We start from the raw sequence: 144179 nt of genomic DNA on the forward strand, positions 1-144179 counted from the left end.
ACTTGCAGGTAGGGCGAGTGAGGCTATCACATCTCTATCAGAGGAGGTATCTGGGGAGTACGAGGAGGTGTAAAAAACCATCATAACTGCATATGAACTTATACCAGAAACCTATATACAATGTTTAAGGAATCTAAGGAGGAATCCTGGTCAAACCTATATCGAGTTTGAAAGGATCAGAGTAATTTTGAAAGATGGATAAGAGCTTTAAAAATTGAGCAAACCTATGATGCCCTTAGAGAGGTAATTATTTTGGAGGAATTCAAAAATACACTGCCTGATACAGTATGAGCTCATGTGGAAGAGCAGAGAGTTAAAATGGCAAAGTTAGTAGGTGAAGTGGCTGATGATTATGAGCTGGTCCATAAAACACGGTTTGGCTTCCAGAATCAATTTCAGTCCATGAGGAATAGAAATTGGGGCAAAGAGAAATCCTCATCTGGAAAGGCAAAGGTAGATCTCAGTGAAGATCATAGGGACAACCTACCACAGGGTAAAAAGGAAACCTTAAAAAGCTCTGGTGTTTTAATTGTAATAAAGTGGGCCACATGAAATCACAGTATTGGTGGGCTAAAAGAAAGCCAGATGTATGAAAACAGGACAAGCCTGGAAATTTTGGTGGCATAGTTACAGAAAGCCTAATAGAAGCTAGAAAGCTGAATGAGAGGTTGATTAAGGAGGAAGTGCCAGTTCTGCTGAAAAAATATACATGCAAGTGTAAAGTTTATTCACATAGGCCAGGAGTAGCAGGTAAAGAGGTTACAATATTACAGGATCCTCTCAGTCTGTAATGCTGAAGGATGGGGAGATATGTACTCCTGAAGAACTATTGTCAGAGAAGGTACTGGTAACAGGAATTCATGCTGAGATAAAATGTGCTCAATTATGTAATGTGTGGCTAGAGAGTCAAGAGAAGAGTGGAGAATTTGTGGTAGGAGTACAGACAAACTCTTAGCTCCAGGAATATAATTTGTCCTTGCAAATGATATAGCTGATTCACCAGTAGGTGTGCTGCCTACTCTAGTTGAAAAGCCAGCGGAGACTCAAGCAACTGAAGAAATGTAGGGCGTTTATCTCGGGATCTTCCCAGATTGCGTGGTTACAAGATCACAGAGGTACAAGTTGAAGCAGGAGAGATCAAAAAGCACAGATAAGGAAGCTAATATCTTTATCTGGGACTTTTCTTGATCAGATAAGTGGGACAGAGCAGGAGCAAATAGGTAAACATGCAAGTATCTTTAGCTCTGCTAAGCTTATTGAGTTACAGCAGAAAGATGAGAACTTAAAACTATTGTATCAAAAGGTATATAAAGAGAAGAAGAGTGAGTGCATCCCTGAGTGTTATCACCTGAAAAATGATGTCTTAATGAGGAAATGGAGACAATCACATATTCAATCAGATGAGAAATGGACAGAGATTCATCACATTGTTTTGCCAGAAGGGTATGGAAAGGAGGTGCTGCGAGTGGCACATAAGCTACCACTTGAAGGTCATTTAGGGATGAGGAAAACACAGGCTAAAATACAAAGACATTTTTACTGGCCTGCACTACACAAGGATGTAGTTGAATTTTGCCAGATGTGTCATACATGTCAGCTAATCAGGGCCTAATCATTTCTGAAGAAGGGCTCATGCCCAAAACATCAATTCTCCTACTCCTTGGATGCTGCCTGACCTGCTGCACCTTTCCAGCAACACATTTTCATTTCAGCTAATCAGAAAACCACAGGGAGTAATAAAACCTGCACCTTTAATACTTATTCCAAGTTCAGAGGATTCTGAGTTGGACATTTCTCAAATCAAATTGGACAATGAGGAAGTCGTCAAAAATTGGGATAAATTATTGAGTTACTTTCCACAAGAAAATCAAAATTACTATTACATGGGAAATATGCAGAAGTAAACTGGGAAGTACTAACCTAATCGTGCATGATGTAGAGAGAGATGATGCTGTTCCAATTAAGCAACATCCTTATAGACATAGCCCTCTAAAGTTGGCACAGGTTCAGAAAGCGATAGAGCACATGCTTTAAGATGGCATTATCAAAGCAAGTTACAGTGACTGGAGCTCACCCATAGTCATGGTGCCAAAGCCAAACAGTACCCTTTTAGTTTAGTTTAGCAATAGAAAAGGATAGGTACATGTCACAGGGTGAGAGTTATAGATGGGGGAAGGGCAATTATAATGCGATTTGGCAAGACTTAAGAGGCAGCGAATGAGGTAGCAAAATGCAGGTGATAGGGACAGTTGAAATGTGGAGCTAGTTAAAGGAACAGATATTGCATGTCCTTGATAGGTATGTCCCTGTCAGTCAGGGAGGAAGAGATAAGGTAAGGGAACCATGGTTTACTACAGAAATTGTATCTCTTGTTAAGCGGAAGAGGGAGGCTTATGTGATGTTGAGACAAGATGGTTCAGATGAGGCAACAGAGTTACAGTTTAAGCTCAAAAGGATTTAAATAGAGAGTTAAGAAGAGCAAGGAGGGGACATGAACAGTCTTTAGCAAATAGAATAAAGGAGAACCCGAAAGCTTTCTATAGGTGTGTGAGGAATAAAAGAATGACTAGGGTAGGAATAGGGCCAGTCAAAGACAGAAGTGGGAAGTTGCGTGTAGACCTTGTGGAGATCGGAGAGATGCTAAACAAATATTTCTCATCTGTTTTCACTCAGGAAAAGGAGAATATTGTAGAGGAGAAGACTGAGGTACTGGCTGTTAGACTAGAAAAGATTGAGGTGAGTAAGGATGAGGTGTCATCAATTCTAGGAGGTGTAAAAGTAGGTAAGTCCCCTGGGCTGGATGGGATTTATTCAAGGATTTTCTGGGAAGCTAGGGAGGAGATGGCGGAGACTTTGGCCTTGATCTTTGAGTCATCATTGTCTGCAGGTTTTGTACCAGAGGATTGGAGGATTGCAAATGTTGCGCCCTTGATCAAAAAGCACAGTAGAGATGATCCAGGTAATTATAGACCAATGAGTCTTGCATCTGTTGTAGGAAAGGTTTTGGAAAGGATTATAAGAGATAGGATTTATAATCATCTAGCAAGCAACAATTTGATTGGAAATAGTCAACATGGTTTCGTGAAGGGCAAGTCATGTCTCACAAATCTCATTGAGTTTTTTGAGAAGGTGACCAAACATGTGGATGAGTGTAGGGCAGTTGATGTGGTGTACATAGGCTTCAGTAAAGCCTTTGATAAGGTTCAACATGGCAGGCTTTTGGAGAAAATGTGGAGGCATGGGATTGAGGGTAATTTAGCCATTTGGATTAGAAACTGGCTTTCTGTAAGAAGGAGCGAGCGGTGGTTGATGGAATATATTCAGCCTGGAGTCCATTTATTAGTGGTGTACAACAAGGATCTGTTTTGGGACCACTGCTGTTTGTCATTTTTATAAATGACTTGGACTCAGGCATAGGTGGATGGGTTAGTAAGTTTGCAGATGCGCTAAAGTCAGTGGAGTGATGGAAAGTGTGGAAGAATGTTGCAGGTTACAGGGGGACTTGGATAAACTGCAGAATTGGGCTGAGGGATGGCAAATGGAGATCAATGCATATAAATGTGAGGGGATTCACTTTGGGAAGAAGAACAGGAAGGCAGAATACTGGGTCAATGGAAAGATTTTCGGTAGTATGGATGTGCAGAGGGATCTTGGTGTCCATGTACATAGATCCCTGAAAGTTGCCACCTAAATTGATAATGCTGTTAAGAAGGCATACAGTGTGGTTCTATTGGTAGAGGGATTGATTTCTGGAGCCGTAATGTCATGCTGCAACTGTAAAAAATGCTAGTGTGGCCACATTTGGAATATTATGTACAATTCTGGTCACCCCATTACAGGAAGGATGTGGAAGCATTGGAAAAGGTGCAAGGAAGATTTACCAGGATGTTGCCTGGTCTGGAGGGAAGGTCTTATGTGGAAAGGCTGAAGCACTTGGATCTATTCTCCTTGGAGAGAAGAAGACTAAGAGGTGATTTAATAGACACATACAAGATGATCAGAGGATTAGATAGGATTAGAGAGTATTTTCCATAGGATGATGACAACTTGTACTAGGGGTCATAGCTGCAATTGAAGGATAATAGATTTAAGACAGATGTCAGAGGCAGGTTCTTTACTCAGAGAGTGAAAAGGATGTGGAATGCCCTGCCTGCCAATGTAGTTAACTCAGCCACACTTGGGGCATTTGAACAGTCCTTGGATAGCATCTGGATGATGATAGGATAGCGTGGGGGATGGGCTTAGATTAGTTCACAGGTTGACGCAACATTGAGGGCCAAAGGGCCTGTTCTGCGTCGTATTATTCTATATTTGATGTTCTATAGCTACCCAACAGTTACGGGTGGACTATTGCAAAAGCAACGTTGTTACAAAGATTGATGCATAATGAATTGCGCGGTTGGAGGACTGTGTTGAAAAAGTGGGACAAGCAACTTACGTTTCTAAGTTGGACTTGCTCAGAGGCTACTGGCAGGTATCACTGTCAGAGAGAGCAAAGGCAATTTCAGCTTTCATAACACCAAATGGACTATAATCAATTCAAAGTCATGCCATTTGGTCAGTCACATTTCAGTGACTAACCAATAAGGTCATTGCCAGATTACCCAGCTGTGTTGTTTACCTGGTGATTTTTAGTCACTCATGGAAGGAACATTTACAGCATTTATTAAGCTTGTTCAATCAACTTCGGAAGGCAGACTTGGTGGTAAACTTACCTAAAAGTGAATTTGCCAAAGCCCAAGTCACCTTCCTGGGCTATGTTATTGGACATGGGCAAATGACCCCATGAGATGCGAAGATGCGAAAACCGCCGACGAAAAGAGCAGTACAACGGTTCCTGGGATAGAGTGGATTTTACCGAAAGTTTGTGCCAAACGTTAGCAGTGTGGCTGCTCCACTCACTGAATTGTTTAAAAAGGGCAAGAAGCTTCAAAGGACAGCAGTCTGTCAAAAGGCATTTGACAGCCTAAAGACTGTGTTACCACTGTCCCACTATTAGCCACTTTGGATTGCACAAAGCCTTTCAAGGTGGCTATCGATACCAGTGATGTGGGTGTCAGTGTGATGCTCCTGCAGGAGGATAATGAGGGAACAGAAAGACCCATCAGGTATTTTTCCAGGAAGTTGAATGTTCATCAACAGAAATATGCAACTGTGGAGAAAGAAACTTTAAGCTTGGTGTTGGCATTACAACATTTCAGTGTTTATATTACCAACAACACATCTGAGACAATTGTATACACTGATCATAACCCACCAATTGTAATTTGTGGAAAAATTTAAGAACAAAAATGCCAGACTGTTCAGATGGAGCTTGTTGTTGCAACCATTCAGTTTGGCAATTGTGCATGTGGCCGGTCACGAAAATGTGATTGCCGATGTGTTACCGAGACTCAAATGAGATATTGTGCCATTTGGTGGTGGGTGTACCACAGCCTGAATTCACATGTGGTTGCATATGTTTACATGTGTCCAGTTAGTACAGTGTGTATGTGTGTCTTAGACAACTAACCAATTTGTTTTTGAAAGGCTTTAAAAATGAAGTCATCTTTTGATATTGATAGTTTTTTTTTGAAGGGGTAAGGTGTCACAAAGCTGATCTATTTTTCTAAAAGCTGTTCCTTTTCTCAAGGAGACTATGTCCTTTGCTTACAACGGGCTCTGAAACAGCTGGGTTTGGTACAGAGATTAAAGACCTTTTAGTTTATACATAAACAGATGAGTCTTTTGGCCAAAGCTTTTATGTTTTTAGAAGTAACCTGTAGAAGTCAAGCAGTTGTGGCCAACTCTCTAGTTGAACAGTGCAGTCTAAAACTAGTAAGTCAGTTCAGCTGTGGGCTATGTGGAAACAGGCTGCTAAACTCTCTCTCCTTCTGCCCTCCTAACTTCGATGTGTAAGCCTTTGTTTCATTTTTACTGTGGTTAAGGGGTTGCTTATTGGGACTGTTGTGTATGTTCGGAACCGCAGTCTGGTTTAGATAGACTGAGTTCTGTGGGGGTTCTTTTTTTTGTTTCATTGTATAATTTTGTGAATACATTTTTGTCTGTTTTAAAACCTGGTTGTAAACCTAGCTAACTTACTCCAGCTAATGTTCACTGTACACGTACTGAAACAAATTGCTAAGTTATGGTCTGGGTGGCCTGCTTAAGGATGTTTTGAGTGGTCTGGCCTAGCCCATAACAATATACAGTAAAAACATCAATCAACATTGAAATTTATCCATTACTGATAGAGGGGGATCCCTGTGAGATCTTGATTTTTCATTGCTCTATCATGAGAAACCACGGCTTTGACTGTCTAGGGCCTGAACTCTGGAATTCCCTTTTTATGGACTCTTTCTTCTCACCTCTCCTTAAAACCTAAAACTTTGACCAAGTTTTCATCTGTCTTCCCAAATATTTCTTTCTCTGGCTCTGTGTAAAATTTTGCTGAATGACACTCCTGTGCGTTCCCTTCAGACATTTTTGTTGCATTAAAGATGTTGCACAAATTCAAGCTTTTGTTGATCATACCCAATTCCATTTTGCATCCAACCATTCAATACAACATTTAAACAATAAACCTGAAAGACCAGAGGAATTGAGCTGATGGATTAGTCAAGTTGAGGATGAAGAGTCAATAACAATTGGGTCCTCCACTGAAGATATTGTTGAAACAATCTTACAATTCATTGTCAGCTTCCTTTCTGCTACAACATTCTCAGATGGTGAGTCAGTGTTGCCTCACTATCACATCTTTTTCACACTCAAATCCTCACCCAGTTTACTGGCCACAAGGGATTTATTCTGGGGAAGAGATTGTTATCCACTTTATTCTAGAATATGCCTTTGCAGAGAAAGTCTGGAAAGAGGTGCATTTTTCTTTTGTCAAAGTTTATTTTTGGTTCCAATTTTGTCACGGTGACCAAATCAAACCCTCACAAAATATTTAGAAGATAGTCCAGACTCTAATCTTTACTTATTTTAAAGGTAAATGCAAGGTCTTGTGTTCCAGTGGCAATTCAATTGGTCAAACTACCGGATTTTTGGTGGGCGGCACGGTGGCACAGTGGTTAGCACTGCTGCCTCACAGCGCCTGTAGACCCGGGTTCAATTCCCGACTCAGGCGACTGACTGTGTGGAGTTTGCACGTTCTCCCCGTGTCTGCGTGGGTTTCCTCCGGGTGCTCCGGTTTCCTCCCACAGTCCAAAGATGTGCGGGTCAGGTGAATTGGCCAAGCTAAATTGCCCGTAGTGTTAGGTAAGGGGTAATATGTAGGGGTATGGGTGGGTTGCGCTTCGGCGGGTCGGTGTGGACTTGTTGGGCCGAAGGGCCTGTTTCCACACTGTAAGTCTAATCTAATCTAATTTACATCCACCATTGCTCAAATGCAACAAAAAGAACGAAGGAACTGGAATAACTTAACTCTTCTGGAAAACTTAACAGAATATTTGATAGAGTAGCTATTACTAATTAACTGTTCCAATACAGTAACACCCCATAAACACACCCCTTGACAAAAGGCAAATTCAGAAAGTAGATTGACTTCCTTAGGAGACAGAGGACTGCCAGCTTTTGGCTGTAACTGAGAGAGGGAAAAAATAGCTTTTGCTTATTTAACACCCCAAAAGTAACTGTTATTGAAAGCCTAAGAAACTAAAAATCCTGGATCTGCATGTGGGAGCTTGATCACACCCATTCAGGCTACTTCTATTGTTCCAACTTTTAACAAAAACACCAAGATTTCACACATTGTTTATCTTTCCATTGACTGCTTAGTATCTGTCACCCAATCTCTCTCTGAAAGAAACCAGGACGAAACATATCTATTAAAGCCACAGTAGCATCACAAAGGTTTATCACAAGCTGTACCTTGACAAGCTTTATGGACTGTTCTCAGGGATGTATACTGAGATAAACATCAACTACAGCTGGAGGACCAGTAACTTAGTGAATCATGCTCTTTGGCCTGCCTAAAACATGCTGGTCTTTCAATGTAAGGAGCTGCGCAGTGACACCATTTTAGAATAGACCAACTATGGACTAAAGGATGCAACAGAGAATGGCCATCATCTCAGGTCTACCATTCATATTACACAAAGGAGAGGCAACTGGGTAAAACCCCTTGAGCTGCATGTTCAGTGTGTACTGATTGGGATAATATTATGACAAAGTGTAAACATTGTAACATACAGTATTGGAAGAAGCTGATTTGGTTTGCATCTAATGTAAAGTCAATGTGGAATGGTCATGTAAAGTCCATTTACAAATTTTATGAACAAAGTATATTTTCAGAAAAATAAATTCCAGTCATCTGTTCTCTACCATTCCTTCTTTTCCCAGCAATTTCTGTGGACCACAAATTGCTTACATGAAAGATAATCAACTTACGATGCATTGTTTTATACTCTCATTTGGACAACAAAGAAAATAGATGATATCATGCAAAAATTATTCTATAGTACCGAACAATGTCAGAGCAAAGACAAGTTGATATCTTATACTTTTTAAACATGCTACTAGTTCATAAAGCAACAAAGAAGCCTAATTCTTAGTACCAGCCCTGTACCTGGTACTAAGACTTAGAAATATTTGGTGCCTATATCATGGCTTTTCTACATTTGAGACAGAAAGTCCAGATATTTGTGAAACTTGAGGTTCAGCTATGAATTCTAGTTGGATATACATCAGGAAATTTGCATTCAGTGGTTGAAGTGGGTGATTTACCCAAGAACAGGAAAATCAACATTTCGGGCAAAAGCCCTTCATCAGGAATGAGCCTCATTCCTGATGAAGTTCTTTTGCCCGAAATATCGATTCGCCTGCTCCTCAGATGCTGTCTGATCTGCTGTGCTTTTCCAGCATGGCACTCTCGACTCTAATCTCCAGCATCTGCAGTCCTCACTTTCGCCTGGGTGATTTACCTCTCTCCTGCATTGGACAGGTTACTGGACCACATGACCAAAAATGTCTCACCAACATGGATTATGATTTAATGTATGTTGTGTAAGGAATAGAAACAGAAAATAGTGGAGAAAATCAGTAGGTCTGGTAGCTGTTGAGAGATAAATAATTTGATTCTTCAAGTTATATGACTCTTCATTGTAACTGGAAGTTTTTGAAGGATATTTCTTGTCATTGAGCATAACTCCTTGCTTGCATTTCTCTCAATCATCACTCAACTTTCACAATTTGATGCTGCATTTTACCTCTCTCCTGCTGGTGCAGATCTTTCCCTATTATGTCAAAACTCCTCCTCCTCCCTGTCATTGTAAACCCATCCCTTAGAATCAAACTCTGGCATTTTGTGTATCTTGTACATGTCAGAGCAATTCTGGGATAGCACTATTTGTTGAGCAGGTTTTACCCACAGTGCTGCACAATGCCTATTCTCCTCTTCAGCTCTTTCTTCAGCTTGTTTACTTTTCTCTGAGTCCACACACAGGTTAATGAAGCACAGTGAGCTTCAATAGTAAACCGACTCACAAGATTAAACACAGAAGAATTGAATATTACATGACCCTTAAACAAGCAAATAACAAGTTCATTACTCCCCATCAATGGTCCAGCTACTTCTTTCAGTTCCTGTTGGGCCTGTCAAAGTCTGAGGTGTCAGCTTGACATCGCAAAGCTGGCACATTGTCCTGAAATGGTTTCAAGTGACTGCCCACCCTCTCAACAATCCAAAATGCCATTCTTAATGAAGGCAGAATTGATGAATTTGCATAGTGCAATATTAATTCTCAATGCAAGATGATGCATGTTCACATGGATAAGGTAATTGCGCATTGTCATATTTAAGACTATCTCCTTACAAAGGTCAAAGAGGGGACAAAATTATAAATTTTTAAAAATCTGCTTTCCTTATGGTTTATGAGACCAATAGAACCACTCAGCAGAATTACTGCCTTTTAACTTATTGCTGATAATCCATTATCTCATTTTTATGCATTTTCCATACAGAATATTTATTCAAATAACCCTTTGTTATGACAGTGTAAAATGTTAATCTATAGGCTATATAGGTCAAAATTCAAAGTACCATATTATTTCATGAATGCTGGATCTCTTAAGTGTCTCAGTAAAATTCTTCAATGGTTGTTGTTGTTAAATCATTAATGGACTACAAACTATTCATCACTAATGCGATTTATGCACAGCAACTGCTATATTATTTATTACCCACAGCTGTGGTATCGAATAAATATATTGTGCAATAGATCAGACTGTTTGCATAGTAACAACGGATCCAGACTAATTTCCGTTCATTCTTCCTGTTATTAAAGTGATTTGCAAGCCATCATTAGATAGCAATGTATCCAATTTTGACAACTACCTCATGCAATCATTGATTTATGTTGAAGAATGTTTGTTTCAATGTGGCATCAATTCCCCTCCCAGAAATGTACACAAGAGATTTGAGCACATTGCTGAGAATGGTAGCTGCCATTACTTATAATCCCCTCTCAGGTTGAAATCCAGCTAAAAAAAACTTCACAACAAATTAATTTTGTTCTTGTGGCAATTAAGATGATCAAAATGGGGATTGAGTTTTATTTTTACTACCTCACTTGAAGTGGTCCACATACAAATTTAACATTCTGAATCAGAAAAATAGGGCTGGATTTTAAACGTACTTTGAACTCAAAAGCAGTTAGACAACCTGGAGATTTCGCTACATACCATATCCATTCATGTCTTTTTAAACAAAAACAGAAATTGTTGGAAAAGCTCAGCAGGTCTGGCAGCATCTATGGGGAGAAAGCAAAGTTTACGTTTCAGGTTGATTGACTCTTCCTCAGATCTGAGGAAAGGTCACTTGACAGAAATGTTAACTCTGATTTCTCTTCACAGATGCTGCCAGACCTTGCTAAGCCTTTCCAACAATTTCTATTTTTGTTTCCAATTTATAATATCCACTCTTCTTTCAGTTTTTATTTAGTGTCTTTTTAACATAGCCATTACGTTTATATCTGATTTTTGTCTTTCTCAAGTGTTTGTCACCAGCGGTTTCAGCTGAAGTAATTTCAGGGATATCACTGGACTGAAAGCTCAAGGATTGTCCCAAGATTTTCAATAGGTCAATAACTTATAGGAACGGCCTCACAATGTTGCAAGGGAGCATTATGGGAATGACCTCACAAAGTTGCAAGGGAGCATTATAGAAATGACCTCACAATGTTGCAAGGGAGCATTGTGGGAATGGCCTCACAATGTTGCAAGGGAGCATTATGGGAATGACCTCACAATGTTGCAAGGGAGCATCGTGGAAATGGCCTCACAATGTTGCAAGGGAGCATTGTGGGCTTCACAATGTTGCAAGGGAGCCCTGTGCTTTGATTTTGCTTCCTGGAGCTGAAACTACAACTGTAAAAGCCCACAAAGAGTTAGGCAACATAGGAATTCAGAGCAGGATTGGCCATTCAGCCGATAGAGCCTCTTCCTGCATTCATCTAGATCATAGTTGATTCCCTTCATGAAAAGTGTTTTTTTGTATTATCTCCACATCCCTTCATATTTTTAATGATGGCTTGGTGATAAATTCACTGGACAAGTGATCCAAAGTCACCTGTTTAATGCTCTGGGGACACAGAATAGCCAGCAATGTGTTTCACACATCATGAATGAGCAAGAGTAGGTGGAAGGGAGAGTTTCATCAGAGATCACAGGACCCTCAGGACATTGCCAAGAAGAAAAGATATGAAAAAAAAACACAAAATAGAAAAAAAAAGAAGAAACAGATGGAGCTGATGAGCTCCGGTTGAAGTGTCCTACTCCACTGGCATCTTAGCGACGCCCACATGAACAATGGCTAGTCATGAGGGTTTTGGTGAAGGAACTGAAATGAAAATCAATGAGGCCTTGAAAGGAAGTGGAGAAACCTTCCCTCATCATTGATGTGTGAGATGGCCATGCGAGTACCCATAGAACATCTGCAATTTAATTTTCCCAACAAAACAACGATCCAGTTGAAGAATGCTGAGAACATAATCATGTGGGAGAAGCAGCAGGACATGAAATTAGAAAGAAAATTTGGAAAAGAGCTTTTCATATGTTGTGTATAATTTAGGTATAAAAATACCAAGGTCAGAGAGAGAGTGTGTTCTGTTTCTAAGTGTCATACACTGAGTACTTAATCGGTCACAACACTCATTCTGAAGTACATTTACCTTTGAAGTTAATCTTGCTGATATCTTCACAGTTGGCTCATATGTTATGTTAAAGTACAGCAAATGTTAATGGTATTTTGACTACTTGTTCTTTCAATTATTTATCTCTGTCCAGTCACATTCTAATCTGCTTAGCAGCCTTAGACTAAACTGTCCCTCCCTTCTGATTAGACAACCGTGGAAAGAATGGCAGGCTGACCTGGTGCTGAGCCTCCCTCTCTCGGGACTCTCAGCTCAGCCTGATTCAAGCGTTCCTGGAAGAATGCCAAAGAGTACTGATAAAGGCCTCCAGTGAAATAAGTGAACTCTACATAATAGCCGCAGAACAAAACTATCTTCAGTTATCCCAAAGTACGAACCTTTATCAGTGTTCATGCGTACTGCACGCTATCATTTCTTTGCTTCAATGTGCTCGGCTTCTGGCAAGGAACTGTGCCCACCAAAATACCATACTTTGTTACACACCCGATTCATGTTTCTCCACTGAAATTATTGTAGCTCAAATGGGTTTCATTTGATTTTATTTCTGAAATCATAAAACTCTTCCACAAAAGAAAGGTTACCTTCCTGGTGAAGATATTCCATTCAAAGTATTATGCACTCATAGATATTAGCTAACCTGCTGTATAATTCCAGTATTTTTTCTTTTCAGAGTGTGTATTACCACAGTGTTTCTGACAAATGACACAAGGAGAAGAATACATATATTTTCCAAGTTAAACAGGCAGCCAGAGACTCAAGCGGGTCCTGATTCTTTCAGATAGAAAAATCAAGTCTAAAATACATCCAATGACGTCTCTGATTACTCTTGAATTTAATATGGAAATAAAGCTATCTCTCTCTCAGGAAAGGCACCACTTTACACATACCGTGACCCAGTTTCCCTAACACCAGATTCAACGAACTGCCTTGGAACACAGAAAAGGCTTTGTCCAATTCTGCAGAACTTGCTTTACCCCTTAGTCAGAGACTGGTCAGCCAGTGGCAGGGTGTGGATTCTATCATGCAGACTGTCTAGTTTGTATGTCCTCAATCCAGAGGGCAGCTTGTAGATTGTTTTTTGTACTGTGTCCTGCACTGTGAGCAGAATTCACATCCATTCATTGTAATTCAACACAGTCTGTGACATTACAACTAGTACTGTTTAAAGTGTGGATGAGGCTAGCTAGTGAAGCTGAGAATTATCGATTATCCATCGTCATTCTCTTTCATGAACTCTGCAGAAGACTCTTTCTACTGCTAATTATTTTCAACAGGAGGTCGCATTTTGAGTTTAACATTGTTCGATAGATATCATAGCAGCACTTGGCTTTTAAAGTACTGATGTCAGCCTTGGCTCCACAGACTGTACTCCTACCTCAAAAACTAATGATAGTAGGTTCAAGTTCAGAGAGTTAAGTAGATCTAAGCTCGCAATTCTCTGCAATACAGAGGAGAGCATGTGTCAGAGGTGCTGGCTTGGAAGAAACATCAATGTCCTGGCTGCTGTCCCAATGTGGTTTAAGAAAAAACGCCACAGTGTTATTTTGAAGGAGACCAGGGGAGTTCTCCTAATGTCCTCGCCAACATTGCTGTCTGTTGCAATTATTTGCTTCATACAGAGTTCAACAGTGAAGCCCATTTCAAGTCTGCATGATTCTAAAATCACAACAATGAGTGGATTTCAAAAATATTTCATTGACTGACTGTGAAACACTTTGAGATGGCCTAACATCCTGAAAGTCATTTTATAAATGGAACCCTTTCATTCTGTACTCCCCACATTCCACAATATTTTTCCATATGAAGTCTCAAGGCGTTATTACCTTTTGGAAGCTACGTGGCTATTTTCTTGAATTGGGGCACGGAACGATGTTTGCAATCGATGTCATTGTAGAATCCCTACAGTGCAGACAGGGGCTATTCAGCCCATTGAGTCAGCACTGACCCTTCTAAGAGTATCCCATCTAGACACACCACCCTACTCTATCCCCATAATCCTGCATTGACTATGGCTAACCTACACATCCCTGGATATTACAGCATAACATAGGCCAATCCATCTGGCCTGCACTTCTTTGGAATGTGAGAGGAAACTGGAGCACCTGGAGGAAACCCATGCAGACACAGGGAGAACATGCAAACTCCACACAGACAGCCACCCAAGGCTGGAATCGAACCCAAGTCCGTGACGTCGTGAGGCAGCAGTGCCAACCACGATCACTTTTTAAAAGTCAATTGAGCAGATATAAAATGTATCCTTTCAGGAAAAATTGCTTCATAGCCAATTATTCTGCTTTTTTTTCAAAAAACCAATGTCAATGAAAGAATACCAGGAGAATGGAAAGCATTTTGTAACTTTTGTCTGCATGTGGTGGGATTGCTTAATGCACTTGATACATGGATATAGAAGTTCAGCTGCCCAAATAGTTTGCTATGTTGCCAAAGTCAATTGGACCATGTAAGGTTCGATCCTTAAGAAATGTTGGTTTCGGTAAACCCAACGAATGGGATATTACAATTTGATTGATCCTCTCTGTTCATGAATTATTCAATGTCAATCAACTCCCTTAATTCTATAGAAGTGGTTACATGCAAGCTTCTTACGGGGATATGTTGGTTAAATAACTTTTTGAGGAAGGGTCATTGAACCTGAAGCGTTAATTCTGATTTCTTTCCACCAATGCTGCCAGACCTGATGAGCCTTTCCAGCAATTGCTGTTTTAGCTTTTTTAACGCTTTGAGCACTCACTCTGAAGAAAGAATGGTCTTTGTGGAGGGCTGCCTTCAAACTATTGATGTCTTTAAAAGCAAACTTAGAAAAAATCCTGAAAACAGTGATTATCCCAACCCTGCTTTCCTCTTTCCTGTTAGCTGAACAGGGTTAGGAACTAAACTAAGCCAGCGACAAAATTTCAATTCCAAACTAAAATCATTGAAAAGGTATGTAACAGAAAATGAGATAATTCTTTATTTAAAGATTATTTATAGTAAGAATCCATTAGAAGTAAAATTAATTTTAAAAAAGGTATCAACGTGTGGGAGATTGCAGGGACTAACAAGGGAGTCAAAAACTACTGGGGATAGTTAGGAAAATGGAGGTGAGGCTACAGTGAGATCAGACATGATCTTATTGAATTATGGAGCAGTTTGAAGACCTGAATGGTCTACTCCACCTCCTAATTTGAATGTTCATATCAAAACATGTTTAAAAGAAAGAATATAATGTAACAGATTTGTAAGGAGAGCTCAGTTATCTGTAAGAATAATAGGGTGGTTAAGGTTGGTGATTTTGATTTTTCAAACATAGACTGACTCTGCCATAGTATTAAGGACGTGGATGGACAGGAATTTGTTAAACGTGTCCAAGAAAATGTTCTTGTGCAGTATGTGAATGTACCTGCTGGAGAAGGTGCAAAACTTGACCTACCCTTGGGAAATAAAACAGGAGAGGTGACTGAGGTATCAGTGGAAGAGCACTTTGGGGCCAGTGACCGTAATTGTATTAGTTTTAAAATAGTCATGGAAAAGGATAGACTGGATCTAAAAGTTAAAGTTCTAAGTTGGAGGAAGGCCAATTGTGACAGACAAAAACTCATGAAAATTGATTAAGGCAGATGTTCGCAGGAAAAGGGATAGACGGAAAATGGGGAGCCTTCAAAAATGAGATAAGGGGAGTCCAGAGACAGTATATTCCTGTTAGGGTGAAAGGCAAGGCTGATAGGTGTGGGAAATGCTGGATGACTAGAGAAATTGAGGTTTTGGTTAAGAAGAATAACAAAGCATATGTTATGTATAGACAGAAGAGATTGAGTGAATCCTGAGAAGAGTATAAAGGCAGTAGGAGTATACTTAAGAGCGAAATAAGAAGGGTGAAATGGGGAAATAACATGGTTTTGGCAAATTGGGTTAAGGAGATTCCAAAGAGATTTTATGAATACATTAAACACAAAAAGATAACTAGGGAGAGAATAGGATCACTCAAAGATCAGCAAGGCTTTGTGTGCAACATCGGGAGATAGAGGAGATACGAAGTGAATGCTTACTGTGGAGAAGGATACAGAAGATACAGAATGGGGGAAATAAATAGCAACACCTTCAAAAATGTCAATATTACAGAGGAGGAGGTGCTGGACTTAAAACTCATAAAGGTGGATAAATTCCGCAACCTGATCAGGTGTACCCTCAAACTGTGGGAATCTAGCGAAGAGATTGCTGGGCCCCTTGCTCAGATATTTGTATCATTGAAAGCCACAGTTGAGGTGTCAGAAGACAGAAAGTTGGTTAATGTGATGCCAATGTTTAAAAAAGGTGGTAAGGAAAAGCCAGGGAAAGATAGACTTGTGTGCCTGATATCAGTGGCAGGAAAGTTGTTGGAAAAAATCCTGAGGGATAGGATTTACATGTATTTGGAAGGACAAGGACTGATTAGGGATAGTCAACATGGCTTTGAATGTGGGAAGTCATGTCTCACGAACTTGATTGCGTTAAAAATCACACAACACCAGGTTATAATCCAACAGGTTACCAGGGCAGAAATGACTAACACGAGGGGTCATAGTTTTAAACTAGTTGGAGGAAAGTATAGAGGGGATGACAGAGGTGGGTTCTTTACACAGAGAGTTGTGAGAGCATGGAATGCATTGCCAGCAGCAGTTGTGGAGGCAGGGTCATTGGGGACATTTAAGAGACTCCTGGACATGCACATGGTCACAGAAATTTGAGGGTGCATACATGAGGATCAGTGGTCAGCACAACATCGTGGGCTGAAGGGCCTGTTCTGTGCTGTACTGTTCTATGTTCTATGTAGGTTTATTTGGAAGCACTAGCTTTCGGAGCACTGCTCCTCCACCTGGTGTTGTCTTTAACTTTGTCCACCCCAGTCCAACACCGGCACCTCCCCATCACAACTGGATTGAGTTTTTTGAAGAAATAACAAAGAGGATTGATGAGGGCAGAGCAGTGAATGTGATGTAAATGGACGTCAGTAAAGTGTTTGACAAGGTTCCTCATGGGAGACTGGTTAGCAAGGTTAGATCTTATGGAATACAGGGAAAACTGGCCAATCGGAAATGGAACTGTCTCGAAGGTAGAAGACAGAGGGTTGTGGTGGAGGGTTCCTTTTCAGACTGGAGGCCTGTGCTAGTGGTGTGCTGGGTTCACTGTTTCTTGTCATCTATATGAATGATTTGGATGTGAACATACGGGATATAGTTAGTTAGCTTGCAGATGACACCAAAATTGAAGGAGTAATGGACAGCGAAGAAGGTTACTTCAGAGTACCACAGGATCTTGATCAGATGGACCAATGAGCTGAGGAGTGGCAGAAGGAGTTTAATTTAGATAAATGTGAGGTGCTACATTTTGGAAAGGCAAATCAGAGGAGGACCTATACAACGTAATGGCAAAGTCCTGCGGAGTGTTGCTGAACAAAGAAACCTTAGAATGTAGATTCATTGTTCTTTGAAAGTGGTGTGTCAGGTAGTTAAGGATAGTGGAGAAGGCATTTGGTATGCTTTCCTTTATTGGTCAGTGCATTGAGTACAGGAGTTGGGAGGTCATGTTGCAACTGTACAGGACATTGGTTAGGCCACTTTTGGAATTCTGTCTATAATTCTAGTCTCCCACCTATAGAAAAGATGTTGTGAAACTTGAACAGATTCAGAAAAGATTTACAAGGATGTTGCCAGGGTTGGAGGGAAAGGCTGAATAGGCTGGAGCTGTTTTCCATGGAACGTCGGAGGCTAAGGAATGACCTTATTGAGGTTTATAAAATTATGAGGGACATGGATAGGATAAATAGACAAGGTCTTTTCCTCAGTGTGGGCGAGTCTAATACCACAGGGCATATTTTGAAGGTGAGAGGGGAAACATTTAAAAGAGACCTAAGGGGAAACTTTTTCAAGCAGAGGGTGATGCATGTATGGAATGAGTTGCCAGAGGAAGTGGTGGAGGCCAGTACAATTACAGCATTTAAAAGGTGGCTATATGAATATGAAGGGTTTAGAGGGATATGGACCAAATGCTGGCAAATGGGACTAGATTTATTCAGGATATCTGGTTGGCATAGACGAGTTGGACCAAAGGGTCTGTTTCCAAACTGTTCATCTCTATGACTCTATAAAGTGAGAACTGATTAGTAACTCTAAAAGCAGTGGAGTTCCCTGGTTTGTATGTCATGGATAATCTCTGTAGACTTCTGAATCCTGGTTTGGTGGTTGTTTAAAAGTGAGAAGTGGAGATATGGGAAAGGTGTTCGTGAGATGCTCACCTTCATTGACTTCAGGACAGGCAACAATGTAAAGTGGCCGAGCCGAGGCTAATAACCAAGGCCGGTACCTATGGGGATGGCCTCAACCTGGACTTGGGTTCATGTGACACTACAGGTGACCCCATTGCATTATATACACACACACACATACTCTCCCTCTCTCTCGCAGACCCTCTCTCAGACTCACTCTCTCTCATACACTCACATATACACTCCCACACTCTCTCTCACACACACACACATACATATATAAATTTGTGGGGTGAATTTGTACTTGCAGAATTACATTTTATTTTGCTCAAAAACTGCATGAATCCATGCAAGATTCTGTAATTCTCTTTTTTAAGATCAGTCTGAACATTGGGGCACAGACAGCCTCACTTCAGGGCACCTCACACCTTCAATGCATTACCTGGGCCATCATGGCACCTATTGTTAAAGCTCACTCAAGAATGTAACTTTAAAAAAGTTTTGTGATTTGCGCATGAAAGAACTGAAACCAACATGCCCATTCTAAAAGATGAGAGACTTAACAAACAATCCAAATCTTTTTCAATATATAATTTCAGTATATCACACTATAACTTTTGCTATACATTCTGTGTCCTACGATCTTATACTCCAAAACCACCCAATGAAGGAGCAGTGCTCCGAAAGCTAGTGCTTCCAAATAAACCTGTTGGACAATAACCTGATGTTGTGTGATTTTTAACCATCAGTTCAAAGCACCATGGATAACTGAGATGCTACGCTGTGACTTCACAGCAGATCCTTGTTAGTCCAAGTAAGAATAGTGTCTGACTGGGTGTGAGGTTTGGAGATGGTGGTGTTAACATGCGTCTGCCAACCTTATCATTCTGGGTAGTGGACGTTGCAGGTTGGGAGCTGCTGCTATGATGTTTTGGGGTTGTTGTTGCACTGTATCCTGTAGATCATACAGACTGCAGACACAGAAGTAGAGAGGTGAAATGTTTAAAAATGTGGGTAATGTTGGTTCATAATGGCTGATTAAATGCATGTATGAAATGTTAAATACATTTTCTTTAACTGCATAATAGTAAACCATAATTTGTGAAGTCAAACAATTGAAAAGATCTATATTACACAAAGTTAAAAAATCACACAGCACCAAGTTATATTCCAACAGGTTTAACCATACAGCATTATAGTGTAATACAAGTCATTCAGCCCTCGATGTTGTACTGACCTGTGAAATCAATCTAAAGCCCATTAATCTGTTCCATTATCATCCACATGTTTATCCAATGACCATTTCAATGCCCTTATTGTGGCAAGCAGAACATTCCGCGCCCTTGCTACTCTTTGAGTAAAGAACCTACCTCTGACATCTGTCCTATATCTATCACCCCTCAATTTAAAGCTATGTCCCCTCACACTAGCCATCACATCTGAGGAAAAATGCTCTCACTGCCCACTCTATCTAATCCTCTGATCATCTTGTATGTCTCTATTAGGTCAACTCAACTTTCTTCTCTCTAATGAAAACAGCCCCAAATCCCTCAGCCTTTCCTCATAAGACCTTCCCTCCATACCAGGCAACATCCTAGTAAATCTCCTCTGAACCTTTTCCAAAGCTTCCACATTCTTCCTATAATGCGGTGACCAGAACTGTACACAATACTCCAAGTGTGTCCACATCTGAGGTTTGTACAGCAGCAGCATGATCTCATGGCTCCGAAACTCAATCCCTCAACTAAAACACCCTTCAACTTCTTAACAACTCTATCAGCCTGGGTGGCAACTTTCAGGGGTCTATGTACATGGACACCGACATCTCTCTGCTCATCCACACTACCAAGAATCTTACCATTAGCCCAGTACTCTGCATTCCTGTTACTCCTTCCAAAGTGAATCACCTCATACTTTTCTGCATTAAATTCCATTTGCCAACTGTCAGCCCAGCTCAGCAGCTTATCTATGTCTCTCTGTAACCTACAACATCCTTCGTCACTATTCACAACTCCACCAACCTTAGTGTCATCTGCAAATTTACTAACCCATCCTTCCATGCCCTTATCCAGGTCATTTATAAAAATGACAAACAGCAGTGGACCGAAAACAGATCCTTGCAGTACACCATGAATAACTGTACTCCAGGATGAACATTACCCATCAACAACCACTCTCTGCTTTCTTAGAGTTAGCCAATTTCTGATCCAAACCATTAAAATCACCCTTAATCCCATGCCTCCATATTTTGTGCAATAGGTTACCATGGGGAACATTATCAAACACTTTACTGAAATCTATATACACCATATCAACTGCTTTACCCTCATTTACCAGTTTGGTCACTTGCTGAAAGAGCTCAATAAGGATTGTGAGGCACGACCTACCATTCAAACAACCATGTTGACTATGCCTAATCAAATTATTCCTTTCTGAATGATTATAAATTCCATCTCTTATAAGTCTTTCCAAAACCTTGCTGACAATCGAAGTAAGGCTACTGGTTTGCATTTACTAGGGCTGTCTCTACTCCCCTTCTTGAACAAGGGAACAACATTTGTTATCCTCCAGTCTCCAGTCTCTGGCACTATTCCTGTAGACAATGATGACATAAAGATCAAACACAAAAGCCTGTACAATCTCCTCCCTAGCTTCCCAGAGAATCCTAACATAAATCCCATCTGGCCCAGGGGACTTACCTCTTTTCACACTTTCCAGAAATGCTAACACCTCCTCCTTATGAACCTCAATCCTGTCTAGTCTAATAGCCCATATCTAAGTATTCTCCTCGACAGCATTATCTTTGTCCTGTGTGAATACTGACAAAAAAATATTCATTTAGTGCCTCTCCTATCTCTTCGGACTCCACGCACACCTTCCCACTACTGTTTTTGACTGGGCCTATTCATACTGTGGTTATTCTTTTATTCCTGACATACGTATCAAAGGTTTTAGGGTTTTCCTCAGCTACCTGATAAAGGAGCAGCGCTCCAAAAGCTTGTACATCCAAATAAATCTGTTGGACTATATCCTGGTTTTGTATAATTTTTAACTTTGTCCAACCCCGTCCAACACTAGCACCTCGTCACCATCCTTATTACACACGGCAGCGGACTGAGAAACGCTAATCCTTGGTCAGGTAATTCACTTTCTCCCTGCAAATATATGACATCTTGCAATGAGTTTTATCTTCATTGAGTCCCATTTCTCACTGAACCTTGAATAATAAGTTAATAGCATTCTTAAACTTTAGAAATGTTACTGATCTTCATTGACAACAAATTACTGACCAGAATGTTGGAAGAACGTTGGAGTGTATTATTTGATTGCAGCACTTCTCATTTATATAAACTCTGTCTGAGCTTCAAAATTGAAGACATTTATGTATCCTGCAAATTTTTTGATCCAGCATTTTTGGCTATTTGCACTGGTCATTATTGACTTTTGTATATTTAACGAAGCTGCCGTGTTTTACATACCAGAACTGTACAGCACAGAAGGAAGTAATTCAATTCGTTTATTCTGTGCGAGCACACATTTCAACATGAACTATATTGTCTAATTCCATTTATCTGCTCACTCTCCAAACTTTTCCCATTCAAACAACCCCCTAATTTCCTTTGAAAGAAATTTGTGGTCTCTATTGCCACAACAGTTTGTGCTAAAACAAAATCCCATGTTTTAATCGCCATCTTTGTAAAAACTGTTTTTCAAACCTCTCCTGCAATTTTGTTTTATAGTTATCTTAAATTTGTGCCCTATCATTGACAGTTCGCTCAATCAATGGAAACACTCCATGGTATTTACCTTATCAGAATTCTTCATAATCTTGAAGGCCTCTCTAGGTTTACTCCTTAAAACTCTCTGCTTTAATGAAACAGAAGTCTTAATTTTTCAAGTCTTTCATCATAATCAAAGCAGTTCATTTTTGTCAACATCATCGTGAATCTAAATGGCATTTTTCCCATTTTTCTTGACACTATCACCCAAAATTGAACTAACTCCCCATATCTCTGGATAAAATACAAAGGACTTATTTGAGCTTTATATGGCCAAGGGATTACATGGTAAATGGAATTGTGGTGGAAAGTTAATGTCCATACCATATTGCAGATGGGGTTCAATTTGGATAAATGTGAGGTATCACATTTTGGTAAAACAAACTGAGGCAGGACTTATACAAGTAAAAGTAGGGCCCATGGTAGTGCTCTCGAACACAAAGACCTTGTACAGGTTTATAAAATCATGAGGGGTATCAATAATATGAATAACAGGCATCATTTTCCTCGGGTGGGGGGATTTCAAGACTAGGAGCAATTTCTTTACAGAGGGTGGTTTCTGTATGGAATGAACTTTCAGAGGAAGTGGTGAATGCAGGGACAGTTACAATGTTTATAAGATATTTGAATAAGTACATGAATCAGAAATGTTTGGAAGAATATGAGCCAAACCCAAGCAAGTGGAACTAGTTTAGTTTGGGATTATGATCAGTATTCACTGGTTGGACCAAAGGGTCAGTTTCTGTCTGTCATTCTATGCTTCCATCCACAAACTGTGTGTGACGTCTGTAGTTGAGTGGAGCCAAATAGTTCTATTCTTGCTTTCAGAGGGACCAGATATATCCGTACCAGTTTCCTGAGATCCTAGCACTTTGCCTGACCAAATGTTGTTATACTTTTGTTATCATGTAATAAACCTTGTTGTTATCCAAGAACAATGCCTCTTCGATATATAACCTACACTAGTGTATTATCTCCCACTAACCACTGTTTGATGATGCTGTCACTTTAAAAATGTTATTTTGTCCTTGGGGGCTTTTAAGAGAAGTCCAAAAGGCAGAGGTGCCAAGTGGACTAAAAGAAGCTAGTTTAAGAATGGCACGGGAATGGCCAGCTCTCCCAGTTCTAGTTTTTTTCTAGTTTGGTTTAGCTGTAGTAGTCACAAGATGCTCAAGTCCAGGAAAGGTTGCAAGGTTCAGTAGATGATTCCTAACTGACTTTTCTCTCTGAAATCTCTTCAAATATTCTCTCCTGCCTGTAAGAACCTTTTTGCCATGGGGTGTGTTTATGGGATGTTACTGGATTTGAACAATTCCTTGTTTGGTGGGCAGCACAGTGGCTCAGTGGTTAGCACTGCTGTCTCACAGCACTAGGGTCCCAGGTTCAATTCCAGTAACTGTCTATGTGGAGTTCACACATGTGGAGTTCCTCGTGTCTGTGTGGGTTTCCTCTGGGTGCTCCAATTTCCTCCCACAGTCCAAAGATGTGCAGGTCAAGTGAATTGGCTACACTAAATTGCCCATAGTGTTAGGTGCATTGGTCAGAGGGGAATGGGACTGGGTGGGTCACTCTTCAGAGGGTCAGTGCAGACTTGTTGGGCTGAGGGGCCTGTTTCCGCACTGTAGGTAATCTAATCTTAGTTAAGTTGCTGTATCAGGTCGGTTAAGTTTTCCAATAGTGAAGTTATTCTAAAGTCTTTTTTCTATTGTTTGTGTTTCATCTGTAGTGCTTAAATAAATTCTGTTTTACTTAAACCTGAGTGGGTTGACCAGCTGCATCACACCTGGAATATCCACTTCACATCTAAGAAAACGTTAGACTCTGGGCTACCTTCTTAAAATATTATTAGGGGCCTGGCCTGGTCCATAACAGCTGGGGGTCTTGTCAGGATTTATTCTATAGTTCCAATGTGGGATTAGGGTTGTTGGGCTCAAAGGCGGTGAGTGGTGGGTGTTGGTGTCTTTTGTTCTAGCTGTTGAGTTTGAATGGTTTAAACAATTCTTCATGTAGTCATGGCTCTTTCGGTCACTAAGAGTTTTCTGGGGCAGGGAGTGGAAGAAGTGACTTTGGGGCTTTTACAAAAGATAAGCAAGGCGAAGCTGTCGGAATTGGCAGACAAGCTGGAGCTGGGATCGCCTTCCTCTGTGAGAAAGCAAGAGATAATTACAGCAAGAGCCTCAGCATTTAAATTTGCTGAGAATGCCATCAGAATCTTAGAAATGGCTAGAATTCAATTGTGGATGAGGCAGCTTGAATGTGAAAAGTAAATGAAACAGTTTGAATGACGGTTAAAAGCAGAGGTAAAAGAAAAGGAGAGGAAGGCCTGAGCAGAGGTAAGGGAAAAAGACAGACAATTATTTTGGAGAAATTCAAAACTTCACTTCCTGACGTAATGAGAATTCACGTGGAAGAGCAGAGAGTTAAAACAACAAGTTTAGCAGCCAAAATGGCTGATGATTTTGATTTATTTCATAAATCAAAGTTTGGCTTCCAACATCAATTTCAATCTGGGAGGGATAGAAATTGAGGAAAAGAGAAATCCTCACGTGGTAAGGGAAAAGTAGATCTTGGTGAAGATCATAAAGATCTACAGGGTAATAAGGAAACCCATGAAGTGTTAAGAAAAGTTAAAAAGCTCTGGTGTTTTCACTGCAATAATGTAGGCCTCGTGATATCACAGTGTCGAGGGGTTATAAAAAACACTAGGAAGTCAGATGTATGAAAACAGGATAAACCAGTGAATTTTGTTGGAGTGGTAAAGGAAAGCACAGTGAAGGCTAAAAAGCTGCACCAGAATATACAACCTAGTTGGACTTTGGTTAAGGAGGATGTGCCAGATCATCTTAAAACATTACTTGCAAAGCTAAGTTTACTCACATAGGCCAGGAGCAACAGGTAGAGAAGTTACAGTATTAAGAGATACAGGATCATGTCAATCTTTGATGTTGAGAGATGAGATATGTAACTCAGAAGGACTATTGCCAGAAAAAGTGCTAGTACGTGGAATTCACGGTGAAATAAGAAATGCTCAATTATGTAGAGTGAGGTTGGAGGGTCCAGTGAAAAGTGGAGAAGTGGTGGTTGGAGTACAGGACAAACTGTCAGCTCTAGGAATACAATTATCTTGGAAACGATTTAGCTGATCACAAGTAGGAGTTCTGCCTACTGTGGTTGAAAAGCCAATGGAAAATGGGGCAACTGAGATATTACAGGAAGTACATCCTAAGATTTTTTCTGATTATGTGATAACCAGGTCACAAAGTCATCAGTTGAAACAGGAGGAGAAATCAAAGAATACAGATAGGGAGTTGAAGTAGAATTATCAGAAGCCATGTTTGATCAAATGGTTCAGACAAAACAGGAACGGGTGGAGGACAAAGTAGGTCTTTTAGCTCAGAGAAATTAACTGAGTTACAACAAAAAGATGAAAAGTTGAAGCAATTCTATCAAAAGCATACACAGAAACAGAATCTGAGTGTATCCCTGATTGCTACTATCTTAAAAATGAATTATTGATGAGAAAGTGGAGACTGTCATATATTCAGGCAGATGAGAAATGGGCAGAAGTTCATCAAGTTGTATTGCCAGTGCATTATGGAAAGGAGGTGTCGTGGGTAGCACCTGAATTACCAGTAACAGGTCATTTAGGGGTAAGAAAATCTCACACTAAAATACAAAAACATTTTTATTGACCTGGATTGCATAAGATGTAGTTGAATTTTCCCAGACATGTCATTAAGGATTCTGGGTAATCCAAGATGGAGGATGGGAAAACATTGTGGCTGTAAGAGCTGCTCCTTTTTTGAGGTATTTTAGGCATTGGAGCTGATTTCCTCGAATTCCAGGAGCAGTAGTTACTATTTTATAAGCTGTTACATTGTTTTGGAACTTTGGGAAAAAAAGATCAAAATAACAGCATTTTAGAAAGGAGGAAGAGAGATAAAGGCAGTGATGACATGTTTAGTGAGAGAGAGAAAGAGAGAAACCTACACTGCTCTCTGTCAAAGCAGTGAATCTGCACAGCTATAGTCTTTGCTGTTTGAGTTCAAGTATTTCTGGACATCAGAGAGTGTCTAAGAAAAATTAACAAACAGCGAAATTCGCAGCTGACCTTGGAGGAACCTATGTAGGAGAGCTCACAGCACAGGAACAGATAACTGCATGGTTTTTAAATGTAACCTTGCAGTCTTGTTTTTAATAGTGAGTAGAGAGGGTTCTTTTCTGCTGATATTTCTGCTGATATTTTTTATTGAGATCTGTCGCTTGATTAAAATTTTAAAATATAAAACATAGGTATTAAGTTAACCTGGAGAAGTGGTTTTTTTAGAGCAGTAAGATTGTGCTATTTTCTGGGTCTTTTGATTGTTAAGCTGCACATATGGCTTTTAGTAGAGTGATGTACTCTTCCTGTTGGATATGGGAGATTAGGGAGAGTTTCCATGTTACTGAGGATTATGTTTTCAGGAATAACGTTTGGTTGCAAATCTTATCAGATTGCATGGGTCAGTTGGAGCAGCAGTTAGAGACAATGAGGAATTTACAGAAACTAGGGGTGTGATAGATGGCAGTTACAGGAAGAGAGAAAAACTGCAGATACTGCCAGTTGGATGGGTTACTGGAAAGGTAGGAGAGGGTGGCAGGTAATGCAGGAGTCTCCTGTTGCTATAACTATGCCAAATAATATGCTGTTTTAGAGTGTGTGTGTTTGTGTGTGTGTGTGTGTGGTGGGGGTGTGGGGGGGGGAGGGTGGGTGTGGGGAGAGAGTAGAAACAAGAGATAAGGGGGAGTGGTGGTGTTTTTGATAATGGATAACATTACCACTCTACTTAGGGAGGATATTCCTAGGAATACATCCAGGGACGTTATTTGGGGGCTAACTGAGAAATAAGAAAGGGATAATCACCTTTTTGGGATTATATTATAAACCTCCTAATAGACAAAGGGAAGCTGAGAAACAAATTTGTAAGGAGATCTTAGTTATCTGTAAGAATAATAGGGTAGTAATGGTATGTGATTTTAACTTTCGAAACATAGACTAGAACTGCCATAGTGTTACAGGCTTAGATGGAGAGGAATTTGTTAAGTGTGTACAAGAAATTTTTCTGATTCAATATGTGGATGTACCTACTAAAGAAGGTGAAAACTTGACCTACTCTTGGGAATTAAGGCAGAGTAGGTTACTGAGGAGCACTTTGGGACCAGTGACCATAATTCTATTAGTTTTAAAATAGTGATGGAAAAGGCTAGACTGGATCTAAAAGTTGAAGTTCTAAATTGGAGGAAGGCCAATTTTTGACAGTATTAGGCAAGAACTTTCAAAAGTTGATTGGGGCAGATCTTCACAAGCAAAGGGACGGCTGGAAAATGAGAAGCCTTCAGAAATGAGGTAATGAGAATCCAGAGACAGTATGTTCCTGTTAGGGTGAAAAGCATGGCTAGTCGGTGTAGGGAACTAGAATTAGAATCCCTATAGCACAGAAACAAGCCATTCAGCCCAAAAAGTCTCCACTGACCCTCCGAGTATCCCAGCCAGACCCATTCCCTTACATTTCCCTAGCTAATGCACCAAGCCTCCACATCCATGAGCACTATGGGTAATTTAGCTTGGCCAGTTCATCTAACCTGCACAGCTTTGGACTGTGGGAGGAAACCGAAGCACCTGGAGGAAACCCATGTAGACACATGAAGAATGCACAAAATCCACCCAGACAGTCACCTAAGTTTGGGATTGAACACTGGTTCCTGGCGCTGTGAGGCAGCAGTGCTAACCATTGAGCCATGATGCCTTTGGAATGTTGGATGACTAGACAAATTGAGGTTTTGCTTAAGAAAAAGGAGAATGAGTATGTCAGGTATAGACAGCAGAGATTGAGTGAATCCTGAGAAGAGTGTAAAGGCAGTAGGTGTACAATGTAGAGGACCAAGAGGGGACATGAGATAGCTTTGCCAAATCTGGTTAAGATGAATCCAAAGGTATTTTATAAATACATTAAGGACATATGGGTAACTAGGGAGAGTATAGGTCCCACAACAATCAGCAAGGCAGCCAATGTGTGGAACCACAGGAGATGGGGGAGATACTAAACAAGTATTTGCATCAATGTTTACTGTGGTGAAGAATATGGAAGATACAGAATGTGCGAAAATAGATGTTGACATCTACAAAAAATATTCATATTACAGAGGAGGTGCTGGATTTCTTAAAATGCATGAAGGTGGATAAATCCCCAGATCCTAATGAGGTGTACCCTAGAACTCTGTGGGAAGCTAGGGATGTGATTGTTGGGGCCCCTTGCTAAGATATTTGGATCATCGACAGTCACAGGTAAGGTGTCAGAAAGCAGGAGGTTGGCGAATGTGATGCCACTATTTAAGAAAGGTGGTAAGGTAAAGCCAGGGTACTATAGAATGGTGAGCATGACATCGATGGTGGGCAATTGCTAGAGAGAATCCTGACAGGATTTACATGTATTTGGAAAAGCAAGGACTGATTAAGGATAGTCAGCATGGCTTTGTGCATGGGAAATCATGTCTCACTAACTTGCTTGACTTTTTGAAGAAATAATGAAGAGGATTGATGAGGGCAGAGCAGTGGATGTGATTTACATGGACTTCAGTAAGGTATTTGATAAGGTTCCTCATGGTAGACTGGTTCACAAGGTTAGATCACATAGAATGCAGGGAGAACTGGCCATTTGGATACAGAGCTGGCTCGAAGGTAGAAGACAGAGAGTGATAGTGGAGGGTTGCTTTTCAGTTTGGAGACCCATGACCAGTGGTGTGCCACAATGATCGGTGCTGGTCCACTGCTTTTTTGTGATTTATATAAATGATTTGAATGTGAACATAGGAGGTATAGTTAGTAAGTTTGCAGATGACACCAAAATTGGAGGTGTAGTGGGCAGTGAAGAAGGTTACCTCAGAGTACAACGGGATCTTGATGAGATGGGTCAACGGGCTGAGGAGTAATAGATGGTGTTTAATTCAGGTAAATGTGACGAGCTGCATTTTGGAAAAGCAAATCAGGGCAGGACTTATACACCTAATGGCAAGGTCCTGGGGAGTGTTGCTGAACAAAGAGACCTTGGAGTACAGGTTCATGGATCCTTGAAAGTGGAGTCTCAGGGTAGTGAAGGAGGCATTTAGTATACTTTTCTTTATTCATCAAAGTATTGACTAAATGAGTTGGGAGATAATTTTGTAACTGTACAGGACGTTGGTTAGGCCACTTTTGGAATATTGTGTGTAATTCTGATCTCCGTCCTTTCGGAAGGATGTTGTAAAACTTGAAAGGGTTCAGGAAAGATTTACAAGGATGTTGCCAGGTTTGGAGGATTTGAGCTATAGGGAGAGACTGAACAGGCTGGGGTTGTTTCCCTTGGAGCAGCGGAGGCTGAAGGATGACCCTACAGAGGTTTATAAAATCATGAGGGGCATAGATAGGGTGAATAAACCAGGAGTTTTTCTTGAGGTTGGGGAGTGTAGAACTAGAGGGCATAGGTTTAAGGTGAGAAGGGAAAGATTTAAAAGGGATCTAAGGGGCAATGCTTTCATGCAAAAAATGGTGCATTGATGGAATGAACTGCCAGAGGAATCGATGGAGACTGGTGCAATTACAGCATTTAAAAGGCATCTGAATGGGTATATGAATAGAAAGGGTTTAGAAGGATATGGGCCAAGTGCTGGCAAATGGGACAAGATAAATATAGGATATCTGCTTGGCATGGACGAGTTGGACCTAAGGTTCTGTTTACCTGCTGTACTTTATTTATGTCAGGTAATTGGAGAACCACAGGTAGTAATAAAACCAACATCTTTAATATCCATTCATACATTTGATGAACCTTTTACAAGTGTTTTAATTGATTGCGTAAAACCCCAACTAAAACAAAAAGTGGATATCATTATTTGTTAACAATAATGGATGTGTCCACTAAATTTCCAGGGGCCGTTCTATTACACAATATCACAGCTAAAAGGATTGTAGAAGAGTTGCTCAACTTTTTCACTAGATACAGACAACCCACAGAGATACAATCAGATCTAGGCTGAAATTTTACATCAAAAATTTTCAGATAGGTTATGGACAGCTGAGGGATGAAACAATTCAAATCCATGGCATACCATCTAGAATCACAGGGAGCGCTAGAAAGGTGGCATCAGATGCTAAAGATGATGTTAAGGGCTTATAATTAAGACTATCCAGATGATTGGGATAAAAAAAATCCATTTGTACCTTGTGCCATTAGAGATACACCAAATAAATCGACCAAATTCAGTCCATCTGAATTAATTTGTGGACATGAGGTGAGAGGAGCACTGAACTTAACTCAGGAGAAATTGGTGAGTCAGAATTCAGAGACTACATATTTGGACTATGAGTCAACCTGTAGGGAATGGTTAAATAGAGCGGGGGTGTTGGCTCAACAGCAACTAAAAATATCACAGTATGTGATGAAACAGGAAGCAGACAAGAAATCAAAAACACACAATTTTGCTAACTGAGCTAGAGTATTAGTGTTAATTCCAGTGTTAGGTAAATCTTTAAAAACCAGGTTTAGTGGACTTTATCAAGTCAAAAGGAAACTGAGTGAGGTGAACTATTTGATAAGGAGTCCAAACAGAAAGAAATCGCATTGTGTGTCATATGAATATGCTCAAAGGATATTTTGATCGGGAAGGAAAATGTGTTACTGGTTAGAACACAGAGTGAAGAACCAAGTTCAGAGGATTCTGACTTGGACATTACTCAAATTAACTTGGACAATGAGGAAGTTGTCAAAAATTGGGATAAATTATTGAGTTACTTTCAAGAGGAAAATCGAAATGACCTGAAAGAGTTATTGCTATCGCATGGTGAGATATGTGGAAATAAGCTGGGAAATACTAACCTAATTATGCATGATGTAGATATAGGAATGCTGTTCCAATTAAGCAACATCCTTCCAGACTTAACCCTCTAAAGTTGGCATGGATTCAAAAGAAGATTGAACGCATGCTCCAAGACAACATAATCAAAGTGAGTTATAGCAACTGGAGCTCACACATAGTAATGGTTCCCAAACCAGGTGGTGCTCAATGGTTATGTGTAGACTATTGCAAAGTCAATGCAGTTACAAAGTCTGATTCATATCCAATTCTATGTTTGGAAGACTGTGTTGAGAAGGTGGGAAACGCAACTTATATTTCTAAGTTGGACTTACGCAGAGGATACTGGCAGGTACCCTTACCCAAAAGAGAAGACAATTTTGACTTTTGTAACACCAAATGGACTGTATCAACTTAAAGTCATGCCATTTGATATGAAATATGCACCAGCCACATTTCAAAGAATAACCAATGTCGTCATTTCTGGATTGCCAATTGTGTGATACACATCGACACCCTGATGATTTGTGATCACACATGGAAGGAACATTTGCGGAATGTATCAGAATTATTTGATTGACTTGGGAAGGCATCCTTGGTGATAAATCTGGCTAAGTGTGAATTCACCAAAGCCTAAGTCACATTCCCAGGCCATGTTATCAAACTAGACAAATTGTCCCGCCCCGCGGAATGTGAAAATAAAAGGTTATTGGGGAGTTTACCATACCATCGATAAAAAGAACTGTACTACAATTCCTGGTATTGAATGGTTTTATCAGAAATTTCAGCAGTGTGGCTGTTCTACTTACTGAATTACTAAAGAAATGCAGGAAGTTTCAGTAGACAGGTAACTGTCATAAGGCATTTGACAGCCTGAAAGCCGTGTTAACCATTGCCCCAGTATTAGCCACATCAGGAAATTGAACATTCATCAACAGAGATAGTCAACAATTGAGAAGAAGATTTTGAGCTTGGTGTTGGTGTTACATTTCAACATTTATGTTGCCGGCAATGTGTTTGAGACAATCACATGTACTTTTCATAACCCATTAAAGTTTTTGGAAAAATTTAAGGACAAAAACTCCAGACTGTTTAGATGGAACTTCTTATTGCAGCCATTCAGTTTGAAAAGTATGCATGTGGCAGGATGAGAAAATGTAACTGCTGATGTTTTGTTGAGATTGGGATGAAAACAAAGCAGAGGCGTTTGGTGGCAGTAAGTCCAACTTAGAAATATAACAGACTGAAATGGAATGTAGTAGTGAATGTTTGAATGGTTTCAGTCAATGCAATATATACGCATTATAGTGTACTAACAGAGTAAGGCTAAGAAATTTAAAGTGGAGCATCGTTGTATTCGATGATTCTTGTTTTTTTAATGGGGGAGGTGTGACAATGCTGCCCCCAAGAACTATGCCTCTTCAATAGATAGAACATAGAACATAGAAGGATACAGCGCAGTACAGGCCCTTCGGCCCTCGATGTTGCGCCAACCGAGTCCTACCTAACCTATACTAGCCCAATAACTTCCAAATGCCTATCCAATGCCCGCTTAAATGAACATAAAGAAGGAGAGTTCACCACTGATACGGGCAGGGCATTCCATGAACTCACAACCCGCTGTGTGAAGAATCTACCCCTAACATCTGTCCTATACCTACCACCCCTTAATTTAAAGCTATGTCCCCTAGTAACACCTGACTCCATTAGCGGTAAAAGGTTCTTAGTATCTACCCTATCTAAACCCCTAATCATCTTATAATTCTCTTCTCCAATGAGAAACGACTTCGCACTTAGCTACATTGAATTCCATAGATATCCTACACTAATGTATCAATTCCTACTAATCACTGTGTGACGATGCTGTCTCTTTAAAAAGGTTGTTTTGTCCTTGGGTTTTTTTTTAAGAGGTGCTGAGTGGTCTAGAAAGAGCCTAGTTTAACAATGGCAGGGGAATAGCCAGTTCTCCCAATTCAGGTTTTTTCTAGTTTGGTTTAGCTGTGGCAGTCACAAGATGCCAAAGTCCAGGAAAGGATGCAAGCTTCAGCAATGATTTCTGACTGACTTTTCTCTCTGAAATCTCTTTGGATGTTGTTTCCTCCTGCCTGTACGAACCTGTGTTTGAATTTACCTTTTTGCCAAGGGGTGTGTTTGTGAGATGTTACTGATTGGAAGTCCCTTAGTTAAGTTGCTGTATCAGGTCAGTTAAGTTGTCCAATAGTGATGTGACTCTAAATTATGTTTTCTTTTGTTCTTGTTTCATCTGTAGTGTTTAAATAAATTCTGCTTAAAGCCATGTGGTTTGACCAGCTGCACCACAAGTGGAATATCCATTTCATATCTCCCTTTAAAATAAGATAAAAGTTAGGGTCTGGGCTACATTCTTAAAATATTTTGAGGGGATCTGACCTAGTCCATAATACCTGATACAAAGCGAAGACAAAGGAGGATTACTGGCAATAAATAACCCAAACAATCCTTAGCCTGTACCACATACAAGCAAAGATGACAAGATAATGTGAATGATCATCTGGGAAAATGCCACATGATTGCAGTAGTGCAGAGTTAATCACGAGGAGAAGAAATCCAGAAGACCCAGGAGAAAAGAAAATATTTCAAGCGTGTGAATGTTTCATTTTTGGAAAATTGGTGCTTTAAGAAGACACAGAAAGTTAGTCAGCAGTTGAAATATGTTCACTGGTGGAGAGAGTTAGCAACAGCGATGGAAGAAGTAAAAGGCCAAGCTCAGCACTTCAAAGGTAAAACCTTATTCAGAAGCTATGAAAACTGATGGAGTTGCAGATGATAAGCCCACAATCTGGTGGACTTCATACTAGGGCCTTCAAGGAGGGGATTGATGTCAATATACTGAAGTATTCCATATTTCTCTAAACATTTCCAATTTTAATCAGTATTTTCCAATATTCATTGGATTCTGGAAAGGTTCTATCAGACTGGAAAGTAGCAAATATAAATCCTCAATTCAAGAAAGGAGGGAAAATAAAAAACAGAAAATTATAGACTAGTCAACTTAATGTCTGTAATGAGGATAACTATTTGAATCAGTTATCAAAGAGGTTACAGTTGGGAAATTAGAAACTCATGCTTAACAACATTGGAGTTACTTGAAGGAATAGATGGAGCAGACATTTTGTTCTTGGACTTCCAGAAGGTACTCAACAAGGTACTACATAAAAGATTATAACACACAGTGGGAGTTCATGATGTTGAGGGGAATATATTAGCATGAGTAGAGGATTGGTTGGCTGGTAAAAAAAAACAAAGCATATGCATAAATGGCCCTTTCCTGTCTGGCAGGATGCAATGAGCAGGGGTTCCACAGAGATCGATGCTGAGCATCTCAGCTTTTTATGAATCATATCAACGGCTTTGATGAGGGAAGTGAAAATATATTTGCTAAATTTGAGAGAGAAATCCTTCCATAGATGATAAATGCTGTTAATTCTTACAATGTCATAATCAAGCTTAAAAAGGATATGAATATCCACAAACACAAAGCTTTTCTTAGAAAAATTGAACATCTTTGAAGAAAACCTCGTAATTCATCAACAACATGTTTATTGTTGCTGCAGAGAAATTGCTCACAGTCTGGATGTGTTTGTGGAAATTTCCTTCAGTTGAAAACATACATATGCTTATAATTTTAGAACACTTAGGGATACTATGTAAGATATCAGCATATAAACACTTAGTGAGTTTATGACTGCACCATCTGTGCTATTAGTATTAGAAAACAAAATGAAAGAATACATTCATATATGATGGTTGAGTTCAAGACATCTCTAAGCTCTTTACAGCCAATGAAACGTCTTTGAAATGTAGTCACTGTTGTAATACAGAAAAATAAGCCAGTCAATTTGAGATGATGACTAAGCTTTCCATATTTACAGTGCTGGTTAAAGGATAAGTGTGGGGGGACCTCCACTGCTTTTCTTTAAATAACATTGAGATTTTCCACACCTACCTGAGATGGGAGGCAGGGCTCCAGTTAACATCTTTTCCAAAGGACAGCACCTTTGACAAAACAACATTCCCTCAGCATTGCACAAATATTCAACTGGCTCATTTCAAATCTAGAGATGAAGTCAACCTCATAACCTTGTGAGGAGAGATTGCTGCCCACTAATTCATAGCAACTAGCAACATTAGCCATGGGACCAGTTGTCACTTAGAATTCAAGTGGTGCAATTATTTGTGCTTTGGCATCGTGGGCATTGATGGGGAAAGGAAGAAGAGTGAGACAATCACTGTGAAAGTTGTTATATTGTCAAAAGGAAAACCAATCATGTGCTGGTAGCCTTCAGGAAAGATCAGTCTCGGGTGGCTGACAGATGACCCCAGTTAAGTCACTCTAGAGTCTCAATGTCCTCAATATAGGCAGCAACTTAGCCGCAAGACGACTGCTATTTCAGTTGAAACCTGGCCACATCTTCGATGAAAGACACAAAATGCAGGCTTAACAGTGTCACTCGCATCCCCAAAACAAATAATAAATAAGAAAACCTTCAATAAACGCTCTTTTCTGCTCGACAAGAGATATCAATCTTTTTTATTTCAATCGGGCTGATTACATCTTTAATTACTTTGAAAAGCAAATTCAAACATGTGTTCAGAGATATTTCAAGATAGTGATTGGAGTATCTTCTCTGAAATTTTAAGTTCAGTCAATGCACGTGGCTGCTGCAAGTTACTCGCAGAAATGGCAATGCAAACGGGCCGGATGTAACAGATCACTAACACAAATTTCAATAATACAAAGCTTTGAACATTTGGCCATGATTTGGAGATGCCGGTGTTGGACTGGGGTGTACAAAGTTAAAACTCACACAACACCAGATTATAGTCCAACAGGTTTAATTGGAAGCACACTAGCTTTCGGAGCGACACTCCTTCGCTATCACCTGATGAAGGAGCGTCGCTCTGAAAGCTAGTGCTTCCAATTAAACCTGTTGGACTATAACCTGGTGTTGTGTGATTTTTAACTTTGAACATTTGGTGTAGGGTTATCAAGAGCTTCAGCATGAATGTCTCTCCAGTCCTTGTATTATGGAACCACAGGAAAAAAACGATGCAATAGTTCTGACAAAAGTTGAGAAAGGTTTCTTCTGTTCATTGCAACAGGTTTGTAAGTGCTGAGAGATTAGTGAATAAGAATTCCTCTGCTCATGATATGGAGTCAGGTCACAAGTGTAGTTGTACAAGACAAATTAAAATTACAATTTCCTCCAATACTTTAGCGAAATTAAAAACAACATTTTAGCAAGGCTTTTAATGTGAATATTACTAGATAACCAGTAATGACAAATATCAAAAACAAAACTCCCTCCAGCCCATCAAATGCGAATAAAGCTGACTAACACTGTTTCCAGGAAATATCTCTTTTTTTTCTTGAATTGACCCACAAGGCCTCTCTGAGTGGGACAGCAATTGCCAGCTGGTCATGTTGCCTTCTCAGGCTCAACACAATGAGTATTTCACTAGGCTGACATTTCTCAATCTGCAAAGATCGACTGAAAGGTCAAGCTTAGGTCAGCGCTTGTGTTAGGAGTGCCTTGTTTTTTTGTAGAATCAACAAATCTACAGCTAGTTACCAAACAAAAACAGAAAGTGCTGGAGAAACTCGTCAGAGCTGGCAGCATCTGTGGAGAGAGAAACTGTTAACATTTCGGGTCCGGTGACCTCTTATCAGAACTAACTTCAGACCTAGCCATTGATGTTGTGTTTTTAATCTTTGCTTGTTGCGGCAGATCTGTTGTATTTGGGAGGTTTGTTAATTGATCAGAGCCAGCCTGACTGAGGTTTTGAAACAGATGACCTGAGACATTCAAGTGACAGGTGTGAGGTGTCCGACTTCAAGGGACGGTTAAGAACTGTTCTCTTCGCACAGTATATGAATCCAAATCTGATTAAGCATCCAGAAAAAACACTGCATCTTCATATATTTTGCATAATCCAAAGGGAACAGTACATAATTTAATTTAATTTTAACTATTCTTTGGTCATGATGTAGAAAAGAGTGCTGGAACTGATAATTATTCACAAAGGAGTTATGCAGAAAGGTCAGAAAAATTCAACTGCTCAACTTTAAACAATCATAGACTTTCTACAGTGTGGAAGGAGGCCATTCAGTCCACCCAGACCCAACCCTATAACTCTGCATTTCCCATAGCTAACCCACCTAACCTACATATCCCTGGATACTATAAGCAATTTAGCATGGTCAACCCACCCAACCTACACATCTTTGGACTGTGGGAGGAAACCCACACAGACATGGGGGAAATGTGCAAACTCCACACAGAGAGTCACCCGAGGCTAGAATTGAACCCAGGTTCTTGGTTTTGTGAGGCAGCAGTGTTAACCACTGAGCCACCATGCCGGCCCCAGAATAATACTCAGCTAAAAAGAGCTGAGCATCATTTTCAATTATATTATAAACATAAAGTGGAAGGTACAAACTAGAAAAGATGAGGTCAAGCCTGATTTCTTCACATAGAGGGTACCGAAATAGTCTTCTGAGGATGGTGGAGGCCGAAAGTCAAGACAGAGCAAGTTGCAATGATGATAAACTTGGGTTTTACAGAAGGAAAGAACTTTTGTTCCAATAGCATCCCTCGGCTACATTTTTCTTGAGATCATTGTGACACTTAGTAACTCCAATCATATTGTATCTGCTTAAGAATTATTGGCAATTTCAATCTTCTAGGCAGACCTGAGCTGGCAACACATATAGAGCCAAGTGGCAAGTCAATTTCAGGATATTCCACTCACAATGGGACCACCAGGAAGTAAAGCACCAACTGCTTTTCACTTTTAGACTTTGGAATCATCAAACAGAAGAGACGTTCAGAACCAGGTCCCAGAACTGAAAGAGCTCTGATCTAACCTATTATAGCTCCTAGGCATCTAGCTGCACTCTTTATTATAATTATTGTTCCCTTTAATCCCTAAAGCATCAAACTTCAGGCTAAACCAAACAACCTGTCAATTAAATTTTGTCTCTCTCACACACGCAAGGAATGTACTGTTTTCTTGATTATTGTGAAATCCTTTAGAGGAGGAAACATGCTATAGTGATTTATGAAGAAAAGTACTTCCTGGCTCCTTCCTAGTTATCTGAAGGATTTGCAAGTTGAATTTTTATGTACAGTATTTCAATACTCAATACTATTCAAGGAGTGAGGTTGCAGCTGCCTGCATTTAACAAATATTTGTCCAGTCAATCAAATTCTTTAATGGCCATGTTAGCAGACTGGTAAACTGCCATTGAGTTAAAGACCATCTCAAAAAGCTTAGTATTCCTGCACTCTTGCTGCACACTATTTTTTATGGTGTCTTTGTACACATAGATTGAAAGCAAAATAAAATGTCACAGTTAATACTGTTGAGCTCATTACCATCAATGAGATCATTATATATTTCCATATTTTATTCTAATACTTCTTCCTCAACACCAGTTTATTCCATTTGAAAGCAATCAATATTTTAATGATCACAGCTTCAGTCCAAGGGGTCTGGTAAGTAAGAGAAGGATTATCAATGGATTGCACAGATATCCAGAACCAGTCGTTTACATAGTATGTTATCTTTTACCAAATGCCAAGTAATAACTAGAACCATGGATTTTTATATTTTGATTACATTGTGGTCTAAGATTTGGCTTAACATTTTGAGGATTACTAGTAGATTAAATGCTTCTTCATTTTCTGAAAAAAAAAGGTTTTGATTTTCTGCTTATTATTTAAAATGGTTTATTGCAGGCATTAAAATAAAGCCGATCATAAATTTTAGTTTACAAGGACTATTGCATCAGATTGCAACCTAATTGGAAATTTGCAATTCAAAACAGCCAAATTTATTGAAAAACTCCATATCCCAAGGAAGAAATAAATTGACAAGATTTCACTTTTTGTAACTTTTATTTCATAACAAATCAAAATCATTATAAATTAAACATAAGTTAAAAGGCAAGTCATCTTCAGTGGAATTATTAATGGTGCACAGAATTGTAGGTACAATAAAGACTACCATCTGCAAATTTCCAGGCAGTCCCCTCCACCTATACTGTTGCAGTTTCTGTCAGGAAGTTCCTCCAAATACAAGTGTTCCCTGCCAACCAAAAATAGAGCATTCCTATGAAACCGTTCGTAAGCCGAAATGGTGTAAAGTGAAGAGAGCAATTGCCATAAGTTATCGAGAAAACATTTTTGAGCGTTCCCAAAACCGAAAAGTAACCGACCAAATCATACCAAATAATACATAAAACCTAAACTATCACTAACATATAGTAAAGGCCATCGGAGGTTGGTGTGGTGGGAGGTACAGGATACCTTAGGAGACATCTTGCTATCGGATGCACGAAATAACTCGAGAGAAAGCACAAATGCTCACAGACACAGTTCAAAGCTACAGTGACTTGATGCTGAGAAACTGAGTGTAGTTCCCGGGGAAGGCACTTGGCTTTGCCACTCTCGCTACGTGCGCTTTATCATAAAAGTGAAACTCCTCTTTCAGTTAGCGAAAACAGAGTAGGTCTTTCATAAAAATGAATTGGCGTAAAGCAAACGTTCAAAACGTGGGGAAACCTGTACCTTTCTCCTTCCTTTCCTTCAAAGACGTAATTCATTCTCTGCAACTGGTAGCATCCGTGTAAATGGGTTTCCACTTGCGAATTCTTCCTTATGTGATGCTCTTCTTTGTAGAAATTTTTCAGCTCTTAGCTCCTGTCAGTTGTTGTACTGCAGATCCCTCAGTTACGGCTTTACCTTCATGTGATATAGCCAGTTCTGTGCAGTCAATAATTCAGATATAAAAGCAAGGCAGCACAATGGCTCAGTAATTAGCACTGCTGTCTTACAGTGCCAGGGAGCCAGGTTTGAATCCGATCTCAGGTGACTGTTTGGAGTTTCACATTCTTCCTGTGTCTGTGTGGATTTCCTCCCACAGTCACAAAGATGTGCAGATCAGGTGAACTGGCTGTGCTAAATTGCCCACAGTGCATTAGTCAGAGGGGAAATGGGTCCAGGTGGGTTACTCTTCGGAGAGTTGGTGTGGACTTGTTGGGCCAAATGGCCTGTTTCTACACTTAGGGAACCTAACCAGAGAGGGTTATCTTGCAAATGCTTTCTGACTACTTAGAAACCCAGCTCTCTCACTTGGCTTATTGATTGTCTCTAGTTACTACTTTCTTTCTGCATTTTAACTTGCTGATGGTACTGCTTCCAGGTTAAGGATCATAAGGGAACGTGGACCAATATTTCTTATTATCCAAATATTAAAATTGATTCCTTCATAAAAGATACACACTTTTAAAAAGTATTTTTCAAACATTTTAAACATGTAGGTAACCTAATCTAATCTAATTAAAATATTCCTTTCTTAAGTGTCTGTTATTAATTGATCTGCTCTGACAATGAGAGCCTGGTAGGCACTTCAGCTGCAGTTTGCATCACATGTCAATCATCAGGTTCTCACAGAATACCTGAGTACATAATTCCAACAGGCTATAGACAAGAGTGGAAACTCTTGCCTCTGCAACCCAAGTACTATCATGTTGAAAGGCACAATTTCACTCTTTAACTGGCATTAAGGGCCTGACTATTAATTTGTGCTGCCAAATTGGCTTCCATGTTTGGCCTGTTGCTCCTTTCCTTTCCGCTGAAGTCAATAGATTGGAGGAGTGGGCACAGTATATGATGGCTCGTCAAATATCTACCAGGCATTGCCTGCCACTTTTGTACCCTTTCCCAAAGTTTAATAGTATCCCACAAATATAGCCCCGATTATAAACATGATAAAGGGTTGTGCAAGTATAGTTTGAAATAACAGTACCTCTCCCTTAAAAGTAAGAGTGGCAGTCACCTCTAAACTTTCAGATTTATTTGTTATTCTACAAAAAAAAATTAACAAATGTGAGAAGCAAAATCAGCAAGTCCCTATCAGTTGTCATTTCTTTACTAAATTCCTTAAATTAAGCTTCAGGATTTGCTGAGAGATGTTCCTTTTCATTGGCTGATGTCTCCCACTAGCAAAAACTGATTACAAAGATGCTTATTGCATTGCTTTGTGATGGCAATAAAACATAACAGGCTGTATTTCATTTTTTTTTAGCCTGCTAAGACCATTCCAGAAACTGTTCAGACAAGATGAAATCCACAACAAATCATAGGTATTCAGTATGTTTAAACATTTACAGTACTTAGTGCTGAAGGGTTGGGCCATAATTACATGGCAACATGTTTGACATGAGTGCCTTGACACTACTTATGTTTGACTCAAAAAATGTTTGAAATTATACATTTTTAAAAAGTACAGTGGCAGTCCATTCACACACCTTTGTCCTGAGGCTGGAACAATTCAAAGCAATCTGTTCCAAAAGTAAGCCTCAAAAAGAGTGACACTGTTCCTTTATGAATCATTCTGTCAGAACAGGAATGGATTTCTGAAAATAGATGAAGTTTGCAAAATTTAAATGTCACCAACACTTCTCCCCATTTTCTCTCCTTTTTTTTCCCATCATCTTTGTAACATGTTCATCCTTTCCATCTGCTCGTTTTAACTGATTTTGTATTTTTCAATTTTCTTCTGTTCGTTTTTTTTGTTGTTTATTCACTTTGCTTCCTTCCCTACTTTTATTTTTCTGTGAGCACTTACCTTCTGGCCTTCAATGTTGTGTGTCTGGAACACTTTCTCATTGTTGGTGCCTGCGGTAATGCCTATAGAACTGAACTACAAAAGGATACTCTCCCTGCTTTACCACAGCTTCAGTTAGTTAATCCTAATTGTATGACAATTTTCTACACTCAATATTCTGATCGATAATATTTTCCTGTTATACAGAATCCCTACAATGCAGAAAGAGGCCATTTCACCAACTGACTCTGCAATGACCCTCCAAAGACCATCCTACCCAGACCCAGCCCTCCACCTTATCGCTGTAGCCCTATTTTTCCTATGGCTAATTCACCTAGACTGCATATCCCTGGATAGCATGGGCAATTTAACATGGCCAATCCACCTAACCTGCATGTCTTTGGTCTGTGATTGGAAACTGGAACGTCTGGCAGAAACTCATGCAGATATGGGCGGAATGTGCAAACTCCATACAGGCAGTCATCCAAATCTGGGATCGAACCCAAGTCACTGGTGCTGTGAGGCAGCATTGCTAACCGTTGAGCCACTGTACCACCTCGGAGGAGTAGCTAGGAGTGACTATGTGCAAGGACTATCTCTTGTTGGTTTTGCTTTATGTAGTCTTTACCTTAAAACCTAAAAGTTCTCCGCACCCACAGTGAGATGTGTGAATAAAAGGGATCATCAGGAGGTGATGTCGAACTTGTACAAGTTGCTTGTTAGACATCAGCTGGAGCACTGATTCCAGTTCTGATAAAGAAGGATGTTTATAAGAATGGTTCCATGGATGAGGAACTTGACATTGTTCTACTTGAAGAGAAAAATGCTGAGTGAAGATCAGGTAGAGGGTTTCAAAATCATGAACTGGTTGGATAAAGTAAATAGGGAGAAACTGTTCTCACTCACAAAAGGAGTAAGAACAAGGAGAAAGAAATATGAAGTGACGTGCAAAAGGAGGAAGGGTCATACAACTGGAATTGACTAACTGAGGATGTGATAGAGCAGGTCATTGCTGCAGGCACCAACGATGAGAAAGTGTTCCAGACACACAGTTTTCATCATTCTGATGGGCACAAGTGAGGAAAAATGTTTTCACACAGTGAGTGGTTGGGGTATGGAAAGCACTGCCTAGAAATGTGTTGGAGTTAGGTTCAGCTGAGGTGTTCAAAAGAGCATTGGATCCTTATTCGGATTAAAAAAAATAATCCGGGAGAGTATGGGCAAAAGCAAGAGTTTGGCACAAAGTCATGATGCACATTTAATGAGCTGGTGCAGACACGATGGGCCCAATGACTTATTTCTGCACCGTAACAATTCCGTGATTCTGTGACAATAAAGGGGGTGAAAATTTATATGTATTAGTCTTGGACAATGCCAATGGAGCATTGGCCAACTCTAAGATAGCTCACAATCTCTAATCTTCGAGTAAAAAATGAGGTCTGCAGATGCTGGAGATCACAGTTGAAAATGTGTTGCTGGTTTTGGATGCTGCCTGACCTGCTGTGCTTTAACCAGCAACACATTTTCAACCACAATCTCTAATCCCCAGCCCTTTGTTTTTGATTCCTGCACGGTAGCGTCAGGGCAGAGCTCCTGCTGATCCTGGATGAACAATAGGTAATGGAGCTAAGCTGAGGCTGGATACTTTTGAACTGCACCTTGGTACTCACTCAGGGAATGGTGTAGGGTTGGTGTGGACACATCTGTTCTTACATTGATGTGGTGTGTACATGGACTCCATGGCTTGACTCTTAAGGGAGAAAAGCTTGATTTTTCCCATTGTACAGAGTGTCTCTATCGTGGCAAGAATTGTGGATGAGCCCAGAAAGAAATGTCATTTGTCCAATAAAGCACTTCTCATTTTCCTTCATGTTAATTCTAATGCCGAAATGGGAATGTTCCTGGGCCCAATTTCTTAGTTTCTCTGTTACCTACTTCTCACAAAGTTGCAGCCACATTTATTGTACATTTATGTTGCATGTTTGTAAGTACAGTAACACCTCGACTCATGAACTTAATCCGTTCCTGGACCCGGTTCGCGAACCGAAAAGTTTGCGAACTGAATCAATTTTTCCCATTTGAATTAATGTAATTCCAATTGATCCGTTCCCCAGTACTTTTTTTACATTATTTTTATTTATTTGTGGCACTGAAATTTAAAATAACCTTAATTATAGAAAAATACTCTATCACTACAATAAAACTGATAATTGTACTGCATTTTACCTTTGTGGTTGTTAGTTGCTGGCACGGGTGGATGGCGGAGGAGGGGAGGAAGAGGAGGACTACTTTTTCGAAGGAGATTCCCCTTCCAGAAGAATGTCGGGCACTTGTTCGGATATTTCTGGAGTCTTTTCTCTTTTTTGTCTCTTGGAGGTTGGTGATGCCGCAAGAAAATGATACAGAGAAACTTGTTTTTTCCTTTGTGGCAGAAGTTTCCGAAAATGGGACATCACATTGTCATTTAAAATGTTCACTGCTCTGTTGGTCACAGTTTGTTAGGGTGAGGCCTCTCAACAAAAGCCTGCACTTCACTATATTTGCTACAAATGTCTTTGATTTGAACACTTGATACATCTTCTCTCTCTTCTTCCTCCTCTCCAGAATACTTCTCCTGTATAACCTTCACCTGCTCCTGTTGCAATTCAACAAGATCTTCTGTGCTGAGTTCTTGTCTGTGGTCCTCCACCAGCTCCGCCACATCATCCTCGTTGACCTCCAAACCTATATTTTGGCCCAGGGTCACAATCTCGGTCACTACATTTACTGATGCAGCAATAAGCGATGTTCACAGCGCGCACGCCAAAGACGAACTGAATGAGATCATGTGGGGCCCGAGGGCTTTTGCATTCAAAGCGAGGGTAGCAAGGCAGAAAATGAAACCACGTGGTCGCACATGGGCTTTTTGCATTCGTACCTTCGTTCGTACCTTGCATTTCGTACGTACGCTGAAGCAAAGTTTTACGTACAATCCTGTTCGTAAAGCGATTTGTTCATGAATGGGGTCGTTTATATGTTGAGGCGCTACTGTATTGAAGAAATAAAATCTGCTGGCATGGTACCCAACTTTCTGCTTTACAAACCTGCCACTGGTCCATCTGATAAGTATACCATGGTGACAGTAGAGGGATGTACCAGTATACAGTAAATGGAGTACATGCATATGTCAGCAAGGGACAAGTAGCATATGATGGGGCACCTTTGATAGCTTCAGTACATACTAATCAATGATATACTCTTGAAGTTGTAATGTATGAAATGGTGCAGCTAATTTTGAGCCAATAAAATTCTAGAAACAGCAATATGGTAATAAAACAGCTGATCTGTTTTTTTTATAATAATGATTGAGGAATCATTTGGCAAAGTCACTGGAGAAACGTCTCCTACTTTTCATTGAAGTAATACCATGGGATCTTTTATACCTATCTGAGAGGCAGACAGAGCCTCTGACTGACTCTCAACAGTCAGTACCTCGAAGTCAATAGCACTCCTTCAGTACTGCATTGAAGGGTCAAGCTAGACTTTAGTCAAGACTCTTGCAGAGATTTGTGTTCAGAAACCACACAATCCAAAGGGAAATCAATTGGCAGTTTCATAGATACAGTTAATGCTGGATTTGGTGGTTTGTTTATTCAAGTCTGAGCCAGTTCTCCCACAGGCACATCATGCATTGATGTCCTGTAAGAAAACCGCAGGCAATGAACTACAGCTGTGTCCAACAGTATTTTGCCCCACTGTTCAAATTCCTTCACAGTAACATACAATATTTGCGTATTTCAGGTGCAATCTGAATTAAATTCCCTGTTCTGATCTGGCTTGATTCATTGAGCAGGGTTGTTCATCATTTTATGCAGTGGTTGCTGGTCATTTTCTCAGTCAGCTCAAAGTTTTGGACTGGGGTGGACAAAATCTGTGCTGAACTAAAGTAAAAAATTGAGTTTCTCTAGATGCAGATCTATTGCAAACATTACTCATTCAAACCTTGATCTTTTACTTATAAATTCTGTGGCGGTTTGTATTGTCTCACACTGGTTGCCTGAGGAAGGAACAAGGGCTTTGAAAGTTTACAATTTCAAATAAGCCTGGTGGACTATGACCTGGTGTTGCATAATTTTTGACCTAACTCAAAGTTGGAGTGAGTAGTGTCTGTCTACACTAGGTCTGCATCTAGAGAAGCTCAATTATCTACTTTAAATCAGCACAGATTTAGGCCCTATTAGTCCCTGAAGTGAAGTCGGTCACACAATTACGTTAGATCTGAGATGGTTTAAAGAGTATTTATTAACAATTGGGAACAGAGCAAATCATTTTAGAAGGGCTTACTTAAATGAGAAAAACTAGTCATGGGAGACAATCATTTTGACAAGTTGAAGCTTTGAATTGCACAGACCATATTCATTGCATTAAATTGAAGTCAATGAAATTATATTATTAAAATAATATGACAGTTGGACAGAAATTAAATTTCCTGAACTCCTTTGTAGCTTTGTAATTTAGTTCAGGGTCCTTGAGATGGGATCTTCCCAACCCCATGGAGGTGAGTTTTTTTGTGTTAAATGTGCTCCCTAACACATTCTCAACTCAGAGTGATCTTGTTGGAGGTGGAGTCAAACTGACCATGGCAATACACCCACCTGCAACAGGCAGATGGCTGAGGCATGTATTGAAGTAACTAACAGCCACTTATTGGAGAGTCTGAGGTTTGCCAAGGATGAGGCAGAGTAGGAGGTCAGGGTACCATCAGGGTAGACTTATGGCACTTTGAGAATGAAAACTAGCAATGCTGCCTGCACTGATGTACACATGGATTTGCCTCAGCTGTAGACAAATCTAGGCTGACAGTCACAGAATAAGAATTTTATTGTCAGCTTGAACTGCTCTCCCCTGCTCCATTCAAATCTTTATCCACCTGTCTCAGAAATCCAATTGGCCTTCCTGCCTCCTCAACTCATCCACCATCACTAAATAGAATGGCAAATGCAAAGATAGCATGTTAAATGGCTGCCCCTCGGAAGACTATGAAGCAGGATAGGCTGTGGACACCAATGAGTCTGATCTTACAGCAATGGAACATGGAAGCATAACTTCAAAGTCCTCAAGAGAACAGGACAAGGCTGCTTGGGCCTTCAATCCTGCTCCACCATTTGACAAGTTCATCGCTAATCTCATCACAGTCTCAATTCCACTTTTCTAACTGCCTTCATAAACCTTAACACCTTTGTCTGTCAAAAGTATATCCAACTCAGACAAAATTAATTCAATGTTTACATTCCGCTGAAGAAAATTCCACAGGTTAATACCCCTCTGAAAGAGAGAGAGAAAATAAAACTCATCTTCACTTAAAAGGAAGACCTTTTATTTTTGAATTGTATCTTTTGGTTCGAGTTATTTACAGGCTTCCTTTCTTACTCTATGTTTATTTTTGCCAGTAGATATGTGTGAGGTGTAAAACGTGACCAGAGATTGATAGCTCTTAAGAATGTAAGTAGGCCATTCGGCCCCTTCATTGATTAGTTTCTGGTTGATTAGTATTGTAACTCCATTTATTCTCCTTGGTTTTGTAATTTTTAATGCCTTTAAGAACTGAGAACATAGTATATAGAATCTAGAACAGTATAGCACAGGAACAGACCCTTTGGCCCCTCCTGTCTGTGCTGACAATGGTGCTATTTTAAACTAATCCACTCCACCTAGACGTGATCCATATCTCACTTCTCTCTGCCTGTTAATGTGTCTGTCTAAATGTCTCTTAAACTTTGCTATCATATCTACTTCCAGTCTTGTTAATCCAAGCTTTGAAAATTATAATTAATTTAGCCTTAATCGCTTTTTTAAAGAGGTGGTTCCAGAATACAACTGACCTTCAGGCATGCCTGAAAGAACAAAATTTAATTTTATGTCTATGCCTCCTGTGAAAAGAGTTTCTCTCTATCGACCCTATTAATTTCTTGTATAACCTGAAGCACCTTAATTAAAATCACCACTTAAGCAACTTACCTTTTTATTTAACCTTTTTTAGGGAAGACCTGTCAAATTGTGTCATTCAGGCAATTGACAGGCCAGCTATGAGCCTTCCTTGGATTCAAGGATTTTGGGTCAGGGCACTCTATCCGCATGTGCTGCCGGCTAATCATATGCCTGAAGTTCCATTTTAAAGCAGGATTACAGGATGTCTGCTGTTGAAATGACTACCAGCTATTGACCTAGGACTCAGGTGGCAGTAAGGGATTTGTGGGGTTACTGTCAGTGGAACACCCCTTACTGCCTGAACTAAGGTAATAAGTGCCTTTGAACAAGGGAATAGGAAACCCTAATGGAAAACTCACCAGATTTCACTTGTTGCTCCCTGGGCCCCTCATGATGAAACCCCTGCCTGCTACTGGGTGAATACTGGCTGAGACACTTCACTGGATGTTAATTGCACACCTCTTTGCCTCACTTGGCAATACAGCGGAAAGGCTGTTCATGGGACTTCCCACCATGGACCATGAGATGGAATGAGAGAGTTGATTGGGTTCACACTCACCTCTCACGCTCCTGCCTAATTAAATGCACTGCTCCATGAAACCAGCTACAGGAAACAGCATTACATTCCACTCTTAATCTTCTTTTTTCAGGGCAATTCAAGCCTCGACTATGCTTGTAAATTAAGTCTCTTAAACCTGACATCTTTCAGATGAAGTGTGCACCCTTCTGGACTAATATATCCTTATTGAGATTCAGTACTAAGAGTTGAACTGAACTGAACACAATACTCCAGATGAACTTTATCCAGAGACTGAGTGGCAAGTTATTAAGTGTCCGTATCTTTCTGAAAGTGTTGTCTGCAGTTACCATTTAGCTGTTTTTATATTGGATTAAATGTTAAAGTAAGGTAAGAAAATAATGTAAAATTCTTCCAGTCTTAGAAAGTATAAATAAACTCTATTGAAGAGTAGCTGATTAGTCATTTAATTAAAGCGTTCAATCTAAATATTGCCCCATATGTTAGTGAGGAGAGGTAGTAGCTTGCAAGTATTGTAGGCTTCAAACAGTGTGATTGAGATATAGTGAGTTAAGTCAAGTGAGGAGAAGGTGTTGTTTTAGTTCTGCCTTTTTTAAATTTGCTTTCTTCATGATTCACTATTTGGCTTCTACCTTACTGCAACTGAATTGGTGAGTAACTGGTAAATTACTCATAATAAGTAGTGCTGTTGGATACGGCAGGGCAGCTTGGCTGAGTGAAGTGTACAACATTTGGAATATGGAATTTTGAGAACTCATCGTGCACCTAACATGAACACATTGGCAGGATTTCACTGACTATGCAAGATTGTCCCAGGGTTGAAGTCAAATGGTAACTGCAGTCACTTGTCGATGCCTCTCATTTGAATGCACAAATTGAAATAGAACGATATGAATTAATTATCATGACAAAGACATGGCTACAGGTTGACTGAGATTAGAAACTGGCAATTCAAGGATATTCCTCATTTAAGAGGGATAGATTACAAGGAAAAGGTGGGGATAGTGCTCTAAAAATAAGGACTAATATCTGCACATTTGTAAAAAAGGATCTTTGATGGAAGGCACAATGTGTGGGTATCATGGTGACTCAGTGGTCAACACTGCTGCGTCACATCACCAGAGACCCAGGTTTAATTCCAGCCTTGGGCAACTGTCTGTGTGAAGCTTGCATGTTCTCCCTGTGCCTGTGTAGGTTTCTTCCCACTATACAAAGATGTGTGGGTTAGGTGAATTAGCCATGCTAAATTGTCCATAGTGTTCAGGGATGTGTAGGTTAGATACATCATTCAGGGAGAACGTAGGGGAATGGGTCTTCAGAAAGTTGATGAGAACTTGTTGGGCCAAATGGCCTGTTTCCACACTGTTGGGATTCTATGTAGAATCTGTTTTGCTGGGGCTAAGAAAAAGCATTGGAATCAAGCATGGGTAGGGTTGCTAATAGAACACCAACACTCATGGCAAAGTTGGGAATACTGTAATTTAGGAAATTAGAGCGGCATGTAACTTGGAAAATACAGTAATATTAGGTTACTTCAACTTGCATATACCCTTAGTTAACTAAGGCAGCACTAATGTTGCAGAGGATGATTTCCTGTAGCGTATATGAGATGTTTTTCTGGATCAGTATATTTAAGAGAGTTTGGGCTGTTTGGGATTTCTCATTTTGTAATGAGAAAGGGCTTACTAATAAATTAGCTGTAAAAGGACCCTTTTGGTCATGGTGTCCATAATATGATAGAATTTTCACATGAAAGTTGAAGCGGCACAGTTCATTCTGAAAACTAGAGGCTTAAATCTGAGTGAAGGAAACTGAGGTTGTGAGTGGCAAGCTGTTAAGGTTGGGAAAATGCAGTTTGACAATACATGTGCAATGGCCTAGTATGTAAGGAAATACTATAAAGTTGACAACAAATATTCTTTGAAGATACAAACACCCAAAGGAAAAGGTAACTCAACTGTGGTTAATGAAAGAAACTAAAGAATGCATTATATCAAAGGAAGTGGCTTTTACAAATGCGAGAGATTGTGGATAGCCTGAGGATTGGGAGCAATTTAGGCTCCAGTAAAAGAGGCCAATAATCTGATGAGGAAAGGGAAAATATAACATGAATGCTAGCCAGTATAGAACATAAAAGTGAACTGCAAAATCTTTGATCAATATGTGAAAGGAAGAAGATTAGAATTAGTAGATGTGATCCTTTCACAGTTGAGGACAAGGGAAATTACACTAGACAACAGGGGAATGGCAGAGAGATGAAACAGTTAACATGTATCCACATTCTCAGAAGAAAGTATAGAAAATCTCCCAGAAATATTAGGCAACCAAGCGACTTGACTAACTGAAGAGCTTAAAGAAATAAGTATCAGTAAAGAGTCTTTGAAAGATCAGCTGAATTACTTTCTCAAAAGGTATTGGATGCAGAATCTTTACATATTTTTAAGGCAGGGTAGATTCTTTCTTACCAAGAGGATGAAAGATCATCAGGGCTATGCAGAATTGTAGAGTTGAGGTTAAAGTCATATCAACCATGAATTTCTTGAATAGTGGAGCAGTCTCAATGGGCCTGATAGCAATTGTTTGTACTCTTGGACCAGATGAGATTCATCCCAGATGAATGCATGAATGGTTATCGTTCAAAATTCTACAGATTCTGGAAAGGTTCCTGCTGACTGGAAAGGTGGGGATCCTCTATTTGTGAAGAGAGGAAGAGAAAGCATACACAAGTACGGACCTGTTGTTCAAAATTTCTAGTAGTAAAATTGTGAGAATCAATTATAAAGGATGCGATTACTGAACATTTAGAAAATAAAACAAAATTTAACAAGGTCAACACGAATTTAAGAAAGGAAAGTCATGTTTGGCCAACTTGTTTTGTTTTTGAGGATGTTTAACACAGCACAGATATGATTTATTTGCAATTTCAGAAAGTTTTTGATAAGATCCCACATGAGAGGTTACTAAATATGGGATTGGGAGGAATATACTAGTATGGATTATGAACTGTTTAATAGATAGAAAGCACAGAGTGGGAACAAATGAGTCTTTCTCAGGATAGCAAGCTGTTACTTATGGTGTACCACAAGGGTCAGTATAAGGTCCACATCTGTTTACAACCTTTATAAATGATTTGGATGTGAGAACCAATTGGAATATGTCCAAAGTTGCTGGACGGGATAATCTCCTGTAAGGAGGAAGCACGAGGCTTCAAGAGAATTGGACGGGTTAAATCAATGGACTAGAAAATGGCAGGTGGAATATAATGGGTAGCACAGTAGCTAAGTGGTCAGCACTGCTGCCTCACATCGTCAGGGACCCAGGTTCGATTCCAGCCTTAGTTGACTGTTTGTGTGGAGTTTGCACATTCTCCCTATGTCTGCATGGGTTTCCTCCCACAATCCAAAAATGTTCAGGTTAGGTGAATTAGCCATGGGAAATTGCCTATAATGTTCAAGGATGTATAGGCTATGTGCCTCAGTCAGGGTGAATATCGGATAATAGGGTAGGAAAATGGGTCTGGGTGGGTTACTCTTTGGAGGGTTGGTGTGGATTTGTTGGGCCAAAGGGCCTGTTTCCACACTGTAGAAAGTCTATGTTTGTAGGGATTCTATGTATATAAATGTGAAGTTATTCACTTCGGTAAAAAAGCCGGCAGAATATTCTACAAATGGTAAAAGGTTGGGAAGTACTGGTGTCCATATTGATATGGGTATCCTTGTACAATAGTAGCTAAAAACCAACATGTGGATGCAGTAAGTAAGTAGAAAGGCAAATAATATGTTGGGGTTTGGGAACAATATTAAAAATGCCTTGCTACAGCTGTATATAGCCACGGTGAACTTTGACCTGGAGTAATGTGTATAGTTTGTCTCCTCATCTAGCAAAGAATATATTAGCCAGTCAGCAAGTACAATGGAGGTTCACCAGATTAATTCCTGGGATGTCCAGATTGTCTTGTACTGGGTGAGGGAACTGGAGCTGCATTCTCTAGAGGTCTGAAGAACGAGGGGTTGTTTAATTGAAACTTACAAAAATTTTACTGGCATGACACAATAGGATATTTGCCTGGATAGTCCCTAAAACTAGACGACATAATCTTAGGATGTTTTAGATTGATGAAAGAATGTCTTTGCTCAGAAGGTGATAAATCTTTAGAATGAAGTGTAAGTTCAATCATTGAGCAGATTCAAGACGGAATATGATAGGTTTCTGGTGATGAATGATATCACAGTATGTGAAAAAGTGGCATTGAATGGAGGATCATGTAATGGTGGGTCAGCCTCAATCAGGAGAGTGGCCTTCTCTTGGCTTCTCCTCATGCTTATAATAAATCACACTCTTAGTGACGGCCAGATTTGCACAAGCCAGTTTGTTGGTAGATAAGTGTTTGATAGATAGATAGTAGGCATTGCAACAGATTTTCATCTTAATCCGAAGCTGAAATCAAATTCTGCTATAAAGGATAACATCTCATTCCTAAGCTTGTTGTAAAGGTCCTCAGTGAAATAACAGCTCGGACAGTGTCAAACAATTCTCCGCCTGGCACAAGTCAACTGCACAAAGCCATCTGTAATTTGCTGAAAGCCTGAGAAATATTTGCATTATGTTATATAGGTGCTATTGAGATGCCCAACTGGACTGAAGACTCTAGTGGGAGGCAGAGTTTAAACCACTGGACTCAAAATCCAGGACACAAGACTAATGCACTTAGGAAAATAGGTTGATTCCCGCTGTGGGGAGGTGCATTGGGGAGGCAGGAAGGAGAGGCAATGGTCCAGTGATACAAACTCAGTTCATGTTTTAGGGACCCAGGTTTTAATCCCACCACAGCAGAGTTTGAATTCAATAAAAAAAATCTGGAATTCAGAATCCACTGATGACCATGAAAAATGGTCAATTGTCAGGAAAAGCTTAACTGGCTCACTAATATCTTTCGGGGAAGGAAATCTGCCATCCTCATCTGGTCTGGGCTACATGTGACTCCAAATACACAGAGTCAATATTGTTGAATCTCTGAACCTCTGAAATGGCCTAGCAAGGCACTCAGTTCAAAGGCAACGATGGACAAGCAATGTTTGCTGGTCAGCCAGCAACATCTGTGTCCCACGAGTGAATTTTTAAAAATGGCAAATTGCAAAATTTGTTTACAATAAACACATTCTACAATTGAAAACAACTAGTCCAATCATAACCATTACTAGTTGCCATAGATATCCATTTGGTTCATGAGTGCACTTTACCAAAAGAATCTGCCATCCTTATGTGGTCTAGCTTACATGGAACGTCAGACCCACTGCAATATAATTGACTTTTAATTGTCACAAAAATAAAATCCTCAAGTTAGAACTCAGAGAGATTTATTCTGCATCAAGTACACTTTCATCGTATCATGATGCTTACATAAATGTACTGACACAATAGACTTTGGTCTTTTTACATCTTTTAATCTATAGACCTTAGCAATTTCAATGGTTCACATCTGTTTTGCAATTGGATTTCAACATCTTCTACTGGCACTGCATTCAGTCTGTTCTGTTTCCTTCCAAGTTACACTTCTACAGGTGATTTTTTTTTGTGTGAACATTGAGGGGTCCTACAGCAAAGGCTGAAAATGGGAATGGGCTGATAGCAGAATGGCCCTGTTTCTGAGGTCAGCAAGAACTGGTGCTCCATTTTATCAGCAAAAACCTGAGGAGATGGTAATGTACTGAAAGTGTCAGTAAGTGGTCTAGAATACCCAGCTACTCTCCTCATGGTGGTTGAATTCAATCAATAAATCTGTAATTTAAAGCTACTCTGGCAATTGGTGGCCATGATTTTATCATTAATTTGTTGTTATAACCCATCTGGTTTACTAACCTCCTTATCAAGGGAAGAAATCTGCCATCTTTAGCTGCCAGAAGAAATTGAGGACTGCAGATGCTGGAGATCAGAGTCAAAAACTGTGGGGCTGGAAAAGCACATTCAGTCAGGCACCATCGTGGAGCAGGAGAGTCAATGTTTCGAGCATGAGCTTTACATTAGGGATTCCTGATGAAGAGCTCATGCTTGAAATGTCAAGTCTCCTGCTCCTCAGATGCTGCCTGACCAGCTGTGCTTTTCCAGCATTACATCTTTATCTGCCCTAAATATGGTTGACATTTGACTTCCCTCTCAAATAGACTTTAGGGTTGGGCAACAATTGCTGGTCTTGCCAGTGACAACCACTTCATATGAAAGAAGACAAAATTGCCACTGCCTCCATCTCTGTTAAAGGCAGTGGCCTATTTCTGGCAATGATAGAAGTGGGCACTGCTTGCAGCAGCCATGATTAGAGCTGTACCCATGTGGTCAGGGTACATCAATTTTCAAAACACGGTCAGTTCAGTGGGCTCTGGGATATCAATAACAGTCATATGGGCCCCAGTGAAGGAGGGAAGGTGTCTTACTCAGTACAGCTGCACCATGCTTGACCAGGAATGGATCGGTACAAATTTCCATTGAGCAATCCTCTTCCATCTGAGCCAAAGACTTCCTAAACATGAGCCCAGTGAGAGGGCACCAGGGTTTACCACAGAGGGTGCTACCTCACCCCATCCCAAATGATTGGTAAAATGTCAACACCTGCAGGAAGAAGCCTCTAATTGTCTAGTGCAGTGAATCATTCAAGATCTGACGAGATGGCGCACCAACCACTTTCCATATTACTGGCAAAATGACATGGTGGCACGTCACTCACTGCCTTCTAAGCTTCCAGCCCATTCCCAAAGGTTTGGGCATGAGTGATGCCCTTCACAGAACTTAATCAGCAGCACAAGAGAGTGAGGTGAAGAGTTTCCACAGGCGGAATGCATGAAATGAAATCAGATCAAGGATCCAAAAGGATGATCGTGTTTGCAAAAACTGTAATTATATTGTACATTTATTGCTCAGGCATGTGTCTGTAAATAGACCTGATATGCTTCACCCATCATCAGTATTTGAAATCCTTACTCAGCAGGGTCTCATTGGGAGTTTACAGTCTGGCAGCTAGACCAGAGGAAAGTTTTACACTCTACACCACGCTGTACCCACTCACCCTCCAACTTAGTGGAATCAAATAAATGAATATTTTCCAAGTAAAAGTGGCAGGGCATCAAAACCAGCAACTCCGACATTGGCAGCAAATCAGCTCAAACAATAAAACATCAGTGCCAATTGTTTCACGATTAATCATGACCACATTTTTGTGAAAACATGTTCCTCATTTTAAACTTGCAATGGTTAACTGTGGGTCTCGGGGATTTACCAGGCAAAGTGATAGTCACACCACAGTTGGCTTTTTATGGACACTGTGGACATCCCAAGGACAAAATGAGTTGAGATTTTCACTGTATGAGTCCAAGTGCTTGTTATGCACCATGCAGTAGTTTTCATGGTCTCTGGCTGTCGTCGCTGTCGCTGCATGGTCCAAGGTCCCCACCAGGAATTTTTCAATGGGAGGTTTCTGAAAGCTGTAATGCAGCCGTGAGATCATCTGCTCATGCTGCCGTTGTAGGCGCCTGTTCTCACTTCGCAGCATTCGCAGGGCCAACATGACCAGCAGCACCAGGATGAAAGCACCTGCTATGCACACAGCTATCACCGCTGCCCTGAACCAAATCTCCTTGGCATTCACCTCTTGCCGGGAGTCCTGGTTCCTGTTCCCAGAGGTCCACTTATTGGCTCGTCGGTCTGAAACAAGATCGAGAGGTCAAGTTAGCACATTATTGCAGCTCGCCAATTATTTCTAATGAGTCTGACTGACGTTTCAAATGAAGAAATCACAAACCAATTTACAACTTGTGCCTTTTACTTTGCAATAGTATCACCACTGTTAAATGCAAATTTCCTCAATCATAGAACCAGAAGGGGACCATTTGACCCATCTTAATAATGGAGAGATGGTGATGAAGTGATCATATCTCTGGATGACTAATCGAATGACTCAATCTTTGGAGAGGTGGGTTCAAAACCTACCATGACAACTGATGAATTTAAATTCATTTCATTAATGTGGAACTAAAATTTAGTCTTACTAATGGTTATCATGGAAGAATTGTCATAAAATTCCATCTGGGCAAATGTGAGGACGGCAGATGCTAGAAATCAGAGTCTAGATTAGTGGGGTGCTGGAAAAGCACAGCAGCTCAGGCAATATCCAAGGAACAGGAAAATCGATGTTTTGGGCAAAAGCCCTTCATCAGGTATGAAGACAGGGAGCCTCCGGGGTGGAGAGATAAATGAGAGGGCTTAGATGAGGCGTTGGGCTGGGGAAACGGAAGTCTTGGAGGAGGTAGAAGGTAAGGGTGGTGTCTCAAATGTATATGGGGAGGTCCTGGACTAGGGGGGATAGGGCAGTATCGAGGTAGGTGGAGATGAGTTCGGTGGGGAAGGAGCATGCTGAGACAATGGGTCGGCCAGGGTGGTCAAGCTTGTGGATCTTGGGAAGGAGGTAGGATTGGGCGGGGTGGGGTTCCCGGACTATGAGGTTGGAAGTTGTGGGTGGGAGATCTCCCCCGAGGTGATGAGGTTCTGTATGGTCTGGGAGATAGTGGTTTGGTGATGGGGGGTAGGATCATGGCTGAGGGGCAGTAGGAGGAGTGTCTTTGAGTTGGCGTCTGGCTTCAGCAATGTAGACGTTAGTGCGCCAAACTACCACTGCGCCCCCTTTATCCATTGGTTTGATGATGAGGTTGGGAATGGAGCAGAGGGCTGTGTGTTGTGAGGGTGAGAAGTTGGAGTGGGGAGGGGGATAGACAGGTTGCGGCGGTTAATGTCTCGGCAGCAGTTGGAAATGAAGAGATCGAGGGCGGGTAATAGGCCAGCATGGGGTGTCCAGGTGGATGGTGTGTGTTGGAGGCATGTGAAGGGGTCCTCAGAAGGTGGACGAGAGTCCTGATTCCTCAGAAGGTGGGCGGGAGTCCCCTCCCATTTACCTCTCCACCCCGGAGGCTTCCTGCCTTCATTCCTAGTGAAGGGCTTTTGCTCGAAATGTTGAGCTCCTTGGATGCTGCTGCCTGACCTACTGTGCTTTCCCATAAAATCCCATCTGGATCACTAACTTCCTCTAGAGAAGGAAATCTGCCACCTTTACCCAACCTGGCCTATGCATGACTCCAGACCCACAGCAATGCAGTTAATTCTTAACTGTCTGAAGGAATTCACTCAGGGCAAGAAGAGACAGGCAATGAATGTTAGCTTTGCCAGTGGTACCACATCCCATGACGGAATAAAAGATTCCATATCGGTTCTCAATCCAAGAGGAAGATTGCATAGTGCAGGAATAGTGAAAATAATTTGTGCTCACAGTAGTTTGAACATTAGAATTGCGATACCAGATTCTGCGTATTGGCTCCGTGTTTTGTGAGGTGATCACCTTTGGAAGTATGTGGGGACGAGTGAAAGATTGATCCTCATGTTTGAGCACCAAGCCATCACTTCTAAGTTAAAAATCGCACAACACCAGGTTAGAGTCCAACAGGTTTATTTGGAAGCACTAGCACATCACACTGTAAACTTTTCTTATAAATTCTGTGTCTTACAATCTTATTCTCCACAATCACCTGATGAAGGTGCAGTACTCTGAAAGCTAGTGCTTCTAATTAAACCTATGGACTCTAACCTCGTGTTGTGTGATTTTTAATTTTGCTCACCTCAGTTCAACACCAGCGTCTCCAAATCATCACTTCTCAGTAAGCTCACTGTAGCTCAGTAAGTCCAAAGGCTGAATAGTCTCCTGCTGCTACGTTCCTATCAGCCCAATCTGTCATCAGTTAGATCAAAGCTAATCACCTATCTTATAGCTGCTTGCCTGTGCTCTCCCTATCTCCTTTGATGTCATTCATCTCCAGAAATCTATAAATTTCTGTCTGGAACTTAGTCAGTGATTGAGCTTCCACAGTTTCTGTAGTAGAGACTATCAAATGTTCATCATTCTCTGAATGAAGAAATTCATCCCCACCTCAGACTTAAATGGCCCGCCCTTTATCCTGAATTTGTGTCCTGTGGTTTTAGACTCACCAGCAGGGAAACATCCTCTGTACAAACACACTGTAAGAATTTTGTAAATGTGAATGAGGTCACCTCTCACTCTGCCAAACTCAAGAGAACTAGACCCTTTTACCTCAATCTGTATATCTCTATGACTCTACGTCCTCATAAAATAATCTTGTCATCTCAGGGATTCATCTGGCGAACATCTTTGCACTTCCTCTATGGCAGGTGAATTTCTTCTTAGATAAGTAGCACCATGTATGTCTGAATCAGAAGGTCCTGGGTTTAGGTTGTATTCATGAGTTTTAAATACAAAACTCAAGTGCTGTAGTCAATAAGTGCAGCATTCTTACAAGTGCTGCCTGTGGGTATACAAGCTGTGGCCTATTCTGCCCTCTGAGTTAGACATAAAAGATTCCATGCTGAGACAACAAAGAGCAGAAGAGATAGTCCTTGTGTCCTGACCAATATTTATCCTTCAATCCACATTACAGAAACAGATTACCTGGTCATTATCACATTGTTGTTTGTGGGAACTTGCTACACATATGGGAGTCAAAAGAAATAATCAGGAAAATAGATGTCACAACCAGATTGGCCATGATCTCCTAAAATGGACTCCATGATCTCCTACAAGGACTGGATGAACTACCCTAACTCCTAATTCATATGTTCAAACCTACAAATTGACTGTTGTGTTTTCTACATTGTATTAGTGATGACTCATCAAATGAGTCTTTAATTGGTTGTCAAACTCTTCAGGACATCTGTGGCCATGAAAGAATCTGTGTAGTTTGAATCATTTTTGCCACTGCATATTTTCATATGAATAATGACTTTAGTCAAGAATTAAAAGTCCAACAGAATCACATCTCAGCAAGAAGTCAATGCTCTCCTCTACATTGGGGAGACTGGACGCGTCCTAGCAGAGCGCTTTAGGGAACATCTCTGGGACACCCGCACCAATCAACCACACCAACATGGTGTGGCCCAACATTTCAACTCCCCCTCCCACTCTGCCTAGGACATGCAGGTCCTGGGCCTCCTTCACCGCCGCTCCCTCACCACCCGACGCCTGGAGGAAGAACGCCTCATCTTCCGCCTCGGAACGCTTCAACCCAAGGGCATCAATGTGGACTTCACCAGTTTCCTCATTTCCCCTTCCCCCCACCTCACCCCAGTTCCAAACTTCCAGCTCAGCACCATCCCCATGACCTGTCCTACCTGCCTATCTTCTTTTCCACCTATCCACTCCACCCTCCTCTCTGATCTATCACCTTCATCCCACTCCCATCCACTCATTGTACTCTTTGCTACCTTTCCCCACCCTCCTCCCTGACCTATTACCTTCATCCCCACACCTACTCACTTACTGTACTCTATGCTACTTTCTCCCCACTGCCACCCTCCTCTCATTTATCTCTCCACCCTTCAGGCACTCTGCCTGTATTCCTGATGAAGGGCTTTTGCCCAAAACATCGATTTTCCTGCTCCTCGAATGCTGCCTGAACTGCTGTGCTTTTCCAGCACCACTCTAATCTAGAATCTGGTTTCCAGCATCTGCAGTCCTTGTTTTTACCTCGTCAACCTCTTCAGACCAGGTGCTAAAAGGAGCAATTCATTAGGGTGCTAGAGTTGATTTATTAATGCAGAAACAGCCTTTTCAAGCAAATGATATAGTTTCTGCAACCTTAGAAACATGGGCAAACTCCATTTAAAAAGGTATTTTCTGATATAATTGGGTCCTGAAAGTCGTGAGTTGAAGGACCATCCTGCTCACTCATTTTTGAAGAGTTTCCAATACAGTATCACTTGGAAGGATCTTAAAGAAGGTTCAACATAAACATTCAAGGTTTAATATGAATATTGCTTGCAATGTCCATCACTGATATCAGTTTTCAAATGAAAACATAGACAAAAGCTTTCATTTGTTTAGTCATGAGTGGATTGGTCCTTCATGATTATGGGTGAATAATTCAGTGATTACAGAGGATTTTTTTAAAAAGAACTATTTTGTCCCTTATGCGTAGCACTGAGCAGAGGGGAGGTGTTCTACTAAGTAAATAACTGCATAGTACATGGATACTGTCACTAAGACTGTTACATTTCTCCATTTAGTAATACTAAAACTTGAAGATGTGTCAGGAAATCACTTGAAAATTCCTTAAACTTTAACGTTAAATGATTAAAAAGAGTCAACATGAGTTTATGGAAAGGAAATTATCTTAGACTAATTGGACTTCTTTGAGAATGAAACAATATGGGTAAAGGGATTCTTTGGCTGTGCTATACTTAGATTTCCAGAAGACATTTGACAAGTTGCCCCATTAAAGGTCTCTAAGCAATATACAACCTCATGGTTACATATTGGTGTTGATAGAGGATTGGTTAGCTAACAGCACACAGTAATTTGGTCTTTTTAGGTTAGTGGGATGTAATCAGTGGCATGTCAGTAATAAATGTAGGGATTTCAACTCTGTACAATCCAGTTCAATAGCTTGGATGAAGGCACCTAATGCATGGCAGTTGAATTTACTAATGACACAAATACAGGAAAGGAAGGTAAGTAAGAAGGTGAAAAAAAGTTGTGAAGAGAGTATATGGAATCCATCTGAGGACATACGTTAAACAAGTGGATAAGAATTTGGCAGATGGAGTATAATGAACTTCTCCACTTTGACAGGAAGAACAGAAAAGCAGCATACTTTTTAAATGGAGAGATATTGCAGAATTCTGGGGAAGAGAGAGGGGTCTGTGCATCCTGGTGTGTGAATCATAAAAGGTTAGCAGATGTTTACAGCAAAGAGGAATGTTGTTTATTGCAAAGGAAATGAGAAAGATTTAAGAAGAAAATGAGAAGAACTGTTTCCTTTCCCTCAGTTTCGTCGGTCTACGTATATCACTTCTCCAGGGAACGATGGAGATGGGAGTCACTGAATACTTTAAGATAGAGGTAGGTAGATTCTTGACCAACAAGAGATTCCATGTTTGGTTTGGCAGGAATGTGGAGTTGAGCAACAATTGGATCATTCATGATTTTATTGAATGACAGACTAGGCTTGAGGGGCCAAACGGTCTCCTATTGCTCCTCATTCTGATGTTCATGTGTCTGCTCATAAAATGTTTGCAAAACACTCTCACTCACTAATGCAAGAAGTTGTCTTAGAATACCTAATCAAGGCAATCCAATATCTGAAACCAAAATCAGATCTCACTCTGGTCTGGTTAGCCATCTTAAATGGTTTTGCATTACTGTGAGATCAAAATCATTTCACAGTCTGTAAAAGATGTGATATAACAGCTCTATAAATTCAAAATTTACAATGATTAGCTGAATGCTTTTGAAGAGTTAAATAAATCAGCTATCAGAGAGTTTATACTTTACGTAGACGAGAAGTCAAATGAATGATGTGAGTCCTTCTTTGGTTGCATCTTATAAAAACACTTAAACAAAGCATGAAACTATTCATTTAAGGGTGGTCAGGTCTCCAATTTGGTGTTGCACGTAAACCTTCTTTTAAGCAGACACCTCAATTTTCATTCTGTTCATTTTGAGTAATCTTAAGGCAATTGCAGTAAACAGTTTATTACTCTACATTAAGAAATGTTTGCTATCAGTTCGAAGTTTCTCTTTTCCTTGTTTGAGCATATGCTTCCCTAATCATACCTGTATCTTATGGTGGCAACTAGGAAGTAAGCTGTTGGTTCCAGTCAGAACCCCATGACAGCTGTCTGTGGGAACGCTCAGGACATCTTATTCCATTTAGATACTTTACAGGGCAGTGGAAGGGCCTTTTCCTGTGATCTAGGAAGCCGTCCACTAAGAACTGCTTGCCAATCAGAAGAGACACTTACGTGAGGCCAAGGATTGCAACTGGATGTCAAGCCACATGGTAATGATGGCAGGATGGGCTTTAAGGGTGGGGTTTGGGTGGATAAGCAGCAAGTGTGGGTTGGAGAGGGGTGTGGCTTTCAGTGGGTCCCCTCTCCCTAGTTCAGGTCAGCTAAGTCCCTAGTCCCTTGATCAACTAAAGACAGCCTTTGAAGGCATTTTCTAATCAACCTGTTAGTGCACATCGCTGGAGCAGGTGTGACTTGAATCCAGGTCTCTTGGCTCAGAGATAGGGACACTACCAATGCACCATAAGAGTCACCCAAGAGTGCTTTTGGTTGTAGGGCCCATACAATAGACCCTGCAAGGGTCCCCACAGGGTTTGCTTATTGTAGACCCTATGTTATAGGCAACTTCCGCTCCCATCAGGAGTGATTGAAAGGGACCTTTAAATGGACATTCACTTAATAATGGGATTTTCTTGTAAGTAATGGTCTGATGTTAGTTACTCTACTTACTGATTCTTAAGTTGCGGGAGCTCTTTTGATTTAGTAAGTATAGTCCCTATCCTAAGTCAGAGGTTCAAGTCCCACTCCAGAACTTGAAGGTCAAGATAGGGGGGTTGATGTGGGCATTAATAAATTCTGGCTGGTTACAGTGTACTTCTCCAAATCAAGTAATGTCCGTGGGGGTTATTTGCTCCAAACAGTTTCTAAACAAGAATGTAATATTGTGGAACTTCTGACCCATCGCCTTATTTAATGAATTCTGTAAAACTATAGTAAAATGATGCATTTTTTAAATACCTGATATGAATCATGAAGTTGAAATGTCAAAATATATATTATTTCATGAGCTATTAACATAACTAATACTTCTGTTGCTAACATTATTTAGTCTGTATCTGACCAGGGAATCTGCAATTCCCTTACATTTGGCAAGCATTCCCTTTGTGTCCTGTTCGTAAACAATCATTTTCCCACCAGTTCAGACAGCAGTATTCCAATGTTATTGTAGCATCCAGTCAAACCACTCTTTAATAATCAGAAACACTTATAAACAAACATTAAGCACTCAGGGCAAGAGATCAACTCATACAATATTGCATGACTGATGCTATACTTTACAAATTTTCTCGTGTCAATGTGCTACCAAAATCCATTCATTACAGCCACTTATTCAACACAAGAATAGGAAAGCATTATTGTACACAGTACTGCCTCCGTAACCACACCTCACTGCATTCCTCAATTCCTACTCTCTCCAAATATACTTTCAGTTGTCTCATGATGTTGTTACTTCACAAATAACTTGGAGTATTTTCTTTGAAAAAAAAATGACATTATATTTGAGTAAAAGGGATCCAAATGAACTTACATTAGGAGATAGGAGCAGCAGTAGGCCATTTGGCCCTTCAAACCTGTTCTGCCATTCAATATGATCATGGTTGATGATTCAATGGCCTGCCTTGTTCCTTGCACCTCAGACTCTAGCTTTTAAACATCTTTGGACACTTCATTATGGTCTGCACAACTTTCCTGACTAGCTTTTGTCAATTATTGCCATAAAAGTCTAAAAGATATTAATTTTCACACAAACCGTGAATTCTCATAACTTCTAAGGTAAATAAGAATAGCTAGTCTGGTGCACAGAAGTGCACACAATTTTATTTGTTTCTTACTGTCTCCAATGTACTCACTCCAGTTTAGTGGGAATTTATGAAACACATGGCAGACTGCAGTTTATCTGGAAGTTTTCGTCCAGTGTAATATTGCAAACTGGAGTATTGTTCCACAACATGGTTGAGAGTAGCAAGCAGAGAGGAGTGAAATGTAAACTTTTAACTTTAGTGATTCTAAAATCTGAGTAGCAAAAGAAGGAAACTTAAATGCTTATCAAAAAGAATATTTTCACCTAATGACTAAATAGTTAAGTTGTGGCTCTATCCAGGAAGAATTCAGATTTGATTCACTGGTTTGTGAAACTGACCATGGTAACAAATGGGGATTTCAAGTCTCAATTTGATTTCTTGATAAAAGTTGCAGAGAGGAAAAATCATCCCAAGCTCTTTGCCCTGATCTCATGGAAAGTGAGTGCTTGTGGGCACTGGATCAGGACAGGATTGGACTTGGCTGTGATTTACCTCTCCGCCCTTCAGTCAGTGTTTCCTGCCAACATGGACTGTGCAGATCCACGAATGGGAGATTTGCCTTTTCAAGCACTGAACCAGGGACCAGATGGTTGCCAGCATTCAGCAAACCAAACCACAAGAGTCCCACCCTCAAGAGAAAATTAAGGAAGCAAACACAGGGAAGGTTGCAAACTGTGAGGCAGACTTTGGGGAAACGGGTATTCAATGCACTAAACATAGTGGGAACGGATTACTGCCTTGTTATTTGGTGATGGTGTGGCTGATTTACTCTCCCCTGGGACTCTACGCCTTCACAGTCAGAACATCTATTTGAGTTAAACAAATCAGAAGAACTGTGGATACTTGAACTCTGAAACAAAACAAAAATTGCTGGAAAATCTCAGTAGGTCTGACAGCACCTGTGCAGAGAAATCACAATTCAAGTTTCAGGTCCAGCGACCCTTCTTCAGAACATCTATTTAAGTCAGATGGTAAGCCTTCTATAAGTAAATAGACGTCTTATGGCATACGTAGGGTCCTGATTTCTATTTCTCAGCGTATCCTACTTGCATGTCTCACAGTGCATTTGCTGGACGTCAACTTGAAAAATAGTCCAGAAACTCTTTTGGGATCCAAAACAAAATCAAGCTGGCAAACAGCAGGGTGCACTGTATTCTCCTAGGCATTTCCCTGTCATCGGTGAACTGTCCTTCAATGATCTCCCAGCTTCTCCAATGTTGTACACATCAAGATTCTTATTTCTTATTGTTAGCATGCAAACCTTCTCGCAACTAAACGTGCTCCTCAAAATCAATGGTCCTCCATTGATTGATACCATCACTGCTCTCCATGTTGTTACCACATTAAGAACTGTTCACTCATGACCTTACAGACTTAAATGGTTTCCCCATTAACTAATGGGTCAGATCCCTCCATGGCCTCACCCTTTCCTACCACTAATCTCCTCCAGTCCCATAACTCTATTCTGTTTTTTTGAACATCTCCAAGTCTCGTCTTTGTAACTCTCTATTTCTCTCTCCCTTTTCAAGGTGGACTTAAAACATACCTCTGTGAGAAACCTTTTTAGCCTGAATATTCCCTTATGTGTCGAGAGTGTGGTGCTGGAAAAACACAGCAGGTCAGGCAGCATCTGAGGAGCGGGAGATTCAACGTTTCAGGCAAGAGCCCTTCAGGAATGAAAGGCTCTTGTCTGAAACATCGACTCTCCTGTTCCTTGGATGCTGCCTGACCTGCTGTGTTTTTCCAGCACCACACTCTTGACTCTGATCCCCAGCAACTGCAGTCCTTACTTTCTCCTATTCCTTTATGTGGCTCAATGTCAAATTGTTCTTAATGACTTTGCTGTTGAGCAGTTTGAGATATTTTAATATGGGCGAGACTCTGTTAACACAGAGTTTTTGTTATTGTCAATGCTACCAGACAGCTGGTGATCTCACACTACATCAGCCAAGCATCCAGATTCTGCACCCAGTCACAATCTATCCCAGGTTTTATTTTTGTAAAACTGATCTGTGCTAATTTGATTTCCCTCCCGATTTCCTTCTCTAGGTTATTGCCTGAGTAGGATGGTGGAAATGAAGACTATCAAAATCCCTACTTTTTCTATTTGTGATAATAATGCTAGTGGCTTTGGATGACTAGATTTTGAATTACTTTTCCCCTGAAATGCTGGACTTCAACTTCACTCCCTGCCATTCCCCAAAAATGTGCAGCTAAGGATCATAAAGTTACTGTGAGAAAACCAGCTCTTCACCACACAGCGATGCCACTCTGTCAGTGTATCCGTGCACCAATGAGTTTTTGTGCTGCAACACTCCTCTGCTCAGGGATTCAATCTGTCCCACCAACACTTACATTCAGACAGTAGACTCTCCTGAGAAAGCAGCTTCTCACATGTCAGCTTCAGGTCCATGACATAGATTATGGCAGATCCAAATAATGGACCTCCATAAAGGAGGCCCAGTCTACTGACCATATATTTGTTTAAACAGAGTGTTCTTCTTTAAGAAACAGAACAATTGGTAACCAGAATTCTGTACCAGTTAAAGACCTTTTTAAACAGAAGAAGGATCAGGGTGAAGTAATTAAAGGCCTGTAATTGGTTCACTATGGCCTATAAATCAGTGGGTTTTCTTAAACTGTTGCAGTTTAAGCTGATGGTTAACATTCAAGCTGTTGCTATTCATTGCTTTAAAACAGACTCCATTTGAAAAGATTTACATTTGTAAAAACATGTTTCTTCAGGAAAGAAAAAGCTACATAAGCTTAGTATTTAGAATAAAAATGACAGGATGTTTGTGTTTAATATCAATGACCCATCTTTAAACTATTACAGTTTGCAACACATTAACACTCTCCTTAAATTACCTCAGCTACACTTTGGAATCCAAAAAAGGTTAAGAAAACAGATATCATGCATATGATTTGATATAAGTACCATAATCGGAATGTTATGAATATTACACAGTGCATGCATTTATATAAATGTATACTGCACCTATGCACAACATGTGCATGCATAAGCGCACTCCGATACAGTCTTGTATGTTCTTCCTGAAGTGGACTCAAAATCCAACCGACCATTTTCTATTCAAAGTCTGTGGCAGTACTACACAACACAAAAGTTACAGCTGGCAAGTTTGAAACTAAAACAGAAATTGCTGGAAAATCTCAGCAGGTCTGGCAACATCTGTGGAGCAAAATCAGAGTAACTTTTCATTTTGAGAGAGCCTTTCTCAGATGTCTGGACCTATATTGTGGACAGTGACTATCTCCAGCTCACGTACTGCTTGCTACCCATCCACATGTCAATCAGGAGCTATCCTCCACACGGTGTTTCCAACAACCTGGGATGCCTTGACTTTGTTGCACTCACCAGTTATGTAATCTTTGTATCAGAGATCACTCAGAACAGCAGGACATCTACATAAAAAGGCAGGATCACTAAAGAATATATTTTCATTCAACCCTCACAAAACAAAATCTTGCAGCTGGAGCAAGACCTTGAGAGTCCATTGTCATTTTCACTAGCCGGACCCAACAGGAATCATTCATGTCATACAGAAGTTGGTCCTTTTCCTATTCCTTCTCATACTGCTTTGTTTCAATAGTGATGGTTCTTTCTTAAGCGAAAACCATGTTCCATCTTAATGTACAGAGCTGGAACTGATGGTTAGAAAAGTTGACTTTGAGTAATAATGGACATTGGCAATGTCAATCTGGCTACTTGTTACTTAATTTTCCCAAATAAAGTGAATAGAAGTGAAAAGCAGGGTATAGTATTATCTACCCTTCAGGATAGCTCCAGGGTCATTTGGAATAAAAAATGAATCTCTGGAATATTGCTAGAAGAAATCCTGTAAATTCCCCGCCAAACTACCACTGTGCCTCCCTTGTCTGCTGGTTCACCAAACTACCACCGACAGACAAGGGAAGCGCGGTGGTAGTTTGGCGCACCGACCTTTACACCGCTGAGGCTAAACACCAGCTCGCGGACACCTCCTCCTACTGCCCTCTTGATCATGACCCCACCTCCCACCACCAAACCATCATCTCCCAGACCATCCATAACCTCATCACCTCAGGGGATCTCCCATCCACCACCTCCAATCTCATAGTCCCACAACCCCACACAGCCCGTTTCTATCTCCTGCCCAAAATCCACAAACCTGACTGCCCCGGCCAACCCATTGTCTCAGCCTGCTCCTGCCCCACCGAACTCATCTCTGCATACCGCAACACGGTCCTGTCCCCCTTAGTCCAAGAACTCCCCACCTAAGTTCGGGACCACGCCCTCCATCTCCTCCATGATTTTTGCTTCCCTGGCCCCCAACGCCTTATCTTCACCATGGACATCCAGTCCCTATACACCTCCATCCCCCATCATGATGGCCTCAAAGCCCTCCGCTTCTTCCTTTCCCACCATACCAACCAGTACCCTTCCACTGACACCCTCCTTCGACTGACTGAACTGGCCCTCACTCTGAACAACTTCTCTTTCCAATCCTCCCACCTCCTCCAAACCAAAGGAATAGCCATGGGCACCCGCATGGGCCCCAGCTATGCCTGCCTCTTCATCAGATACGTGGAAGAGTCCATCTTCCGCAGCTACACTGGCACCAACCCCACCTTTTCCTCCGTTACATGTATCGGCGCTACCTTGTGCTCCCACGAGGAGGTTGAACAGTTCATCCACTTTACCAACACCTTCCACCCCAACCTCAAACTTACCTAGACTGTCTCAGACTCCTCCCTCCCCTTCCTAGACCTCTCCATTTCTATCTTGGGTGACCGACTCATCATGGACATTTACTATAAACCGGCCAACTTTCACAGCTACCTAGATTACACCTCCTCCCACCCTGCCCCCTGTAAAAATGCCATCCCATATTCCCAATTCCTTCGCCTCTGCTGCATCTGCTCCCAGGAGGGCCAATTCCAATACTGAACAACCCAGATGGCCTCCTTCTTCAAAGATCGCAATTTCCCCTCAGACTTAGTTGACAATGCTCTCCACCGCATCTCCTCCACTTCCCGCTCCTCCGCCCTTGAACCCCGCCCCTCCAATCACCACCAGGACAGAACCCTACAGGTCCTCGCCTACCACCCCACTAACCTCCAGATACATTCATATCATCCTTTGACATTTCCGCCACCTCCAAACAGACCCCACCACGAAGGATATATTTCCCTTCCCTCCCCTATCAGCGTTCCGGAAAGAACACCTCTGGGACACCCGCACCAACCAACCCAACCGCCCTGTGGCTGAATACTTTAACTCCCCCTCCCACTCCGCCAAGGACATGCAGGTCCTTGGCCTCCTCCATCGCCAGACCATGGCAACACGACGCCTCGAGTAAGAGCACCTCATCTTCCGCCTAGGAACCCTCCAACCACAAGGGATGAATGCAGATTTCTTCAGCTTCCTCATTTCCCCTTCCCCCACCTTATCTCAGTCCCAACCCTCGGACTTAGCACTGCCTTCTTGACCTGCAATTTTCTTCCTGACCTCTCCGCCCCCACCCCCTCTCCGGCCTATCACCTCACCTTAACCTCCTTCCACCTATCGCATTCCCAATGCCCTTCCCCCAAGTGCCTCCTCCCTACCTTTTATCTTAGCCTGCTTGGCACACCTTCCTCATTCCTGAAGGATTTCTGCCCGAAATATCGATTCTTCTCCTCCTTGGATGCTGCCTGACCTACTGTGCTTTTCCAGCAACACATTTTTCAGCTTTAAACTATAATTGCCCACTTGGTAAAGCAGGGATACTGAGAAAGCAAGTTAGTTAGAGAACAGAACTAATACAGGAGCAGAGACACAGTGAAAGCAGAAGTATTGGAGGAATAAAAGGTATGTGCAGGGACATGGAAGCACAGAGTGTAATTTTCTATGGTGTGATACATTTGTGTTTGACTTTGTTAGTCTGGCAACTGATCCTTAAAACTGTACTTGATTTCTTACATGTTTAAGTGGAAACAGAGTGTCATGTACTGACACCACACAGAATATTCCAAGCAAGATTGAGGCTCCCTGCGAAAAAGTTTCATGTGTACAAAATCCAAGTTCTAACATATTTTAAAGTTCTGTGAATAAACAATTAGAGATAGATTTAGAGTCACCATTGTATTTCTTCAATATGTAACAAACTACTGAATATGGAAGAGAAACAGGGCCAACTGGCCTGGATTTTATGGGACAGCGATATATTTGGTTTGGATGTCTTCTGTCCTTTGTTGCTTGGTGTTGGGATGTCTTTTGTTCTGCATTTTTGAAGCACCCACTCTAAAGCAAATTCTATGCATATTTTCATGCATATGCAGAACATTCATAGTTATACACATTATGTTCTCTTCACATTCCCCTAGCACCTCCAAGCAGCCTTTAAGGCACATTGAATCAATCTTCATTAAAAAAAGGAAGTATTATTTTGCAATGATATTGCTAGCCCCTGCTTCCTGGCCCACTGCTCCCAGTGTCTTACCACCACCCACCACCACACTCCCTCCTCAATCCTACATCTATGGCCATGCCAAGTTGTTCCTTAACCTTTTTAATGAGTTGGTCAACCTGTAGAAACCATCATGAAGAATAAGAGGAACGTGGCAATGAAAATGTTTGAAGTTGATGACAAAGATTCCTCTCTGGCTTTGGGAAGCCTGTGGTAGTTGATGAGGAATGCATGACGAGGGCAAGGAGAGAAAATTAGGACAGGCTTTTCAAACAACAATATTCTGAATGGCCTGTATTCCAAGAATGACAGTATGTAACCAATTAGGTCAGGGTTCTGGTAACTGTTGTGTCACCATAGTCTTACCACACCATAGGGATTGCTTTCTGATAGTGATTTAACCTGAGGGCCACCAAACCTCAGGTGAGGGAAGATGTTGAGAAGGAAAGCCCTTCATGATAACCTCTAACCAGTGGTAGGAATTGAACCCATACTGTTAGCACCACACTACTCTACAAGCCAATAATCTAGCCACCTGAGCAAAATCAGTTCCCAGGTTCTGGTGATACGTTGTATGATTTTCCAGCATGTTTCTGCTGTTATAAACAATTTTACAAATAACTAGTACATGTTTTCAATGTTTAACAATCTGCAATTGCAAAGAAAAGTGCTGCACAATACCTGAATTCAAGACCTGAATTCCCTGCTAATTTTGTAACGCAAACCAATCCTGCACTAAAGTTCCTAAAATTCATTGCAGGGATAGCACAGAGGGAACATTTGTACCCATGACTTACAACATTGAAATCTATAATTTATTCATTCTTAGAGAAACATCTTAGTACTATTGAGGAGTGATGGAGAGGAGTACCAGAAGTTATGTTAAAAAAAAGCCATTATGCCCCCACTTTTCCTCATTGCAAAATAATACTTTCTTTTTTTTAATGAAGATTGATTTTTTTTAGATTACTTACAGCGTGGAAACAGGCTCTTCGGCCCAACAAGTCCACACCAACACGCAACCCACCCATACCCCTTATCTAACACTACGGGCAATTTAGCATGGCCAAGTCACCTAACCCGCACATCTTTGGACTGTGGGAGGAAACCCACGCAGACAGGGGGAGAACGTGTAAACTCCACACAGTCAGTCACCTGAGGTGGGAATTGAACCCGGGTCTCTGGCGGTGTGAGGCAGCAGTGCAATTCTCCATTTCCACCTTTTTATTTATGTCCATTTCTACTTTGTCTTGGATACGGAGGTACTTGGCTTGGTTAATTTTAATTAATTTTGTTACTCACCCACACCAATCGTTCTCAAACAAGAGTCTGTACATATGGTAAAAATTGTACGGATTTAATGAAGTTAGTATTAGTCTCACACCTGACAAGATGGCTCCCAAACACTTTTCTTCACAATGAAGGGTCCCTGTGGGTTACCATGGATGTTAGTGGTGAGTCTTACATTTATTTCCAGTGAGGGGAGAGGAGGTGAAAGGCCGGCTGGTGCGGTAATGCTCAGGTAGATTCAATTTGGGATCATGGACTGGAACCTTGTGGAACCTTGGATGCTGCGAGACACAAAATGAGACACCACATCTTGTCTTTCAATGATGGCCTGTGATATTTCTACCCCTCTGACACTTGACCTTCCCCTGGGATCAAGGGACCCATAGGGGTGGAGACTCCACCTGCTGAGAATTCCTGACTCTTTTGGACTTGGTAGAGGCTGCTATCTGTGTGATACCCATCTGAAGTCTTGGAGCAGGGAAGGAGCCAGGTAATGGTGAATGACTGTGTGTGTTGGGGGTGGGGGAGGAACGTTGCAGGAAGAGTGAGGTTATTAATGGCCTTCCCTTCCCAACCCTGGGTCCCTCAATTATGCACAGACCCTTTGAACAACACAGAACTCTTCCACAGAACTGCAAGCAAACCCTGAAAGGAATTAATCAGCATGCTTCCCAAAAGGTAAGCCTCCACCAGCCCCCTTTCAACCTGGCAAAATGCCAGCAGCATAAGGATGTGGGTCTTTAATTAGTATTAATTGCCAGTTTGAGGGCTTCGATTGGTGATTGGGAGGAAAGTTGCCACTGAGCCTTTGTATTCTGGATTTAATGGGGCTGGAGGCAGGAAGGTGGTTGTCTCCATATTCATCTCTCCCTTTTGCACAATTAAAAGCCACGCCCCCAGTAACAACTTGCCTTGGAGAAGGACACAAGATTCCAACCTTGAAGAGAGCAATTGCCATTCTAGTGTTGCTTGACCTGCTGAGAGTTTTTAGCATTTCCTCTTCTGTTGTTGATTTGGCTTTTGTAAATTCTGAAAAGCTCTCAGTTTGATTTAATTGAACATTTCATTAGATTGTAGATGTTTTTATATTAACCAGTCTTCTGGACTCAACAGGACTGGAATCCAGGACTTCTGGCCACTGCAACACAAGAGTTCCTTCCACCATATTATAATAAGCCAAGCATGGTATGGGTATTGGTTAGCTGAGTTGGACAGACAGTTGGTTTGTGATATCAACCTACCATACTGTGCCTGCTCAACCTTGCTCCCACCTGACCCCCATGTTAAATTAATGCCAGTTGTCTCTTTAGAAAGAAATCCACAAGGACTATGGCAAATTTTCCGTTTTTTAAACAACACTGGGAAACTCAGCAAGGGACTGTATAATATTCCTAACATAGGCCTGTTCAAGTGAGCACTTTGTAACAGAATTCAAGGCAGGAAATTTTTATCTTTATGGGGACAGTTAGAAATATACTGAAACAGCAGATGGCAGAAGTTAAATGACTAAATTACTCAAGTCTGATGTTGGTACTGATTTGACCAATAGCTGTTTGCATTGTATAAGTCTGTGAACTACCTGGGCTCTCACCAACCACACTGACAGCAACTCAGTTGGCTTGGATTCAAATTCTAGTGAAGTCACGCTCACCCTTCTGGTTTCCCTCATCACTGTCTTTATCAGTGAAATATTCCTCACACTAATGCTCTGAGTCATTTCCTGTTTACTTAAAAACATTATTAAAACACCCTTTACAAGCTGCTCTTTCATTTTTAAATATTATATTTCAAATGAGGATCCTTAACAATTTTTTTTTCAAAAAGACCTGTGAATTATTGACATAAATTGCATGAAACAGCCACCTTCCCTAATGCCGTTATGTGTGAACAATGCTGGGGTTTGTAATCTGGGGAGATTGTGATTTAGCTGCAAATGTGTTGCTGGTCAAAGCACAGCAGGCCAGGCAGCATTCAGAATTCTCTATTCCTGAGATGCTGCCTGGCCTGCTGTGCTTTGACCAGCAACAATGAATTCTCTATTCCTGAGATGCTGCCTGGCCTGCTGTGCTTTGACCAGCAACACATTTGCAGCTGTGATCTCCAGCATCTGCAGACCTCATTTTTTACTCGAAGATTGTGATTTAGTGTTAATGGCACTGAACAAGCAGACCAGAGGCATGGACTTAAAATGAGCAATGGTGACCAGAGAGCTACCAGATCGTGAGAAAAACTCATCTGGTTGACAGTGTCATTTAGGCAGGGAAATCTGCTATACTTACCAGCTTGGCCTACACGTAACTCCAGACCCATAGCTCTACAGTTGTTTCTGAACATGAAAAGCTGTTGCAACCTGCTCAATTCAAGGATATTTGATGGGGACAAATGTTGGGCTTGCAAAGGATAGGCATAGCCAATGAAATTATTTGGTTTTGGTTCGTATTGTAAACAGGTAAAATGATAGTGAACCACTGAATATCAAATAAAAACAGAAAATGTTCAACAATACCCAAGATGATTAAGATGATTTTTCATCAACATAGAGTCATAGAGAAATACACCTCGGAAACAAACCCTTCAGTCCAACTCATCCATGCTGACCAGATATCCTAAATTAATCTAGTCCTATTGGCCAGCATTTAGCCCAAATCCCTTCCTATTCATGTATCCATACAGATGCCTTTTAAATGTATCTACCTCCAACAATTCCTGCGACAGCTCATTACATGTATGCACCACCTTCTGTGTGAAAAAGCTGCCCCTTAGGTCCCTTTTAAATCTTTCCCCTCTCACCTTAAATCTATGCCCTCTCGACATCCCCAGCCCCAGTAAAACACCTTGGCTACTCACCCTATCCATGCCCTTACAACTTTATAAATCTCAGCCTCTGATGCTCCAGGGAAAACAGCCCCAGCCTATTCAACCTCTCCCTATAGCTCAAATTCTCCAACCCTGGCAACATCCTTTTAAATCTTTTCTGAACCCTTTCAAGTTTCACAACATCCTTCCTACAGCAGGGAGAGCAGAATTAAATGCAGTCTTCCAAAGGTGACCTAACCAGTGTCCTTTTTTCTCTCCACGCTTCAGGCTCACTGCTTTTATTCCTGATGAAGGGCCTTTGCCCGAAACGTCGATTTCGCTGCACTTTGGATGCTGCCTAAACTGCTGTGCTCTTCCAGCACCACTGATCCAGTAACCAATGTCCTGTACAGTCATATTAGACTCAAGACATTAATTTTGTTTCTTTCTCCACAGGTACTGCCATACATGCAGAGTTTTGCCAGTACGTTAACATTGCTCTGATAGGTATGTAAAGTACCTCAAGTAGTAGTGCCTGGCAACAATGTGAACGAGACCAAAGTCCAACAAGTTGGGACACTGAATGGTAAATATACCTTCATTAGTTTTTGTGGAAGCAGTTCAACAATGGATGCTCTACATTTGCTGTGTTTATTTCCTCAAATGGACACAAAGAAAGAACAAGCTAGTTTTGCTGCAAACATGTGAGATTGTTGAAAAGGCATTCAAAGGTTGTAATCACAACCTTTATTTTCCATCCGTTAGCTCTGGCTCAGTGATAACTCTATTCCTACTGCAGCAGAAGGTGGAAGGCTCGAGTCCTACACCAGGCGCTTGAACAAAAATTATCCAAGTGAACCCTCAGTACAGAGGGAGTGTTGCGTCGTTGGAGGCACTGACTTACAGATGAGGAGTTTACAGCAGATCCCTGCCTGTACTCTCAGGTGTATTTGAAATAGCTCAAAGGCAGATGTTGACATTGATGTTCCAATGGAGACTGCATGGACACCAACGTTGTAAAGTGGTACTTTGTGTCCTCCGCAGCAGCAGCAGTACTTCCATGAGGAAGAACATGCCTGGGAAATAGAACGGCTGGCCATCAAGAGAGTTTGGTTAACTAGATTCGATAAAAGCTTTTGCCCGAAACATCGACTCTCTTGCTTCTCGGATGCTGCCTGACTGGCTGTGCTTTTCCAGCACCACACTCTAATCTCCAGCATCTGCAGTCCTCACTTTTGCCTTGATTCAAATGAAGCCAACGTTTCCTCCATGAAGGGAGAAGCGCAACATAATTGCAAAAATCATCCAGCTGTGGAAATGGTGGAATGCTACTCCTGCAACTGGGGTACAGGTCATTATGAAACACCAGCTTAGACCACACATGGAGTGTTGTGTACAGCTGTGGTCACTGTAATTACACAAGAATATAGAAGCAGCTGAGAGAATTTGGAGAAATTAAACGAATAAGTCCCAATTTTGACTCATTGAGCTATGAAGGTAGACTAAAAAAATTCAATCTGTTCTCATCAGAAAACATAGGTTAGTGGGGAACAGAATCCGAGACTATTCATAAAATGGATTGCTAATTTTTAGATTAGATTCCCTACACTGTGGAAACAGGCCCTTCGGCCCAACAAGTCCACACTGATCCTCCGAAGAGCAACCCACCCAGTCCCACCTCCCTCTGACTAATGCGTCTAACACTAGGGGGAATTTAGCACAGCCAATTTACCTAACCTGCATATCTTTGTGACTGTGGGAGGAAACCCATGCAGACAATGTGCAAACACCACACAGACAGTTGCCCTGGGCTGAAATCGAACCTGGGACCCTCGTGGTGTGAGGTAGCAGTGCTAACCACTGAGCCACTGTGTAAATGCTAATGCACACATTTGTGAACAGTGAATGCAACAAAATGGAAGAGCCAGCCAGAAGTAATACAAGGTTAATTTGTAACAAGGAGGAGAGGTAGAGATATTAGCAATGTCAATAGACTTGGTAGTCAAGAGAAATCATATTCAATTCCTCCCCACCACAGGTTGGCAGGGCACCTGCTGTATAGGATGGAAAAGTGTGAAATGGTTACTGCTGAGCAGTGCATTAAAGACTGCTGAAAAATTAGATCTAAGATTGAGGTCTCACAGCATTTGTAAAATTTGGCTGAAGCTTAGGTTATTTTGGCTAGGTGTCACTTTCACAGAGAGTTCCTCTCTGTCAGACCTACTGAAATCTTTTACTGCAACTTCTTCAACTTCTCACATTAACTACTTACCCTGCCCCTCCCCATCTTCACCAAAAGTGACAGCTATATCACCCACTCTCATCTCCTTTAATGCTTCTCATTTCTTTCCTGCTTAAAATAGGATACTCAAACTTCAGTCCATTATTTACACTTCATCCTGACTCTGACAGCTTTGAGCAGCTGACTGACTATATCTAATATCTTAGACTGGTATCAGAAACAGCCCTGATTTACTGTGCCAGGACTCCCTGAGCAAAGGTTATCATTTTTGATTTGACTAAGATAGCTGGCCACCATGACAAGCTTCCTGGCTTCGTCTTCACTAAAGGGCAAGACAATGCAATACTGTGAGCGCAATATCAAGGCTGTGAGCATCCAGGTAGGCTCAAAGGGACTTGGTGCTAAGAGAGGAATGCAAACAGCCCAGAAGTGCATCCTGGCCCAGTCTGTGAACTGGGTGCACGTCCCGGAGCATAAAGTGTCCTTGCTGCAGCGTTATAGTGGCATTGTTCTGAGGTGCAACATTGAAGTGTGTCAGCGTACTGAACATTGATTGGCGATGTGCCTCGAGGGTTCTTACAGCCTGGCACATGCCAGATGCCAAAGACTCTGGATGTCGGGTTAATGTGGCTGGTGCCTATGGAATGTGCCCAGAGATGTTACTGAGCAGGTATTTAAAATGGAGTTCCTTTAGCGTAAGCAGTGAGCTGAAGTCACCAGGTGCCTGGTGTCCAAATTGAGAATTCTCAGCATCAGGTGGGTAGAATAGGAAGATGTATAATATGTGCTTAATAAGGTCATTAAAAAGCAGTAATCTCTCCTAATAGGGAACTTGCCATTGCCTAGTGAGAATCTCGACTTTAAGCCTGGAATTTAGTTAAAATGATGCAATAAATTAATCCAGCATTGAAATAGGCCAGGATGGAGTTTCATGCAATTCTGCCTCCTTTCTCCCTATCGCCCACATTGTACATGACCTTATAAGATTACACCCTGTATTCTTTTCTTGTCCCAACATCATTCCATTTTTAAATGAATGCTACTCAAGAGGTTCTCACCTTAATCTGACACATCAAGATTACATGAAGATGCATATCATCTGTGGATTATGCAATTATTGAAGTTTTTGATTTTAAAACAAGCATTAACAAAAAAGCATAACAAGGTAAAGTAGGAGACAAAACTAAAACATTAATCAAAAGAATGATAAGTACACAAGGACAAAAGGAATAAAAGGATATGCTAATAGGGAGAGATGAAGAGAGGTGAGAGAAGATCAACCAGTTGGACTGAATGGTTGTGTTTGTGCTGGATGGTCTATGTAGCTCTATATTAAGCCAAGTTGAGTATTAGAGTGAGCCTTGACTCATAACAAAGTTTTTCCAATTTAACAAAACTTCTAACAGGGTTGAAAGAGAAGAGTATATTTTCCTGATTCATTCGTTATATATCCTGAGGAGAAGCCAAAACATTTTTAAGCCAATGCATATTTATTGAGGTTGTAATGAGGAATACATGAAAGTCAATTTGCAAACAGCAAGCTCCCACAATCGACCACAGGATATTTAGCAGAAAATATTTTATAGTGATGTTGGCAGTGGGATAAACATTGGCCAAGATGTTGGAGAGAATTCTGTTGCTCTTCTTAAAAATATTGTCGTGGGATTTTTATGGCTTTGAGCGAGGGAAATCATGTCTCACAAATTTGATTGAGTGTTTTGAAGACATGACCATCTACCAGAACGGTAGATGTTGTTTACTTGGGCTTTACTAAGCCTTCAACAAGGTTACATATTGTAGATGAATTAGTAAAAGTAGGTCACATAGGATATAGGATTGCCAACTGGATACATAATTGGCTTGACAGTAGGAGACAGAGTGGTGGTAGAGAATTGCGTTTTGAACTGGAGGCCTGTCAGGAGCTCTGTTCCACAGGGATTAGTGCTGGGTCCTATGTTGTTTTTCATTTATATAAATGATTTGGATGAGAATATGAAGCATGGTTAGTTAGGTTACGGACAACATCAAAATTGGTGGCATAGTAGATAGTGAAGAAGGTTTTCTAAGATTGCAAAGGGGTCTTGATCAAATGGGCTGAGGAGTGGCAGATGACGCTCATTATGGATATATGCAATTTTTTGCATTTTGGTACAACAAACAAGGTTAGGACATACAATTAAAGCTTTGGCCTTAGGTGGTGTTGTAGAACAGAGGGGCCTTGGCATTCATGCACTTTATTTGAAAGATGCGACACAGTAGGTGAGGTAGTTAAGATGGCATTTGGCATGCCAACATTCATTGCTCAGTGTAGGAGCTATAAAGTCATGTTGAGGTTGTACACAATGTTGCTAAGGTACTTTTGGAGTACTGTGTGCAGTCCTGGTCACCCTGGAAGATGTAGGAAAGATATTATTAAATCGAAAAGGGTTCAGGAAAGGTTTACCAGATCATTGCCAGGACTGGAGGGTTTGAGTTATAAGGAGACGCTGGGACTTTTGTCACTGGAACATAGGAGGTTGAGAAGTTACTGCATGGAAGTTTATAACATCACAAGGGGTATAGACAAGGTGAATTGCAAAGGTCTTTTCCCTCGAGTGGAGGCATTCAAAAGTAGAGGGCATATTTTTAAGATTAAAGGAGAAGGATCTAAAAGGGAACCGAGGAACAACTTTCTCACACAGAGGGTGATTTGTGTGTGGAATGAACTGCCAGAGGAAGTGATAGCTGCAGGTACAGTTACAAAATTAAAAAGACATTTGGACAGATACACGGATAGGAAAGATTTAGAGGGATTTTGGCTAAATGCAGGCAAGTGGGACGAGTTCAGTTTAGTTTGGGAAACATGGTCGGCGTGGATGAGTTGGACTGAAGGGTCTGTTTTCATGCTGAATGACTCTATGACTCCATAACTCTAAGTAGAAAATTCTACTGAAGTGTAAATTTCCCAATGCACTGTGATACTGTCCTATGTCCCACAGCAAATCCTTTACAGAGTGACAAAATTCTATTGAAGGTCTCTTCAGATAAACCATGCACTTAGTGTTCTAATATTCCTTACCTGACATGCTATTCGCAGAATGCAGCAAAACTTCCTGTAGCCCTTTATAATTACACATATCTTCCCAGCAACACTCTAAGAGTGACCAGTGTCCTTTATGGTGGTAGGAACCTTGTGATTGGCAGATCTCCGTTGTATTGGAGAAAGTGTCCATACAGCCATGAAGTAACGGTGAATTGACATTCTGAGGGTCCAGTAGTCTGGTAAAACAGGCAGAGAGCTGGGACTTGCACATGTAGCCTGTTGCTACGCACTGCGGTCCATCACAATAGCATCTGATTTCACCTAGAATAAAAAAAAGAGGTTCGCATGAGAGAGGGCATTTAAGGAGGGAAACTGAAGAAAAAAAGCATTTTGGAGCAAACCAACCTTGTTAGTTGAAGGGTAAAAACATAAAACCATTAAACAATATCTTCAGATCATTCAGAATGTTCCTATTTACTACTGAGAAACAATGAAACATTTACAATTCACATATAATGTGCTCCTCCACCCCTTCCTATTGGTGATTACTATTCCCTTCCGTTTCTACCTACCTCCCTCCCAGTAGTAGCTCCCCAACCCAATTCTGTCATCTGTCTCTGACAGAGCTGCCCGCTTACGTTTCCTTCCAGTCTGTATCACTGCTCCTCCTGATGTGGTGACAATCGTTCCTGGAGCTGAACAGTTACCTGTCATTCACTTTGCTGCAATTTTCAGAGACAGAATATCCTTTAAATTGGAGTGGTAGCCAGAACCTGAGTTATTTAATTGCCGTAGAGTCAGGCTGTGGATTTTCATTCTTACTTCTCAGATTTTTCAATCAACCCAGCCTTATCATGAGATGACAGGAAGGTGGAATCGAGGCCACAATCAGATCAGTGACTATTTTGCTGAATGGCACAGCAGGCTTGAGGGGATGAATGGCCTACTCCTATTCAGAATCTGTACATTGACAGAGTTCCTAAGAGACTGTTCTGGAATCCTGTCACCATTTGTGGAAAGAGATGCTGTTTAACAGAACTCCTTGGTCTAGCTCTAATGTTAAGGCCATGCCTCTGTTCTGGCCTATCCTACAACAGGAAATAATTTCTCTCGATTTACTTCGTCAAATCTTCTGGCCATCTTAAACACCTCAATTCTAGCATGCCTTAATCTTCCTATCCAAGGAAAGAAAGTCGTAATTTTGCAACATATTCATGTAAATTAACTTTACGGCCCTGTTTTTAATCTAATAAATCTGTGCTTCACCGTCTCCAAGGCAACCGTCCTGTTTCACAGATACGGTGCCCAGAACAATACTCCAGATGGGGTCTAACCAGAACTCTATGCAGCTGTGATATAACTTCCAGCCCTTTGACTGCCAACACCTTGAAATAAAAGTGAATAATCTATTAGCCTTTTCGATTGCTCCTTGTTCCAGTCACCTAGATCTTAGTGGCTTTATACTTCAATCTATAAATCTCTGACCCATCGACAGTTCCTACATTCTCATCAATACTCTGATCTGTCTTTTCCATATTATGTTCAAACTGCTACAGCATTACACATTCATGTACACATCAACAACGCTTTGCAAATTTCTGTTGCCATTTCTGCTGTTTCCCATGTTATCTAGCTTAATTATCATGAACAAGCTGAACTGCATAGCCCCCTATTCTACCATTCAAGATAATTATCGATACAGAGATCTCTGACTTCTCCTGTCTTCGCCATCTCTATTTCCATTTCTGAGGATTTACCGGCCACCCATTTCAACTAAAACTCATTGACACCCACAGTTACCTGGTCTATACATCCTCACACCTGCTATCTGTACGGACTCCATCCCATTCTCCCAGTTTCTCCGTCTCCGCAAATTAGTTCTGATAATGCCACCTTCTGCACAGGTGGTGAGGGGTTGCTCAGAAACATCCACTTTTTTCTTCAACCGAGGATTCCTGGCTACTGTGGTTGACAGCCGCTTAGATGTGTCCAACCCATTTCCTGCACTTCTGCCCTCATCCCCTCTTCTTCCCTCCCCACAACAGCTACAGGGTCCCCCAGTGCTCGCTTACCACAAACCAGGGTCTGTATTCAAGGGGTCATAAGGTGCCACTTCCAAGGATGCCACCACCAGACACATGTTCCACTCCCCTCTCTTGTCAGACTTCCTCATTCTCTCCAGAACATTGTGGTCTATTTCTCCTCCGCTTTCAATACCCCCCCACATCCCCTCAGCACCGTCCCCTGGAATCGCAGAAGATGTAATACCTGCCCATTTACTTCCTCCCTCCTGACGATCCAAGTCCCCAAACACACCTTCCTGCTGAAGCAGTTTTTACCTGCACTTCACTCAGTCCAGTTTACTGTATTCACTACTCGCTATATGGTCTCCTCTACATTGGGGAGATGAAACACACACTGGGTTACTGCTTCTGGAACACCTATGTTCTGTGTTCAAAAATGGCCCTGAGCTTCCAATTTCCTGCCACTTCAACACACCATCATGTTCCCTGAGTCAGGCTTACTGCTCCAGTGAAGCTCAGCATAAACTGGAAGAACAACACCTCACTTTCTACCAGGGACTCTGTAGCCTGAAGGATTTAGTATTGAGTTCACTGGTTTTAGAAACTGAATGTCTCGTTCCATGTCCTTTATCCTCACTTACCATCATCCATCATCCATCTCTCTCTCTCTCTCTCTCTCTCTCTCTCGGTTCCATCTTCACCTATTCACGCACTCCAACCCATCCCCACCCAGCCACCTTCCACTAGCCCCACTGTCTTCAGCATTCATCCCACCATTTTCTGGCTACTTTCAGTTCTGGAAAGGGACCACTGGATTTAAAAAGGTTAACTCTGTTTTCTCTCTACAGGTGCTGCCAGACCCGCTGAGTTTCTTTAGCAATTTCTGTTTTTGCTTCAGATCTTCGGCATATGCAGTTCTTTGTTTTATCCTATCTAAACCAATAGGTTGGTTCTGTTAACAGTAAATACATATCAGAAAGTACAAACATTTATAATAGAAATAGCCAGCAGTATAGCGATTGAACGCATGCAACTGGCATCATTATGCACTACAATCTAAGGACCTATGCTAACCGAGCCCTAGTTCAGCAGGTAGCATAGTGTTTACTTAATTCAACATTGAGACAGCTCAAAGCTAACTTCAACTTTTTTAGATTAGATTAGATTCCCTACAGTGTGGAAAGAGGCCCTTCAGCCCCACAAATCCACAACAACCCTCCGAAGAGCAACCCACCCAGACCCGTTCCCATTCACCCTTGACTAATGCATCTAACACTGCGGACAATTTAGCATGCCCAATTCACCTAACCTGCACATCTTTGGGCTGTGGGAGGAAACTGGAGCAAACCCACACAGACACAGGGAAAATGTGCAAACTCCACACGGACAGTTGCCCGAGACGGGAATTGAACCCAGGTCCCTGGCACTGTGAGGCAGCTGTGCTAACCACTGAGCCACCGTGCTGCCCCATTTCAGCATATAAAGCAAATATAGTCCATGTGATCCGTTAAACCTGGTTGGAAATACCACAGAACGTTCCACATCGACAGTGAACATCAACCCAAAGTTCAGAAAAGCGTCTTAAATTGTCAAAATATTAAACTCACAACCGCACTGAGTATTTCAGTTGAATAGCATAGATCCATTTCAGGGGAGGCTAGATAAAATGTATTGGCAAGGATGGAGTAGAAAGTTTACCCTGAGAGGGTTAGCTGATCTCACAAGTGAAATCTTGTGTGGAGCATGAACATGGATAGTTTTGTCAAATGACCTGGCTCTATGTTGTATATTCTATGAAAACCTCCGTAAATTCTGATATCTCCTTCCCAACACTTGAAGCTCCTCTAAAACATATGGTTTGTCAGGGAGATCTGATCTATTAGTGTCAACTACCACTTCTTAATAGAGTGCACACCTTCAACTTAATGTATCAAATTCCAGTCTGGGTACCTCAAGTGGAAAGGTGCCCAGTATTCAACACAGGAATGCAGCATTCAATTTTAAACATGTGTTTTAATGCAAGTTTGGAATTTTCACTGTTCTAATAATTGCCAGCATTTCTATCTGTGATTAGTTTGAGAGCCAGGCCAGGAATTATATTCCACTATGCTTAAGGTATGCAAGTTTTCACTTTGTTGCAAAACCTTAAGTTGTCAGTTTATATTTAATAAATAACCTTCTACAGAGAGGCTCTAGGATCCCAAATTTGTCAGTAAATTGTTTGGAAAATGCTAACTATATAAATCACACTGCATTATAAACATTGAAGGAAAGTGGTTTTGGCCTTGTATCAACATGAATAACACAACATAAGGACATAGGCTCAGACCACTTCATCTCCACATCATAAATAAATTAATTATGTTCCTGATCAACCAAATAGCTGATTATTGCGTCTGCATTTTCAGTGAACTCTCTGAGTGTCCTAGCAAGATTTGTAACTCCCTAATTTTGATATCTCATGGGCATTCACTTGCTTGCAAAAGGCACAGAGTAACTGATTCACATTTTGAAAGTCTCTGACACGTTAGTTAAAAGCCATAGCTTACAGCAACAGATGTGGTGAAATAAACTGGCTTTTTTCAGACTCAAAGTGTTTTTTTACTGTAAAAAAATAGAAGAGCACTTTTCTTTCTGAAGGTCTGAAGGGTTCTGACCAAATAATCACACCCACAAACTCCCACAGCTAGCTGGGAACCAATTGCACGGTTGTTGACAGGCAAATGGCCATTGTATCAACAACTGGTCACCATTCTACAGACAAACAGTCAGCTACCTGTTGCTGCTCAAAACTCATTTTGTAAACTTCCTCCCTGACTCCAGCTCATTGGAAACTAAAACTGCCCTATTGACTGAACAAACAGCACTGTAAACAACACTCAGAATGAGTATCAGTAACCCACCTTTATAACATGCAGGAATACTTTACACAATCCTTGTTTTCCATTTGCCATTTCAACCCACAACCAAAACTACTGAAATGTAAAAACTACACAGTCTTTACAGTGAGCTAAATCCTTTAAGATCTAATTGTGGGATGTTGGTGTCGCTGTCTGAGCCCATCATGTATTGCCCATCTCTACTCACCTTTGAGAGGATGGTGGTGAGTTGTCTCTTTGAACTGCTGCAGTCCATGTGCTGTAAGGAGAAAGTTCCAAGATTTTGACCCAATGAAGAAACAGCGATATATTTGCAAGTCAGGATAATGAGTGACTTGGAGGGGACTTGCAGGTAGGTGGCATTATAGGAAAGGATATAGGAAATGAGGCATGATATAGTTTCTCAGCAGTTACTTTTCACATGACAAGTTTAGTTGACTTGTTGCAGTGAGGTACTGGATGGATATGGGATGTTTCTTGGAAGGGACATTCAGACTGTACCTCAAGGATTGGTGCAGTAGGATCTGGATGAGCTTTGTGAATATGATGGGTACAAGAGCAGGTCAGAGGCTGAGAATTCTGTGTCACGTAACTCTACTCCTTATTCCCCAATGCCCATCAACAATGGGCAAGTCAGAAATCACATGAAATATTTTCCATTTCCCATGACAAATGCAGCTCTACCAACACTCAAGCAGCTCAACACCATTTAAGAGAAAGTAATTTTGAATTGGTCAACCCTCTATCTGTTCTATTGCAATTTCTATTCAAACAAGACATTTAAATTATCAAGAGCAAAAGTGACAGACTTTGCACATCTGAGATTTTCAAGTGTGTTGCATGCACTAGTGCAAAGTTGCTACATGCATAGATATCCAACAGATTGCCTTAATAGTACTCCTCGAACTTCAAGGGTATTAATGTTGTACCACAAGGTATTGGAGTACAAGTCTGTCCAAAGTTCTTGGCTCTGAAGTTTTCGCACTAGTTTCAATGTTGTTGAAATAAATAGATTAAAGCCTCTTCCAATGGACCCTCAAGACGAGATTTGGATAAGGCATTAAATGTTCGTAAACTGACCTCTCATGGCTCCAATTTCACTTTTTATGAAAATGAACAAACTATTCATCAAATAGTATCTCACAAAATGAATCTAAAAATGCTCATCTCAGAGGGAGTCCTATTTCCCAGTATTTTGACCTATCTTTGATGATTAACACATCTCAAAATAGAGAAGCACAAATTAGTTACATACAGATGTGCCTGGTTTATCACTCTATCTTGTATTGTGAATATGGCTGCTATCTTGAAATTTCTTATTATGACTATGATTCCAATTTTTAAAAAAACTGCATAGAGAGGGATTCTAGCCTCAACTAGTCTGTCTTTGAACATTCTGTTAGTTGATGCTTTCAAAAAATGATATGGAGCCCTCATAATAATGCACCAAGCAATCAAAACTGAGGGGAGTTATTGATTTTGATCTTCACTGAGTCCAAAAACATCCACGGAAGCTTTACTTTTATACAAATATTTTGAATCATTCTGTACAGATGTGGTTTGATACAACTCTAAAGCAGGTTTGCTTTAATACACTCAGAGAAAATTCATAATTTTTAGAAATTGTAATTGAAGATTCATGGAGATTCTAATCATTCAGAGCTTTGGCTGTTAGTCAAGCCACTTTGAATGATCTGGTAATGAAGAGAAATAAAAACAAAAGACTTCACAAATGACCCAAACAAATTCACTTAATGTGTTTCCTGTTGTCCATACCTTGCATCTACAGTTTCTCTCTCTCTTTCGGAAAGCTCACTTTCTGAAGTTATGGATAGCTAATTGGGAATGCTTGCTGCTCCCGCTTCCCGTCCTCCCAGCTTTTTGATTACCTTGTACAGAGAGTACAGTGGCATATGGAAATGTATCATATTCCCTAATCAAAAACAATAAACACACTAACATGCAGAAATGTTGTAAGCTGGAAAAGACCAGCTAGACAAGCCCGCTCCATACTCCTGATGGTTGGAACATCATGGCAAGACTTGCTATCACCTCCCCTGTAGCCCATCTCCTGAGAGAAACAAAAGGAGAAGTGATAAGATACCCTGAAAAATGTTTTCCTAATTCCTTCAGGGATCAAAACAAAGCTGGATCATCATGTGTTATCTCAAAAGGTACTTATCTTCTATTTGATCCAATCTCTGCATCAAGGGCCATCCAGTTCCCTCTTGAACTTATCAGAGAGTCAGCACCAGCCACAACACATTCCATAGTCTCACTATGATAAGTGATAAGACTTATCTGTCTAGGATAAGAAGAACTGTCTAACATTCAGTCCGTTCCTACCCTGTTACAGTTCAGGTTCTTGGTGCCTTTGAGATAAGAGGGCTCAAATCTTTGCTAGTATAAATTAATGAACATTTATTAACTATTTAGACAGACATGGTTCAGCAGGACTTTGTTCAAATATCATTTCCATAGGTCCCCATTCCATGTGATCTGATATCACTGATGATGCACTCAAGCTGTGAGCATAGCATCTACTTATCCCTTACACTACAGTTTAAACAAATCTCCCTATATAACCCTATTACACCAACCTGCTACTGCTGCCTCATTTGCAGCTACTTAATTTGAAAAGATTTTTCTGTAATAAGTTACCAATTTAAGGAAAAGTGTTTTAAATGATGATTAATATTTGATTTATCCTCCATATAAGAGAAGAGGACTTTGGATCAGACATTGACCAACCAGCCCATTCAGCTTGCTTTACCATTTGATAAGATTGTAACTGATCTGGGTGTGGTCTTAACTCACTTTCTTGCCTGTCCCTCACAACTTTGACTCCCTTAACAATCCAAAACAATCTAACTCAACCTTCAATAAATTCAATGATCCAGCTTCAATTGCATTCTAGGGGTAGGGCATTCCATGCACTAATGACCATTTGAGAGGAAGAAGTTGTCTTCATCTCCATTGCAAATAGGAGGCTTCTTATTCTAAAACAGTGTCCCCCCGTTTCAGTCTCCTCCACAAATGGAACCAGCCTCCAAATATCTACCGCAGCAAGTCCCCTCAGGATCTTATAGTTTTCAAAGATTGCTTCTGAATCTTCTAAACATCAACATCATCTCTGTTGACTGCATTAGATCAAATAAGTCATGGAGTCATACAGCATGGAAACAGACCCTTCGGTCCAACTAGTCCATTCCAACCATGTTCCCAAACTAAACCAGTCCCACCTGACTGCATTTGGCCCAAATCCCTCCAAACCTTTCCTATTCAAGTTCTTATTCAAATATCTCTTAAACATTGTAACTGTATCAGCATTTGCCACTTCCTCCGGCAATTCTTCCACACACCCAACACTGTGTACTAAAGTTGCCCCTCATGTCCTTTTTAAATTTTTCTCCTCCCATCATAAAAATATGCCCTCTAGTTTAGAACTCACCCACCTCAGGGTAAAGAACTTTGCTATTCACCTGATCTTGAGAAAAAGTCAGCTTATCCAGCCTATTTTCATAACTCAAACCTTCCATTCTTGGCAACATTTCTGAACTCTTTACACTGAAACCTGACTTTTATACCTGAAAACATGTTCAAAGATTAAAAAATAAATACAAGTTTAGTGCAAGTCCAATCATGTCTTATTAATCTATTTACTAATTTATTATTATCTATCTCTTTCTATGTAGAGTTTGTATTGCTTCGTTCTGTTGTTGAATTTTTCATAAATTTTCCTTCTCAAAGCTCAGGGGCATCCTAGGATGATTAACACTTCACCTATGCTCCGTCCTTGATGAGGACTTTCTGGAATCTATTCGAAGAAACATACAGGAGAAAAGAAGATGCAGCTATTCATCTGAGCAACTGAAACAAATCAGAAAGTTTTCAAAGAAATATTGACTGACATGGTTACTTTTTCCAATAAAAAGCTTGTGTGATGAGATAACTCATGAAATGCAAGATGTATTCAATGTTTGTGAGAGTCTGGGAAAATACAAGCATAAATCAGTGATTAGATTATTCAAACTTCGAGATTTAAAAGTGTTAATATTTTAACAGTGAGGAAGGGCAAGATACTTAAAGCTATTTCATATTGTTTAAATTAAACAAAGAACTGTTCATGCTGGAAATCTAAAACAAACATTGCTAGAATAGCTCTGCAGGTCTGGCAGCATCTGTGGAGAGAAAGCAGAGTTAACATTTCAGGTCCAGTGACCCTTCTTCAGAACTTCAGATGCTACCAGGCCTGCTGAATTTCTACAGCACTTCCTGTTTTTGTTTGACATTGTTGATGTAACGGTAAACAATTGGGAGCCAATTTGGAAACAGTGCTTTAAGCCTTCATTTTAATTCAAACTAGAAGAAAAAGATTGCATTAAAACATTACATTAAGAAACAACTTTACATGAGTTTTCTTAATTGTCCAAAGACAGAAAATAATTCAAAACTTACAAAACAGTTTATAACACTGAAGTCACAAACCGAATTCTTCCTCTAAAATTCACTTGAATTGCATCAGTGAACATTAAGGGATCATAAACTCCTTGGCTGGGAGTCCAACAATTACAATGGGATATTACCCACAGCAAATCTCAAATTCTCGTACGAGTGGGATTTGAGATGGTGGGCGTTTGGTATGCTTTCCTTTATTGGTCAGAGTATTGAGTACAGGAGTTCGAAGGTCATGTTGCAGCTGTACAGGACATTGGTTAGGCTACTGTTGGAATATTGTGTGCAATTCTGGTCTCCTTCCTATCGGAAAGATGTTGTGAAACTTGAAAGGGTTCAGAAAAGATTTACAAAGATGTTGTCAGGGTTGGAGGATTTGAGTTATCAGGAGAGGCTGAACAGACTGAGGCTGTTTTCACTGGAGCATCAGAGGTTGAGGGGTGACCTTATAGAGGTTTACAAAATTATGAGGGGCATAGATAGAGTAAATAGGCAAAGTCTTTTCCCTGGGGTTGGAGAGTCCAGAACTAGAGGGCATAGGTTTAGAGTGAGAGGGGAAAGATATAAAAGAGACCTAAGGGGCAAACTTTTCACACAGAGGTTGATACGTGTATGGAATGAGCTGGCAGAGGAAGTGGTGGAGGTTGGTACAGTTGCAACATTTAAGAGGCATTTGGATGGGTGTATGAATAAGAAGGGTTTGGAGGGATATGGGCCAGGTGCTGGCAGGTGGGACTAGATTGGGTTGGGATATCTGGTCAGCATGGACGGGTTGGACCGAAGAGTCTGTGTCCATGCTGTACATCTCCATGACTCTGAGTACTGCTGCTTATAGTGAGTGGGAGGAACAGGACAGTATTGGATGAGAGGGGCACCTTAAGGCCGTGGTGCCTAGTAAATGACTCGAGTTTGGAACGATAGTGCGCAAAAACCCACCAAACATAATGCAGAGAAACCCTCTTTGAATTTCAAAGATGATGACACTCAGCTAATTTCTAATATATTTCAGTGTGAATTAGTAACAATTGTCCAATTACTCAGGAGAGCCCTGGCCATAATAGTGCTAAAAATGCTTTGACTCTGATGTTGCCAAAACTCCATGAAGGGAACTTGTCTACTACCTGCCAGATTGGTACCAATTGAAGAAAGAATGTTCCCAGGCAATAGTCTTGGTCACAGTCATGGCTGAGATTTACCTTCATTTTTACTGACGAACCAAAGATCAGAAATGGTCTCCCAAAACATTAAAGTAACCTATACTCAAGTGCATGCAGGTTATGGTCACTAAGTCCTGTTTCAGCACTCTGACATACAGTGCTCTGTGCCAACATTTCTGCCACTTTAACAGTTAAACTGCAGGAAATAAAAAGGACAAATCAAATTTCTAGGGAAACAAAACATACCTATTCAAACATGAACAGGTTAACATTTTAAAATCTGATTGAAGATTTGTAGCTCGGGTATCCGTTGTTGTGGTTCTGCTCGCCGAGCTGGAAGTTTTTGCTGCAAACGTTTCGTTCCCTGGCTAGGGAACATCATCAGTGCTGTTGGAGCCTCGTGTGAAGCGCTGCTTTGATGTTTCTTCCGGTATTTATATTGGTTTGTTCTTGCCGCTTCCGGGTGTCAGTTTCAGCTGCAGTGATTTGTATGTGGGGTCCCGGTCGATGTGTCTGTTGATGGACGTTCTTGCCGTTTCCGGGTGTCAGTTTCAGCTGTAGTGGTTTGTATATGGTGTCCAGGTCAATGTGTCTGTTAATGGAGTTTGTGGATGAATGCCATGCTTCTAGGAATTCTCTGGCTGTTCTCTGTCTGGCTTGTCCTATGATAGTGGTGTTTTCCCAGTCAAATTCATGTTGCTGGTTGTCTGAGTGTATGGCTACTAGAGATAGCTGGTCGGAAACGGCAAGAACGTCCATCAACAGACTCAGGCGACTGACTGTGTGGAGTTTGCACGTTCTCCCCGTGTCTGCGTGGGTTTCCTCCGGGTGCTCCGGTTTCCTCCCACAGTCCAAAGATGTGCGGGTCAGGTGAATTGGCCAAGCTAAATTGCCCGTAGTGTTAGGTAAGGGGTAAATGTAGGGGTATGGGTGGGTTGCGCTTCGGCGCGTCGGTGTGGACTTGTTGGGCCGAAGGGCCTGTTTCCACACTGTAAGTCTAAGTCTAAGACACATCGACCTGGACCCCACATACAAATCACTGCAGCTGAAACTGACACCCGGAAGCGGCAAGAACAAACCAATATAAATACCGGAAGAAACATCAAAGCAGCGCTTCACACGAGGCTCCAACAGCACTGATGATGTTCCCTAGCCAGGGAACGAAACGTTTGCAGCAAAAACTTCCAGCTCGGCGAGCAGAACCACAACAAAGGTTAACATTTTGATTGTGATCAAATCTTCAATGGTTACACTCAACGCTTTAAATGTTTTCTTTCAATTGTTGATTGACCTGCTGTGCATTTCCAGTTTTCTTACTATTTAAACAATTGCTTATCAACAATATTAATTCTCAGATATAAGCTGACTTGAGTTTTCTTCAACATTGAATTTCGGTTGATATGGCCATTTGTCAGATGACTGTTGGAAGATAAAATGTTTTGAAAATGTCAAAAGGAAATGTAATTTAAAATATATTTATTAGTCTTTTGTATTAGGAATTTCCATCAAAGAAGCTTTCACTATGTGGCTACTTTCATAGAACATAGAACATGACGGCGCAGTACACGCCCTTCAGCTCTTATATTGCACCAACCTGTGGAACCAATCTGAAGCCCATCTAACATAAACATATGGAAGAAAATGGAATAATGTATCAAATGACCATTTAAATGCCCTTAAAGTTGGCAAGTCTACAACTGTTGCACGCAGTGTGTTCCAAGCCCCTTACTATTCTGAGTAAAGGAGCTACTTCTGACATCTGTCCGATATCTATCAACCCTCCATTTAAAGCCATGTCCTCTCACGCTAGCTATCACCATCTGAGCAAAAAGGCTCTCATTGTCCACTCTATCTAATCCTCTAATTATCTTATACGTCTCAATTAAGTCACCTGTCAGCCTTCTTCTCTCGAATGAAAACAACTTCAAGTTCCTCAGCCTTTCCTCATACGATCTTCCTCCAAACCAGGCAACATCCAAGTAAATCACTTCTGAACCCTTCCTACATTGCAGTGACCAGAACTGTACGCAATACTCCAAATGCAGCCGCACCAGAGTGACCTCACGGTTCTGAAACTCAATTCCTCTACCAATAAAAGCTAACACACTGTATACCTTTTTAACAACCCTATCAACCTGGGTGGTAATTTTCAGGGGTGTATAGACCCCAAGATCTGATTGCTCATCTTCACTGCCATGCCCGAAACGTCGATTCTCCTGCTCCTTGGATGCTGCCTGACCTGCTGCGCTTTTCCAGCAACACATTTTTCAGCTCTGATCTCCAGCATCTGCTGTCCTCGCTTTCTTCTAAATCCCATCTGGCCCAGGGGACCTATCTATTTTCACACTCCCCAGAATTGCTAACATCTCCTCCTTGTGAACCTCAATCCCAACTAGTCTAGTAGCCTGCATCTCAGTATTGACCTCGATGACATTGTCTTTTTCTGGGGTGAATACTGATGAAAAATATTAATTTAGTAACTTCTACTACCTCCTCGGACTCCACGCACTACTGTCCTTGATTGGCCCTAATCCTTCTTTTATTTCTGATATACCAATGGAAAGCTTTAGGATTTTCTTTTACCCTATTTGCCAACAACTTCTCGTGTCACCTCCTGGGCTCGTCTTAGTTCTCTCTTTAGGTCTTTCCTGACTAGCTTGTAACTCTCAATTGCCCAACTGAGTCTTCATGTCTCGTCTTAACATAAGCTTACTTCTTCCTCTTGCCAAGAGCTTTAACTCCTTTAGTAAACCACAGCTCCCTCACTCGACCACTTCCTCCCTGCCTGACAGGTAAATACTTATCAAAGGCACGCAGTGGCTGTTTCTTGAATAAGCTCCATATTTCAATTGTGCCCATCCCCTGCAGTTTCCTTCCCCATCCTTTATTAGTTTAGTTTACTTACAGTGTGAAAACAGGCCCTTCAGCCCAACAAGTCCACACCGACCCCACGAACAGCAACCCACCCAGACCCATTCCCCTACATTTACCTCTTCACCTAACACTGTGGGCAATTTAGCATGGCCAATTCACGTAACCTGCACATCCTTGGACTGTGGGAGGAAACTGGAGCACCTGGAGGAAACCCACACAGACATGGGGAGAATGTGCAAACTCCACAGACAGTTGCCCGAGGCGGGAATTGAACCCAGGTCTCTGACACTGTGAGGCAGCAGTGCTAACCACTGTGCCACCCTGATCCTGCCTAATCACATCATAACTGCCTTTCCCCCAGCTATAACACTTGCCCTGTGGTATATACCTCTTTCCATTGCTGAACATAACCAAATTGTGGTCACTATCATCAATGTGCTCACCTATCTCCAAATCTGACACTTGGCCAGGTTCACTATCCAGTACCAAATCCAATGTGGCCTCGTCCTTTGTTGGCCTGTCTATATACTATGTCAGGAAACCCTCCTGCACAAATTGGACATAAACTGACCCATCTAAAGTACTCAAACTATAATATTTCCAGTCAATATTTGGAATGTTAAAGTCCCCCAGAGCAACAACCCTGTTACTCTCACTCCTATCCAGAATCTCTACATCTCTGGAACTATTCAGAGGCCTACAGAAAACTCCCAACCGAATGACCTCTCTTTTTCTGTTTCTAACCTCAGCCCATACTACCCCAGTAGATGACTCCTCAAACGCCCTTTCTACCACTGTAATACTGTCCTTGACTAACAATGCCTCACCTCCCCACTTCTATCATCTTCTCTGTTCTTACTGAACCGTCACCAACCATCACTGTCCCTGCTCTATCCATGTCTCTGAAATGGCCACAACATCAAAGTTCCAGGTAGCAACCCCATGCTGCAAGGTCACCCACCTTATTCCGGATGCTCCAGGTGTTGAAGTAGACACACTTCAAACCACCTTCCTGCCTGCCGGTGCACCCTTGCAACCTTGAAACCATACTTCTGACCTCATTACTCTCAACCTCCTGTACACTGGAACTACAATTTAGGTTCCCATCCCCCTGCTGCATTAGTTTAAACCCTTCTAAAGAGCATTAGCTAATGTCCCGCCCCAGAATATTGGTACCCCTCTGGTTCAAGTGGAGACCATCCTGTTTGTAGAGGTCCCACCTATCCCAGAATGAGCCCCAAAAGCCAGGTATCTGAAACCCTGCCTCCTGCACCAACGCTGTAGCCACATATTCAATTCCTCTCTCTCCCTATTCCTCACCTCACTACCACGTAGCATGGGTAATAAACCAGAGACAACAACTCTATTCCAGCTCTAAGCTTCCACCTTCGTTCCCTGAATTTTTGCCTTAAATCCCCATCCCTTTTCCTACCTATGTTGTTAGTACCTATATGGACCATGACTTAGGGCTGCTCCCCTTCCCCCTCAAGGATCCCAAAAACACAATCTGAAACATCACGAATCCTGCCACCTGGGAGGCAACGAACCATCCACAGTTCTCTCTCATTCCCATAGAACCTCCCAACAGTCCCCCTAACTTTGGATTCCCCAGTGACTAATTTTCTGCTCCTCTCCCCCTTCTCTCCTGAGCAACAGGAATAGACAGTGTGCCAGTGACCTGTACCCCATTGCTTATCCCTGGTATGTCATTTCCCACCCTCCCCAACAGTATCCAAAACGGAATACTTTTTATTGGTGGGAACTGTCACAGGGGATTCCTGCATGGTCTGCCAATTCCCGTTCCATTCCCTGACAATAACCCATCTGCCTTTTTCTTTTACCTGAAGTGTGACTCCTCTCAATAACCCCTTCCACCTCTCAAGCGATCCAAAGTTCATCCAGCTCCAGCTCCCTAACGTGGTTTTTCAGGAGCTGGATTTGGGTGCACTTTCCACAGATGAAGTTAGCTGGGACACTAGTGGTGACCCTCACCTCCCAAATTCTGCAGAAGGAACATTCAACTGCTCTAACCACTATCCTAAATTCCCAAAGATACGATTGAAAAATAAAGAATTTTTTAAAAATTAATTACTTACCAATCTAGCACACAGAATCTTTTGGTTAGTTAGAGGAGAAGTATTTCGGGTAGCAAAACCACCCAAATATATTACTTCATTTACTCAGTAGTCCTGTGCCTGCTCCTGACCAGCATGCATTCCGCCTATTCACGAGGTAATTTCAAAAAGCATTGATTCACCTTCCCGGCAGCCCCTCGTCGTCGCTCCTGATCTTCCTGCTGCTAAACAAAGAGGCCTGACTCTCCAGCTAAGGGAAACCTACCTCCCAGCAGCCTCCGCTCCTCTCTCCTCACTGCTCCCGAAAAATGTATATCCCAAAAAATGTACATATATCATATATAGGAGATAATATCTTAAGAAACTACATATGATATATTTATATATATATAAACATTGGTTCCAAGATATCACTATAATCTCCTAATGGATTCATCTTAACTTCAGCTTTATTTTGAAGGCTTTGTGTTCAATAAAAAAGGAAAAATGAACAATTTTCATTTAGTTTCACTACTGCATAGGAAACAAAAGGTAACAGTTAATCCATCTTAACAACAGTACCTGCTAAACCAGTGTGATTTTATTTTCATCTTTCAAGTCAGTTAAGAGGTATGGCATTGAGGATACATTAGAGGTTTGGATTAGGAATTGGCTGGCTGGAAGGAGACAGAGGGTAGTAGTTGATGGATTATGTTCATCTTGGAGCGCAGTTACTAGCGGTGTACCACAAGGATCTGTTTTGGGACCATTGCTTTTTGTTATCTTTATAAATGATCTTGAGGAAGGACTTGAAAGCTGGGTAAGCAAGTTTGCGGATGACACAAAAGTCGGTGGAGTTGTGGATAGTGAGGAAGGAAGTGGTAGGTTACAGCGGGATATAGATAAGTTGCAGAGCTGGGCGGAAATGTGGCAAATGGAATTCAATGTAGCTAAGTGCGAAGTCGTTCACTTTGGTAGGAATAACAAGATGATGGATTACTGGGCTAATGGTAGGCTACTTGGTAGTGTGGATGAGCAGAGGGATCTTGGTGTCTATGTACACAGATCTCTGAAAGTTGCCACCCAGGTAAATAGTGCTGTGAGGAAGGCATATGGTGTACTGGGCTTTATTGGCAGAGGAATTGAGTTCCGGAGTCCTGAGGTCATGTTGCAGTTGTATAAGACTCTGGTGAGGCCTCATCTGGAGTATTGTGTGCAGTTTTGGTCGCCATACTATAGGAAGGATGTGGAAGCTTTAGAACGAGTGCAGAGGAGGTTTACCAGGATGTTGCCTGGAATGGTAGGAAAATCTTATGAGGAAAGGTTGAGGCACTTGGGGCTGTTCTCATTGGAGAAGAGAAGGTTTAGGGGAGATCTGATAGAAGTGTATAAGATGATTAGGGGTTTAGATAGGGTAGATACTAAGAACCTTTTACCGCTAATGGAGTCAGGTGTTACTAGGGGACATAGCTTTAAATTAAGGGGTGGTAGGTATAGGACAGATGTTAGGGGTAGATTCTTCACACAGCGGGTTGTGAGTTCATGGAATGCCCTGCCCGTATCAGTGGTGAACTCTCCTTCTTTATGGTCATTTAAGCGGGCATTGGATAGGCATTTGGAAGTTATTGGGCTAGTATAGGTTAGGTAGGATTCGGTCGGCGCAACATCGAGGGCCGAAGGGCCTGTACTGCGCTGTATCCTTCTATGTAAGCCTGATGAAAATGCTACTTAAGCTCCAAATTACATTTTCTTTTTCCTTCCTTTTTAAAAGCTAAAGCATCTGTCCTCTACAAATTTGGTTGATTCTATCCAAACTCAATTCAGTTGCATTTACAGTCAATGGAGAGTTGAAAGGTCCCCTTTCAGCCTGACATCAAGAGGTCAAAGTGTACACTTTCAGCTCAATCTGCCAACATTGCCCTTGACATTTTATTTAAATAATTGTATTCTTCTAACCTCATTTCACAAAATATATTCACAGAGATAATAATTGCATACTTTACAGCAGCTGCTTGTCTTTATCATGTTCTGTTCCCTGAATTGACAGTGGCACTTTCTGACCCAAAGGTCTTCCTCAGGAATGACCACGAAAAGGCTATTGACCTAATTAAACTGACTTCTTTCACAAGGTACAATTTCTCCTCCCATGAACCTTGGCCTTTCCTATTTCAGTTACTGAGGGAAGGGTCTACAGAATCATGCCTTGATTCTTACAATTATACCATGAAGAGATCTTGGAATCTGAGATGGATACAGCAGGTGTCGTAACCTCAACGCCTTGGCCTCCTGAAGAAGAGAATGAATTTCTTCCAAAATGTTCTGAGCATAGGAAGCGAGCTATTGTTGTGTTACACACTGCCTGTATCAGTGGTGCCAAAACACCCCAGGAGAGGATCCAAGGAAAAGAACAGGCCTATGTACCTGAACACGGGGGGGGGGTAGGAATGTAGTGATTGTAATGAGATCAGCCAGGTGGACCTCATAGAATGTCAATTCCCTGATTGGACCAAATTAACAGCCACTATCAGGGAGTCCTCGCTGACAATAAAAACAGGTGTGTCAGATAGCCTGGAACTCTGAGAGGTGGGTCAGTGTCAAGGCCTTTCCTCATGTAAATAAAGGGAGACCTGGTGACAGAACACCGGCCTCTGTGCTGTTACTTCAGTTCTCACCTCCATACAAGTCAGCACTGGGTCTTCTGCTCTCTGGCTTAATCGTTTTACTTGATCTTACAACCATAGAATCCACAGTGTCTTTAATTGACTTGTGGGGGGAAAAAAAAACTTATTTAGCAGAAATATTTCCACTTCAGAAACATTTTAAAAAGACTGGTGGATCACTCATTGTGAATTTTAAATCTTAGAAAGACAAAAGCATTATCTCATGTGTTACATGGTGTATTATTCTGCTTATCTCTTATCTCTCCACCCTGTAGACTCCCTGCCTCCATTCCTGATGAAGGGCTTTTGCTCGAAATGTTGATTTTCCTGCTCCTCAGATGCTGCCTGGCCTGCTGTGTTTTTCCAGCACCACTCTGATCTAAACTCTGGTTTCCAACATCTGCAGTCCCCACTTCTGGCTGCATTATTCTACTGCTAAGATGGAGCTGAATCCTTGTATCCCAAAAATAAATGTAAGCAGTTTGAGATCAATTATATTCAACGGTTAATTGATGGGAGTGGTTAGAAGAGAGGAAGGTGCTTTCAAATTTAAGGCCATGGTTTGGAAGAATGCCATAAATAGAAGTTGAGATTATTTGTGAGACATTAAAGTATGAAATGTGATAGCTACTCAATTCCAGGTTTTATGATAAAAGAAAGAGCCTGAATGGTGAAGTATGTCTCTCACAGCTTCAGACCGTCTTAGTTTCTGCGCAGTTATTGAATTACTGTTAAAATTATAATTGTAACATAGGGAAACACAAAAGGGTAATTTGTATACTCCAAGCTCCTACAAATGGTAAGGAGATAATTGAGTAGATAATCTGCTTTAGCAGTGTGGGTGAAGGTAGAAATATTGTCCAGACCACCAGGAGAACAGACTGATTTTTGATTAGAAACAATTGACAACTCTGAAAGGCCCTTCGTTTATGATCTCTTCTGAAAGACAGAATCTGCAATAACACAGCTTCCTTTACAACAGCACTGAGCTGCCAGACTGGATTATGTGGTCAGGTCACTGGCATGGCACTGAACACACAGGCTACAGCCTGAGAGGTGAAAGGGCTACCATGAGACAAGGCTGTCTGTAATCTTTAGTGACATTGCTCACAATAGCAAGGTTGAAATGCTGCTTTAAAATGACTTGAAGATATATAAAGATCACCAGAAATATGTAATTTAAAATATTTCAACCAATGTTTTTCTCTTAGGCATGTACAGTGCAATATTGATTTTATTCCTAGATCAGGTCATTTCTCTTAATCTTCTCAGATCCTTTAATTTGGAATAGCTGTACATTCCACTGCATACTCCCAAACATTGGAAGGCTATGTTTTAATTAGGACCAAACCGAAAAGCTTACCCATTCCTCCACAATATTCTCCTCTGCATATAATAGTGATGCCATAAGCCTCCAGAGACTTGTCCAAGTGCCAACATGAACAATTTTACCAGAATGCTCCGAAAGGGAAGGCAAGATATTTGTAATCATCTGGTGTCAATCTATATGCATGAGTTGTTGAACAGTGATTAGGAGTGACAACACTCATCATTTGCTTTATCTATTCATGGATTGTGGACAATTTTCTCCATCCCACAACTGCCCAGAATAAAGAGTTAACCACATTTTTGTGGGTCTGCAGTCACTTACAATGTAGGTCAGACCAGGTAAGGCCAGCAGATTTCCTTCCCCAAACGATTGTGATTATCTCTGCAAGGCCTATGGGCAATGACTAAATAATCTGTCTGTGGAGTTATTCGAGTATGAGCTACCATGGTAATAGACAACAGACAATCACGTGAGTCCTTCTGAAAGCAGATACCTCCAAGCTGCAGGCAGTGGAGGGGGGCCTATCTGCCAACACTCTGCTCCTCTTCCATGGTTACATTGGTGCTTGGGTATCATTGGAGAGGGAGCACACATTGTCCACCAATGTTCTTGAAGACTTAAGGTAGAGGTGGGCACTGCAGGAGATACAGTGTGTTATCTTGCCCTCTAACATCATTTTGATTTAATCCCTTCCGGTCTCCCTACAACCCGCCAACCATCCATCATCCTCTCTGCACCCCCCCCACCCCCACCCTCACTTTGATGGTTTGCAATGCCCCTCTTCCACAGTTACCTTTGTGTCTGGTTGTCATTAAAGAGGGTTTTTTTTACTTTTCTTTCAGCACAGTACAGGCCCTTTGGCCTACTATGTTGCACCGACCTGTGGAACCAATCTGAAGCCAACATTTTCCATTTTCATCTGTATGTTTATCCATTGACCATTTAAATGCCCTTAAAGTTGGCGAGTCCACTACTGTTGCAGGCAATGCGTTCCACACCTTTACTACTCTCTGAGTAAAGAAACTATCTCTGACGTCAGTCCTATATCTATCACCCCTCAACTTATAGCTATGTCCCCTCATGCTAGCCATCACCATCCAAGGAAGAAGGCTCTCACTGTCCACCCTATCTAACCCTCTGATTATCTTATATGTCTCAATTAGGTCACCTCTAAACCTTCTTCTCTCTAACGAAAGCAGCCTCAAGTCCCTCAGCCTTTCTTCATAAGACCTTCCCTCTATACCATGCAACATCCTAGTAAATCTCCCTAAACCCTTTCCACATCCTTCCTATAATGTGGTGACCAGAACTATACACAATATTCCAAATGTGGCCGCACCAGAGTTCTGTCCAGCTGCAGCATGCTCTGAAACTCAATTCCTCTACCAATGAAAGCTAACACACCGTATGCCTTCTTTACAACCATAACAACCTGGTTGGCAACCTTCAGGGATCTATGTACATGGAATCCAAGATCTTCTGCTCTTCTACACTACCAAGGATCTTACCATAAGTTCAGTACTTTGCATTCTGCATTCCTGTTACTCCTTCCAAAGAGAATCACCTCACATCTTTCCGCATTAAACTCCAATTGCTACCTCTCAGCCCAGCTCTGCAGCTTATCTATGTCCCTCTGTAACCTGAAACATTCTTCAGCACTATCCACAACTCCACCAACCTCACTGCCATCTGCAAATTTACTAACCCATCCCTCCACACCCTCATTCAGATCATTTATAAAAATGACAAACAGCAGTGGCCCCAAAACAGACCCTTGAGGTACACCACGAGTAGGATGAACTGCAGGATGAACATTTCCATCAACCACCACCCTCTGTCTTCTTACAGTTAGCCAGTTTCTGATCCAAATCACACAATCACCCTCAATCCCATCCTCTGTATTTTGTACAATAGCCTACTGTAGGGAACCTTATCAAACACTTCACTGAAATCCATATACATCACATCAACCCTCATCTACCCGTTCCGTCGCCATCTCAAAGAACTCAATAAGGTTCGAGAGACATGACCTACCCTTCACAAAACCATGTTGACTATCCGTAATCAATTTCTATCTCTCCAGATGATTATAAATCCTAATGCTTATAATCTTTTCCAACATTTTACCCACAACCGAAGTAAGGCTCACTGGTCTATAATTACCAGGGTTGTCTCTACTTGTCTTCCTGAACAAGGGGATAACATTTGCTATCCTCCAGTCTTCTGGCATTATTCCAGTAGAAACTTATGACAAAAAGATCAAAGCCAAAGGCTCGGCAATCTCTTCCCTGGCTTCCCAGAGAATCCTAGGATAAATTCCATCTGGCCCCAGGGACTTATCTATTTTCACATTCTCCAGAATTGCTAATACCTCCTCCTTGTGAACCTCAATCCTGTCTAGCCTAAGAGCCTATATCTCAGTATTCTGCTCAACAATATTGTCTTTTTCCAGTGTGAATACTGATAAAAAATATTCATTTAACGCTTCCCCTATCTCGTCCGACTCCTTGCACAACTTCCCACTAATGTTCATTGGCCATAAACCTTCTCTAGTCATTCATTTACTCCTGATATACATATAGAAAGCTTTAGGGTGTTCTTTGATTCTATCTGCCAACAACTTCTCATATCATCCCCGGCTCTTCTTAGCTCCCTCTTTTGGTCTTTCCTGGCTAGCTTGTAACTCTCAAGCACCTTAACTGAGTCTTCATGTCTCAGTCTAACATAAGCCTGCTTCTTCCCCCTGACAAGAGATTCAACTTCTTTACTAAACCACGGCTCCCGCGTTCGACAACTTCCTCTCTGCCTGACGGGTATATACTTATCAAGGACACTCAGTAGCTGATCCTTGAATAAGCTCCACATTTCAATTGTGCCCAACCCCTGCAGTTTCTTTCCCCATGCTACACATCCTAAATCTTGCCTAATCGCATCACAATTGCCTTTCTCCCAGCAATAACTTTTGCCCTGGGGTATATATCATTCCAGGTTCATTACCCAGTACCAAATCCAATGAGACCTTGCCTCTTGTTGGCTTGTCTCCATACTACATCCTGCACACATTGGATAAAAACCGACACATCTAAAGTACTCAAACTATAGTATTCCCAATCAATATTTGGAAAGTTAAAGATGACATAACAACTGCCCCATTACTCTCGCTCCTGTCCAAAATCATCTTTGCTATCCTTTCCTCTACATCTCTGGAACTATTTGGAGGCCGAGAGAAAACTCCCAACAGGGCGATCTCTCCTTTCCTGTTTCTAACCTCAACCCAAACCAACTCAGCAGACGAGTCCGTAAATGTTCTTTCTGCCACCGTAATACTGTCCTTGACTAACAATGCTACACTTCCCTGTCTTTTACCATCTTGTGTTCTTACTGAAACATCTAAATCCCAGAGCCTGCAACAACCATTCCTGTCCCTGCTCTATCCATGTCTCCAAAATGGACACAACATCGAAGTCCCAGGTACCAACCCATGCTGCAAGTTCACCCACCTTATTCCGGATGTGAACACTCCTGGTGTTGAAGTAGACATGCTTCAAACCACCTTCCTGCTTGCTGGTGAACTCTTGTGATTTTGAAACCTCATTTCTGACCTCATTACACTCACCTCCTGGACACTTGCACTAAAATTTACATTCCCATCCTCCTGCTGAATTAATTTAAACCATTCCAAAAATCATTGGCTAACATCCCTCCATTTTACTGGTACCCCTCTGGTTCAGGTGTAGACCACCCTGTTTGTAGAAGTGCAATTTACCCCAGAATAAGCCCCAGTTATCCAGGTATCTGAAACCCTCTGTCCTGCACCATCGCTATAGCCATGTGTTCAACTTCTCTCTGTCTCTATCCCTCACCTCGTTAGCACGTGGCATGGGCAAGAAACCAGAGATAACATCTCTGCTTGTTCTGGCTTTAAGCTTCCATCCTAGCTCCCTGAATTTCTGCCTTAAATCCCCATCTCTCTTCCTACCTATGTCATTGGTGTCTATACGGACCACAACTTGGGGCTGTTTCCCCTCCCCCTCAAGGATCCCAAAAACACGATCCAAGACATCACAAACCCTGGCACCTGGGAGGCAACATACCAACCGTGACTCTCTCTCATTCCCACAGAGCCTCTTATCTGTCCTTCTAACTGTGGAGTCCCCAGTGACTAATGCTCTGCTCAGCTCCCCCCCTTTCCTTCTGAGCAGCTGGGGCAGAGTCTGTACCAGAGACCTGTACCCTATAGCTTACCCCTGGTAAGTCCTCCCCCCACCGCCAACAGTTTCCAAAACGGTATGCTTGTTATTGAGGGGAACAGTCACAGGGGTCCCCTTCACTGCCTGCCAATTCCCCTTCCATCCCCTGACAGTAACCCACCTGCCTTTTTCTTGTACCTGTGGTGTGACTACCTCCCTGTAACTCCTCTCAATAACCCCCTCCACCTACCAAATGATCCAAAGTTCATCCAGCTCCAGGTTCAGTGCCCTGACGTGGTTTTTGAGGAGCTGGATTTGAGTGCACTTCCCACAGATGTAGTCAGCGGGGACACTAGTGGTGAGCCTTACCTCCCACATTCTCCAGGAGGAATATTCAACTGCCCTAACCACTATTCCCACTATTCTAAATTCCCAAAGAGAAAAATAAAGAATAAAAAAAAATTCCTTCCCAATCCAGTGCACGTAACGTTTTTTTTGGTTAGAGTGTTTTATTTCCGCCTTCAACTCCATTTTAGTTTAGCCTCTTCCTACTGTCCGTACCCACCACCCTTACTCTTGATGGTTTGTATTACCCATAATGGGCTTTGTATATAAATTTCTAATTAGCTGCTCAAATAATTACTGATGGTGGTTTATGGTTAAAAACAAAAAAAATGTCACAGAGATTTGGTGGTGGGAAAGCTATTTGGTTTTGTGTGATAACACTACTGGATACATAAATAAAATGTAAAAGCAAACACAGTGCCTGTCTCTCACGGTAACATTGGGTGACATTGGAGAGGAACGACACAATGTCCATCAATCTTCTCATCGCTTTAAGGAGAGAGATAGGCACCATAGGGAATACAGCTCCTCCTCCAACTCCATTTACATTCAGCCCCTTCCTGTTCTCCTAACCACCTCCTCACATTGATAATTTGCATTTCCCCAAAATGAGCTTTGCTTGTAAATATTTAATTGGCTCCACATGTAATGTACTGATGGTGGTTCATAGTTAAAAACAAGAAACAAAGTTGTGGTGATCCAGCCCACTTCTGGATGTGAAAAATCTTAAAGCAGACCCAGAGGGGTTCTTGTTGTACAGTGGTAGAATCCCTACCTCTGAGCTAGGACCCTGGGTTCAAGTCTTGTCTGCTCTATAGGTATGTAATAACAACTCTGAACAGGTTGATTAGAAAATATAAAACAGATACATGGAGAAACCATTCAGTTGTATGTAAGAGCACTTTTGGATATAAAGGAAAAAAGTAAAACAGACCCAGAGGGTTCTTGTGACACAGTGGTAATGTCCCTATCTCTAAGCCAGGTGACCCGGATTCAGAGGGGTGCAGGGATTAGAAATTACTCAAGGATGGATGTGGAGAACTGTCTGTCCTGAGCTGGGACATTTGTGGCTCTATTTTGCTCAAAGTCATTGAGTTATCCAGCATGGAAACAAACACTTGGTCCAACTAGTGCATATCGACCATGTTCCCAAAGTAACCTGCCTGCACCTGGCTCATATCCCTCCAAGGAGAAAGTGAGGACTGCAGATGCTGGAGATCAGAGCTGAAAATGTGTTGCTGGAAAAGCGCAGCAGGTCAGGCAGCATCCAAGGAGCAGGAGAATCGACATTTCGGGCATGAGCCCTTCTTCAGGAAGGGGTTATGTCTGAAACGTCGATTCTCCTGCTCCTTGGATGCTGCCTGACTTGCTGCGTTTTTCTAGCAACACATTTTCAGCTCATATCCTTCCAATCCTTTCCTATTCATGAACTTATCCAAATGTCTTTTAAACTTTGTAACGATACCTGCTTCTACCACTTTCTCATTCTGCATATGTAACACTCTCTATGTACAAAACATTGCCCCTCGTGTTCTTTTTAATTTTTTTTCCTCTCACCTAAAAATATGGTCCTTAGTATTGAACCCTCCTACTCCGGGGAAAAGACCCTGGTCATTCACCTTATCTATGCTTCTCATGATTTTATAAATCTCAATAAAGTCACCCCTTAGCCTCCTATGCTACAGTGAGAAAAGTCTACTTTTATATCTCTAGTGTTCAATAACAAACAATGTTCCTTTCTAGTCAGGTGTCCTGAGTTATTTTATGCCTATTGTTGAACCAGATGGGTTTTTACAACAAGCAACGATGCCATGAGGCTAGCATTTTTTTAAAGATTTTTATTGAATTCAAATGTTACCATCTTCCATGGTGGAACTTGCCTTGTGTAAGTCTGAAGTTCTGGATTATTATCCATTGATATTACCACTAATCCATCACTTCATTCATAGAATGTGGTATTACCAGCAAGGCCAACAGTTATTATCTAATCCTGAATGTCTTTGAGAAAGTGGTGGTGAGTCATCTTCTGTAGTCTATTTGGATGTAAGCATACCGATGGTGTTGCTAGTACCCAATGGGTTAAGCAGATGCTACAGAAATCTGGTGTCCTTCGAATCACAGTTGTTGTTGAAGGAACCTTCGTTTTCTTTAGGTGCTGTTGAGACAGATTTGGTGAGTTGCTTTAGTGCACCTTGTAGATGCCAGGAGAAAGTGAGGACTGCAGATGCTGTCGAAGAGTTTGGTGAAGGGCCTATGCCTAAAATATCTCCTCTCCTGCTCCTCGGATGCTGCCTGACTGGCTGGTCTTTTCCAGCACCATACTCTTTGACATTGTAGATGCTACACAGTACAGCCATTATACATTGATAGCGGAGGGACTGAGTGCTTAAGGTGGTGGAAGCAGTGACAATTAAGTGGGCTCCTGCTCCTCAGATGCTGCCTGACCTGCCGTGCTTTTCCAGCGCCACTCTAATCTGATGTCCAGCATCTGCAGTCCTTACTTTTACCTAATTAAGTAGGCTGTTCTTGAGTGTTGTTGGAGGTGTCTGTCACACACCTGACTTGGGGTTTGTTGATAGTCGCCAAGCCTTGGACGGTCAGTAGGCGAGTTACTTGCTGCATAATTCCCAGCTTTGGCCAGCTTTGTAGCTATAGTATTTACATGACTAGTCCAGTTCAGTTCCTGGAAAAAAATGAACCCTCAGGAATGTTGAGAGTAAAAGACTTAGGGATAGGAATGCCACTGAATGTCAAAAGGTGATTGTTAATGCTCTCTCTTGTTGGAAATGGCCTTTGTCAGCAGGCACTTACATGAAGGAGTGATCTTGCTGGTTTGAAATACTTCTCATTTCCCTCCTATTTTTCCGTTATAACCAGATGCAAGGAAAGTACTGAAGGGTGAAGGAAGATTCTGGGATCTGGAAACTAAAACTTCGGGTTGCTAATCAGCACTTCACTGGGAAAATTGAATGAATATGGAGCGACAAAAGGCTGTCTATAAACAGCATTTCTTTTTTACCCCAAAATGTCCTCTCCCTCTCTCCTAACATTAGTAATTTCTTCCACTCCTTATTAGAAATCAAGATAACCAATAGTCATTGAAATCCTTGAAAGATGACATTTTAATACAAAACCAAATACCTCCTCCAGTTTAGGTGAACCATTTCTAAACATGTTCAGCTTTTTTTGCAGCTTATTGTTGACTTTCACCTCACTTACACAGACTGAATGAAGTCACAGGACATCATTTGTTTTATATTCATTCATGCAATTTTAGCATCACTGTCAAGGCCAGCAGTCACTTGCTATTCCAGAATGCCTTGAGAAAGCCAAGGTGAGCAATCTTCTACAGCCTATATGGATGTAGGTAAACCCATAGCACTGCTAGCACCCAATAGGTTAAACAGTTGCTACAAAGGTATGCTCTCTGCTCCTTAATAGATGTGCTAACTGGTTTAAAATGCCTTTGCTAAAATAGGGGAATTTTATACGAATGAATTAATGCATCTGTAACCAATATCCCACAGCATGACTTCATTCTAATCATCAGTGCACTTCTTGCACAGCTTCTCTTCATTAAGAAGTATAATCAAAGGCACTACAAGATGTGGAGGAGCAGTCATTGTAAAAGCTATCCAACTTCCTGCTAAGTGATGTTCCTGCAGAGTAATTTCTCTTAAGTGTATCGCAGAGGAAAACCACTTTGATATTGGAAGGCAGCCCTGGGAATTTTATATCCTGCTTCTTGTTCCATGTCTATCTCAGAAAGTGGAAGTGACAGCGGCAGAATCCTCCGAAATTCCAAAAGCATCCCGCCCTGACTTCAGCTGTCTACCTCAGCTGGTACTAAATCCATCCATGGTCTGCTGTCTTAATAATGAATTACTGTCCAGAGACCCGAGCACGGTTCTTTGTTGCCTTAGTCAGAAAATGGTATGAATCATACAGACCTAGAAAGTTCTTGTTTTGACACCAACCATCCCTGGCCAAGATCCCAGTCAGGGCAGCAGTGGGATGCTATAGTCAGTTCTCATGCCTTATGGGAGCATATTGACATCTGTAGGGGTGCAGTGCAGATTCACTGAAATGATCTTCGAGCTAAAAGGGTTAAATCCTGAGCAGGGTTTTGCAAATTAGCTTTATATTCCCTTGAGTAAAGAAAATTAAGCAGTGAACTAGATTTTTTTTAAGATAGTTAAATAGTTTACAACAGAAGACAGAGCAAAACTATTTCCTGTGGTGTGGGAGTCCAGAACAAAAGAGCAGAACCCTAAACATGGAGCTTCAGCATCAGAATGATATCAGGAAGCAGCTTGTCACATAAGTCAGTGGAAATGTTGGCATTTTAACAAGCGGGTAGTCAACAAATGCTCTCACACAAAGTAGGGCATGCAGGAAAGTGCCAGGAGATGCATGGGACCCATAAGTGGATTTAATAATTGACTAATTATCTGCTTGACCCAGTTGCTATACCATTTTGGAATCATTTATGGGCATTTGAACCAGTTGTTCTGACCTTGTTCAAACCTGGAGACTGCTGCCATCACTGCAACAGTAAAACAAACAGAATGATGTACCTCTAACCTTTTGTTTATTAGACAGGTAACAGGCAATGATAATAATGGAAACATTTACCCCATGCAATTTGAGGGTTTTTTATACTCATGAAGCCCTGCAAATCCACTGCCTCAACTACGCACTGTTCACTGAGCAACTCATAATAACAAGAATAATCATTTGGTACAAACCTTCAAGAATATCATTTTGAAATTCATGCTGTCTGCGCACCGTCACCTAAAGTGCAATGATATAGTGTTAGTACTAAAAGTTCCTGTTAGTTTGCAGAATCCTTTGGAATAGATAACATCTTTCCAAGCATGTTTTGAAAGGGAATTGGGTGGTGCTGTGCAATTAGATCACTGCCCTAGGATCAGATTTTAATTTTTCCCCAAATGAATAAATAGTGTCTCCTCCCAGCCAACCACAAGGGTCCTGACGAAAACGAGTTTCAGTCATCTGTTTCACTCCAGTTCCTAGTGGGGTCCACATATGCAATCTTAGCAGATTCTCCTGGCATTTGAACAAGGGAGCATTCCAAATTTGCTGCTCAATCTAGGAACTTGGCAATTTGGGAATTATACGTTTGCCAAGAGCAAGTTGGAATGGACTCCAGACATCACTTGGTCAGTCATTGCCTGTATTCCAAGTAACACTGTCCAGACAAATCAAATACTATTTCACCGCTCTGATTTGGGTTAGGATCAGTGAAGTCCCTTCGATAAACAGCAGCTTCCAAAACCTGCACATGAGAAGTTCACAGCAGGTGCCAGACCTATAGAACTGTACATTTCATGCAATCTGCTCCTGGTAAAGATTCAAAGAACAAGTGCCAATGTCTTTGCCGCAAAATTAATCAGTTATGCCAGTAGTTGCCAGCTAAATATGTTTACTCATGTTGAACATTCTGCACAACCTGCAGTGGGGTGGGATGGGGTGGAGGGAGTAGGGAACAGTTGGATTGATGATGTGACCACAAAGGAAAGCATCTTCAGAAGCCGCTGTAGGACCCAGGGACAAGTATTTTCCAGCTGACCCACACTGTGCCTGGTTTGCAAAATACTAACCAACACAAATATCAAAAATGCCTTCTATTTCCCATCACTAAAATCTTTCATTTTGATGGGGACAAGAATTAGATGCTTTAAAATAATCAATATGGCTGAAGTAAGCAAACCACTTAATTTGTATAACGACTGCAGTACTCGAGAGCAATGGGATATCATTCAGAACATTTTTGGAGACAATTAAGATTAGAAAACCTGTTTTACCAAAGACTCCCAAAGCAGGCAGCTGGTTTTATGAAATCTGGCGTTTTTTTTTTGAAGGGATAACTTGAGAAGTGAGTTTGCAGTTTTGCAGGTCAGGTACATTTAATTGCAATACTATACTTGTTTAAAGCATCATAATAGATGGAAATTAGGGATCTAAATTTAATATCATTGTAGGTCCAAAGTGGGATGATCAATTTGGCAGGAAGAAGACCTGCATCCTGTATTCACAAGTAAATTGGCCTCGGGCTTTCTTTATTTGAAAATTTTGTCGACTGCCTGAAAGTACTTTAGACCAAGGATAGGAAGTTGGTTTGCCCCATTCAGATCTAATGATGAACAAGTTTCTATTGACAGTGTTAGGCTTGGAATTGCTAAAACCATGGTCCCTAAATGGGGTACCAGAAGAAAATACCTCAAATTCATTGTGCTGAGAGAATTGGAAGGAGCAAGAGGCCTTCCTCAGACTCCACATACACTGGGCCACTGCAGTCTACCATGATTCCATGACCTTGCCTCTACCTAAACCCACATTTACTGCTGAAAACTGGCATGGAGAGAAATTGGCAAGTTCTGATAGATGAGGTGCATTTGAGTGGCTGTACCTAAAGTCCATCTGATTTAATCTATGAATCTTGTGCTTAAGTTTACTTTGATCTTCAGCTTTCCCTGTTCTAAATGCATTTTTTGGAATTATGTTAGCTTTGGACTGTTATGTTATTTAGGTCCCTTCATTTTTGTGATGCTAGGTGATCCTGTGGTCATGGCAATGGAAAGGAGAGGGAAGAGTCAATTAATTCCATGTCAGGAGACTTTAAGTGGAATGGAATTGATGAACAAAATGATCTGTTTTTTCCTAAACCAGTTTCTAAAGAGTGATTGCACCACAATAACTGGATGAAAACTGTGTTCCTTTTGGTTAATATTTTCCTATATTTTTTTGGATACTTTTCCTTCAATTTGTCAATGGTGGCTGCACATCACAGTAACATTGCTCAGGAGTGAGGTAATTGGACAAAATAAAGATAACAAACTCTTCCAAGTGAGCAATGACAGCCACTTGACTGGAACAAGAAAGTACATTACTTCAGTTCCCATTAAGTACTCAAATTTGAAGGTTTTTGTTTCCTGTGCTTTTGATCTCATTTCATCCCGGCCTGGTCGTGTTGTAATAACTTTCTTGCCACCTAATTAAACTGAATGGGCAGAAGGTCTTGAGCTGGCAAGGAAAACGCTGAAAATCTTGGCCACCCTTTCTGGGCCCTGACAAGTGATTAGTTTTCAGGTCTCTGGTAATACCGTTCTCCAATCTGTGGGGGAATGTATACGAGGTGCCAACATTGATCAGCCATTTTGTTTTTCTTCTCCAAGGAGTAATGCTGGGTCTTTCTTTCAGGACTCCAGTCAAAGAGATGCTAAAATCAGGAGGTCACTGGGAATGCCAATCATATCTTGGGTACAAACTGGCCTACTTTTCAGCAACTGACCTGACAAAGGCACACAGTGAATGTCCACATATCTTATTTCTAATTTTATCCTTTAACCGACAGTCAACCCACATGGACATAATCTATTACTCATTAATTAAATTTCACTCGAATGTACAAACTCAGAGCAGGAATAGAACATTCAGTCCCTCAAGCCACCTGGATCACTCAACTAGATCATGGCTAATGTGCTGGAGGCTTCAACTCCACCTTTCTGTCTCTGCCTGATACCCTCTAACTAACTCTCTTACTGGTCAAGAATCTACCAGCTCTGCCTTAATAATAATCCATGTCTCTGGGTTCGACAGCTCACTGGGGAAGTAAAGTTCCACGGATATATAACCCTCTGATAGAATATCTTCTTCCTCATCTCTGTTTTAAACAGGAGTCTCCTTATTTTTAAATTGAACTGAAATCTTTTTCCTCTAAACCCTTCCACGTATGAGCTTTTAGCACACAAGTATTTTAATTCTGCTATTGCCGTATCGACAACTTTCACTACTATGAAGGTTGTTTCTATCTCAATCTAGTCGTCTCCTTTAAGCACTTCATTTTCTCACTTTCATTGCACCCACCAACACTGTAACCTGCTGCACCATACCATCCTGGTTTTCACTTTACTACACTCCACACCTAAATATAAACACAACCTACTCCTAGTTTTGTGTCAATATGGCTCTGAACTTCTCTACTAACATTCATCTGTGTGACACCAAATTAAACCCTTGCTACTTGAATGACCTTTGAAATGTGATGCTAAAACCTATGTTGAAAATTCCTTGTGCAGTCAGTTCTGCTATAATATTATAATTCTGTTCTCATGCAATCCCGTGTTTTAAGAAAATCGTGTAATAGAAGCACCATTAAAAGTAATGGGATCAGAATCATGTTATAACCAATACACACTTTAAATATTCACGCTAAAGAAAGTGTCACCAATTCATCAATCATGTTATAGCAAATTGATGTTAATAGAATGCACGTTATAGCAGAACGACCTGTACAGTTCATAAAACAAGACAAGTAACAACAGCAGAAAGAACTGTAGAAAGAGTATATCTAGAAAAGAAAATGTCAGTAGTTTAGCCACTTGAGCAAAACGACAGAGGTCTCTTCCAGAGGGTAGAATGGAGTACAAACCAGCAACAGAAATGAAAGCATTGGAAGTAAAAGTGGATCTTTTTCTGCACCTTCCTTGTCGCTACAACACTATATTTTGCATTCTGCTTTATTACCCTGGTGAATTACGTAAGATAGGATTTGCCAGGATAGCGTGCAAAGCAACGCTTTTCACTGTATCTTGGTATGAGTGACAATAATAAATCAAGTCAATTTTTAAAAGTGAAACTCCATTTGGAGCTATACTGGCCAGTATGCGTTAATCGCAAATTTGATTAGTTTTCCTTCTCGGAGGCAGAACAGTCTACTTGGATACATTGGATGACAAATGTCACAGAGCTACAGTGGGTACATGATGGCAATACAAGGCAGAGAACGATCTGTTAACAGATCTCCCTGACAGGAGTAGCTACAACGAGCAACAGCACGCTAAAAGCTCCTATCTCCATTCCGTGGCTTCCCTATCTCACACACCATGGTGGAAGTGGAAAAGCCAATGTGTGGCCAATTGCAGATGCAGGAAAGAGAAACACACAGCAGCTTTTGAATAATGTAAATGCGAGCAGATTATTTAACTTGGATGTGAAGATACAGCTGAAGGGCAGGAGTATTACATTAATCAGCCTCAAGTGAGAGTAGTGAGTAGGAGGATTGTTTTCCCAGCAGAGACTAGAAACTGACTGGTGGTTAAAGCAATATATTAGTACCTTTTAAATGCTGAACAGAAAAAGGAACAAAAGTCATATAGTGCAATGCAGGTCAAAGTGATTCAAAGGAGATTTGAACAATGTAATTGTTAGGGTTATTTAACAGAATACATTGTTAAAATACATGGGTGGAGGTAAAGTCTGTGCTCCATCCGAGACAAGATTAGAAATAATGGCAAGAAGCCACTTTTTTTCTGTTGGACATTTCAATATATCCTTGTCCCGTAACTCAACAACACAAGAGCATTGGAAATAAAATATACTGCCCTGTTGTGCGACTCCACTGTTTCAATGAAAACATATTTACAACTTCACATTGCTGCATAGAATAAATGCTTCTTTCACGGTTTTGATCCTCTAATGTGGGCTTTAAACTTGTATGTTGCCCAATGCAGCCAGAAATTGCATGTATTTCAGAAACTGGACAAAGACAATCAGTGTTAGGAAAGCCTATTTTTCTTATTTCCAAGCTGTTGGAATATAAATGTTTAGTTAGTGAACTCCCCTCAACTTTGAGAGTCAAGATTAACAGCTCTCTAGTTGGGAGTCAAAAATTAAACACATGTCAGTAAATTGTCTCTGGGAATTGAAGTTTTGTTATTTCCTATTTTGTTATTTCCAAATTACAATTGAATTGTTATTTCCTATTTTTCAAGAAGATTCATGCTCTTTTGGAAAACAAACTTCAGTATTTCATCAACATTAAATAAAGTGTTCTTAAAATAAGCATTCCACTCAATTTTCCAGTCTCTTGAGTTTATTGGAAGTTGGGAATTGCATTTATGGAAACTTCCTGATTATATATCGTCTTTATTTATTGAATCATCAGACATTTAATTTACAATGGGTGCACTTAAGAAAGTGCAAGTAGATGGGGTACCTGAACCTGCAAAAGGTTAAGGGCTACACAATCCTGAAAATGGTGTAACTTGAACTTTATTGTTAGTCTGTTTAAAGCTAACTCAAGGAATATTGCACATCACCACCTAAATGTACAGCTTTTTAGAAATACAGTGAAATGCAGCACACCTTTCCAAATTGGTTCATTTCGAGACGCAACCACGTTGAACAAATTGGGGAAGTCGCTGGGCATTTATAGCATTTAGAGTGGGAGAAAGGGTGGAACATGTGAACAGTCTACTTAAAATGGGTGCACATCATCTTGTACCCCCACCCCTCTCCACACCAGTGGTTGTGCCATGATTTGATGCACATTCAAGCATATTATTCTATACATGTAACAAATGCTTTTAGCATACAATGGTGTAAAAAACAGTAGCTACCATATGCATTTACATTTGTGCCTTTTTATGTCTGCATAATATAGAAAATTGTAAATATCATTTCACAGAACATAATCAGAAAAGAAAAGCTGTCAAGTCAAAGAAGGAGACATGGGATAAGGATGGGATCTAAAAGTTTGGTCAATGAAGGATTAGAATGTGGAGTGACAGATACAATGGAACTTAATGAACATAACTGCTTATGGTTCAAGTCTGAGTGCTACTAATCTCAAAAGCTTAGCATGTTCCTAGAAAATTACATTTCTATTTCAACAGGGTTGTTTAAAAAACATGTTTTCATTAAGCTAATAAGTAATTTCACATAAATATGTTAAACATTAGTGCGCATATATCGCAGCATGCAGTTTCTGGGCTGTTATTAGTGATTATAAGGAAGGCTCAGTGTGTAAGTAGCTGAAATAGGAAACGATAATGGTTCGGGTCTTTGACCCACTTTTGTCCACAAGCTTTGTAAACTTGAATCAATGTTTATAACAAAGCCTGACCCTAAAACAACCCCTTTCATCAGATCATTGCCAGCCTGACTGGCTTAACTCGGTCCATTGGAAACAGCCTGAATTAGTGAGGCTTTCATCTGTAACAAATTAGGAACTTTTTTTGGATTTCCTCAGAGAATCAGTTGAAATTAATAAAATGAACAAAATTTGTAATTTCAGTTTCATTGTTGGTGAAGGAAAAGGTAACAAAATGTATAAGAAAATCAAATGAAGAAAAAGTTGGGGGGGGGGAAATATTGTTGCCTGTATTTTGAAAAGGATCTTTGTTCTAATTTACTCCACGAACCTTTGACAAATATTCTCATGCAATTAGTGCCGTTCAAGCCCTTCTTGGTCAATAATCTAATCATGTTTTCTTTTTGGCTCCACACTCCATGAAACTCGCTTAACATTCAATAATGAGTTTCCACAGCCAGCCCCTGTCACAACTCATTCCATCCCTAGCTCACTAATCATTGACATTGGAGAAACACCGCAAGACTTGCTTATGGCCAGCGGCGAAGCGCCTCTCCTGTCAGGTTACACTCAACATTAGAGAAACGCTGGGATCTCCGTTCAGATAGTTCCCTGCTCTATTATGTGCATTCCCCATTTCGGAAAAGACATTTCGATACAAGGCAAAACGAAAAGCCAGAAGAAATTGAACTACTATGAAACATAAGTTTCTAATATACATTTTAATAACTTTTCTTAAACGAAAAAGTTTGTTTCCCTCCAGTCTGTTCTCAAACTTGCTCAATGCGAAAGATCTGATTTGTCAGTAAAATATAAACTTGCCTTTTGTGAACAGAATGGTGATGACACACAATTCCAGTTTCAGCCACACAGCCATCAGGTTTGGATGGCGATCCATTGATTCTGTTGAAATCACTTTGCCCCCACTTCTGTGCACTTCTATCCAGTCGGAATAGTGCTTTAGTCCCCAGCAGGAGACCCATGTAAACACCAGCTCCACTTTTATCTTCCACTTTTTCTTTCCCTCCTCCTAGTCACTGAACTTTTTCTCTCTCTCTCTCTCAATGATCTCTTTGCTTCTTCAGCTGAAAGCCTGGCTAATTTCCACGCCAGTCACATTCAAGTCGAGAGCACAGCAGATCCACGGATGATGCCGAGTGAAATTCACCTACAAATAGCCCATCTTTCCCCAAGTCCTTGTAAATATACAGGAGCAGTAACAGCAGCGAGTGGGATCACTGCTAAACTTCCTGCTTTCACACTGAGCTCGGTGCTGCCCCCTCCCTTCAGAGATCGGTCCTGCTAATAACTTGACTGAGCTGCCCCCAACCCAGACCCGACAAACCAAAGTCGAATCCCTCAAGAACCTCATCATATCTTTCAGGGTCTCCTGGAGTCCTTCCAAAAGGCAACGAATTTAAGGTAGTGACAGGGAATTAAAAAGTTATATTACTGAACTGAAAAAAAATCCTTCACTCCCCCCCTTTTTCCTTTATTTAATGTGTTTATATATTCATCTAACTATGAAACTGAAATTTAACTTTTATAAATTTTATTCTTTCATTAATTACTTACGAGAAGCAATTGACCAGGTTAAGATTGTTTTGGCTGAAGTTCGGATGGATGAGGGGGGATTTCATGGTTACTTATAAAATTCTACCAGGGTGTTTTTGATTAGACTATCTACAGTGTGGAAACAGGCCCTTCAGTTCAACCAGCCCACAAAGGAGTAACCCACACAGACCCAGTTCCCTCTGACTAATGCGTCAAATACTACAGGTAATTTATTATGGCCAATTCAATTGACCTGCACATCTTTGTGACTGTGGGAGGAAACCAACACAGACAGTCACATAAGACTGGAATTGAACCTGAGACCCTAGTGCTATAAGGCAGCAGTGCTAACCACTGAGCCACCTTGATGGCGAGTGTATCCAGAACCAAGGGTCTGACGATTCAGAGTGGGCCATTTAGGATGGAGATGAGGAGACATTTCTTCACCGAAAGAGTAGTGAGCCGCCTGTGGAATTCATTACCACAGGAAGTAGTTGATGCCAAAACGTTGAATGCAGTCAAGAGGCAGCTAGATGTAGCACTTGGGGCGAATGGGACCAAAGGTTATAGGGAGAAAGCAGGATTGGGCTATTGGGTTGGACGATCAGACATGATCATGATGAGTGGTGGAGCAGGCTCGAAGTTTGAATGGCCTCTCCCTGCTCCTATCTTCTATGTTTCAACTGATTCTCTGAAGAAATCTAAAACTTTGAAGAGGAATTGTGAGTCTGTGGGATTCCTTGCCCAGTGAAGTAGTTGACGCTGCCTGGTTGAATGTTTTTAAGGTAAACGTAGATTTTTGAACAGTAAAGGAATTAATGGCTATGGTGAGAGGGTGGGTAAGTGGAGCTGAGTCCACAAAAAGATGCTCAGTGGTTAGCACTGCTACCTCACAGCGCCAGGGACCCAGGTTCAATACCCACCTCGGGCAACTGTCTGTGTGGAGTTTGCACATTCTCCCCGTGTCTGTCTGGGTTCCCTCCGGGTGCTCCAGTTTCCTCCCACAGTCCAAAGATGTGCAGGTTAAGTGAATTGACCATGCTAAATTGCCTGTAGTGTTAGGTGCATTAGTCAGGGGTGAATGTAGGGTAATGGGTCTGGGTGGGTTGCTCTTCAGAGGGTCGGTGTGGACTTGTTGGACCGATGTGCCTATTTCCACACTGTAGAGAATCTAACCTAATCATGATCTTATTGAATGGTGGAACAAGCTCAATGGGCCAGATGGCCTACTCCTGCTCCTAGTTCTTATGAATCATACTAGACTTGAAACTACGCTGTTTTTCTCTCTGCAGATGCTGCCAGACTGACTGAATTTCTCCAGCATTCTAAGTGTTTGAAAAATAATTATTTTAACAAACATAAAAACAACCTTCGATTGTATACATAGAGATCTATTTTTTTCAGAGATGATATTGCTTAGGGGCAGCATGGTGGCTCAGTGATTAGCACTGTTGCCTCACAGTGCTAGGGACCTGGGTTTGATTCCCACTTTAGATGACTGTCTATGTGGCATTTGCACGTTCTCCCCATGTCTGCATGGGCTTCCTCTCACAATCCAAAGATGTGCAGGTCAGATGAGTTGGCCATGCTAAATTGACCATCGTATTAGGTGCATTAGTCATGGGTAAATGTAGGGGTCTGGGTGGATTACTTTCAGAGGGTTGGTTGGGCTGAAGGGCCTGTTTCCATATTGTAGGTAATCTAATCTAATATATGCACTTTAAAGAGCTGCTTGGTCACTTTTATTAAAAAGCAGCATTATACATTTTGGCTGGAATGGTCACCATAAGATACAGGAACAGAATTAGGCCATTCAGCCCATCAAGTGTGCTCTGCCATTTTATCATGGCTAATCACTTACCTGCATTTAGTAAGTTGGGTTTCCATAGCTGGCAATGCTTAAGGGGAAATTCTAGCAGACCAACTTTATATAGGGTTTTCACAATTAGGAAACTCTGCTATTGGAAGTTCATGGGAGGGCTAAGTCAATGATGCAATATCTGAACTGGCTGATTCCTTGAGAATGCTTAAACTCATTCACGTGATGAGAGTGTCATTGGCCAGGCCAGCATTTATTGCCCATCTCTGATTGCCCAGAGGGCAGTTAAGAGTCAACCACATTGCTGTAGGTCTGGAGTCACATGTGGGCCAGACCAGGTAAGAATGGCAGTTTCCTTCCCTGAAGAATATTATAATGTGAACCAGATGGGTTTTTTCCAATGAGCAGCATTGGACTCTTAATTTCTGAATTTGCTTTTCTTAATTTCAAATTCCACCAGCTGCCATGGTGGGATTTGAACCCAGGTCCCCAGAGAATTAACTGGGTCTCTGGATTAACACTCCAGTAATAATACCACTGGGCCAGCCCAGACGTCCTTAGAGAAAGAGCACGTGGTCTCCACCAACACCCTGGAGTTGTTCAGGGAGAGGTGGGCGTCACAGGGAATGGAGTGCATTATTTCCCCCTCCAACTCTATTTTAATTTAGTCCCTGCCCTCCCCTTCACTGTTTGATCACACAGCATTGCCCTTTTGTGAAGGGCACTGCTCGTCACTGGCCACTCGGGTGTTTTCCTTTCTTCCTGGTGGTGGAAATTGAATAAAGATTCGTACACCTTGTGTCTCTCACTGTGTCTAACACCTGCACACACACACACCATGGGTGCTGGGGAAAAAAAAAGCACAACTGCAGTAAGAGAAAAAAAATACCACTGGGCCATCACCTCCCCCAAAACCAGGCTGTTTTGTAGGATATGTAGGTGATGTTTGACTTTCAGATATTAATCAGACTCCACAACAATAAAATGTTTACAGTGTGGAACCAGGCCATTTGGCCCATCGAGTCCACAATGACACTCAGAAGAGCATCCCACCTTATCCTTATTCCCTTTAATCCTGCATTTCTCATGATTAATCCACACATCCCTGGACACTATGAGCAATTTCGTACAGCCAATCCACCTAAGCTGTACATTTTTGGGCTGTGGGAGGAAATTGGTGGACTTGGAGAAAACTAAGAAGCATCCCTATTCTCTTCTCAGTCCAAAGCACCATCTCCATAAGACCATAAGACATAGGAGTGGAAGTAAGGCTATTCGGCCCATCGAGTCCACTCCGCCAGTCAATCATGGCTGATGGGCATTTCAACTCCACTTACCTGCATTCTCCCCATAGCCCTTAATTCCTTGTGACATCAAGAATTTCTCTGCCTTGAAGACATTTAGCATCCCGGCCTCCACTGCACTCTGCGGCAATGAATTCCACTTTGAATTCTCATTCTCAAAGCTCAAGCAGCCTGTTTTCCACAGATTTATAAACAGAAAAGAAAAACACTATTTTAGATCTCTGATCGCACCAGCTCATCTTTTGATGATGATGTTTCTATTTTAGTCAATCTTTCCATCTTTTGAACATATTGTGACTGTTTGCACAAGAATAGCACAGCGTCACAGATTTTGTGTTGACAAGTTTTGGACATGATCTATCCATTTTAAATTGCTACCTCAGATAAATAAAGCGAAGTCTGGAAGGCAGTGGCCAAGTGGTATTTTTGCTAGAATATTAATCCAGCTAATGCTTGGGGGATTTGAATCTCAGCAGATTTGAGTTCTGTTTAAAAATATTTGGAATTAAGAATTTACTGATCACCTGTCTGTTTACTTCCTCCCTCCTCAGTATCCAAAAGCCCAAACACCCCTTTTCTTTTCCTGTAGTTGACACAATCTAGTTTACTCTATTCACTGCTCACAATGTGGTCTGCTCTACAGTGGGGAACTGAAGCATAGACTGGGTTACTGCTGTCCAGAACACCTACATTCTGTCTGCAAGACAGACTCTGAGCTTCCAGTGGCCTGCCACTTCAACAGACTAGCCTGTTCCTTGGCCAACATCTCTGACTCAGGCTTGGTGCTGTGGTCCAGTGCAAGCTGGAAAAACAACACCTCATTTTCCACTTGGGAACTTTATGGGTGGCACAGTGGTTAGCGCCAGAGACCTGGGTTCAATTCCTGCCTCAGGAGTTTGCATATTCTCCCTGTGTCTGCGTGGGTTTCCTCCCACAGTCCAAAAGAAACGTGCAGGTTAGGCCATGCTAAATCGCCCATAGTATTAGGTGAAGGGGTGAATGTAGGGGAATGGGTCTGGGTGGGTTGCTCTTTGGAGGGTCGGTGTGGACTTGTTGGGCTGAAGGACCTTTCCACACTGTAAGTAATCGAATCCAAAACTCTGCAGCCTTCTGGATTTCATATCGAGTTTAACAATGTTAGGACTTGAGACTCGTCTTTAACCCAACCCCCACACACCATTATGTGGGCTGCTACCAAATACCATTGTCAACTACAAATACTCCCCATTAACAGCTACTCATTTCCCCCAGACTGATCTTTACCCACACCTTTGTCTGAAACATCGACTGTCCTGCTCCTCAGACCTGCTGTGCTTTTCCAGCGCCACACTTTTCGACTCTGACACTCCAGCGTCTACAGTCCTCACTTTCTCCACTCCTTTGTCTGTCCAACTGTTTTTCTCCCTCTTTGGGCCCTAACTCCACCCATCACTTCCCCTGCCCCCTCCCCCCACCTTCTACATAAATACCACCTTTTTCCTACTTACTATCAGCTCTGAAAAAAGCGTCGGTGGACTGGAAACGTTAACTCTGATTTCTCTCCACAGGTGATGCCAGACCTGCTAAACTTTACCTGCAATTTCTGTTTTTCTTTCTACATCCTATCAGTACTGCTGTGTAAACACGCTGTTTTGTGCAGACACAGAGACAAATAGGATATTTGTCAGGAGGAATCTGTCTCCCTTTGACTGTAAGATCACAAGAAAAAGGAACAGGAGTAGGCCATTCGGACCCTTGAGCCTGCCCTGCCATTCAGCAGGATCCCAGCCCTCTCTGACATACCTCACATCCACTCTCCGTAACACTTACTGCTCAAGAAATTATCTATCTCAGCCGTAAACATACACAGGAGATCCATCCCCAGAGCTGTCTGTGGTAAGGAGTTTCAAAGACTCACAAACCTTGGGGAGAAGAAATTCCTCCTTATCTCACTCTTAAAATGGCGCCTCTTTATTCAGAGACTCCGCCCTCTGATCCTAGACACATCCATGAGGGGAAACAACCTCTCAGCATTTACCCTGTCAAGCCCCTTAAGAATACGTTCCTATGTCACCTTACTGTACAATACACCAAGACGTCAATCTGAACCTACACCATGTGTCAGCTGCCTGTATGTTTATTCAAACAAATGGCCATTTGGAAACTTGTTGGAATTTACTCCAATCTATTGTCAGTCAGGGGTTTCTTGTATAGTTATAGGCCCAGTCCACACCCAGTCCATTGGATTAGTGGTGCTGGAAGAGCACAGCAGTTCAGGCAGCTACCAAGGAGCAGCGAAATCGACGTTTCGGGCAAAAGCCCTTCATCAGGAAGGGTGGAGCTGATGTCCAGGATGTGTGGGCCAGTGTCCAGGATGGGTGGAGTCAGTGTCAGTTTGATGGGTGACAGTGTTGGCTCCATATTTACTGGAAGCTAAGGTATTGAAGAGGCAATGCAGGCAATCTTCAGTTACGTTTCTTTTACAATCACCTCATCATCCTTGCACGCAGAGTGAATGGGTTTCATGTTATTCACACCATGCCATTGATAACTGCAAATTAAACATTTGTTTGACAACAATGTAGAAGTTAGCATGTGAAACGTGAAAGGGTGCTGTGGCAGTTGAAGACCATCACTTCATGTAAATATTGCAATGGAAACTATATGTTCCATGTTTGACATGAGTCTGGAATGGAAAGTGCAACAGGAACTCCCTTTTTGATGGAACATGCTGGTTCCTTTGACAGCACAGCACCTTCACCAAGTTGGTACACATGCTCAGGCTGAATAAATGTTGGCAACACGGCCGTCATTATCAAGGTGCAGCATGCCTCTCTGTAAGGTCTGCACTATATGCATTGGCTGTTCTCAGACTAAAGAACCTGTCTTGCTCTTTATGCTCCCACCATAGATCACCTCCGTGGAGACAGACCTACTCAGCTTCTGGTCACTGTCACTGCTTTTCTAAGGTGAGTGCCTGTAGGAGACCCACGATGGCCAAGCTCATGAGTAATAGCAAACTGCCTTTATGGCTGAGAGGGACTTAGCTCAGGGAGCAGCTACAGAAACAGGGTCCTTCATGATGGGTCATACCCACAGGAGGGCCAGAGCATTTCACTCCCTGACTCCATTCATTGGAGCTGAGTGAGACACAGAGTCAACATGGGCTCCATATATAATGGGACGGTGTGACAGAACTGTCCCAGATGCTAGAGAGGAACATCACACCTAGAACGAGGCTGTCCTCTCCTACTGTCTGGGAAGGTGATAGCTGCTTTGAATGTATATGGAACTGCCTCCTTCCAGGGAATAACTCAGTCGTGCTCCCACAAGCCCATCAGGACTGTGCCCCATGCCATCTGTACAAGGTCACACGGGTCTATTTCACTCACCCCTTGGCGAGGGCAGTGCTGCCCAGGCAGTAAGACTCAGGAACGTAGCTGTGTTCTCCAAGGTGCAGAGTGCCATCGAACTGCCCACATGTGGTACTGAGAGAGCCGTATCACCACGCAGAGGAATTCATCAACAGGAAGGGGATCACTGTTCAGGTGATCTGTGATCGCTGATAATCCATCCTGGAGGTTTGTTACCACTGCCCTGGGAGCTGCCATTGCTGCTACATCCTGCAGCACCCTCATGCTCCTGCTGTGCTAGAGGGTTCAGGAGCCTTGTGAGGCTGGGTACTGGGGGACAAGAGGTGCCCACTGTGGCCCATGACACCATTGCACTACTCCCTGACTGATTAATTCTGCACATGCCATGGCCAGGGCCATAGTGTAGCAGATGGGGCTGCTGAAGATGTGGTTCTGCTGCTTGGACCAGTCTGGGAAGGGGGAGGGTGTAATCCAGACAGAACATTTTCCTGGCCTGCTGTACTCTGTACAGTTGCAGCACAGACTGAGGCGATATACTGGATGATGAAGGACTGGGTGAATGAGAGCAATCTTCCAAGGAGGAGAACAAAGACATTGTGGAGGTGACAGAGCTCACCTGCATTGGATGTTTCAAACCAGGCCGGGACCAATTTCCAGCAGCTGAGCGCTGGATGGAGCAGGCCATTGTGGAATGTATGCCAGCCGTGGGTTCTCATGCCAGCATTTGGTTTGCTTTGTGAGGGCAAACTGCCCAACTAGACAATGAGAAGATGCAAGTCTACAGTGGGCATTGGGGACAGAGTAGTGCTGGCCTGGTGATTAGACAGCAATTCGGGTAGGAGAATGTTGTGTGAGAGAGGGGGTGTCAGTAATACTAGCTCTGTTCCATGAGCTGTAGATCTTTGTGGCCGCTTTGCCACTGCATTCCTGGAGAGAGGCAGTGCCAGGATTGCCCACATTTGGTACAGCAGTCTTTTACAGATGGCTTGGGTGCCAGAGATGCCAGCCTTTCAGCAGACATTTGGTATTCCGGTCTCCTTCCTATCGGGAAGGTGTTGTGAAACTTGAAAGGGTTCAGAAAAGATTTACAAGGATGTTGCAAGGGTTGGAGGATCTGAGCTACACGGAGGGGCTGAACAGGCTGTGGCTGTTTTCCCTGGAGCGTCGGAGGTTAGAGAGGTTTACAAAATTATGAGGGGCACGGATGGGATAAATAAATAAAGTCTTTTCCCTGGGGTTGGGGAGTCCAGAACTAGAGGGCATAGGCTTAGGTTGAGAGGGGAAAGATATAAAAGAGACTAAGGGGCAACTTTTTCACACAGAGAGTGGTACGTGTATGGAATGAGCTGCCAGAGGATATGGTGGAGACTGCTACAATTGCAACATTTAAGAAGCATTTGGATGGGTATATGAATAGGAAGGGTTTGAAAGGATATGGGCCGGGTGCTAGCAGGTGGGACTAGATTGAGTTGGGATATCTGATCAGCATGGACAGGTTGGAACGAAGGGTTTGTTTCTGTGCTGTACATCTCTATGACTCTATGTCATATGTGTGGCATGTGGTCAGATGTGGCTAGAAGGGGCAGAGGAAGTAGATGATGAGGTGGGTTTGATGAGAAAACATGTTGAGCCCTATGGAGAGAAACCCTCTGAGGGAATCTACAAGACTGGCACCTAGCCAAAGAAACATAGCATTGAGCCAAAATCTTTTCCTTTCTCTGACATTTTCACTGAGGACAGAGAGAAGGGAGATAGTCCATACACCACCAATATCCCCTTACGGAGACATCACTGAAAGCGACAGGACTGAGGGGATAATGCCATCTGTCAAAGTTTCTGCCAACTTCCCTTCATTTGCATTCCAGCATAAAGCAGGCATACATTTTAGTTGCCAGTGTCTGATGTTGGCAGAGCGCTGCTTCTTGTAATCTAAAGGGCTGATTTCCCTGCAGCATTTCAACACAGAGTGATTGATCACATCGCAGAAAGTATAAACGTAAACCAGACTGGGTCCTGTACCGAATATTTTTGTACCAATTCTTGACTTTACTGCAATTTTCTGTATGGTTGCATTTTGCTTGCTTTGAGCAATTTTTTTCTTTCTTCATTAAAGTCTCAGATTTGATGAGAACACATTCAAATGAATACCAGGTGAAACTTCCCTGATCTTAGGGAAGGGTTATGCTTTCTCCATACAGAGTCTCCTTCGATTCAGCAGCAGAGGATGTTTCAGATACCATGGAGCTGTTAATTATCCTGGCAACAAAAGGAGGAGAAACTAAGGGTAAAAACACAAGAGCTTGATGAAAATTGCACTGTCAAACTGTCACTTATTCTGAAATTTGAAAACTTCTGAATTCTGGAAACCAGCTAGTCGCAAGCATTTCAGATAATGGATTATGTACTTGTATATTGCTTCTTTTCTGTGTTGGAAAACGTAAACGTACCTCTTCATTGATGGGTCATTTACATATTAATGATCCCCAAAGGCCATAAAATTCACCATGCATTTAGAGTCACAGAGTCATAGAGATGTACAGCATGGAAACAGACCCATTCGGTCCAACCCGTCCATGCCGACCAGATATCCCAACCCAATCTAGTCCCACCTGCCAGCACCTGGCCCATATCCCTCCAAACCCTTCCTATTCATATACCCATCCAAATGCCTCTTAAATGTTGCAATTGTACCAGCCTCCACCACATCCTCTGGCAGCTCATTCCATACGCGTACCACAATCTGTGTGAAAAAGTTGCCTCTTAGGTCTATTTTATATCTTTCCCCTCTCACCATAAACCTATGCCCTCTAGTTCTGGACTCCCCAACCCCAGGAAAAAGACTTGCCTATTTATCCTATCTATGCCCCTCATTATTTTATAAACTTCTATAAGGTCACCCCTCAGCCTCTGACGCTCCAGGGAAAACTGCCCCAGCCTGTTCAGCCTTTTCCTGTAGCTCAGATCCTCCAATCCTGGCAACATCCTCGTAAATCTTTTCTGAACCCTTTCAAGTTTCACAACATCTTTCATCAAAATCGGGGGACAAAATGCTTCTGCTACATAAATAGAAATTAGTGATCTTTCTTTGTATTTATCTCTGTTAAGAAAGTTATTTTAGGTGTAGATTTCTGTTGTGAGGATACTATATTTCCAGGTCAGACATAATTGGCCTGCCATCCAATTCACAGTCACCTTCATGATCACAAGTTGCGTAATTCCAATTGTTTGTAGAATCACAATATTATTACCACCAAATAATTTCAACCTCCCATTATCAATAAAGTAAGCAAAAACACCTGAAAACACTCACGACATGCCTTCAAGCAAGTGGAATCTGCAGAGTCAGAGTATCTCACTGTCAAAATTGGATTTGGTAACTCTTTTGGTAGGTACATGTGACTGAACTGCATGTTTTTCTATTTTTCTTATGATGACTTAAAAATGTCCTCCACTCTCCACTCGGGAACTGAGATCAACTATTTTGAGATTGTTTTCTCTTAACTGTCAAAGCAATCCCAGGGTTTGCCCCCTTTCCCTCCATGCATTCACCAAAAGAGAAAATCCCTGATGAAAGGCTTTTGCCCGAACCGTCAATTTTCCTGCTCCTCGGATGCTGCCTGACCTGCTGCGCTTTTCCAACACCACTCTGACCTAAACTCTGGTTTCCAGCATCTGCAGTCCTCACTTTTGCCCAAAACAGAAAAGGGCCAAGAAAAGGGAGTGACTCCTTTTAATAAGAGTCTGCAAATCAGGCTGTCATTTCAGCAACAAAACATGCAATAATGGAGGGATTCTAATTAATCCTGTTTACTGCCAGAACTGTTTAATTATGATTCCTGTTGTGTTTTATAGGAGATAATATGTAGTATTCATTTCTTCAGCTTGTAGAGGATCACAATGTCTACTTTAATCCTGAACATGTGAGACATTCATGCTAATGTGGACATACCAATTCAAACTGCATGTATGCTTTATTTTCTGATCCAAAAAAATTTTAGTGAGAACTAAACTAATTAATCATAATTTTGTGCCACCTTCCTCATTCAGATATAATAAAAATATTATCGGAAGTGTCCGATAGTGTTTGGCCTATATTAACAGACAATAAATACTGAAACAATGAACTCCATCAGAAACTTTGGAAAAACATTATTGAGTCATACAGAATGTAAACAACCCCTTTGTTCCAACTTTTCCATGTTGACCAAGTTTCATTCAATACCAATCTTGGTTGTCTTTCATTCTTCAGAAACTCACTCTACTAACACTTTAACCTGGTTATCCAAAACTTTCCATAATCAATTAATAATCCACAGTTAGTTGTCATGTGTGGGGAATATTCATGAGAATGATGCATGTGATTTTCACACAATAATAGATAAAAAAAGGTATGTTGTTTGATTTAAAATTTTATGTAGAGATTCGTGAGGATGAATATACTAAAACTGTGTTCATGTTGTCAATCTTAAATTCACATATATGTTTTAGCTTCTTACCACTGAATATAAAATGCAGTCAAAAGTGCTATCTATTGATGGACGCACTTTAATCACTGTATCATTGAGGATCAGCATATTGGTGCCTCTCTCCCACTTCCTTTGACTCTCTGAGATTTCTTCCAGCTTCTGATGACACTGTGGAGTGTTGAACAGAGATCATAATGAGAACGGATGATCTTGGAGATCTCTTGATCAAACTAACAAGAGCTCTCAGGTTAGAACCTGTGACCACTGTCAGTAAGAAGGCCCGTACGAGCGTACTCTATTGCATTACTCAGGAGCAATAATCTCAACACGCAGACATTAAGGGTCAAGTGCATGGATATGAATGGTTCACTGTTTAATGACCCAATTATAATGAGCCAATTTTAAATGGTAATACAAACCCAATAGTTTTAGTGCTGTCTAATTGGAAATGGAGGAACAAATTCTGGCAGAATGTCTATGCTGCAACTCAACTGACAATTTATAGAATGTAAAACCAGCAGATATTCAGTTAAGATACTTATTGTGTTGCAGAGAATCCATTTTCATCCCAATCGGGGAGTTTGTCCCATAACAATCCCAGAGCTGCTGGTTCATGGTGACTGAATACGTCAAACACTGTTTTATCAAATTAACAAAATGTGACAAGAAAACGTGATACAGGAAGTAGATATGACAAACCAATTGACTCTACAGACAAGTAGAGTATAATAAGGCTATTGCAGCAAAGGATAGTATTTTAATACAAATATACCTATCTATGTTTAACATGGAACATTAGACAAATCTTCTCAAAACTCGCTAACACCCAACATATCCAACTTTAACATGTAATAACAGTCATTAAAAATAGGTACCTGTCTTTAAGGTGTATAAAGTCAATTATGTAAGTCTATCCTTAGTATGAAAAAAATTACATAGACACAACTCTATTTTTAACATGAAATAACAAAAATAAAAAACTAACCATTGTTAATATGCAATATTAAACATGATTATTATCTTATAATTCTAGGAGCAGTAATATCTAATCGTTGGTATTAATTATTATAGCCATTTATTTTTTAAAAAAACATATTAACAAACGTTAAGCATGTCTAAATATCTTTAACGTCATATCAAGCAGGAATGTCAATATCATTCAGTAATGATGGATGCCAGCATCTAACTACCTAGTTTCAAACCAAAATCCAGATTTTCACGCTGAAATTCAAGGCAGATTACATTTTGGATTTGAAACTTCGGACTATGTTTGACTTTTTTACATGAGATTCATTCCTTCAGTTTCGACTGACAGAAACGATTGCAGTGGTTTCCTCGGGGTGGCAGTCCTCAGCTAATTTTGTTCAAAATTTAAGGATGTAATTCCAATTATCACCACCAAGTGTCAGCATCATCCAGCCTTTTCACACGCTGTTCTTTGATAATGTATTTTCGTGCAAAGGTTATTTAGTATTTTCAATTGTCTTGATTACTCTTCTTTGATTCAGGTCTTCTCCATATCCATAGCAACCTCTTCCACCTCCACAGAGATATACCAAAACTAAACTTTATTTGAAAGAATATGATGAGTAAATTAGTGTTCTACAAAATGTGTACTTCACGTCCTGTCTTGTAATACCAATTTTCCTCATTAATTACTGGAATGTGGGCGTTATTGACAAAACCCGCCATTTAACACCAACACTAGATGCCCTTGAGAGGTCTCTCCTTGATCTGGTGTAATCTATTTGCTGAAGATACTCCTCTAAGAGGAATTTCAGAATTTTGATGCAGTAACTATAAAGGAATGGTATATATCAAAAACTTCCCAATGTTCCCAATAGGTGTTTTTCATAGGCAAGATTCCTGGCCAAGAATGAAGGGTAGTATCTTATCGCTTTAGCCCCTGAAGCAACCATAAGTTTAGATTTGTATTTTGATCCCAATTCCTCAATACACAGACTTACCTTTGATCTTTCCCAACGAAAATCAATTAATTGACCACCTCTGGGCTTCCTGCTGTTAGGGAGGATGGACGGGATATCAAACTCCGGAATAAAGTATCTCTGGCAGGAGCCACAATGATACCAGTGTGAGGCAGGGAGGAGGAAGAAAATGAATGGAAAATGCTAAAAGGCCACCCACTCATTGACAGATACCTCTACGGAGGTAATACCTGAAGGACATAGAATACAGAGGATGGCCAGAGTGACCAGTCTACCTCCCCCAAAGGACACTGTATGAGGTTACAGAGGAGCTAAGCAGTGGAGTGTAGTACACACCTTATGGATCCAGTGTGTCAACTGACCTCCTAACATCTGGCAATATGAGAAGTCTGCAAATCCCCAGCTGGAGCTATCAACTTCTGCATCCCTTGAGCAGTCTTCTCCTTAGCAATCACCTGGGCTGTATGTTTTGCTAACACACACATTTCCATCTGTGCTGGCATTGGAGGGGATCCAGCGAAGGTTTACTAGGATGAAGTTCTTGTCATAAACCAGTGGTTGAGGACTCTGGATCTATACTCGATGGATTTTAGGAGGATGAGGGAGGATCTGTTTGAAACTTACAGAATACTGAGAGGCCTGTATAGAGTGGTCATGGAGAAGATGTTCACAGCAGCAGTGGAGATGAGGACTCAAGGGCACAGCCTCAGAGTGAAGGGACAACCTTTTACAACTGAGATTAGGAGGGATTTCTTCAGTCAGAGGGTGATGAAGCTGTAGAGGGCTGTGGAGGCCAAGTGATTGAGCGCATTTAAGATGGAGGTAGATAGGTTTATGATTGGTAAGGGGATCAAAGGTTACAGGAAGAAGTAAGGAGAATGGGATTGAGAAACATTTCAGCCATGATTGACTGTTGGAGCAGATTCAATGGGCTGATTGGTCTAACTCTGCCCCTATCTCTTATTGTCTTAGGGAGCTGACCACAACTTTTCTCCCCACTCAACCTTGCATAGAGTTTTACTTAACATCAACCCTCCCATAACAGAACATTACTAGGGATCGTTATGGACACAGTTATCTCATGGAAGCATCAATAAGATCCAAACTCTTTTCTGCAAGTCAATGGGATGTGTCTTGAATTCCCAGTGTGGTGGGGGCTTTGCCTTCAGTCGGGTACTTGTACCTGAATAGACAATGCTTAACTTAGCTCCCTTAACATAAGAGCTAGGCATGCTTTTGAAAGTGTCAATGAATGTTTATCATAGACCCCAATATATACATCAATTATGATCGCTGGTACTACTGTGTCTGAGCTAATACAAACTATTTGGTTACAGATAAAATGGTGCACTTTCACCAACACCTCATGCTTCAAGTGGTCCCAGTTAAGATGAAGTCTGAGACTTTCATACTTTCAGGTCACTTGCTATGAGAAATTGATGATATCATGAGCCTGTCTCTTAAAGATATACTGTATACTAGGTGTGAGACACAACTCTGATTGCTGTTGCTCATTTGGGACGAAATTTCAATCTGAGCAAAAGTAGGAAATATTTATGTACATACGAACGGTCTTTGTACAGAGTGAAACTTTACAACAAAACTAAGCGACAGCTTTTTTCACAGTTTCTCAGTTCACACACACAGTCCCAGATTCCCAGGAGTTTAGAATTGTCATGTTTCAGAAAGAGGCTGGGAGAGTAGACATCCCTGATCTGCACCACCCAGTCCGCCAGGACCTCTCGCCACCTGTCCGTAAAGAGAAAATGCCAATTTCCCTTTATCTGCCACATTCGGGGCAAACGTGCAGACTGACAGCACTTGTTGAAGATGGCATCAGCACCAGCAATGTCCATCCATTCCAGGATATCCCAGGGCAAGACTTCCTGGCTACGTTGAGTGATAGAATTAGGCTGACATCAGATGAGAGGGGATCAAGGGGGTGTAGTAAATAGTTAGTGAAGTGAGTAAGTGAATTTTGGACAATAGTACACAAAAATATGTTGGACCTCATGGGGAAAGTCACCCTTTACAACACACACACACACTTGGTAAAACAAACATTGCTAAAATACCAGGAAAGAGTCAGCCCAAAGTAAGTCTGAAGATAGCTTGTGCTATGCCAAGCTTGGAGAAATATCACTTTTACGTTAGCCACCAGGTAGAATGCTGGTGGGTATGGATGCCCTGTTTAAAGGGCCTACATTTGCAGAGATTTAAAAACCAGCGAGTTGCTAGCTGGTGCTTTGCCTTGCTGTTGGAAGTCAGTTCAAAGACTCTCAGGAAATTGAAGGAAAAGATTTCCAAAGAGATACGGGCAGGGAGAAAAGAACTTGTTGAATATCTTGGAGAGATTTGATATTTTATCTATAAGATTCCATATCAGGTTACACTGTCCCATATAAACATGGAGTGGGGTGTTCGTTTGATATAGAAGAACTTTACAACAGTTTAGTTTGTGGGGGGTTTCCCAATAAATAATGTCTAATTTTAAGACCTTAACTCTGATAGAGTTAAGGTCTTAAAATGTAAAATCTTGCTTTGCAATTCAGCTGACTGCTTGGAAATCCATCTCTCTTTGAAAATGTTTTGGTTTCCATGGAGATTGACCATGACAGAAGCTATCATCCAGCTATTTACATGCGAAAGGATGGTGAAACGAAGTTCTTCATGAATATGACAATACAAGGTAACAAGAGGAATTGATAGTCAATTGACCAAGACAATTGCTAAATGAAAAATGTGATTGTAATGATCAATGTTCATTGTAAATAATGGTGACAGGAGGCAATAGTAAAGGGGTTCCTACATTTCCAAAGTAACTAAATTCTATTGGTCAAAGTCTGTCATGACCACAGAATGTCCTCAACCCATTTTTTTAATTGTCAATAAAGTACTTATTAAAATGATAACTTACATTTGTTCACTTAGTATTCATTTCTACTTCGTTCATTAATCCCCCCCTTATCAATTTATTCACGAGAATGGTATGATTCTTTAGACAGCTGATGTGAACTAGCCTCTATTTTTGTACAGAATGAAGTTAATTTAAAACAGCTCCGTGCTGTAATAATACTCATGATAATTCCACAGCTTCTGATTCACTGCTGCTTAGCTAAACGTTACACCCATATCCTCCACGCAACAATATCCACACAATATCCATGACTAAAGGTCACTGATCAGATCAGCTTCCCATTGCAGCAGTCAACAATGCTCATTGTAAGAAAGAGAGTCAAAGTGACATGCAGAAAAATGTAATTTAATTCCATGACAGTTAATGGAAGTGCCCGATATGGTGTACAGATTCACTGTGACACAAAAAATGTTTTCACTTTATTCTATGACAGGTAATAAAACCCTACATGCTGCCAACAAAATAGTACAAGAGCCTTTTTGAATTACGAAGATATGGGTTTAAAGAAAATGTAATGGAAACGCGTGTGCGCTGTGAAGTGTGCGATTAATTTTCAGAAGTCCATGTTGCCGCATAATTGAAAGCCCATTGGTGCCGATGTTTCAGTGATAACATGACAGTAAACGCTGTATACCCGCAATAGCCAGTGAATTGTCAGCACCTCTGACCTGCGTGCCCTGTTACCAACACCCAGCCTTACCAGAGACCACGGCAATGAGATTAAATAACCATATTTTACAAACAAAATGATTGACGTTATTGGATGTTTTTAATGCCCAGGCTGTAATTTTGTCCTCTTGGCAAAATGCAAATTGTATCCTCCGACTTCTGGCTGTCTCAGGCTAAATCACTTAAATGATTAGCATAAACTTCCAGAGCACCTTTGTCCTTATAATGAGAGCTACTGGCACGGTGGCACACTGGGTAGCACTGCTGCTTCCTATTGCTCAGAGATGTGGGTTCAATTTCCGCCTCAGGCAACTGTGTGGAGTTTGCACATTCTCTCCCTGTCTATGTGGGTTTGCTCCAGTTTCCTCCCACAATCCAAACATGTGCAGGTTAGGTGAATTGGCCATGCTAAATTGTTTGCAGTGTTAGCTGAAGGGGGAATGGGTCTGGGTGGGTCGCTCTTTGGAGGGTCGATGTGGACTTGTTGGGCCGAAGGGCCTGTTTCCACACTGTAAGTAATCTAATCTTGAGTGCACAATCACATTTAAAGGGGCGTGCCAGAAAAAGCTGAGCAATTGCTGATTAGACAATTATTCATATTGATTCGGGGGTCCATGCTATGGAATCTGAGAATGATACTGTACTGAAGGAGATTATTTCGCCCTTTGAGTTTGCACCTGCTCTTTCAAAGAGAAATCCAGTAGATCCCACTCCTCAACTCTTTCATGTATTTTTGTAATTCTTTCTCCTTCAAGTATTTTCCAAGTTCCCTTTGGAAAACCACTGTTGAATCTATATCTATCATCCTTTTAAGCTGTGAATTCCAAATTCTAATTATTTGATGCATATCAAGGCTTTTCCTCATGTCATCTCTGGTTTGATTAGATTTCACCAGAATCAAGCCACTGGGGGGAGGGGGCAGAGGTCCTGCCTACTGAGAGCTGGCAGAGGCTGGCAGCTTTTTATTCAGCCCAGTGGCACCACTGGAGAGGCCAGGACTAGCTGCTGGAACAATAGAGATGAAAACCCCCAGATTGTGAAGTAATCTGAGCCACAAGTGGTTAAGATTAGATTCTCTACAGTATAGAAACAGGCCCTTCGGCCCAACAAGTCCACACCGACCCTCCAAAAAGTAACCCACCCAGCCCTAATGCACCTAACACTATGGACAATTTAGCATGGCCAATTCACCTGACTGCAGATCTTTGGACTGTGGGACGAGACCAGAGCACCCAGAGAAAACCCACATAGACACGAGGAGAACGTGCAAACTCCACACAGACAGTCACCCAAGCCTGGAATCAAACCCGGGTCCCTGATGCTGTGAGGCTGCAGTGCTAACCACTGAGCCACTGTGCCATGGTTCGGCTGTCAATTGCCTTAAATCTGGATTTCCAACGCACTGACCAATGACAGTGTGATTTCGTCCCATGTTCACTACATAGGTTGCCACAATGTGGGTAGGATTTGGAGATGGGTCAACTCTTGGAAATCTTTAGAGCTTACAAATTGCATTGATTCTCAGAAATACATTTTTGTGTCACTTCTAATCCAAATTAGGTTGCAAAATGGCTGACAGAGAAGGCAGTGGGCAATGGTAATGTCAGACTATTACTCCAGCACTCTAGGCTAATCGTTTAAGGGAACTGAAAGAACTGTGGATGCTGGAAATCAGAAACAAAAACAGAAATTGCTGGAAAAGCTCAGCAGATCTGTGAAGAGAAATCAGAGTTATAGTTTCGGGTTGAGTGACTTGTCCTCAGAACTTGCAGCAATTTTATATTTTTGTTTCCAATCACTTGAGGGCTTGGGTTTGAATTCTATAATGGCTGATGGCATTTAATTAAAACAAAATCTGACCCTAATGGCAACCATTTAACCATTGGTGATTGTTATGAAAAGCACCATCTGGTTCACACATGCCACCCTTGCCTGCTTTGCCATCCTTACTCGCACTAACCGTCATGTTGACTCTAGGCATTCAGAATGGACAATAATTCTAGCTTAGCCAATGATGACTACAACCCATCAACAAATAATTTTTAAAATGCATTAATTGTAGTTTCACACTTTATAAAGGTATCATGAGTTTAGTTTTCAATTGCTGAATGCCATGCTGTTACTTATTTTTATGCGTTTTTATCTCTTAAGTTTCCAAGAGTATAGTAGATTAGATTTCCTACAGTATGGAAACAGGCCCTTTGGCCCAATAAGTTACCCTCCGAAGCGTAACCCACCCAGACCCATTTCCCCTGACTAATGCACCTAACACTATGTGCAATTTAGCATGGCCAACTCATCTAACCTGCACATCTTTGGACTGTGGGAGCAAACACAGGGCGAATGTGCAAACTCCACACAGACAGTCACCCAAGGCTGGGATCGAACCAGGAGCCTGGTGCTGTGAGGTAGCAGTGCTAACCACTGAGCCATCGTACCCACGTTAAGGCAATGGTTTCCCCAGCCGAATACTGTGTTCTGAGCTGCAAAGGGGAACACAATTGCTCAAATTGATCTGTCATATCACCAGAAGAGCTATGGGTGTGCTCAGGAATTCAGAGAGAAGTCTGGTTTTATCCTCTGGGCTCCGCCTTTGGGCTGTTAACTCATTTGGGAGATAGTTTCACATCCATCCTCACGCACAGTTTCCATGGAGGCTCAGCCACTTCTTGGTGATTTCACTAATTTCTGACTGATGGGGAGATGAGAAGAACTCCCATTGCATTTTTGAGTCTAATTTGCACATGTGAACCTGGATGATCACCATCAGTGAGGGTAATCGAATGAGAAAACATCCATTTTGTGCAGCACAAGCAATAATATGTGAATAGAAACAATCTTGTTTAAATGCTGCCTATGATCCTGATAAGATTGGGATTTGTTTTCGCAGATTACAGGGTTATTTGCAGCATTGTGTTTTTATATAGTTATCACTCCCTACTCTGGCTGTGCTGTTGTAATTAGAACAACTGCAAAACAAACTGCAAAATGTTCCTTTCCACATCGCAGCACACCTCTGATGTGACAGACAGAGAGGAAAAGATAGATCCATATCCCATCTTTACTGATATTGTCTTCTTCTAAAGAGGATGACTGCTGGAGTAGATGAGTAGTTCTACAATCACACCTTGTTATCATGAGGTTACATATGGCAATGTGGGTCAGAGATCCATGGTATGATATTCCAGTCCTCTCTCCGTACCTGCAGCCTGTACAAGAAGAGCTTTCAGCTGGGAACGCAGACTCTTTGAAACGTTTCTGAAATCCCGTGGGCATGATTTTCTCCATGTTTAAGTCACAACAATTTTATCAAGCTGTCACATCAGGACGATACAACACTGACCAATCACATTCTTGCCTGACCATCTTGCCATCAACATTTGTAGCCGAGAGCAGCAGCAACATTTTAGTTTCACTGGAAAGAATCGCTGATTCCGATAAAACTTAAAATTTTATAGTCTGTGCAGTTTTTTTTGTCACAGCCTTACAACTGCCCACTGTGCTGTCAAACAAATGCTGAGTAAAATTAGGGTTGGGCTATAAATGCTGGCCCAGCCAGTGATGCCCAAATCCCATCAAGTAGAATCTTCGTCATGTTGCATAGAGAACCTAAGAGCTCCCTCGCTGCCCATAATCAGATTAATTTATACGGAGAGAGTTGGGTAACTTTTCACCCTGAGAGTGTATATTCAAATTACATAAATCATCAGCAAACGTTCATGAGTTTAAAATCAAAGAAGGGTTTTATTTTCACACACTGACCCTGAGTTAACACAGCATCACAAACTTGCTCTCCCCCTCTCTCACTCACACTATCAGATAAATAAAGATTGTGCATTTCTACAGTTATTAACTAATTCAGTCTCTGGTTTATGACTTCTGGTCTCCCCTGAGGGAGGCCGATAGTCCTTTGAATGGACTTGAAGGCTTAAAGTTGACGTAGGGGTCATATAAAATGAAGGGTTCACAGCAGTTTCAATTCAGTTACTAAGAGGTCCGGTCATGGGTGAAGTTGGAATAGGTTGGAAGGGAAATCCCTCTCCCTACTGGGACTTCCCCACTTTCAATGCATTATTGTTAATTATTTAGGCTACTTGATGACTTGCAGCAAGTTCATGACCTCAGTCTCTGTCCAGTAGCATTGATTTTACAAGTGACGATTTTGTCTAAACTTCCACCCTTGAGGGGATGTGAACCATTTAGTGTCTTAATTTTAGAATTAATCACCACATCAGGTTATACCCTTCTATTTGCTTTCAGAGAGGGGCATTGGCCCACATCAGAATGTTCGTTTGTTCTCTCTCGAGACAGGGGAGTGGGTCTAATGCACAACAGAAGTCAAGTGACTCTGGGCAGCCAACTTTTTCATCATTTTTATTATTTTTTAAAATCTAAAATTAACAGCAAGTTCAAAATATGACATGTCTTTACTGGGTATGACAATTAAGAGAATTGAAAGAAAATGAAACGCATCAAATGATAAGTATTTAACCTGAAAATAAATTTCTCTACAATTTGCCGCAAAAATATTATTCTTTCAAACTTGGTTTATTATATTTTGGAACAGTACTTAGCATTTCTAGTCTAACTCAGAAAAGCTCATTGTCTGGTTACCTTCATGCCACAACCTGGCGCTGTGGCTACAATTCTGACATCAAAAAGTGGCAGATCTTAGTGAGAACATCCTTGCTGATGTGCAGACATTCCCCACACCATCCTTGGCTGATTTTCCGATTTCGATTTGGATTTTATTGTCAGGTGTACTCAGGTACAAGAATACAGGAGTACAGAGAGATTTGCACCAAGGTTCCACTCCCTGGTGCCATCTTAGGAAGCAAAAGACAGGATTGAAAACAGAAGCAGAAATTAAAGAAACAGCCGAGTAAATTATTCCCACCTCCACCACCAGGAGTCCTTGCCATCTGAAAATCAAAACCACAAAGTCCATCCTTCAGTCTGTGAACACTCAGGTGCTCTGTGACCCTGCACACGGCCACAGCAGGAACACCACCATCTCTGCCATCAGGTACCCGGGCCCAGCCATGGAGCCATATCACCACCACAGGAGCCGAGTCACCATCCATTCAGGGAAAAGAATTTGTTCTATAAACATCTTGGAAACAGAGTTCCCTCTCATTTCCTTTTTGGCTGAATGAGCCGTTAAGTTCCAAGCATGGCAGTGACTTCCAGAATCCAATACTGTGATCAGTGAGCCAACACCACACGCCGTTCACAAAACCTTGGAGCAGCTGCATGTGCAGCTGGAGGGAACACTGGGAGACCAAGGCCTCCTGCTAAGACCCCTTTCTCCTTCTTCATCCTCCCTCTTCAAGAAACTTGCCCTGCTCCGCAAATGCTCTGCTAAGCTTTGTAGCATTGTAAGACACATGCCTTCAACTGAACATGCTTCTGGGTACAACTAGTCCAAACAGAAGCTTTGAAGTCAACAAAAATACCTTGAGCAGCACCTGGCATACCAATAATTGTATGACAACTTGAAACATCTGAAAAGGACCTTAAACACTTGGAAAACTGAAACAACAGCACACAAAACTAGCCAGCTTCCTAACCTCTGTTCTGGTCCCAACAGATGTTATAACTGAACCTTAACATGAACTTGGCTCGATAGATCTGATTTTGGTTTGTTTTTGGTTTTAACAATGTAGGCCCTCACTGAAATCAATTCTGCTGTAACAACAAAACACAAGTTTATTAACAAAATAAATTAAGTTAAATTAAAATAAATCAAACTATAACATAAAGTCAATAATTTTTAGATGCATTTTAAAAGTACAATCCTATTAATCCCAAAACAATCTTTTATAAAGTGAAAAGAAATAAAACAGCATTTGTGTAGCATCGAAAACATACTTCTGACACGAGTGAAATCAACCTCAAATAATACTTGCACCAGAATTTGGGTGTTTAGCACATTGTGACTCAACTTATGGACCTGAATTGCAAATAGCTTCTTCCTGGAACCATCAGACATCTGATTGAACGCACTCAGCTTTATGTAACCTCTTCAGGTAACTGCTTCTGATCTAAGGGCTGACACTCTAAGGTAACCAAGTTCACTATATAATATTCTCTTCTCAGGAGCATGAGTCCAGACAGCCACACTATTCAATGGACTTCACACTCTCAACTGCATTCTGCACTTAACATTCTGAGAAATGAGTCACAATAATATTGCAGCAGCAGAGCAGCATGGCTATTCTATTTTAAAACTTATCCATTCTTGCCAAACTGTCACTGTTTTAATATTTCTAGTGTGTTTTCAGAAGCTGCAAGCATTTATTGTGTAGTAGAATTTCAGGAATGACATGATGCAAACACTTTAGTTTGTACCTCCCATGTTGTACATGGTGGTCCTTCAGCTTGGCATGGCAGACTTCCGGCCTGGCATGCCGGACTCTCTGCCTGGTATGGTGGTCTCTTGAGTCAATGTGGCAGACACTCAGCCTGGGCGTGGCCTCAGCATGGACTGCCGGTCTTGAGGTGATTCCTTGAAGTGCATTCCCTAAGCACTTAAGAAGGACTCTAACGTTTGAACTTTCAGCTTTATCTCATTATTTTCTACTTAAAACTAAGAAGGGATCACTGCACTATAATTACTGCAATGTTTAACTTTTAACATCATTCTTTCTTTCTACTTTGTTCTTAAGATTATGTACCTGGGCATTAATACCTAAGATGGCACCTTGCGTGGCGACATTACCCACTTTTCACTATACTCCTGTACTTGAGTACACATGACAGTGAGAAGCAAATCAAAAATCAAATGTAGCCTCAGGTTGAAGGAAGCGAGAAGGTAAGTGATAATTATGCCAGGCAGAAATCCCCATTGTGAAGTGATGCACTCCTCTTAAGTCTGACAAAATATGTTGTGGCAAGTTGGAAAGTAAATACATACAGCTAATGATAACACAGGTGTAAAGTTGGGAAACACTAGAATCAAAAACTGAAATATTGTCTTTTGTAGGATGGTGTAATTAGAGGAAGGTAAATGTGTTTAAATGTGAATTTATTTATGATGAAAAAAAATTAGCGCTGGCCTTACTTGCAGATACATAAATGTTTGTGAGTAATGTTCAATGTGTTTGTAACCCTTATTGTCATTAATATCTTTTACATGATCACTGATGTACAGATGAACATCTGCTATTGTTATCAAATTCTTGTCATCATAACTCACCTAACTCTCTGCTTACATTTCACAAAATCCAGCTCTCAGGATGGAGTCACAGCTAGAGCAGCATAAGCTCACAATAAACCTTCAAAGTGTTTCACTGGACAATCAATATTGGTCAAATTTATTTTAATTATGTCTGTGTTACTTTCTCCACTTGACTTCAACTAACTTTTCAAATCAATTCTGAATTGAAACAGTCAAACAACTCATTTATTTTAGTTTGGGATTTTATATAAATTACTTCTAAAGATACCAACTAGCCCCATGGTTTGTACCAGTTATGTATTTTTTAAACCAGTGATTGTTTCTTTTTGTACCAGCCATGTGAAACTGCAGCCTAACACATGACTGACAATGATGTTGTCAAGTAGCATTAAAGCCATAAACAAAATAATCTTTCAACCAGATCTTATGTAATGACAGAGTTGCTTTGTACGTAAGCATAATTATGGAATTAAATTGCTTTTATAAATAAAACCTTTGCTTGCTTTGACACGATGTTGTTACAGCTGAAGAATAAATATGATCTAAATGAAAAGAGCCACACTCCAATCTCTGTTTGCTGTTAGTCTTATGATCTAAATGCATTGTGTTTTATTATTCAGTAGTTGTGAACTTAAACTGACAATTTTCAACGTTGAATCTTAAAGTATTAAGCAATCTTCAAAGTCCATTAATTCATCATAACCATCCAATAAATGGCCAGTTATATGCAATAAACGTTAATGAGACTAGAACAGTTAAATCAATTCCAGAAATGAGGCTTGTGAAATAATTTTAATTGCATTTTTAAAAAAATCTTTAGTTGAAAATGTTTTGCAAACAAATACAGACAGGAACACAGATTTTCATTTCACTGACATTTGGGGAGGTAATCATAACATGTAAGATTTAATTTGACATAAATATTTTGCAACCAGCTCAGCCAATATTTCTCCATGAAATCAAACAATGACAAAGGTTTAAGCAACATTTTAAGCTAAAAGCCATTTCATTAAAGTATATAAAAACAAAATAAAATACTCAAAAACTCCATTCAGGCAGCTTCTATAGGAAGAAACAGTTAATGTTTCAGATCGATAACCTTTTGTTTTTATGTCAAATTTCCAGCATCCACAGTATTTTTCTTTTACATTAAATTGGAACTTTGGTACAGAATAAGTGGTGCACAAGGATGAAGATTGATAATAGACTGATAATCTTGTTAAAGCTACCTCTGAAGTCTAGCTCTTAATCATTATTTATGAGATTAAAACCACAATCCTTTACTGTAGAACTGTTATTGGCAATTATTTGGCAGCAATCAGTGATGATTCCACAGCTCAGGAAGGTGATAATTAGCAGCAGTAAAAATACAAATGATAGTTAACTGAAGTCAATTATCACATAACAGCCTGCACCATACGACAGTCTCCAGGATGCATTGGAAGGTGAACCCTTGTAATGAATGGAGCATGATAACACCACTGATGGTGTGTTAAGAGAACATCATCACTAATGTTACAGAATGCCATAACTAATGGTCCAATTATATTGCAGAAATGTTTCTTGGAACTAGTTGTACAATGTGCGAACTCAGCCCATTTACATTGCTTGCTAGATTGCGTGCACCATCTGCAGTACTGATCTGCAAGCACAATTGTTCACAAATCACTATGCTGGGGGTATATTTCTAATTTACTGATGGGATGGAGAACCCATGAAGACAAGGGAACGATACCTTTACACAGTGCCATTATTGCTGTCCAATTCTCCCCAGCAACTCATGTACCGGCTAAAAGGCATAAATCATCAGCTAAATTCTGAGAAGAATCACTGGACTCAAAATATTTACTCTGCTTTCTTCCCACACATGATGCCAGACCTACTGAGTTTCTCCTTCAATTTCTGATCTTCAGCCTCCACATTCTTTGTTTCATAAAATATCCATTCTTTAATAGATAGATTTTTTAAAAAAATCAGACTACATATGGCTTTGACAATCGGGCTGTGGATAAATGGCAGGTATCATCTATTTTAGTTGCTAAATGGAGGAATCCAATGATTGTGTGCTACTATTGCATTAAAGCCTTTTCACCAAAAAAAATAAATTGGGGAGCCATGATATCAGAAATAATATTGTCAGGAAAATTTAATTTCAGAGCTGGAGAAAGTAGAATGGAGAATTGGACATACAGTCATAGAGTCATAGAGATGTACAGCAGGGAAACAGACCCTTCGGTCCAACACATCCATGCCGACCAGATATCTCAACCCAGTATAGTCCCACCTGCAGCACCCCGCCCCTATCTCTACAAACCCTTCCTATTCATATACCCATCCAGATGCCTTTTAAGTGTTGAAATTATACCAGCCTCCACCACTTCCTCTAGCAGCTCATTCCATACACGTACCACCCTCTGTGTGAAAAAGTTGCCCCTCAGGTCTTTTTATATCTTTCCCCTCTCACCCTAAACCTATGCCCTCTAGTTCTGGACTCCCCGACATCAGGGAAAAGACTTTGTCTATTTATCCTATCAGTGCCCCTCATGACCTCTATAAGGTCACCTCTCAGCCTCTGACACTCAAGGAAAAACAGCCCCAGCCTATTCCACCCCTCCCGATAGCTAAAATCCTCCAACCCTGGCAACACCCTTGTACATTTTGTCTGAATCACGTCAAGTTTCACAACATCTTTCCGATAGGAAGGAGACCAGAATTGCATGCAATATTCCAACAGTAGCCTAACGAATGTCCTATACAACCACAACAACTCCTGTACTCAATACTGTGAGCAATAAAGGAAAGCATACCAAACACCTTCTTCACTGTCCTATCAACCTGCGACTCCACTTTCAAGGAGCTATGAACCTGCACTCCAAGGTCTCTTTGTTCAGCAACACTCATTAGGACCTTACCATTAAGTATATAAGTCCTAAACAATGTAACAGCATATAAAACAGTAACTGCTGCTCCTGGAATTCGAGGAAATCACTTCCAACACCTAAAATTCCTCAGAAAATGGAGAAAAGTATTTTTAAGGCACAGAATAGCTTCTAAGTTAGATATCTAATCAGAAGCTGAACAAGTAAATATACTTCTAATTGCCATTGGGAGTATCTTTTATGATTTTAAACCTCGCTAATGTTTAAAAGAAGCAACCAACACTTTTGAAGTACTGAAAGCCTTTGACAATTAATTTATCTCACAACAAATAAAATTCTTGAACATTGAACACAAATGTTCAGCAGATTAGTGGAGAAATGCAACAATGATGATTCAAAGTCAGCATTCACATGAAACAGAATTGCTGATGGAATTGCTGGTGAGCCTGTGTTAGCTTTATTATAGTCAAAAGAAACATTGTCGCTGGAGAAAGCCATTCAGCTAGTGAAATGGGTCAGAGTGGGATACTCTTTGGAGGGTTGGCATTGGCTTATTGGGCCAAATGGCCTGTTTCCACACTCTAGGGATTCTGTTCTATTCTTGCACACCTAAATTGCCCAGAAGATACGGAACTTAAGATTAAACCTATGCCACAAGCTGTTCACCAAAACAAGGGATCCCAGATAATAGAAAACTTATATGTTCTTCACAGTCAAGAATTTTCATTTTTGAGCAGGAAGCCATGTCTTGAGTTCAATCTTCTTCAAAATGGGTTAAAATCAAGAAACAGCTATTCTTGCAGCTAGCAATCATGTGACAATGGCCCGTGGTACAGTCAGGTAAGGAGCAGTCTGGTCTTCATTCAAGCAGTCAAGGCATAACCAGTGGTAGATATCACAGGTTTCCTGAACTCATGGTAAAATCCCAACAAGAAGACAGCATCAAAAATAGGCAATATTTACATGAGAGATTTGTTTTGTGTTGTTAACAAAATGGAAAGCTGCAACCATACTGCGTGAGGAGAGATGCTTACCCCTTCTGTTCGTTAGAAGGGCATGTGGTGCCAACCACCACCACCACTACGTGCTTGGTTCATTTTTAGATGCTCCTCATTTTATGATTGTGTCCACAGGGTCTACTTTCTCTAAGATGGCAGCAGAAAACCAGTTGGTTGTTTCAGAAAAAGGGTTCCTGTTTTTAACAAGATTTAGTTTATTACATGATTATAAATCAGGTATAAGTTATATTTGGAAGAGAGAAATTGATATTGACATTATTTGGAAGACATAGGGTGTGTATGGTCTGATGCATATGACATATAGATTGTCCCCTTTGGGATCCTAACAACTTCTGTCTCTCCCTGACAAAGTGCCATGACATCATCAGATCATGTAAGGCTTAATCCAGTCCTCAGCATTAACCTTTCAAAACCATGACCTTGTAGAACATTACTACAATAAAAGGAATTTGGGCCGGAGGTATCAACAAGGTTTGTAAGCAAGTACAGGCAATGAGCTATCTCATAAGCAGTATATCCCTTTTCAGCTCCTTGATGAATCCGTAACTGAACAACACACCATGGTGAATAAATTACTATGACAGAAGCTGATGTTAGCTGCTGGAATGACATAGAACAGACACCTTCAAGTAGAGTATTTGATTATCTTATCCTTCCCAGCAGAATTCTCAATTTGACAAAGATCATGCCAAACCAGAAGCAATCCTCAAATACAAAACTACAAGTTGTTGGAAAAGCTCAGCAGGGCTGGGGGTATCT

The 144179-nt window shown here is 41.2% G+C and overlaps 1 protein-coding gene across 1 annotated transcript; it reads right to left on the reverse strand.

Annotated features, from left to right (window-relative positions):
• Positions 1-53597: 53597 nt before the first annotated feature.
• LOC132830870 (BMP and activin membrane-bound inhibitor homolog) lies at positions 53598-115555 on the reverse strand. The gene is made up of 3 exons (XM_060848770.1): positions 115137-115555; positions 79486-79770; positions 53598-55866 (listed from the first exon to the last, which is right to left on the reverse strand). The coding sequence occupies exons 1-3, from the start codon at positions 115210-115212 to the stop codon at positions 55457-55459; spliced, it is 771 nt and encodes a 256-aa protein (XP_060704753.1). The 5' UTR covers positions 115213-115555; the 3' UTR covers positions 53598-55456.
• Between the last annotated feature and the right edge of the window lie 28624 nt (positions 115556-144179).

The sequence above is a fragment of the Hemiscyllium ocellatum genome, chromosome 32 (assembly GCF_020745735.1).
Source record: "Hemiscyllium ocellatum isolate sHemOce1 chromosome 32, sHemOce1.pat.X.cur, whole genome shotgun sequence".
NCBI lineage: Eukaryota > Metazoa > Chordata > Chondrichthyes > Orectolobiformes > Hemiscylliidae > Hemiscyllium > Hemiscyllium ocellatum.

Bases quoted from the DNA above. Each gene is read 5' to 3' on its own strand.
- LOC132830870 (XM_060848770.1), bottom strand. From the start codon at position 115,212: ATGGATCGCCATCCAAACCTGATGGCTGTGTGGCTGAAACTGGAATTG. The intron at 79,771-115,136 runs GCAAGTTTATAT...TTTTTATTCTAG, and splicing joins CACCATTCTGTTCACAAAAG to GTGAAATCAGATGCTATTGT. The intron at 55,867-79,485 runs GTAAGGAATATT...ATCTTGTTTCAG, and splicing joins TTCTGCGAATAGCATGTCAG to ACCGACGAGCCAATAAGTGG.